The 121,896-nt window shown below is 35.4% G+C and overlaps 15 protein-coding genes and 2 non-coding genes across 38 annotated transcripts in view; 8 read left to right on the forward strand and 9 right to left on the reverse strand.

The window, feature by feature from the left end:
• Window positions 1-259, reverse strand: part of LOC109715354 (protein P21-like) — a 1,016-nt gene extending 757 nt beyond the window's left edge. Inside the window, exon 1 of the mRNA XM_020240333.1 lies at window positions 1-259. This exon is cut by the window's left edge and continues 181 nt beyond it. Coding sequence (XP_020095922.1) covers window positions 1-183 — 183 coding nt within the window. The 5' untranslated portion in view covers window positions 184-259.
• LOC109715348 (alpha N-terminal protein methyltransferase 1) overlaps window positions 1-6,352 on the reverse strand; it is a 51,352-nt gene extending 45,000 nt beyond the window's left edge. The window contains exons 1-8 of one of the 2 annotated variants that reach the window (XM_020240323.1): window positions 6,103-6,348; window positions 5,865-6,003; window positions 5,638-5,696; window positions 4,969-5,088; window positions 4,778-4,879; window positions 4,395-4,449; window positions 4,193-4,290; window positions 3,646-4,074 (exon numbers count right to left, since the gene is read on the reverse strand). In XM_020240323.1, coding sequence (XP_020095912.1) covers window positions 3,946-4,074; window positions 4,193-4,290; window positions 4,395-4,449; window positions 4,778-4,879; window positions 4,969-5,088; window positions 5,638-5,696; window positions 5,865-6,003; window positions 6,103-6,270 — 870 coding nt within the window. In that variant the 5' untranslated portion in view covers window positions 6,271-6,348 and the 3' untranslated portion in view covers window positions 3,646-3,945. Of the gene's footprint in view, window positions 1-3,645; window positions 4,075-4,192; window positions 4,291-4,368; window positions 4,450-4,777; window positions 4,880-4,968; window positions 5,089-5,637; window positions 5,697-5,864; window positions 6,004-6,102 lie in introns of those variants that run through there. The other variant, XM_020240324.1, reaches the window with a different exon arrangement.
• Window positions 6,744-14,246, reverse strand: LOC109715346 (serine/threonine-protein kinase tricorner-like). 3 transcript variants are annotated; one of them, XM_020240319.1, is made up of 14 exons: window positions 14,065-14,246; window positions 13,435-13,657; window positions 12,704-12,878; window positions 11,469-11,552; window positions 11,149-11,390; window positions 10,612-10,849; window positions 9,916-9,995; window positions 9,760-9,844; window positions 8,621-8,752; window positions 8,421-8,534; window positions 8,010-8,057; window positions 7,615-7,699; window positions 7,451-7,507; window positions 6,744-7,355 (listed from the first exon to the last, which is right to left on the reverse strand). In XM_020240319.1, the coding sequence occupies exons 2-14, from the start codon at window positions 13,653-13,655 to the stop codon at window positions 7,210-7,212; spliced, it is 1,707 nt and encodes a 568-aa protein (XP_020095908.1). In that variant the 5' UTR covers window positions 13,656-13,657; window positions 14,065-14,246; the 3' UTR covers window positions 6,744-7,209. The 3 variants fall into 3 exon arrangements, with proteins under 3 accessions (XP_020095908.1, XP_020095909.1, XP_020095907.1); XM_020240320.1 differs by having other exon boundaries at window positions 6,744-7,346; window positions 13,435-13,728; XM_020240318.1 differs by having other exon boundaries at window positions 13,435-13,728.
• On the forward strand, window positions 18,405-22,003 carry LOC109715528 (pentatricopeptide repeat-containing protein At4g21300). Of its 3 annotated transcripts, none has more exons than XM_020240580.1 (4): window positions 18,405-20,970; window positions 21,147-21,224; window positions 21,527-21,639; window positions 21,961-22,003. In XM_020240580.1, the coding sequence occupies exons 1-2, from the start codon at window positions 18,415-18,417 to the stop codon at window positions 21,159-21,161; spliced, it is 2,571 nt and encodes an 856-aa protein (XP_020096169.1). In that variant the 5' UTR covers window positions 18,405-18,414; the 3' UTR covers window positions 21,162-21,224; window positions 21,527-21,639; window positions 21,961-22,003. The 3 variants fall into 3 exon arrangements, with proteins under 3 accessions (XP_020096169.1, XP_020096170.1, XP_020096171.1); XM_020240581.1 differs by having other exon boundaries at window positions 21,549-21,639; XM_020240582.1 differs by lacking the exon at window positions 21,527-21,639 and having other exon boundaries at window positions 21,961-22,001.
• LOC109715530 (protein LIGHT-DEPENDENT SHORT HYPOCOTYLS 6-like) lies at window positions 30,224-31,598 on the reverse strand. The gene is made up of 2 exons (XM_020240583.1): window positions 31,239-31,598; window positions 30,224-30,859 (listed from the first exon to the last, which is right to left on the reverse strand). Exons 1-2 carry the CDS (start codon window positions 31,437-31,439, stop codon window positions 30,350-30,352), a joined length of 711 nt encoding a protein of 236 aa, XP_020096172.1. The 5' UTR covers window positions 31,440-31,598; the 3' UTR covers window positions 30,224-30,349.
• On the forward strand, window positions 41,743-53,209 carry LOC109715194 (protein PAT1 homolog 1-like). Of its 2 annotated transcripts, none has more exons than XM_020240091.1 (5): window positions 41,743-42,130; window positions 42,891-43,054; window positions 49,549-49,605; window positions 49,995-50,064; window positions 50,225-53,209. In XM_020240091.1, the coding sequence occupies exons 1-5, from the start codon at window positions 42,043-42,045 to the stop codon at window positions 52,261-52,263; spliced, it is 2,418 nt and encodes an 805-aa protein (XP_020095680.1). In that variant the 5' UTR covers window positions 41,743-42,042; the 3' UTR covers window positions 52,264-53,209. The 2 variants fall into 2 exon arrangements, with proteins under 2 accessions (XP_020095680.1, XP_020095681.1); XM_020240092.1 differs by having other exon boundaries at window positions 42,894-43,054.
• On the forward strand, window positions 59,648-64,710 carry LOC109715434 (probable UDP-arabinose 4-epimerase 1). Of its 4 annotated transcripts, none has more exons than XM_020240415.1 (11): window positions 59,648-59,702; window positions 60,365-60,536; window positions 60,932-61,056; window positions 61,545-61,658; window positions 62,034-62,141; window positions 62,233-62,324; window positions 62,999-63,140; window positions 63,330-63,424; window positions 63,539-63,668; window positions 63,874-64,018; window positions 64,238-64,710. In XM_020240415.1, exons 2-11 carry the CDS (start codon window positions 60,476-60,478, stop codon window positions 64,477-64,479), a joined length of 1,254 nt encoding a protein of 417 aa, XP_020096004.1. In that variant the 5' UTR covers window positions 59,648-59,702; window positions 60,365-60,475; the 3' UTR covers window positions 64,480-64,710. The 4 variants fall into 4 exon arrangements, with proteins under 4 accessions (XP_020096004.1, XP_020096005.1, XP_020096003.1 ...); XM_020240416.1 differs by lacking the exon at window positions 59,648-59,702 and adding an exon at window positions 59,751-60,106; XM_020240414.1 differs by lacking the exon at window positions 59,648-59,702 and adding an exon at window positions 59,751-60,086.
• On the reverse strand, window positions 64,809-67,993 carry LOC109715435 (probable ribose-5-phosphate isomerase 4, chloroplastic). 3 transcript variants are annotated; one of them, XM_020240419.1, is made up of 9 exons: window positions 67,780-67,993; window positions 67,513-67,640; window positions 66,957-67,026; window positions 66,753-66,857; window positions 66,566-66,661; window positions 66,418-66,474; window positions 65,993-66,110; window positions 65,420-65,481; window positions 64,809-65,172 (listed from the first exon to the last, which is right to left on the reverse strand). In XM_020240419.1, the coding sequence occupies exons 1-9, from the start codon at window positions 67,918-67,920 to the stop codon at window positions 65,125-65,127; spliced, it is 825 nt and encodes a 274-aa protein (XP_020096008.1). In that variant the 5' UTR covers window positions 67,921-67,993; the 3' UTR covers window positions 64,809-65,124. The 3 variants fall into 3 exon arrangements, with proteins under 3 accessions (XP_020096008.1, XP_020096007.1, XP_020096009.1); XM_020240418.1 differs by having other exon boundaries at window positions 65,412-65,481; XM_020240420.1 differs by having other exon boundaries at window positions 65,412-65,481; window positions 67,513-67,686; window positions 67,780-67,905.
• On the reverse strand, window positions 69,302-77,039 carry LOC109715758 (myb-like protein L). Of its 5 annotated transcripts, none has more exons than XM_020240905.1 (14): window positions 76,533-77,039; window positions 75,030-75,487; window positions 74,467-74,666; window positions 73,862-74,023; window positions 73,357-73,671; window positions 72,627-72,785; window positions 71,981-72,130; window positions 71,421-71,600; window positions 71,153-71,287; window positions 70,886-71,065; window positions 70,772-70,803; window positions 70,625-70,686; window positions 70,263-70,481; window positions 69,302-70,163 (listed from the first exon to the last, which is right to left on the reverse strand). In XM_020240905.1, the coding sequence occupies exons 1-12, from the start codon at window positions 76,867-76,869 to the stop codon at window positions 70,640-70,642; spliced, it is 2,355 nt and encodes a 784-aa protein (XP_020096494.1). In that variant the 5' UTR covers window positions 76,870-77,039; the 3' UTR covers window positions 69,302-70,163; window positions 70,263-70,481; window positions 70,625-70,639. The 5 variants fall into 5 exon arrangements, with proteins under 5 accessions (XP_020096494.1, XP_020096493.1, XP_020096491.1 ...); XM_020240904.1 differs by having other exon boundaries at window positions 70,772-70,806; XM_020240902.1 differs by having other exon boundaries at window positions 69,302-69,918; window positions 70,025-70,163; window positions 70,625-70,806.
• Window positions 78,822-80,643, reverse strand: LOC109715679 (oxygen-evolving enhancer protein 2, chloroplastic-like). The gene is made up of 4 exons (XM_020240795.1): window positions 80,298-80,643; window positions 79,629-79,861; window positions 79,402-79,452; window positions 78,822-79,310 (listed from the first exon to the last, which is right to left on the reverse strand). The coding sequence occupies exons 1-4, from the start codon at window positions 80,536-80,538 to the stop codon at window positions 79,050-79,052; spliced, it is 786 nt and encodes a 261-aa protein (XP_020096384.1). The 5' UTR covers window positions 80,539-80,643; the 3' UTR covers window positions 78,822-79,049.
• Window positions 82,980-83,711, forward strand: LOC109714955 (proline-rich protein 4-like). 2 transcript variants are annotated; one of them, XM_020239720.1, is made up of 2 exons: window positions 82,980-83,387; window positions 83,436-83,711. In XM_020239720.1, the coding sequence occupies exons 1-2, from the start codon at window positions 83,070-83,072 to the stop codon at window positions 83,592-83,594; spliced, it is 477 nt and encodes a 158-aa protein (XP_020095309.1). In that variant the 5' UTR covers window positions 82,980-83,069; the 3' UTR covers window positions 83,595-83,711. The 2 variants fall into 2 exon arrangements, with proteins under 2 accessions (XP_020095309.1, XP_020095308.1); XM_020239719.1 differs by having other exon boundaries at window positions 82,980-83,711.
• On the forward strand, window positions 92,620-96,357 carry LOC109714928 (transcription factor PIF4-like). Of its 3 annotated transcripts, none has more exons than XM_020239679.1 (9): window positions 92,620-92,695; window positions 93,303-93,428; window positions 93,527-94,208; window positions 94,287-94,385; window positions 94,476-94,541; window positions 94,724-94,789; window positions 94,886-95,134; window positions 95,233-95,341; window positions 96,003-96,357. In XM_020239679.1, exons 2-9 carry the CDS (start codon window positions 93,337-93,339, stop codon window positions 96,005-96,007), a joined length of 1,368 nt encoding a protein of 455 aa, XP_020095268.1. In that variant the 5' UTR covers window positions 92,620-92,695; window positions 93,303-93,336; the 3' UTR covers window positions 96,008-96,357. The 3 variants fall into 3 exon arrangements, with proteins under 3 accessions (XP_020095268.1, XP_020095267.1, XP_020095269.1); XM_020239678.1 differs by having other exon boundaries at window positions 92,637-92,695; window positions 93,297-93,428; XM_020239680.1 differs by having other exon boundaries at window positions 92,637-92,695; window positions 93,297-93,428; window positions 93,532-94,208.
• On the reverse strand, window positions 101,776-101,849 carry TRNAV-AAC. Its single transcript has one exon. It is a non-coding gene; the product is annotated as a tRNA-Val (tRNA).
• Window positions 102,496-102,583, forward strand: TRNAM-CAU. Its single transcript is given in 2 exon segments — window positions 102,496-102,533; window positions 102,548-102,583. It is a non-coding gene; the product is annotated as a tRNA-Met (tRNA).
• LOC109714959 (protein LOL3-like) lies at window positions 104,937-107,956 on the reverse strand. Its single transcript, XM_020239724.1, has 7 exons — window positions 107,755-107,956; window positions 106,708-106,821; window positions 106,185-106,298; window positions 105,697-105,806; window positions 105,513-105,578; window positions 105,338-105,409; window positions 104,937-105,234 (listed from the first exon to the last, which is right to left on the reverse strand). The coding sequence occupies exons 2-7, from the start codon at window positions 106,817-106,819 to the stop codon at window positions 105,193-105,195; spliced, it is 516 nt and encodes a 171-aa protein (XP_020095313.1). The 5' UTR covers window positions 106,820-106,821; window positions 107,755-107,956; the 3' UTR covers window positions 104,937-105,192.
• Window positions 108,663-113,334, forward strand: LOC109715872 (DNA repair protein recA homolog 1, chloroplastic). 2 transcript variants are annotated; one of them, XM_020241086.1, is made up of 13 exons: window positions 108,665-108,927; window positions 109,603-109,694; window positions 109,782-109,857; window positions 110,141-110,203; window positions 110,348-110,477; window positions 111,034-111,119; window positions 111,411-111,536; window positions 111,608-111,712; window positions 111,821-111,877; window positions 112,062-112,124; window positions 112,215-112,291; window positions 112,627-112,699; window positions 112,866-113,334. In XM_020241086.1, the coding sequence occupies exons 1-13, from the start codon at window positions 108,721-108,723 to the stop codon at window positions 112,959-112,961; spliced, it is 1,251 nt and encodes a 416-aa protein (XP_020096675.1). In that variant the 5' UTR covers window positions 108,665-108,720; the 3' UTR covers window positions 112,962-113,334. The 2 variants fall into 2 exon arrangements, with proteins under 2 accessions (XP_020096676.1, XP_020096675.1); XM_020241087.1 differs by lacking the exons at window positions 112,627-112,699; window positions 112,866-113,334 and having other exon boundaries at window positions 108,663-108,927; window positions 111,608-111,708; window positions 112,215-112,255.
• Window positions 113,911-119,314, forward strand: LOC109715787 (actin-related protein 7). 3 transcript variants are annotated; one of them, XM_020240960.1, is made up of 7 exons: window positions 113,911-114,216; window positions 114,311-114,532; window positions 114,996-115,137; window positions 115,735-115,979; window positions 116,738-116,921; window positions 117,446-117,529; window positions 118,563-118,630. In XM_020240960.1, exons 1-6 carry the CDS (start codon window positions 114,139-114,141, stop codon window positions 117,481-117,483), a joined length of 909 nt encoding a protein of 302 aa, XP_020096549.1. In that variant the 5' UTR covers window positions 113,911-114,138; the 3' UTR covers window positions 117,484-117,529; window positions 118,563-118,630. The 3 variants fall into 3 exon arrangements, with proteins under 3 accessions (XP_020096549.1, XP_020096548.1, XP_020096547.1); XM_020240959.1 differs by lacking the exon at window positions 117,446-117,529 and adding an exon at window positions 118,329-118,380 and having other exon boundaries at window positions 118,563-118,611; XM_020240958.1 differs by lacking the exon at window positions 117,446-117,529 and adding an exon at window positions 118,944-119,314 and having other exon boundaries at window positions 113,913-114,216.

Genomic DNA, 121,896 nt, shown 5'->3' on the forward strand with positions numbered 1-121,896 from the left:
GCCGGTGGTGCCGTCAGCCACGTTGAAGGTCCAGGACTGGCCTGGGTTGAGCTGGGCGCCGCCACCGGGGGAGGCGGCGGCCCAGACGGTGTAGGAGCATTGGTTGATGACGTTGAAGGTCGAGGCGGCGGCGAGAGGGAGGAGGGCGAGGAGCAGGAGAGGGAGAGTGGTTTGTGTGGCCATTTCTGGGGAGAAATTGGATTCAAAGTGTTGTTGTTGTTGTTGTTGTTGTTGTTGTGGGTAGGAAAGGAGGGGGAGGGGAGTGCAATTTATAGAGGTTTTGGCGAGGTTGCATGGGGGAATTTATGCGGACGTTTTGAGATGAAGACGAAAAATTCAAAATATTACGTACTATGAACAAAGTGGCTAATTAATTGGCCGCGTATGTAGGGATGTTGATGTTTCGACTTACTTGCGTAACGCTGTTACTCTCTTCTAATCAAGAAATATATGTCTAAGTTTAAAAGGGAGATAACATATTTTACTCTCTAGATACCAAAAAATATTCCCAAGAGATCAAAAATCTTATTATTATTATTAGATTGTGGTGTCAAAAAAATAATATCTTAACCAAATGCACCTTCATATTATTATTTTATTTTGCCTTCTTAAGATAGTTAAGTGCATTTTTTTTCTTTTTTCATTTAAGAGGTTAAATATAAGCAGTCTAAGTTTTTGAAAGGGTCAAATATATATTATTTTATTCAAAGAGATAAAATATATTTTATTCTACTATATATTTTCTTTAAGGGGGTGATTAAAATCTATGCATTTGTTTTTGGGTGTAATTAGACAAAGTAATGTTGTGCTATCACAGGATTAACAAAAATTACATATCAACCGTCCACTGACTTAGAGACTATTTAATTGTATATAATTACAATCTCATTATAGTTGTAACTACATATAAATATAAATTAAGAATTATTTGATTGATGTAATTGCAATTGCACTATAATTGGAATTGCATGACTAGGCCAACTGCAGTATTTAAAATTACGCCCAAATTGGCTGCAGCAATTAAAGAGAGCAATTATAAGAAAAAAATAAACTTATCTTCTTAATTACTTTTTAAACGAAAAATAGGCTAAGGGTACTATACTCTTATAAGTATAAACTTTTTTGTGCTCATAAATTTTCAACCGTTAAATAAAAAAATATGCAGTTAGGATGATAGCGGTTTTCGATTAGAATGATATCCCTTAAGATCGAGTGGGTAGCTGGCTGAATAGTAAGATCTAATGACTGAAAATAATCAAAATGGTAGATCTAACAGTCGAAAATTGATGAGTACAAAAATATTTATACTTATAAGAGTATAGTAGCGGGGCTAACAAAAATATATATATATATATATAGTTTTTCTTACATGTTTATAAAGTAATAAAATTTTTTAAAAAATATATTCCTCAACTGTATACAACGTGACAACTTATTTATTGTTGCAACGCTTTACAACCAAACACCCCCTTAGATTCTAGCCATCTTTTTGGAAAAGTAGACATACCATAATTCAGTGAGGAAAAGAAGCTTAACAAATGTAGAATTCATACTGTGTTAAATAGAAAGTTCATTTCGATTACTCCAACTACAAGTATTGAATTACCTTTTGTGCCAAATGACTAAATTTTTCTGCTTGGAGTTATTTTAGAAGGTAAGCTCCCCAATAACTTATCTTTTAGATAAAATTTTAGATAAATTTTTCGATTACTCCGGTTTGTTCCTAAAGCCGGGCAAAACAAACATCAGCGTATATTTTAGATAAAATTTTAATGAGAAGCTCTCCGGCGATACTTCATTGAAAAGTTCTCGATCCACTGCCACATGTTAAGTTTGTCTCTATTCAAAAATTTATTAAGCGCCTTTTAATATTAATTCTGACTTTATCCAAAAATTCATTAAGTGTCTTTTAATACTAAAATTCGAAAAAATAAATAAATTGTAGAGAAAGTATTATAACCTATGAATACACACAAAACTGAAACATAATAGCGGATGGAGACATCTCGTTTTTCAAGGAAATGTTGTTAGGAATCTCCTCACTAAAAATTTTTCCAATTTCAAAAATATTTTATGAGTAAAGTTGTTTGATAAAAATAATAGCTTTTTTCATTAAAAATTTAATATTGTCTTTTCTATTAAAAGTAAAAGTTTCAAACCAACAGCTATATTTTTTAAGGACTCATAATATCTCATTTTGCTTTTCCATTGGGTTAAAACTTTCATGCTATTTGCTTAACCATCAAGGGTTTTGTTTGAACAATTAAGCGTTTAAATAACAACGTCAACAAGTAATTACTCAATCGTAAATAGTCATAATCATTTGAGCTGGTAATTTGATTATATCACTTCTCTTTTTTTGAAAAAAAAAAAAGAAATAGTTTAAAGACCTCGAGCAACATGAGAGAATGAACTCCAAAAATTCAATCCCTTATTCCCCCTTTTTTTCTTCTTTTTTCTAGAAATACATACTTGTCCACAGGCATTTTTCTACGCTTGCCTAACACTAAATCAATATTCCACAAAATAATCTTTCTATATATATATATATATATATATATAATGGAAAACTCGGAGACTACCGACATTTTATATAAAATTTTCTCACAATCATTGAATTATGCAATAATTGAGCCTACGTGACTACGTCCCAAGCTTATCCAGTTAATCCGAGTGACGTGATTTAACTTAAAAAATGGAACTTTGAAACTTCTTTATCTTACTCGACAAGTTCCAGAATCCTAATTTCCAAGCATATTTTCCACCACATTTCTTAAAGACCAATCAACAATTTCTCAAATTTTTGGTACATGTACCATTTGCCGTCGCCTTCAACCGGCATTTCTGTCACCAAATAAGTCTAAGAAATTTCCAGCTACATCCGGAGTTCCATTGTCAAAACAGGAGAAGAGAAGCATACTAATTTTCTGGACATATCCTCTGCAGTAGATTTTCGGGCATATTCCCATCAATTTCTTAACATTCTTCATGTTAAATATAAAAATATATAAACATCGTTCTCTAACAGTTTAAATTTTTAAAGTATGACAGTTGTTTCATATGGTATTCAACCAGAAGGTCCTGAATTTGAATCACACCAGACTCATGTTCTGAATTCGACTATTCGAGTCACCCCAGCCACCTACATTATTAATTTTCTCCCATCTAATTCAAGTTCTAGTCATGAACCTTGAAAAAAATCTCAAGTTCAAAAAATTTTAAATATAAAAATATATAAATATCGTTCTTTAACCGTCTAAACTTACACTTCAGAGCCTACGAAAATTCTCATTAGATAATTCCAACAGCCATTTCTGTAAGCTACCTCTTCTGGGGATAACCTTCTTCTTGACCAGAAGATCATCGCAGTCAATCATTGAATCTCATTAATAAAATGTTTTTATCGTTGCATCACTCTAATTACTTCTGCGCCACAAACAACAGATTTTAGGGACCAATACTAACCCGACACAGCATGAGTCAATCTCATATCGAATTTTGATGAAAGCGAGATACGAGTTGAACCGGATTGTAATTCAAACTACTAGGAAAACAGGATTGCATTATCATTATCCAAGGGTGGAATGCGCAGGAAAGGAAAACAAATTCACCATGCATGTTTATGTACAGTAGTAAAGTATTCCCTACTGAAACTTCATTGTCATTTCTCATTTGTCTCCTTCAATTTACCAGTGTTTCTTTTTTTCTTTTTTGTGGATTGGCATAATTTTAGAAAACAGCATACAAATTCCTGGGTATTGTCCGTGTCGATGTAACAGTAATGATCATTTCATACTAACACATAAAACTAAAAGGAAAGGTACGAAAACCATCGGGGGAAAAGTAGTCATCCCAAATCTACTTTTCACCATCCAATTTATGCAAGATAGTTCTAGGAGAACCAATAGACAAAATTTGGGGACTCACTTGGGTCCTTTATATTTGTCACCGGATGATAACAGGAGTGTAATTGTGCCTCCTGGTTCTTCCATCACTGTTCCCACCTTTTGGCTTATCGGTTACCAAAGCGTACATCTTCACAGGGAATAATTCCTTGGGAAGCCTTTTTTGATCCTGTTTTTTGATGCAAATGCGAGAAAATAAGGATAAAATTCGCGACGGATTGATGAGGTGAATTCTTTATGCATGTTTAATATCACATTGAATGAAAAATAAGTTAATTTTAGTGAACCTTAGTGCTGTAGATGTGAAGACCACACTGGTTGAAAAGCTCCTTAAAATACAAGTCGGATCTGGTCACACTGTGATCATCTCTATCCAATACGAATCCTGAAAGAAACATCTTAATGTGTAAAGGCGTCCCATTGATAATCTATGATTCTATCATCAAGATGTGGGAGTATATACAAGAGAGAACAATGTAGGGTTCATGCCTTTTCTCGCGATGTTCTCTTTAACGACGAAAAAACCATTAGCTTTAAGCCCAACCTACATAGAAACCATTAACGTGGTAAATAGCCGGATGAAAAATACATATAACCACCCAAATTAAAAAAAAAAAAAAAAAATCCAGTGAGGTGCATGAAAATAATCATTTCCTTTGAAATTTTATAGCAGAAACAAACTAAAACATGGACATGGATATAGTAAAGTAATAATATGCATTTTTCACCACAAATATGCAAAACAGGGAGAGAAAACAAAAGAAGAAAGAAGAATATACAAGTGCATATATTCATAACTACAGAAGCAAAGAGCAGCTTAATGATATGAAAGCATATGTTACTGGAAGTATCATATACTTGAGTTAAAGTACCTTCGCACGCTTAAAAAATGCGACAAAATCATCATCTGGAAGTTGCCCTATGCACCACTGAACCCATATTACATCATATCTTCCAGCTTCTGGAGTGAAATCCTGTAGCCAAATTCAGCCAAACAGAATTATGAATAAATATTGACTTGTTGAGTGTTAAGCTCACAAAATCAACTAAAGAAAGCAACTACCTGAAGAGGGACACAATAGAAATTAACAGCCTTGTGAGCATCCCCTTCCGCATCAATCGCTGGAGCTAAACTTTCGTGTGCAGCCTCTAGAAAATGTGACACCGGCTCGACAAGATCAACCTGAAAAGCTCAACGCTGCAAATGAGCACCAACATACATTTCTCTGCAAATCTATTAAATACACTGGTAAAACCTACACAAAGAATCACTGAGTTATGCAAATTATCCGCTTACCATGGTAATTACAATCATTATGCTCATCACATTAAGAGAAACAGATATGCACTATGCAAGATCACTTAACCCATGATTATTCATCTGTTCGCATATCAAACACCTAAGGTGTTGGATTCTTCTATCATAATGCCGAATAGTGAGTTAAATCACCTTCCCACCACAGGAAATTCAAGTACTTTAACATGGCTGCGTACTGTATGTGTAATTTGCGCACGCTTTGGTAATGTACTACTACCATTTTACTCTCAAAAAACTCTTTGGTGATGTGACACTCCTTAAATCCCGCATGACGTAATTTGCGCTATTAGAACTGATTGTTAAAACATCAGTGCAGGTGTTTCTCTACCTATCGGCTTAAGCTTTTGGATTGGAGGGAGCATCGCACCGTACGTCTATAAATAACACATCAGAGAGACATTAAGCAACACTTACCTCATTGAAGTACCTTATAAGAAGATTCTTCGTCACCCGTCCGATTCCCGAACCGCAATCTATCACAAATTTATGAAACCAATAAGAACCCCAACACTAGAAGGCGTAGCAAAGCGAGATTAAGCTCTATTTCTCACCGTAGGTATCTCTATTCCGGAACAAATGATCCAAATCAACAAAGGCGAACACAAAATCAAAGCTAAAAATAGAAAGAGATTAAAGATTACCGAGAGCAACAAGATGCCGCTTTGCACTTCCAAAGCGCTCTATCAAAAGGGGTTTTATAAAACCCTCGCTCCCCTTCACATCGGCGTCGTTCACGCACCCGTACCCACCCAAAACCCCATCCACAGAAGCCTCCACTCCCTACACCAAATCCAAATGAAACCCTCAAAAGTTAGGGTTTTGACGACATTTACCGAACCAAATCGAGAGCTGAGAGCCTTTTTAGGGTTCGCTAATTACTCCCCAGTAGCCGATGCCCTTCCGGTACCATTCGCGGCGCTTGGTGCTGGCGGAGTCGGCGTTCTCGGCTCCGTCCTCGGCGCCCCCGGCGCCGACTTCTTCTCTCCACATCTCGCTAGGGCTCGCGAACGCGCGCCCCGTGGTGGAGTCCACGCCCCCGAAGTCCATGGCGAGTGCGGCGGCGGCGGCGGAGGAGGAGGAGGAGGAGGAGGAGGCGGCGGGTCCCCGAGCTCGGTCGATCGATCGATCGATCGATCTCTATCGATTGTTAGGGTTTTGGGCCGGATCCACTCGGTGGCAAGGAGTCGCTCCGACCCGAATTATTGTTTTGGACCCGTGATTTGGGCTCGATTGTTTGGGCCTAGTGGGCTATCGATCAATGATTGTAATTAAATTAAATTATATAATATAAATATTTATTAAAATTATGTACGCATATGAGCAGGACTTCAGAGGATTGATTCCATTAAGATCGAAATAGCTAATTATGCAATCAAAAATATAAAAATATTCGCACAATTTTACTTAAATCGAACTAATCTTAGTTCCAGGTGCAATTTGCGGCCTTACCACCAACACTTAATATAACCTTCCAGAATAATGTTGATGCAAAACCGATAGCGAATAAATACCGCGAGAACTAGATGATAAGGGATCATGACTTGTTTACACTTAAAACAGGGAAGCAAGAAAATTACATTTAAAGAGTGTTTACCTCAATGTTTACAAACATGCTTTACCAACAGTAACAGCAAAAGAGTATGTTTGATGCTCAGTTTTGTTTACTGCTATAGTTTGCAGAGCACAAACTGCATGCCTTTAGCCTATCAAAACTCGTATCGACGCCAAATTTCATCAACAACAACGAATAAGAGATTTACAAGAGACCAAACAATTACCTTTCCCGATAGACCCTGTTATCACCCCAGGCGACGGGAGAGGGATTAGTAGGTACAAGTACAAGAATTTGGAGGTACTCGCATTATAATTTACAAGATGCTGGGATAACAAACAGTATAAGACATTTCGTACTTGCTCCCTTTGTACTGCTGATTATTATTTTTGCTTCTTGTTTTCGGTCGAGTAAATGCTGTGGACCTTGAGTTGTTATCTATGCCGAGCGTGAGATTGTTCTGGAGACGAAATGCTCGAGTGCGGCGAAGGCTCGAGGCTTTCGGATGCCTCCAATTGTGGGGGCAACATGTTGAGGAAACTTCCTTTTTGGACGGGTTGGTCCGAGTTATCTGCATCTTCTGTTTGTTAAAAAAAAGAAAAGGAGAAAAAGTAATGCACACAGGTAATTTACATGAGACGAAAAAATGTGCATAAGATACGGCTTATAGTTTACCAAATAGTGATTTAATGGTTGGCCTCTTGGGCTTGTTGGTCTTTTTCTTTAGTTCAGCTGTAAAGATAAAATAGTTAACCATTGTGTCAGGAGAATAGAGTACGGCAATTTACAGTAGAAGAAGATAAGAGATCTCTGAGAGAGAGAGGTGGAAGTTAACTAACCAATTCCTTCAACCTCGTGATCATTCACAATTTCGAAGTTTTTGTAAGTATAACCAACAAAATTCATATCTTTGGAGGAAAGCATCTGTTAAAAGAAGGATGACTATTCAGTGTAACCAAATAGTTAAATAAAAATAATAATAAAAAAAGAGGTTAACTAAAGTTTGGTCTTTTGCATCGCTGAGATTTAGATTTCGGATCTCTGCTAGCAATATTAAGAAACAAACATGTACAATGATGGTCAGCCAAAACGTATGCAATGCATGGTTATAAGCATAATAGAGATAAGCAATCTTAAGAAACAAACATGTACAATGATGGTCAGCCAGAACGTATGCAATGCATGGTTAGAAGCATAATAGAGATAAAATTAACAAAGCATGCAGCAACCATACCTTCCTCCATGGGCCAGACTTTGATGAAGTTTGCATTGGAGCCGCAGTCTGCACCGTGATAACAATGTATAGATTTCAGAGCAAGTAGCTAAAAGAATCATAACATCTCAAAGATGCAAAGTAAAATATTTTGCCTTCTAGAAAGTTTAATAGGCATCGAGATGTTTAAAAACATTCCGAGAAACTAGGGAACAACTATTAGATGTCTTTCATATTTTCTGAAGCAGTTGTAAAGTGATTCCAAGCAATTCCCAGCATCACTACATCACACATAGTTATTGATGGTGGTTTTAGGAACCAAAGGAGGGTTTGGCTAATGACTATAAATCATCAAACTAAAACTTTAATCATAGTTTACACATGTGATCAGTAAGGCATGAAGAAATATAGATCGAGTGCACAAAGCGTCACCTCTTCAAACTTCTCAAAGTTCTGAGTGTCCAATTCACCAGTAACCTCAGGTTTGAATGCAGCTTCCATCTGATACAGTTTATCCCATTGCGTGCCATTAAACCAGGGATGGGCCTGAAGCAAAGCATTGGCTGATGATAAGCTTTGAAACACAAATGAAAAATTAGATAAGAATGAGATAGAAATGCAAAAGTTTGCACCTTTATTTCATGGGCTCCCTTTGTTCCAAGCCGTTGCTCAACGTTGCATAGAAGCCTGCTAATGAGATCTTTAGCTTCAGGCGAAAGTTTTGCCTCCTCAGGAAATTTCAAATGATTTCTCCAATTTACAATCTGCACGATGCAAGTCAAGAAAGCTTTAAGGTAACACACAATGGAAACTCAAGTCCAGCCTATTATACCCTGCCAATCCAAGATAAACTTTTACCATAAGGCAGTTACGGATAAAAACACGAAGCTGATAAAAGTATAAAGCTGTTAATTAAGATTTCCCACTAAGTAACTGCCCGTAAGTATATACAAAGATAAATAGAAGTTTGACAAGGCATATCGTTTAACGCCAAAAGCGTGTTAACAACAAACATATTAATCATTTGTCCATTATTTATTGAATTAGTCTGAACCCTCCACAGTTAGTGCGGGAAAGCATTGCATTTATTGTAGCAAAGCTCGTAAGTTATAAAGGTTTACTGCCTTCCCTATTAAAAATTGGTCATTAGAAAGAAATGCCAAGTAATCTATTCCTAAAGGGATTTCCAGAGTCCAGAAATGATATATGAGATTGTACAACACTCTGGTGTTATATTTGATGAAGAGTCAAGGAAATAATGTTAAAACGTAAAAGGCATGTGGATATATCTCGTTAAGCATCAAAATATATGAAAGAGGCTCGAAAAGGGACGGAGAAGGGGGGCAGTGGGCGAAGACTAGGAGAGTGTTTCATTTCTATTTTCAGCTTTTCTAACCAACAAACTGAAGAATTCAGAGAAGAAACTGAGTCGGTAAATTTTCAATTTTAATAACAGTAACACTGACCGACCGTCCCTAGAGCAAGTGGCAAAGGGCTTGGTGGTTGGTACCCGAGACCTAAGTTCGAATGCTAGATGATTCACATTTCTAGCTAAGTTTATTTCTAAATGAAATAAACGAAGCGGGTAGCGTGCTACCTATCTCTCAAAAAAAAAAAATAACAGTAACACTGTGATAAACATTATTCCAAGGTTTAGAAATTTCAGTAAGCAAAATTATTACCAATGGAAACAGAACAAAATCAATGCCCAATGAACTGTTAAAAGTAAACCATTAATAGCATGCCAGTTTTCAAAACAGAAAATACAAACCTTTCTACAGGTTGACATAGGATCTTCAGAGTAAAATGGTGGATAACCGACAAGCATCTCATACATAATTGCTCCAAGCGACCACCTAATAAAGGATGTACAGTCAGAAACTTTAATATGATTTAAAAAGGTACAAGGAAGATTAAAAAAACTAACCAGTCGCACTCCATTCCATATCCTTTCTTTAATAATACTTCTGGAGCAATATAATCAGGAGTACCAACGGTGGAGTAAGCCTGTATAAACAAAAGGCTATGTAGGTAAAAGCTCAAATTACTGCGAAAGGCACTAGTACTAAACTGAACAATTTAGTCTTCATTGGTGCGGGCTTAGTTGAAAATGCTTGCTAGTACATCTTGGCAGTAGAACATGAAACACATACATAATTGTCTTGTTGGTGAAAATAACTGCGGTTATTCATCTGGACTGGTCACTAAGTTGATATGACCATGGAATACAAACAAGCAAGTACTACAAGCTCACTTCCATGTTTGACCCATAAGTTTAAGCAATGTACACAAGAAAATGGATAAGAGTTTTGGCAACATTATTGTTACTGAAGGACATTACACACGACAAAGATAAATGGAGGGCAAAAATCTTGTCTTAGTGGAGAAAGTACAAAAACAAAATGAGAAATTAAAAATCTTGTCTTGGTGGAGAAAGACCAAAAACGAAATAAGAATTTAGTCAAAGTCCTAATCCTCCACAAATGTGCTAGCAGAGATCCGAAAATTCTCTATGAAAATTTAACTTTTGTAATGGAGTTATATTCTATTAGAAGTGCATAGAACGAAGCAAATGTGCATCTAACAATTAGCTGCACATAGATCAGTTGAATATGTGACTTACCAACATCCGTCGATTCTTTTGCCAATGTAACAGTTGTTCCTGTTGTGTACGCCTGGGTGCTGAAGAGGTACTTAACCGCTTATCGCCCTCCTGTGAGGGCTTGATATTTTTTCCCGCAGAATATTCAGGCTCATTTAAATCTGGAAAGCTACTACTGTCCAGAGGTTTGCACAAGCCAAAATCCGAAAGCTTCATATGGCCTTTACAATCTAACAATAAGTTGTCCGGCTTTATATCCCTACAAAGACAGAAACAAAGACATTTCACTTCCGAAAGTTTTAAATCTTGAGCTTATTTGGCCGGACTGGAGCTTCAAGAGAAGTGTTGTTTGACTAGAGCTGTTCAGAAAAGTATTAGGAATCTTTGCATTAAAACCTCCTTAACAGTTTTTAACTGCAGCAGGAGCAGAAGCTTCAAAACAGATCTTTTGCCTTTTGGCCCTAAAGATGAAATGCTTGTTTCAGCTTCTAGTCACAATGAAAGCTCCAAAAGTCAGCCAAATAGGCACCTAGAATAAGACAACAAACAACAGCATACCGATGAATGTAATTGTGCTTGTGAATGGATTCAATAGCGAGTACCGTCTCTGCAACATAAAATCTGGCCTCATCCTCTGTTAATGTATCCTTGCGCATGAGTAGTGTCATCATGTCACCACCAGGAAGGTACTCCATGATGAGGTACAAAAATTCAGCATCTTGAAAGGAGCAATAGAGTTTCACTATATAAGCACTATCAACCTCTGCAAGTAGGTTTCTTTCAGCTTTCACATGCTCAACCTAGAAAGTGTCACAGAAGTGTCAGGAAACTACAAAGTTAAAATGAAGAAAAGAGAAGGAAGAGCAAAACAATGATACCTGTCCCCTGCGTAGCATTTCAGATTTCTTAAGCTTTTTCATTGCATACACATTCCCTGTGGCCCTCTCTCTACAAAGTCTTACCTGTATGACAGAACAAAAGTTTCAGAAAATATAGCTTTGTCAGGAACAACAAATAAGCACCAAAAGTAAAGTAACCGCTGCATTTTATTAAGTGCATTGCATCTATTTCAAGATTTATTTTCAATAATGCAAAAAACCCAAGCTACTATCCAATAATAGCAGAAGAAAATGTAAGCATTATTTTTGTCTTTCTTATTGTCATTTGTTCTTCTAGTGATGTAAGCTACAATTTTTCTGATGCAGCTAAAACTGTCAGCAAACAGACAAAGACAAGCAGATAGCATAAAGTTAAGAAACTATCAACTCAATGGATATATTTATATGGTATGCTCAAAGAATAGCGCCTTGGAACATAAGATATCATATGCTGAAATACAGTATCTCACATAAAATCTAGTTCCACCTAGTTAGCTAAACTGATTAAGAAAACAAAATTTAATAGGAAAATTTATGTTAGAAGCAATGCCAATGTATAAACAATTAATGATTAGTCTAAACAAAAAGTTACGAACTGCTGGAGCTGAGCATTAACTTAAATGTCATCATGTTTATACTGCCTCTGAGGACCTCACTTTGGTGGGACCTAACAGAATTACAGAATTAGTAAAGGTACTGATATTTAGAGAGCAAACCTTGCTGATTCACAAAGTGAAAAAGTCAATGTATCAGCTCTTGAATAGCATAACCAGCCTTCAAATACCATTCCTCAAATTAAATGCCACCTTTCCTCTTTTTTTTCAAGTTTCACCTACTTAAAAACAATATTCTGAAAAACTAAGAAGTATAATGAGGTTTAAGAATTTTGACCGCCAATACCAAGCTTTTAGTTTGAAAAGATCCAACCTAATAAATAAGCAACTACTTTTAATAAATAATACACCAATCTTATTTATACGTGTTGTAGTAAGACAACATTTTGTATTCAGACAACATTTTGTATTCAGCCAAAATATTATAACATTTATGATCATGATCGCCAATTTCTTTTCAAAACTCTAGCAGAAATTACTGCCCCAAGGAAAATGCAAAGTACATAATCACAATCTCAAATTTTTATATTTACTGATTCAAAAAAAAAAAAGAAAAAAAAAAATCAGCATCAACGCAACAGACGAGAAGCAACAAGAAAATAGGGAGCTAAGCTGATAAACCTCTCCAAATGCTCCTCTCCCAATAATAGTCAGAAGTTCAAAATCATCCACTCCCATTTTATGCCTCTGTAGACGCATGTATTCTGTCTCCTTTTTCTCTAAATGCTTAAGGATATTGTTCTGCTCTTCCTCAGAAACATCAGCATCTGCAAGCTTCCTTTCCAAGATCCATCGTCTAAATTGCCGACACATCAAGAAGAAAAACTATAAACAGTGGATCGCCTAAAAGGTAAATATTTAAAGGTGTTGCAACCTATGAATTTGTTGAGAAAACAAAATTATAGCCTTAAATATTTTTAAAGGAAAGTTATATTTAAGAGTATCTAATCTTGCTTTTGAGGCTCAGAACCTGATTCTGCTTCTCACTGCAGCTGTCCAGATCTTTCTTCTTCTTCTTCTTCTTCTTTTTTTTACTTTCACCAAACACTCTACTAGAGGCTGCTGTTACTCGAAGCATATCACAAGCAGGGCGATACAAACAATTGGTAGGATATAACCATATATCCTTTTAAATTATACATATGTAATAACAAATGTACTTCAGTGGATCAACTGCAGTGATAGAATCAGAAATTGAGCCTGAGAATGTTCAGGGATATAGTCATCAACATGTTAGGGGGTAGACACTAAGCTCTGCCGTAGGTCTCTGAGTATTTCCTACTTAATGATTTTCCAATAGCATGTTATACAAAAACAAATAATACTAGGCAAAGGAAAGAGAGGACACTCACCTTTCCTTTCGATCTTGTAGGGACTTCATCTGGGCCTTGTAATGGTTCTCAATATACTGCTTCGCGGCGGCAACCTTCTGCTTCGTGACAGTCGAAGGCGCCTCATCGATCGGGGGCTTCCCCAAATCCTTCCCATTGTTCCCCTCCTTCTTCTTGGTCGGCGACTTCGATTTTTCCCCCTTAGGTTGGAGTTTATGGAACCAGCTCCGCGCAGAATCCATGACTATAGATCACAACACCATGATCACCCCCGAGAAGCCAGAAAAGTTCTCAAATTTGATCAGAAACAGAAATCTGTGCGGGAGAAACAGCCCAAACTACATCAATTCAATGCAATAAATAACAAAATCCAATCAAAATGTACAATTCCCCCAGATTTCCTCGACGATTTCAAATCTAACTACCAAAACCTACACCACAAACCAAATTCGAACAGTGGAATCATCAAAAGTCCAATTGGGACCAACAAAACACACAAAGATCCCAACTTTCCCCGTCCCAAACGCAATCTACCCATCCAAACCCTAGAACCCGCGAAGGCACCAAACAACAACCAAATCAAGCACATTTCTCCGCAAAATTGGACAAACAAAAGCGCATAAATCGATCGACAGGGCAACCAAACCCTACCTGGATCTTCAAACCGCGGAGAACTCGATTCAATTCCGCTTTTTCTCCCCCGTAGAGTAAAATCCCCAATTGCTCGAGCTCGGGGAACGTCGCTTTGACTCTCCGCTACTTCGCCCTCTTCGTTGAGCACGCTCTCTCTCTCTCTCTCTCTCTCTCTCTCTCTCTCCCACCTTCCGCGCACAACGCGATTAAGCTCCACTATAATAATAAAAAACCCCGACTTTTTATTTTAATTTTCTAAATGATATTTTCACCCCCTCACTTTTTAAGCATACGCCTCTTTTTGTCTCAAAAGGTGGCGTGAAATGCGCGTCTGATTGGGCGAAGATGGGGTGACTTTAAAAGTGCGCTGGTGTAATTACTATAATGGCCTTCAACGTCAGTAAATAGTTGAGTGGACCGCGGTCTATAGACCACTACATCTCATGCACCACACATTGAAAATTCGACCTGTGAAAGAGGCCTTAAAATTAGAATCTAACTTTTTGAATGTGTGCTATGTATTTAAAGAGTTTATATATTAATAATTATAAAATTTGAACATCAATTTCTCATAAATCAAGCGTTGTTTCTTTCTATCCCGTTAGTTTTTATAATAATTATTTAATAGATTAATTTCATAGGCCCTTATAAATATAGTGAATTATAAATATATTCCTGCAAAATTTAACTTTTATATGTTTGTCTCTGTAAAACTTCTAATATTTTCAAATATATCCCTATCGTTAGAATCCGTTAAAAAATTTTAGTTAATCATAGGTTAAATATTTAATCCTAATTAGTTTATGAGATAACTTGGCATTTTTATCCCTCTTATATAATACTGTTGTCGTTTTTAGAGAAACATTGTGATGATAAAATTGATATTTTACTTAAAATATAAACAGTTCTATAATAGTAATAAACCAGAGAGACATATTTAAAAAGATTACAGCTTTTGTAAAGACAACATATGGAACTTAAACTTTGTAGGAATATATTTATAATTTACTATATTTCCAGAGACTTGTATACATTTCCCCTATTTAACGTCTAGATAATATATTTTTAAAACATATAATTTTTTATATGTATACTTGGAATATATTTGTAATTTGGTCTCACCCACACAGGATTCATATAAACCAATTATCAAACTATTATTTCTATTTTCTGGGTTATCTTTCAAGTGTACGAAGAAATCCTTTGGTAGTAAGAAATCAAATATTGGAGAATTCATTTCTAATAGAAACTGGTATTAAGAAATTCGATACCATAGTCCCAGTTATTCCTCTCATTGGATCATTGTCTAAAGCTAAATTTTGTACCGTATCGGAATATTCTATTAGTAAACCGATCTGGACCAATTTATCAATTTGTGATATTATTGATCGATTTGGTCGGATATGTAGAAATCTTTCTCATTATCATAGTGGATCCTCCGAAAAATGGAGTTTGTATCGAATAAAGTATATACTTAGACTTTCGTGTGCTAGAACTTTAGCTCGTAAATATAAATATACAATTATGATTTTGATGAATATTCATTGATTTAGATTTAGTTTTAAAATACATATCATAATGTATATATATATATATATATATATTGTATTTATACATCTAGTGCGAATAAAATATTCTCCGATAATAGCTTTTTTACATTATTATAGCAGCAATGGAGTGTAAAAAATTAAATATTGTAATTTATATAATTCCAATCTCTAATATTTTGTTTTTTGATTTTATCTCGATTTAGGTTATTTTTGGAGAGCCCGGTTCAAGCAAATTTCTCACGAGAGAAAAGGTGGACTTTAAAGTGAGGGCGTTTTCGTAATTTCGAAGTGCGGAAGCGGGGCCGTTAAATGCTCCCGCTAGTTACTAAAGAAAGAGGTAAATATGTAGAGAGACCCCTCGACTATAAATAATTATTAAAAGGTTCTTATATAGCTTTTAACTTTTGAATTTAAACTGTCTTAGATATTTTAGTAAAAAATTGTGTTAAACTTGATGGCTCCATTTAAGTAACTAAAATCAGTGTTCAGCTTAAAAATGCTAAAACTTAAAAAAGTTTTAAAATAAAAAAGTAAAGTTGAGGAGGAATTACAAAACGGAATATAGCTGAGGGTGGTCTGAGACATTTTCTTCGCCAAATAGAGACCGTGGACCCGGTGCGCCCATGATCGGACGGTGAGCAACGATCGAGATGTCCGGCACCTGTCCCGGATCGTGCCACGTAGCAGAAACAGTGGCGGCGGCGTACGTCGGTAAACTATTACCTGCACCGAGTCTATTTCTTCACTCTATGCACCTGCACCGTATCAAGTATTTGACTATTTTATCTTAAAATTAAAATTTGATTAAATAGATGCAATCTATTTAATTTAATAAATATTAATTTTAAAAATATTGTTTTAAAGTTAATCAATACTAACATTAAAAACATATTATCTAAATATTAAATTGTTTTAATAACTAATAATGGAAAGAAGTTTATTATATTAATTTTAAGAAATTGGAGCCGCGTCAAAATTTTATTAATTTTGATTAGTCAACTTATAAATATCAGAGACTCCGTAAAATATCAACGATACTTAAAATAACAATCCTAACTAATTAAAAATTCAACGATATTTAAAAGCCTACATATCCAAATTCATAAATTTTGAACGTTAACTTTTGAGAAATCAAATATTTATTTTTCCTGTTTTATATATAGTTTTTAAAAATGTTACAGAATATATTTATTGGATTAGATATTTATTTAAGGTATCAATTACATCAAGAGCGCGAGCTATAGCTTCTCCTTAGAGTATATTATTATTTAGTTAAATTTTATTTTTTTCAATTTCTAACATGTAATTTGGGGTTATTTAGTTAGATGTAATTATAAATGCAGTTTAGTTAAAAATAAATGTATGTTATTTGGTTGGATATAATAGAAAATATTATAATTATAAATAATTTATTTTGTTGCATACAGTTGAGAAACATACTTTCAAAATTTTGTTATTTTAATTGTGTGATAGTGAAATTACCATATAAAGAAAATAAAAAATATTTTACATTCAAAAATTAAGCGACGTAGTAATTTTCTCTTCCTAACTGCTGCAATTAAAACTATGCCCAATTTGACCGCCGAGTTTCAATTATTACATTTCAATCTCTTTATATAGTTTTAAATACAGAACATATTTAGATTCAAATATATTATAAAACTAAACATAAGGTTTGAATGTGCATCTAATTTCAATTATAGTGCAGTTGTAATTATCGGATCGTTAATACTAACCATTAATCTCAAAAGTACGCAACTAATTCATTTAAAGCGTACAGATACAGCGCCCATGGGTCTCAATTGTAACTTGGCCCATTCGGCCTCACGCCACTTCGAACATGACTCTGGCTACCCAAGCTCACGCCATTTCGAACGTGACTTGGCCGAACCCGGCCTCCCGCCACAGTACAGGATGCTGGCCTATTTAAGCCAACAGTATGATGTGAAAGTGTACACCGGGTGCGGGGAATAAATACTCGCAGGCATGGGGACACGATCGGGGAGGTTCGTGGTCCTTTCGCTTTAGTCAATAGCCCCCTCACAAAACGCGTTTTCGAATTAAAGGGACTATTAAAATGGGGCCGACACCATACCTACCCATTGGACGGGCCCTGATGGTGCCACGTAAAATCAAATCAAAGCTTTAAAATCCGTGGATTTTTTTGATGGTGTATTTACGGGCACAGTACCGCAGTGGGGGGTAGTGGAGACATAGAGTGGGAATGGATGAGAGTTGTTTATTATTTTATTTTTATAGTACAAAGCCTCAATCTTCCAATCCCTCTCAAAAAAAAAAAAAAAAAAAAAAACAGAATAAACTTTAAATATCGTCTATGTAGTTTCGTGCATTCTCATTTCAGTACTATGTGAAATCATTGTAGTATCTCGTAGTTTTATTTTTATCTTTTCGTCAGTATTTTTATTAACTTTCTGTTAAATCATGTACAGAAAAAATTCCAGATACATCATCTATGATTTATCAAATATTTATTTTAGTACCTTGTGGTTTACAAAATTTTCACTTTAATACCATGTGGTTTTAATTTTACCACCGATTTTTAACATAGGGAATAAAAAAAAGAAAAAACGAAACCATAAGATACTAAAGTGATACTTTTTAAACCACAGAGTACTACGGTGAGTGAGCGCGAAACTACGGCGGTGATATTTGAAGTTTTCCCCTAAAAAAACAAAACAAAAGGATGGGCCCTTAAAGGCCCATTACAGGCCCAACACAACCAGGCCCATAACCAGTTAACCAACTGCGCGAGGAGTTAAAGCGCTAAAATGCGCGGCGCTTCTTCGCCTTTGCTACAATGCGCCGGAGAACCCTTCGCCTTTTCTACAAACACCTCCGCTCCCCCTTCACCAACCACCGAAGAAGCTCCTCCTCTCTCTACCCCGCAAACCCTAACCAATCTCTCCCAATCCCCTCTCACCCCTCCAATGGCGACGACGCTTCACTACCTCGCTTTTTGCGGCTTCTGAGATCGTGCACCGACCCCTCGGATCTCCCCAAGGGGCGCCAAATCCACGCCCAAATCGTTGTGAATGGAATCGACTCCGATTTCTTGTATGCTAGGCTTCTGGGCACGTACGTGCTCTGTAGAAGCTTTTCCGATGCTAAAGATCTCTTTTTTCGCGTCGGAAAGGCGTCTCCTTTGCCGTGGAATTGGATGATTCGAGGGTTTGCTACGATGGGTTGGCTTGAATCCGCTTTGTTGCTCTATTTTAAGATGTGGGTCTTCGGCGTAGCGCCGGATAAGTACACTTATCCGTACGTGATCAAAGCTTGTTCTGGGGTCTCTGCAGTTGGGTTGGGTAGGATGATTCATGGGACGATTTGTTCGATTGGTTTGGAGACCGATCTCTTTGTGGGTAGTTCGTTGATCAAAATGTACGCTGAGAATGGTTCGATTGACGAGGCGAGAGAGGTGTTCGATCAAATGCCGGAGAGAGATTGTGTTCTGTGGAATGTTATGATTGATGGGTATGTGAGGAGTGGGGATGTGGGGAATGCTATTGGGCTTTTTAGTGATATGAGGAAGATGGATTGCGAGCCGAATTTTGTTACATTCGCGTGCTTGTTATCCGTTTGTGCTGCGGAAGCAATGTTGAAGTATGGGATTCAGATTCATGGACTAACTATTAAATTTGGATTGGACTTTGAGATATCAGTGGCTAACACATTGTTGGCCATGTACTCAAAAAGCTGTTGTTTAGCCGATGTGCAAAAACTGTTTGATTTAATGCCTCACAGAGATTTAGTAGGTTGGAATGGAATCATTTCTGGGTATGTCCAAAATGGACTAATGGACGAGGCCGTAGAACTATTTTATCAGATGCAAAGTAGTGGCGTCAAACCCGATTCGATTACCCTTGCTAGTCTTCTTCCCGCTTTCTCCAACTCGAGAAGCCTCAAACAGGGTAAGGAGGTTCATGCCCATATAATAAAGAACGGCGTGCGCATGGATGCTTTCTTGAAAAGTGCTTTAATTGATGTTTATTTCAAATGTAAGGATGTTGAAATGGCGAAGAATGTTTTTGATGCTTCTAGTACAAGGGATGTTGTTATTTGTAGTGCAATGATCTCTGGTTACGTGCTTAACGGGATGAATCATCATGCGCTTCGAATGTTTCATCTGTTATTGAAGGATCGGCTGAAGCCTAATGCCGTGACGCTGGCAAGTGTTTTGCCAGCTTGTTCAAGCCTGACCGCGTTAAAACTGGGGAAGGAGCTACATGGCTACATTCTTAAGAAGGCATATGAAGGAATTTGTTATGTTGGAAGTGCTTTGATGGACGTGTATGCTAAATGTGGTAGGCTCGACCTAAGCCGTTATATTTTTTCAAATATGAGTGTTAAAGATGCTGTTGCATGGAACTCGATGATTACAAGCTTTTCGCAGAATGGGCAGCCTGAAGAAGCCCTAAGTCTTTTCCGACAAATGGGAACGGAAGGGATGAAGTATGACTGTGTCACTGTATCCTCTGCTCTATCAGCATGTGCTAACATACCCGTATTAAATTACGGGAAAGAGATCCATGGTTTTATGATGAAGAGTTCTTTGAGGTCAGATTTGTTTGCTGAGAGTGCCTTAATTGATATGTACGCAAAATGTGGAAATTTGAAGTTGGCACAATGGGTGTCTGACTTAATGCCTGAGAAGAATGAGGTATCATGGAATAGTATCATCGCTGCTTATGGAGCTCATGGTCTTGTAATGGAATCGGTCACTTTGTATAATCAGATGCAGGAGGAAGGATTCAAAGCAGATCATATAACCTTCCTTGCCCTAATATCGGCATGTGCTCATGCTGGGGAAGTCGAGGAGGGCTCTCGACTTTTCCGTTGCATGACTGAGGAATTTCGTATTCCAGCTAGAATGGAGCATTTTGCTTGCATGGTCGATTTATACAGCCGTTCTGGGCAATTAGATAAGGCCTTGCAAGTAATCACGGAAATGCCATTCAAACCTGATGCTGGCATTTGGGGTACTATTCTTGGGGCTTGCCGTGTGCATCGAAATGTCGAGCTTGCAGAGCTGGCGTCAAAGGAGCTTCTCGAGTTGGATTGTCAAAACTCGGGATATTATGTACTCATGTCAAATATTAATGCAGTGGCTGGTCGGTGGGATGGGGTTTCGATGGTGAGAAGCCTGATGAAGGAAAAGAATGTACAGAAGGTGCCTGGTTATAGCTGGATTGACGTGAACAACACGAGTCACATGTTTGTTGCGGCGGACAAAAGCCACCCAGAATCTGAAGATATTTACTTTTTCCTGAAAGGCCTTCTTCTTGGGCTAAGAGATGAAGGCTATGTTCCCGAACCGGATATATTTTACCCATTGCTCGCGGATTCAGATCATCAGGTACTCTTCCAGAGTTTCTACATAGCTTCTTGCATGATAAAAGCTCTTCCTTTTCTGCTGATTTTATGTATTTAGTTGTACAATTTGAATAATCATGGTAAGCTTGAAACAGTTAAACAAATTGACTCGTGCTAACTTGAGATCGCTTATTTATTTATATTTTTTTCTTCTTGAAGGTAACTGTGGTTTGATCCTGATGGCTCCTGACAACAAGAAGGTGATTTTTATCTGAAGATTGCGAGAAATTATTGTAGGTGAGTTAGATCGTTGGCCTATTGTCAGTTATGTCAATGATACATATTAATACTTTGATATTTGAAACCTTATTAATTAACCATCACAAGGCATAATCTGTAAGATGTCTTCTATGAACTATGAACAATGAAATGTACTTTCTAGCATTTTCAGGGAAGTTTTTCTTACTATCAAATGTTTCTTGATAGTTTGGCATAATTTTGAACATCTTAATCTTTTGATCGATCACGTTTGCTGTTCAACAGCTTAAGCTTAAAAACCATTGTTTTGCACTAACATTCCAATACTTCAAATTGTTCAGCACGTCGGCTGTCATGTCGCAGGGAATCCAACACGAAACACTTCAATTTCGTGAACAAGTTTCCATGTAAAGGATGCGATGAAGGACTTGGACTATTAGAAAATTTTTTCGAGGTACATCTGAACATCAAATTCATGCATTCAACAAAATTGTTCTAAAAATATTATGCATAAAATTCTTGGAAAATCTGACTAGATTTTCTCACTCCAACCTGAGAAAAAAGAAGTCTCATGGTAGATCACTCTTTATTCCATCCATCTTTCCATTTTATTTGAAATAATCATTGAGAGGCAATTCAGGGAAAACTTTTCTTACTTAATAACTTGTTTATGTATACTTGCTTACCTGTATCTATCATTATTTCAGGAATCAAATTGAATCTATTGTTGCTTATGTTTCTTTCAACTAAACAATCTGCGCCGATTGCATGCCAGGTGGTGAAATTTTGACTCCACATCGGCATATATATATATATATATATATATATATATATATATCTCAAAAGATCCTACAAATCAAGAAATTTGGTCGGATTTATGCTGAGCCAGAGTACAACAAATGACCAGAAAGCTCAAGAAGGAGCTCATGATCAAATTGTTATGAACATCTTTATGCTTACAAATCAATTCAATTTGACCCTCTCACACATTGAAGCCCTATGATGTTAACCGAATCATTATCGTTCTTCAGTAGCTTTCTATCACTATTTGATTCCTGAGATGGCAAAGGAAATGTCAGAATCTCGGTAACTTATTCGTCGATCGTTAGAAGGTCTTTTGTGTCGCCGAGGTGAACTCCTGGCAAGTTTTCGGGAAATGCTGCTCTTGTGGGTTGTTGATCAGCAGTGTGGCATCTTCGTGGGCTTCATGAATCCGGTGTCGCCCTGCGATGTTTCCGGGCTTTCCTACTATACTTTCACTTTCCTTCTGGTTGTTTTCCCAGTAATGTTGTGCATCTTTTTCTCTCCAATATTCTTTTTTCTTTTCTTTTTTTTTTTGTATGAGTTGGGGCTCATTTGTTGTAATTTATGTGCTAAGATCTCTTTAAAATAAATAAAAAAAAAAGTGTGATCTACTTGTTTTTCTCTTGTTTTTTTTTTTTCATGTAATTTCACTCACATAGTTTGCTGTTTGAATATAAGGCAAACTTCAATTTTCACCCTCTGTTGTTTAGCTTATTTTTATTTTATTATTTTTTTTAAATGTAAAAAATTATATTTAATATGGTTTAGCGTATTTTTATTTTGGTACTATGTGTTTCAAAAAATTACTCTTATAAAAAAAAATTGACTTTGCTAATTTATTCATTAATAAAAAATTTTTGGTAAAAATATAGATAAAATCAAATATAAGGTAGTAAAGTAAAATTGAATTAAACCAGGAGGGGGAAATTAAAGTTTACCCTGAATATATGCTAAGATACACTCGCTGACGTGGTGAACCAATACCTCTGACAATTTCAGGAACTTCGGTGTATTCACAGCAATTGGTTTACCGATGACGTGGCGGACTCGGTTCACGAAACTATCCCCACAGCAAAGATCCAAACGCCGCGAATCGCAACAACACCGCATCCAATGACGTAAGCGGATCCAAAGACCCGGTGGGGCCCACCGATTCGACGTTCCACAGCGACCTCTCGTACGGTCCCACTGTGAATTCCCCATAATACCCTTCGTAGCTCCACACAATCACCATATCGTCCTAACAAGCGCATAGATAAGGGTAGTGACGTAATTAGAGGATTAAAGTAGGGGTATTTACGGTATTTTGGTGGTCCACCGAGCACGTGTGGGATCTGAAAGATCACATCAACGTCAAATCCAACGGCTTAGAGCCCTGCACGAATTTTGTACACAAGTGAGACAATCCCCGTTGATGGGACTTTTGATCAGAGAGACATTATTTATTTATTTTATTATTTCATTTTTTCGATTTATTTGTTTTTTATCGTATTATTTTTCTTATATAATAATAAAAAATAGTATTCAGATACTTTTGAAAACGATGGTTTGAAATTTTTGGAGTATCAAAAAATAATAATAATATTTAAAAATTAATGCAAACTTATTTTTAAAGTAAAAAAAAAAAAGTTAGAATTAATTATTGTGATGCTAAAATTTTACAAAATATATATCATAGTAAATAAATTTTTATATTGCCTTTAAATTTTTATTCCAAATAAAAAAAAAATTATATTCTCCCTTTGCTATCATGTGCGATTAATTTCAAAGTAATTGGTCCCATCTCTATTTCAAATTTTCAATGCGTCAAAACACGACAAAATTGTTTAATTGAAGATGTAACATGTTTATGTGAAAAGTAACCTTGTTTATGGTTTATCATCATCATTAATTAATTTATTACCCGTGCCCTTTTGTTTTATTTGCATGTAGAAAAGTAAATATATTTTGTGCTGGTACATTATGCATTAGAGAGTAATTAAGGTTAGAAAAATACCATCTATGCATTCAAAAAAAATATGTACATTTCATACCTTTTTATTCTAATATTTAGATTTTTTTTTTAGAATTTTAGCCAAAAAAATATATTTTAATGTAGATTTTTTGGAGTATCATAAATATTAATATTATTTAAAAAACTAATGTTAACTTATTTTAAAAGTAAAAAAAGGCTAAAATTAATTATTGTAATGCTAAAATTTACAAAAATATATATCATAGTACATAGTTACTCTATAATAAAGTTACACTATATATTCAAACATTAAAATATGAAGTTTTTTTTTTTTTTTCTATTCTCTTTTGAGGTACACGTAATTTTGTCGTTTAGCTGATCTTTCGCTGAGTGTTCATAAGAAATTTCATTGAATTATATTTGGACTTTTTTTGCAAATAGCTCTCTGATAAATTTTATTTTTAAAATTGGCCCTGTCAAAATTTTATTTGTAAAAATGGCCATGACCCCGCCACGCAAGCGCCACGTCAGCGCCACGCGGGCGGGGCTGGGCCATGTGTTTGTATTGGACACGGTGAACCATTCACCGTGTCTAATACAAAAACCTTGTATTGAACACGGTGAATGGTTCACCGTGTTCAACTTAAACACATGGCCCAGCCTCGCCCGCGTGGCGCTGACGTGGCACTGACGTGGTGGGATCAGAACTATTTTTGCAAATAAATTTTTAATAGGGCCAATTTAAAAAAAAAATTAGTTAGGGGGCTATTTGCAAAAAAAGCCCTTATATTTCAATCTCGATTTTCCAAACCAATTAAGTTACAAAAAAAATAGATTGGTTCGACAGCTAAATAAATTTCTATTTTGCCTTCAAGTTTTTCTTTTTGAAAATAAAAGAAAAAAAATTGAATTCCTCTTCTATATCACGTGTGATTAATTTCGAAGTAATTGGTGTCATATCTATTTCAAAATTTCAATTCATCAAACCACAAACCAAAATGTTTAGTTCTAGATGCATGCATCATGTTTATATAAATATTAACCTACTTTATGGCTTATCATCATTTATTATCCATGTCCTTTTTTGTTATAAAAAATTAAAAAGAATTAAGTATACTCCGTGCTGGTACATGTTCTATTCAAAGCAAGTATTATTATCTGTATATTCAAATAATAAGGTCTAAATCTTACAACTTCTTATTCTAAAAGATATTTTAGCCTAAAAATATATTTTCGACTACATAAAAATTAACTATGAATATTTGGATTAGAAAATATAAGATTTATACAATTTTTTGAATGTACAAAATATAAGATTTATACAATTTTTTAAATGTACATATAACATTAAATGTACATATAACATTACCCACACCACCACCACCCCCCATTATTGGTTCTCTCTCTCTCTCTCTCTCTCTCTCTCTCTCTCTCTCATTCTTTAAACCTACCTCACATTGGAAAGCAACTATTGGATGATCCAACAATCCAACATCCACCAAACCCTTGTTGGTGGTTTGTTGTATTGTGTTAATTTGCCTCTTCTTTGGACCACCACTAAGGCATTAGGCCATGTGGTAAATGCTCATCACTTTGTCAATCTTTTTTATTTTTCTTTTTTAATGATTTTTGTGTGTGTACATATTTGTTTTCGAAAGGATCTTCAATTAATTGGCTTGCTATTTTTCGTAGAGCAAATGGAATTTATTTCGGTCCTCCGAATTTTAAATGCATTTGATAGAAGGAAGGATTCAACATCGTCCCATTCATTTAAATTTACAGTTCATCTATTTCTAAAAAGTTAAAATATTTAATTTTGTTTCAGTTTCTCTAACCGGAGTTTTTCGACAATCAATATTAATTGCTGCTGCAAAATAAATGCGAAAATTTTAAATTGTTGCTTCTTCATTTTAAGACTAAAAAACTTGGTCTAGTTTCTCACTATCTAAAGTGTGGGTACGCAAAAGCTCGAGTTAAACTTTGACAACTCTATTTCAAGTTATTAGATATCAAAATCGATATTTTATTTAAGCTATGCTTGGCTAATTTACTTAAACACACATCTAGTTTCAAAACATTACAAGTGAATAAAAAAAGAAATACAAAATTAAACTTTGGGCTCAAGCTTTATTTACGAAGCCAGAAAATAATTAATGAGCCATATATAGTACTGTGCATATGCACAAATTCTTGCTGTGGAGGCACAAAGAACTAAAAAAATAAAATAAAATAAAATAAAAATAAAATAAAGAACCAGTTTTTTCCATCAATGAGTTAGGTGATATATTAAAGCTATCTAGTACTTGTGAATTAAATGGTATTGGATCTTCTGTTGAGAAAATTAAGCATGAATCATGTGATCATGGTTCAATTCATTTTCAATTTGCATACATAGATATTACTTTTCCATGTAATGATGATAGGGAAAGAATTTTAATTTCTTCTGAAAATAATGTACTACTAGACTAGATCCATCATGAACTTAACAATATTAATCTGTCATTTTTGTCAAATTGCTCTAAAGTCTAAAGTTTACGACATTTTTGTCATTTCTTTATAACGCTTCTAAATTTGAATTGTGTTTTTTTTTTTTCTTTCTTTCTTATCCATAATTTTAAAACAAAGTCAGCTAGAAATAAAAAATAATTAGACTTCGAACTTGAGAACTCGAATATATCAATCATTAAATCCTCTGCCAACTACGTTGGACATAGTTGGATAATTGTTTTAATTATTAATCTTAGTTTGATGAAAATTAATACAAGTCAGAATTAATTTTTATTTATATTTAATATAAATAAAATTATTTTAACAAAAATTAATATTTATAGAATAACTTGAAACGCTTGTTATATACTACATATGAAAAAAAAGGGAACAATTAGACGTATTCATATTATATAGAATTTTAGACTATATATATATATATATATATGAGTTCAACTACTATACTATTAATAGTACCAAGCCCTTAGTACTATTGAGTTTTCTACCGTTAGATCTACCTTTTGATACTAAAAAAATTTAAAATTATATTTAATTATCGATTTAGTTTTGATTGGATAGGTATTAATTTTTTTAGAAATATTCTATACTTTTATAACGCATTATTTAAATATTGAATATTTTGCTAAAAATATTTTAAATTATATTTATAACGATTTAGTTTTGATTTGGGATATTAAAATTTTTTTAGCAATATTTAACGCTTCTATGGCACGCCAAAGTTTAATACTCGACAAAATTAAATCTACTATCTTATATAAGGAAAAATCTAATACTATGAATTAAAATTCAAATTATCAAATTCGCGGGTATTAAATTTTGGCGGGCATTACAAATTTAAAATTTAATTTTGAATACTACTTGATTAGTAGGTATTGCAAAAAAAAAATATTTGAAAAAACGCTTGCATAGGAAATAAATTTAATTTTATGTATTACGTAATTAGCGGAAGTATTACGTGATTGGCGGGTATTACGTTAGATAAGATATAAATTTAGTTTTATTTGAGAAACACGTAGATAGGAGATAACGGGTATGAATGGTATTTTTGTCAACAAAAATGGGGTATACTTTTATTTTGTTTTGGATGAGATCAACTTAAAATCTATATTTGAGAATGATTTATTTAAAATGGATAAAATATATTTTATATTTCAGAATGCAGAGAATATTTAGTGTGTATTATTTAAATATTAAATATTTTGCTAAAAAATTTAAAATTATATTTAATTAACGTTTTAGTTTTGATTGGGCGGGTATTAATTTTTTTTAGAAATATTCTACACTTTTATGATGCAATATTTAAATATTGAATATTTTGCTAAAAATATTTAAAATTATATTTTATTAACGATTTAGTTTTGATTTAGGGGTATTAAAATTTTTTTAACAATATTTAACGTTTTTATGGCACACCAAATTTTAATAATCGTCAAAATTAAAACTACTATCTTATGTAAGAAAAAATTTACTATCATAAATTAAAATTCAAATTATCAAATTCGCGGGTATTAAATTTTGATGGGCATTACAAATTTAAAATTTAATTTTGAATACTATGTGTTGACAGGTATTATGTTTGATAAAAAAAAATATTTGAAAAAAATGTGTGGATAGGAAATAAATTTAATTTTACGTATTACGTGATTAGCGGAGGTTTTACTATCATACAATTAAAATTCAAATTATCAAATTGCGGATTAAATTGTTGCGGGTATTACAAATTTTAAAATTTAATTTTTGAATACTACATGGTTGACAGGTATTATGTGTTATAGAAAAAATATTGAAAAAATGTTAGATAGGAAATAAATTTAAGTTACTATTTACGTGATTTCGGAGTATTCTACTATCTAAATTTAAATCACAATTATCAAATTCACCGAGGTTGTAAATTTTGGCGGGCATTACAAATTGTAAATGTTAATTCTATGAATACTACACATGTTGCAGGTATTATGTTGATACAGAAAAATATTTGAAAAAATGTGAGATATGGGAAATAAATTTAATTTTACGTATTAGCCGTGATTATCAGAGTTTATGTAATTGGCGGATTATTACGTTGATAAGAGATAAATTTAGTTTTTACTATTAAGATGGTGGGCTGAAATAAAAATATTAAGAAACCGCAACGTACATAGGAAGATAAACGAATTGGGGGTATTTTTTTCCAACAAAATGACAAGATAACTTTTATTTTATTCGTTGGATGAATCAATGGCGAACTTAAACTATAATCGTGAGAATAATTATTATTGTATAAGATTATTTAAAATGATAATGGAATTAACTAGACATGACAATATTATAAAATGATAGAGCAGCGTTTGAAAGAGGAAAAAAAAAAATTCCGAAACTCACACTTATAATAATATAATATATAGAGAGAAGAGGAGGAGAAGAGGTGTAAAGATCTCAATTAGAAACGAGGCATTTTACACGATGGTTGTTTGCGTATAGAGCTTCAAAATTGAAGATCGACCCAGTTAAATATATCAAACCATTTTAACTACCTAACGAATGTAAATTTCGCCACTTTCGGAGTGTCTTTTATCCATTAAAACATAATGAATGGTGAAATGAATTTCTTTAAAAAAAGTAATAGTCTGCTAATAAAGATCAGAGTATAGGATCTTGTTTTAAATAAGTAAAAAATTTTCTAAAAATTTCAAACTGATTTGATATCTTTACGCCCGTTAAATGAGAAAACGCCTTATATCGACCAGTGCTAAAAGTTAAAATTTTGAAACCTTTGATCATTATGGCAAATAAGTCAAAAGATTTGAAATTTGATTCTAAACACTTCAAATGAATAAGCATAGTTCAACCAGGTGCCGATCGTGCGATTTGAAGCTCCATCATCGAAAACAACTCGATAGTGTAAAATTCCGTTTACTATCGAGAGTATCGTAGAGCTCAACTCTATATACTATTAGTATATAGTAAAAGGCTACTATTGCATTAATAGCACGAAGCACTTGTGCTACCCAATTTTTGACCATTGGATTACGAGATTGGCGGTTAGGTGATGTGGGCTCCTTTAGGTGTTGAGTGGTGTTGTTGAATAGTTGTCTAAACGGGTGAAAATGTCTAAAAGGATAGATCTAATACGGCGAAAAACTGGTAGCACCAAGCGGCTTCGTGCTATTAATAGCATAGTAGCGCGCGACTCTATAGTATTATATATAGTCCGGCTACTATACTCTTATAAGTACGATCGTCTTCGTATTCATAAGTCATTTTTGATAATAGAGCTTCTGAATTGACGATTCATACCGCTAAACATTATCTAGAGCATTTAGAATTTCTAGAAATTAAATTTTATAATTTTTTGACATCATTTACCTTACGATCAAAAGATCTCAAAATTGACAATTTTTAACGGTCGATATGGCATACTTGCTAGTTAAACGGTGTAAAAAAAATCAGAATCGCTTGAATTTTTGATAGAAAATTCTGTTCAATATCTAGATAAAGATCAATAACTCCGGTCTTAAATTGAAAAATCCGATTATCCATTTTTAGGACGTCGTTCGATTTTGACCATTCATTTTATACTCGCTTGATAGACTTTATTATGATTTTGAAACATTACAAAATTTATTTTCTAGAAGTGTCAAATACTCTAGATTATATTTAACGAAATGGATCGTTGCTTCGAAAGCTCCATCATCGAAAATAATTTATGAGTACGAAGAACTCTATGCTCATAAGAATATAGTAGCCCTACTCCAGTATCCTAAAAAATTAAGTTTGCACCAAAAAAGTGAGCTTGAAAGAGTATAAAAACAGTATCATATTTCATTAAAGAAGTCATGCATAGATATCTTCTAGATCAAGCTACACACAAATTAATAGCTACATAAAACACTCATTAAACCCTAAACACCACCCCATCTCATTCATTACCATTTCGCCACTTCGCATACTCACACGACCACCCTAGCCCTGTTGCCAGCATATTAGCATCTTTTTGGCAAACTTCCATCTCAAAAGGCGTCGCCGTCGTCATTGCTGACGTCGGTATATTCGGGCTATCATTGGTGTCTTCTGTCGTAGTATCTGTCCTCTTATTCTTATTTTTCGATGGCAGCAGCGATATATTCGCGTTATTATCGGTATCTTCGGTATTAATATTTGCATTTTTCTTCTTATTTTTCTTTTTGTAGGCAATGCCGCGGGCTTTGGCCTGCATGTCTCGGACCTCGCGGAGGTAGAGGCGGACGGCGCGGGCGGCGAAGGGGTTGGCGCCCTGCTGCGCGAAGCCCGTGTTATTGTTCTCCTCGTCGAAGGCGGCGCGGAGGCGGCCGATGAGGGCGTCGAGGCTGCCCCATGCCTGGCGAAGCGGGCAGGGGCACGACAACGACATGCAGGAGTGCCCGAAGTACGGGCAGGCAGTGTTGTGCACCTGAATTGGGAACGAGTGAACGTTAGAAGAAATATATATGAATAAAGAAAAACCAACTTTTAAAATTTCAAATCAAATTTTAAACTCCAAAACATGCACATACTTCTAAGTAGATATTATGTACATGATTGCAATCATGAATATAGGTCTAATCCAAGTCCAACAAGGGACTATTTATTTAGTAAATTAATTTTTTGCAGAAAAAATAATTTAAAATATTTGCTATAACGGAACTCTATAATATATTCCACTATATATGGATGGAACATGCCAACATTATCAAATCAGGTGTATTTTCTAATAGGATTATTTAAAATTTTTAAGATAACAATTTAAACTACTAATTGATGTTGATGTTAAATAATAACGGCATGATCACCTTGGTCTTTCCGAACTGATCGAGGTGACGGAGAAACTCGAGGATGTGCGCGCCGCTGCACCGGGAGAGCTCGAGCGGCGGGTAGTGCGTCTTCAGGTACTGCAAGAACGCCAGCCAATCCCGCCGCTTCTGCGACTCGTACCGGCTCAACTGCGGGCGCTGTAGGCGTTCTGCGGCGCCCGCGGTTGAGCCTGCAGGCATTGTAGCTAAAGATTTGTGTGCTCAAGGAGTGTAGGGAGAAAAAAAAAAAATTTTCTTTTTTTTTTTTTTTTCCTGTTAAGAGCATTGATTTGGAGAGCTGTAGGGGGGACTTTGGTTAGTATATATAGAGCAAAAAAAAGAGTAGAGAGGTGATGGTGATGGACAAAAAGAAAATCATAGGAAAAGTCTCGAGTCTCTTCACTGAAAGATGGTTTGATCCGCTTCTTATCACTACTTTAAAATTCGTACATTTTGTATAATGATTGATTAGACTATCTATCTATCTATCTGTCGGAACACTCCCTATATAATTTTTGTTAGAAAAATTTACTTAATACCCTTCTAAAATACATGTTTTTACTAATATTGCTATAAAAATTGAAATATCATAAATATATAAATATTTTTTTCAAAACTATTTTTATATGTAACATTTCATCCAAGCTGAAGTAAACCGTGACAATTCCTACTGTACCCCTTGTTCTACTTTTCATTAATGCCCTGTGAAATTTTAACTCATAAATGCACTATAATTATACTTATTAGTTAATTATATATACTTTTGAAAAAATGTTAAACAAAATGTTATAGAAATTCTTTTAATTAGATGCTAGTAAACAATCTTATAAAAATTGTTAATAAATCTTTTAAAGTCAGTTATAAAAAATAATTTCAGAATAGCTATAGAATGTTATAAAAAAAAATTACGCAATGATTTTAAATAAATGCATCTATCTTATCTAACAAAGAAAATGTAAGGAGCTCTCTTAATAATAAGTTATTTTGAAATAGCTCTTCAACTTTATTAAATATTTTCTCACCCTCTTCTTTCTTATTTGCTTTGATCTATTTCAAGTATTAAAATAAGAATTTTATAAATTTAAACAACAATTGTATCAATTTATAATGAGTTTGATTGGCTGTTTTTCTGAAGAATTAACAGTTTATAATAAATGAACCACTTAATTTTGACAAATTTGTCAATTATATGGACCAAAGGAAACTTCAAAAAAATTTATGAGCTATTTCGAGATAATCTATATTTGACGGGTCTTATACACATTATTTCTATTAGTTAATAGGAAAATAAATAATGGATAAACCACCAGAAGATTCAAAATAAGAGCCAAAATAGACAATTTCATAGTTAATATATTTTATATAATAAAAAAATTGGATGAAAACTATATAAACTTACATAGAGGCTAACAACCAGGATAAAGTTGGAAGAAAGTAGGTATTTAAAGAGATAATTATGATAACGACGAGGGTGTCTATCATATTTCTAACCTTTGCAGGGGTACGAATGAAACTACCCCATTTTTGTTTGGGTTACTAGGTGGTCTACCCCTTCATCATTGAACAGCACCCACAAAGTCAAAACATAGTACAAGCATTAATGTGGTAAGTGGTGACTCATCAACTCATCAATTAAGCAAGAGAAATGCTACACCCACACTTTATTATAAAGTGTGCATTTTACATTTCATTATCAAAATTTAAATATATATATATATATATATTTTCGGCCTTTAGCGCTAAAAAAATTAATAAAATAGATAATGCTCGGCATTCAAAAGTACTACGTGTATGATTTATACCGAAAACTAGATGTACAGATAGCATTGCTCGTACACGCTCGTTACATATGATCACCAAAATTTTAAAACAGCATAATCGAGCAAACCAATATGAATAGTAATTTTGTTGGCCAACGTAAATGCAAAATTTGTTTGATAGATTGTAGAAATCCAATGGATAAGCTACAATTGTGCTAATGTTTTGTAGAGTTTAACATATCCTTTTCCAAATTGTTATAACCACAAAAAGAATTATTTTTTATCAACTTCGCATTATTAAAAAAATTTGACTTTATGTATCTTAATTATTAATTTTAGATGCTATTACTAATTAAGGTCCAAATGCTTGATTTTTTTATTTTTTTTTTATTTTTTTTATTTTTTTTTTTTGTGATTGCAAGTTGCAAGTATACTATGACAGTATATTTGAGACATGAGATAATTTATTTTCTTCTGAAAAAAATGACTTGAAAGACAGCGAATACAGCAAATCTTTATAAATTTTAAATCATATTTTTTTTTATCTACCTATTACTTTATAATTATTAAGTAATAAAAAAATTATGTTTAAATTAAAGTGTATTTCCTCCCTCCCGCCACCCTCATTCTTAGACTCCTCTTTCTCTCTCCAAAACTCTCAAACTTTTTTTTTCCAGCTTTTTAGCATTATTTTGAATGGGCATCCGGCGCAAAATGGATCAATAGATATGAATTAGTATTACTTTTCTCTATATTTTTTAAATTACTACTTTCTATATTTTTACTAGGGTGTAAACGAGCCGAACACGAGCGAGCTGGGGTCGGCTCTGTTTCGGCTCGTTAATAAACGAGCCGACACGAGCTCGTTAATAAACGAGCGAACACGAGCTGGCTCCGTTAAAGTATCGAGCCGAAAAATTCAGTCATGTTCAGCTCGTTTATTAACGAGCCGAAAGCAACGAGTAGCTCACGAGCTGTGCAGCACGCAACAATAAATTAAAAAAAATAGATTAAAATATATAAAAAAATAAATTTATAAAATCTTAATCCATTAAACTTTGATCTAATAGTTGAAACTTTACATATAAATGAGTTTTTTTTTATAATTAAACTCGCATTTTATATTTTATTTTGCCTAAAATTAAATAATAAAATATTATATATATATATAATTATTTATGTATATATAAAAATATTAACATTAAATAAATTATATAAATATAAAATATATGTATTCGAGTTGTTATTGAGCCGAACACAAGCGAGCTGGCCCAAGCTCGTGTTCGACTCATTTATTAAACGAGCTAAAAAAGTCAGCTCATGTTTGGCTTATTTACTAAACAAGTAATTCGATCTCGAGCTAGATTGCCACCCCTAATTTTTACTATGATCTATACCACATTCATCTAGATCTTCAGTTCTCTTTTGATCTATTCGCTATTCAAATATTTTCTCTCTTCTTTAATTTATACGGAGCCGATGACTCATGCCTATTTTTCATGCTGGAGCTTAGTGGACTCAGAGATTAGGACATTTAATTGTGCTTTGAGGGTCGACAATTGGATCAGGAGTGTAATGATCTGGATGATTATTTTTATCTATCGTATATTCTCTGTATATTTTATCATATTACGAGCTCAACATTCACGAGCTTGATTCGTTATTAGGTTTGCGGACCGGTTTACACGTCTTCCCATTTTCTCACTTAGGTTTGGACACCGTTACCCTTTTTTTTTTCTTTTATCTAGTTTCGGAAACACTTATGTTAGCTCTTGCATTCGTTGCATGGAAATTTGCTTATTTTAATCTCTTAAATTTTATATTGTTGTAATCAAATTGTACTTTTCTTAATAAAATACCTACAACCTTTTCTCCTCCAAAAAAATAAAGAAAAATATAGAATTATATTAATTTAGAAATAGGAACATGTAATTAATAGGTTCAATGAATCAGTGTGCTCTTGTAACAAGAGCGAAAGGGAAAATGAATGTGATCACATTACAATGCATGTACGATGAAGCTTAACCCTGGCATGACTTACCGATTTTTGGCGTGGAGCACATGTTTTGCGCTGATGAAAGTCGGTCGTGGTCCTACTCCAATGAAGGGGGTCGCCTGATGGCGCCATACGTCGCCTCAGGCGTGATTTTTCTGCAGTCCCGTCAATATACAACACGTTAAAATTTTGAGAGTTTTCAGTCGTGCCAAATTTGTATTAAATTAAATATGAGTATCGGTGCTTTGGACGCAATTCTCATGCATGCACCAGAGAATTCGTGCACACGGGAATCACCCCGCGCCAATATATCTTCGCATGCACCAGAGAATTCGTGCGTACGGAAATCACCCCGTGCCAATGTATCTACCAGTGCCTTTACAGCGCCTCAATGCACTGATACTCTGTCTCTTATGACGTGTGCGTCTGTAAGCTAATCAGTATGTATGTAATTATAAATGTACTATAGTCATGCATTTGAATTCAACTGCTGCAGTTGGAACTGTACGAGGAGATTCAAATGCCACAGTTAAAAGTTTGTCCAAATTGACTATAGTTTTAACTATAGCAATTAGGAGAGAATAACATTAAACAAAAATAAACTTATCTCTCTAATAAACTTGCAAACATAAAATATTTTTTTCTATACAAAATGCTGAAATTTTATAAATGCGCGTGTCATCAACCGTACATAACCAAATAGAGTATTTATAGTAACCTTACTTTCTATTATAGCCAATGAAATGAGATGGATGTAATTATAACTACTGTATTTTTAATTATATATATTTCAAACTATAATGCATTTACATCTAATCAAATTGCTCCTTAATAACTACAGTGCATTTTGTTCCAGTAATATATATATAGAGAGAGAGAGTATGGCTACTATACTCTTATGAGTATATAGTTCTTTGTACTCATAAAGTTGTTTTTAACGAAGGAACTTCCGAATCGATGATCCACAGCATTCACTATAATTTAGAGCATTTGAAATTTTCAAAAAATAAATTTCATAACTTTTTAAAATTATAATAAAATTCATCAAGCGGACATTAAATAAACGGTCAAAATTTAACGATATCGTAAAAAAGGATTATCGGATCCTTCAATTTAAGATCAGAGTTATTGATTTATCTAAATAGTGAATATAATTTTTTATTAAACATTTAACCAATTTAGGTTCTTTTACACCGTTATACTAGCAAGTATCCCATACCGGACATTAAAAATTATCAATTTTGATATGTTTTGATTGTAAGGTAAATGATGCCGAAAAATTATGAAACTTGGTTTCTAGAAGTTTGAAATGCTCTAAATTATGTTGAACAATATAGATTGTCGATTTGAAGGCTCTATAATCGAAAACGACTTATAAATACGAATACGATCGTACTCATAAAGGAATAATAGCTGGATCCTATATATAGAGAGAGTGGGCTAATATACTCTTATGAATATAGAACCCTTCGTAATCATAAGTTGTTTTTGATGATGGAGCTTCCGAACCCTCGTACTCATAAGTCATTTTCGATGATAGAGCTTCCGAATCGACGATCCATACCATTAAATATTATTTAGAGCATTTAAAACTTCTAGAAATCAAATTTCATAATTTTGCAACATCATTTACCTTTCGATCAAAAGGTCAGAAAATTGACAATTTTTAAAGGTCGGTATAAGATACTTGCTAGTTTAACGGTATAAAAAAATTAGAATAGACTGAATGTTTTATAGAAAAATTTATTCACTACCTAGAAAAAAATCAATAACACCGATCTTAAATTGAAGGATCTGATCATCTTTTTTTAGGAGGTCATTCGATTTTGACCTTTCATTTTATGTCCGCTTAAAGTTTATGAATTCGAAAAATTATGAAATTTATTTTCTAGAAGTTTCAAATACTCTAAATCATATTTAGCAGAATGGATCGTCGATATGAAATCTCTATTATTAAAAATAACTTATGAGTATGAAAAATTCTATATTTATAAAAATATAGTAGCTTTACTCTCTCCCTCTCTCTCTCTCTATATATATATATATAGAGAGAGAGAGAGAGTGCGTCTGGTATACTTCTGGAAGTACGGAGCGCTCCGTGCTTCCAAGTCGTTTTCGATGTTGAGACTTTCGAATCGATGATCAACTCTGTTAGACTTGATTTAGAGTATTTTAAGTATCTAGAAAATAAATTATGCTATTTTTTTATATCATTTGCCTAGTGATCGAAGTGGCTCAAAATCAACGGCTGAAAATAAAAATCTTACAAAATATGATGATATGATATTAAAATTTTAGATCAAAAATATTGATCTTGTTTTATATAGTATAAAAAATTTTCTATCAAAATTTTACGTGATTTAGATATTTCTACACCGTTAAACTTGCAAACGGCTCACCACGGCCATTAAAATTATTGATTTTGAGCCGCTTCGATCACCAGGCAAATGATATCGAAAAATAACAATATTTATTTTCTAGCTACTTCAAATACTCTACATCAAGTTTAACGGAATCGATCGTCGATTCGAGAGTCCCAACATCGAAAACGACTTGAAAGCACGCAACGCTCCGTGCTTCCAGAAGCATACCAGCTCTCTCTCTCTCTCTCTCTCTCTCTCTCTCTCTCTCTCTCTCTCTCTCTCTCTCTCTCTNAATATATATATATATATATATATATATATATATATATATATATATATATATATATAACTAGGCTAATATACTATTAATAGCACCAAGTTATTGGTGCTACCAAGTTTTTGGTCATTGGATTAAGAGTAGGATGATGTGGGCCCTCTAGGGTTGAGTAGGTGATTGGTTGAATAGTATAATCTAACGGGTGAAAATGATCAAAAGGGTAGATCTAACGGCGAAAATCTTGGTAGCACCAAGTACTTCGTGTGATTAATAGCATAATAGCCGAACTCTATATATATATATATATATATAGAGAGAGAGAGAGAGAGAGAGAGTCCAGCTATGGTGTTTGTAAAAGCACCAAGCACTTGGTGCTTGTAAGTTTTTTACCGTTAGATCTACTCCTCGGATCATTTTCAACCATTAGATTATACTATTCAACCAACCACCCACTCAACCCTAAGGGGCTCACATCATCCTAATCGCATATCTCTTAATCTAATGGCTAAAAATCTACAAGTACCAATAACTTGATACTTTTAAAAATAAAGGAGCTCAATTATATATATATATATATATATATATATATAGCTCCTATTTTTGGTACAAAGGAAAGAATTTTGGTAGGAAAAAGCATTCATACGTGTGAGATTCTGGAAGAGACTATCTTGGTCTAGTAGGTTCTCTTGAGTCTCGAAGCAATGAACACAAGGAGACAATGCGGGACCACGTGTATTTTACATTATTAACCCTGTTGTTTCGCCCGAGGCGAGGTTCAGAATGTATAGTAACTTTTTCAATAAAGTAGAGTTCACATATAAATTATTTTATTTTTGCTGTTTGTTAATAGTATATCTGCTGAATTAAAGTTCTTCAAATTTTGCTCTTTGTTTAATAAAAAGTGAATAGTATGAAAATTGAAAGTGTCGGAGATGAGTTAATATATTTATTTTATTTTTCGCAATTGATTTCGACTTCAAATAGTTTTAGCTGAAAATGTAAAATAATTATATTTCAAATCGGAAACTTCCGGTACCAACCGGTAGGGCGCCAAAACTTTTGATTCATACACAGTTTGTTTGGATAAGTTGTTTCTTTTCTTAAAAAAAAAAAAAAAAATCAGTGGCCATTGGCTTATGAAATTAGAAGAACTTTTGTTTATTTAAAGTTTTTTTTAAAAAAAATTGAAAATTTGGTTGGGCTGGGCCCATATTAGCCCACCCAATTGGGCCGGGCCCATAATGTTTTGGACTTCCGTTAATTATTTCCTTTCGTAACCTGGGCCTGGGCCCATAAAACCAAATCAGGCCTAAAAAGTGGGCCCATTTTTTGACACACATTATTATTCCAACATTATTGAGGATGGTAGGCTATTATACCGTTAATAGCACCAAGTCATTGGTGAAGTTTTCAGCCCTTGGATGAGGAAATATACGGTTAGGATGATGTAGTCCTCGAGAATTAAGTTGGTGGTTAATTAAATAATATAATTTAACAGACGAAAATAGTCAAAAAAATATATCTAACGTCAGAAAATTCGATAGTACCAAGAGCTCAGTGCTATTGATAGGATAATAACCATATTGTGTGTGTGTGTGTGTGTGTGTGTGTGTGTGTTGTAGATGGCTCATCCCTAACAAGTATATATAGATGTCTCATCACTAAATAGGATATATAGATGTCTCATCACTAACAAGTAATAAATTATAAAAGAGAAATTGTCCAGTACAATAGGTGCATAATTATTTTTTTGTAATGTATTTATAAAATTTTATTGTAAAAGTAGATATCAATTAATTTTTGTATCTAGACTTTTTATATATTATAAATTACATTAATTAAATTAGATTTTTAATTTTGTTACATTAATTATTAAAGTAATAATTAAATTAAATTTTTAATTTAGTTAATCATAGATTAAATAATTAATTTTGGTTAGTTTTTGATAGTTTTATCTCTCTTATATTACATTGTTATGATTTTGAAGGAACATATTTATGATGACAAAATTAAAAATATAAAAGATTTTATAACAGTAACAAATCAGAGGAATATATTTAAAAACATCAAGACTTTTGCAGAAACAACATATAAAAGTTGAACTTTATAGGGATATATTTGTCATTCATTATATTTACAAATATCTGTATGAAATTAACCTTTTAATATAATATTATAATTAATAGTCCAAGTAAGCTATGATGTGTAATCCGTGAATACTTCGTCAAATAATGTCAAAATCGAGCCAACTCAGCTATGCTGTACAAAATTAAGTACACTTACACCAAAATACAATATCAAATAAAAAAAAAGAAAAACTTTAAATATTTCATATTTTCTTACTTTATTACTCTGTGGTTTAAAGTGTATTAATTTAGTGCCCTATGATTTTATTTTTATCTTTTTATTATCAATTCCACTAATTTTTTAATTAAATCAGTGACAAAATTAAAACTAAAAAGTACTAAAGTGAATATTCGATAAACCTAGGTGGGTATCTGAATTTTTTATATATAATTTAATAAAATATTAACGAAAAAGTAGACGAAAAGATGAAAATAAAATCACATGATACTAAAATGAGAAAATACGAAACCACAGAGGTGGTATTTGAAGTTTACCCTAAAAAAAATATTGAGAAGTATTTATTAATCCTAAAATGAGCAGAGTCTGATCGAAACCGGATCGAATTGGTAGGATTTTCAAATTGGGTAGTGTGTCGTCTAATCAAATTTAGTTAGTAAATAATAAATAATAAATGCAAGAGATACATTCATATGATATTTAACTATAAATTAATGGTTTTATATCAGAATGGGAGCTACTCACATGAACTTGGAGGAGTGTCTCCGTCACTCAACCACCCAATATTGCATTAAAAATATATAAAAATAATACTGAGTGAGGCCGGTATGCTTCTGAAAGCACAGAGTCCTCCATACTTTTAAGTCGTTTTCTTTCAAACATAAAATTGATATAGTTTTTGCTTATATTTAAATTTGTACTTATCATTGAAATAAACAATTTTTATTTATGTCCGAACCAAATGCAGCTTTGAAAAATATTACTGTAATAGGATTATTAGGGTGTGGGATAATGATATTTGTTTCCACACATTTTACTTTTTTTTTTTCTTTTGTTTGCTTTTTAAATATTTTATTGGCGGATGGTTCACCATCTCGTGTTGTATGGACACGCGTTAAGTAAATTAGTTGTTATTTTAATCAAAGTTCAAACTTTTAAAATTATGATCTATTCCAAATAGGACGATAAATAATGACCATTTTTTTAAAAAAGAAAAAATACTTCGAATGTGTTTTGATCCATCAAGAAAATGGAGCGGGAGGTGGAGACTATCTAAATCTGCCAAAAGTTATCTCCTAATCAAATCTGTCCGAAATTTGAATAATACTTAATTTGCTCTGAATTTGCCAAATAGATAAATACAAGTTGTGGTGAATTATAGTAACTAATGGAAATTTTTCTAAATAGATACAACAATTTTCATATGCACATTCCTTGCTATAATGAACCTAACAATAACATGGAATATTCCTTTATCATCATTACAATAAATAGAATCATACATATATCCTCACTAATAGGAAAGCTCCAATGTCAAATAATAATTCCCTCCTATTGTCCACATGCTTAATATTTGTATGAATATATAAATATGTCCAATATCTTTTACATAAAAAAAATTTAATATCATTTAAAAAATAATCATTTATAAATGATTAAAAAATGCTAATTTATTTTACTTTATAATTTCACAATAATTTATTATTTTAGTTTTCGAATAATTATTATTAGAATGAAAATTCATGTCTAGCAAGTACTTTTTTAATTCAATTTTATATTATAATTTAACTAGTGTAATTCAAGTGTGAAAGCATGAACTTTGTTTAGGCAAAAAGAAGCATAATGTAATAACAAATTACCCACTAATTACCACCTAATTATTTCAAATTAGCAAAAAAAAAATCTAAAAGAATACACAAAATGATGATATGATATCAATATAATAATAATAATAATATAATATATAAAGTGTGAACAACACCTCACTGCCCTTTCCCACCTTTTATGCGGACGCACGGAAAAAAGGTTTCAAAAAAAAAAAAAGAAAAAAAGAGAGCGAATATTAAAGCACGGAGACCCTTTTCTCCCTAAATTTCCCTTTTATTTTTCCTTTTTTTTCTCTCCTATTATTTTTGGCCTCCGAGCTTTTATTTCTTTTAATAATTTCTCTCGTCTTTTTAATTGATCTCAGATATCAGTTCTGAGAAACCCTAACCCTAGAATCGGAGAGATCGTAGGCGGAAACCCTCTAGATCTCTACAATCGTTGGGAATTGGTGTCTCGTTTAGGGTTTGGAGAGCTAGGGTTTAAGTAGTTAGTATCGATGAGAGGAGTCGAGGGAGAGGGTGGTGGGGTTGCGGAGAACCCGGGCCCCGTTAGCGACCTCGGAGAATCGGGCGATGCTGTTGCTGGTATCCTCTCTTATTTCTCTAATTTTGCTCGATTTTTGTATTAATTTGATGAATTTGGTGTTGGATTGAGCTCGTTTTGAGGCGATTCTTAGATTTGAGATGGGTTCCTCTTAACCTGTGTGGTATGTCGAATTAGGGTCTTATTTTAAGATTTGGTTGTTGTTGTATGAGTAGGAGATGAAACTTTGTACGGTAGTAAATAATCACAAAGTTCTAAGTAATTAGTCGTGCAATTATACTTTAGATTGCTATTTTTGGTTTATTAGTGTTGTAGTGTGGTTTTGCACAGGCGATGATTGTATATGTTCTATGTTTTTACAAACTGATTACGAATGCTCATCTTGGTGTCTTTCTACCTGAGGAATGTAGTCCCATGTCTTATTTGTTTATTAATTGAGACCTGAAACTTGTTGCTGTGTTGGTTCAAAATTATTGCTTCTCAAACTTTATTGTTCGACTAAGTTCATTATTCTTCATTTAGTACCTAAATTGCTTTCTTTTAGCTGCATTAGCATGTAAATTCTCGATATATGTATAATGTCAGGATGACCCCTTGTTGCTTCTCCTTTCATTCTACTAACCGCTGACTCAATTTCTCCTGTTTTTGCATTTATCCTCTTTCCTGTTTATGTCCTGAGAACTGCAGCTCATGAAATGAATATGTGTACCCTTACACTGATATCTGCACATTTCACATTTGCTATGCTGTCGACCTTTTCATTTTCTCTATTGTTGATGCAACTTCAACTCTATTTGTCAGCAGATAATGCCGCTTTTGATGCTTCACAATATGCGTTCTTCGGTAAGGGGATTGTGGAAGAGGTTGAACTAGGTGGGCTAGAAGATGAAATTGATAATGATACAGGATCTGGTGGGCCTGCTGACGAAGAATATCATTTCTCTTCATTTGGAAATAGAGAAGAGGTTAGATCCTTTATTTTACACAATGCGGATTAAGTGCCTTTTCCAAAGTCTGGTTCGTACTGTATTTCTTTTGCTATTAGTTATTTAATTTCAGCTTTGTTTCGTTTTGCTCTTTGCAATTTCTGCTTTTGTTCCTTGCCTTGATTTTCTGGTACTATTGTTGAAATACTATGTTAGTTGTATATATTTGTCTGTATCTACTTAATATCACAAATTAATCTACTTAATATCATGAATAAAATCTCATACAGTTTTTCATTGAAGACCTTGGAGCTTTCTCTTATTAATTCTTCTATCTCAAGGTTTGAATTTACCATAATTCAGCGGGATTCGTAAAATGGTACTGCTTTCGCTAGGCTGTGTTCCCATTGTCTCTTTAGGTAGCGTTTGATTCGGGGATAAGCAAGAACTAGCTGTTCCAGGGATAGGTACAAATATAGGGATAAGAGTAATTTTGTGTTTGGATGAAAATAGATATAAGGATAGGTATAAGGAGGGATAAGGAAAAAATGTTTCGATGGTATTTGGGGATAAGAGGATAGTGGGTTGGTGAAATGTAAAAATTACCTAAATACCCCTACTGAGAAAAAGAGAAGGGTGAGTTGTAGGATTTGTAAGTTATATTTTTTTTATATCCATATCTACGTAAAATAATGCGATTATTTTTTACCGATTATTTTTGAACCGATACAATAATAAATAAATCAAAATGTAGCGCGACAGTTGTAACAAAAGACATACGCTATTTTCGAAAAGACGTCCAAACAGGTAGGTGCAAATGGCGCAAATTCCAAATTGTACCATAGCACAGAATCAATATTCTTTCTAACATGAATGCATTTAGACACATTACATAAATATATTACACATGATGATTATATCTAGGCCTACAACCAAATAAAAGCATGAATCTTCAGGATCGATTATTCCATAGTTGGTCGGTAATAGAGCGCCGCAAGGAGTCCCCTCGTGTCAAATCATCGCCTCCACTTGGAATAGGCTCTAGATCGCCAACGTCGCCCTCAGGGGTTTCTTGCTCTAATTGTTCTGCAAAATATCTATCATTTCCTTACTGTCGTCGAATAAAATTATGCAGCACACAACATGCCATAGGTATTAAACATTGAACTTTGATGGGAAATGGAGTGCTTGAGTTAAAATCTTAAACCGCTTCTTTAAAATACCAAAACTCTTCTCTACGACATTTCTCAATTGCGCATGTCAATGATTATATAAATCTCGGGGATTCTGATGCGTGCGGGCCTGCGTAGAAGTGTCAAATTGGCTGAGATGATACCGCTTACCCCGGTAAAGTGCTAAAAACTTGTCAGTGTTTGCGTACCCCGAATCGACCAAATAATATTTACCTATACCAATGAATAGAGTATTTACTCAATTTTTTTTGGGCTATAAATATGTAAATATCGAACAATATATTAGCATTTACCTTCGGGAACTGTAAAACCCCCCATATCGCACACCCATCGAAGAACACGCATATCTGCAGCCGATCCTTCCCAACCAGTGCAAATGAAATAGAAAATATGGTCGAATGATACTGCAGCCATCATATTTTGTGACGTAAATCCTTTGCGGCAGCGAAAACGTGGTTACTTACTCTTTTCGACACACACAGGGATGTGTGTTCCGTCTATCGCACCAATTGCATTCTACAACATAAGATTCATTAAGAAATATTTGACAGAAAGATACATTCGCAAAAGGAAAATATATTGTCATCATGCCAACTTACCTTAAATGGATGGAAATTTATGTTGTTCCGAATTCTTGGATGCGTGCCCGTATTACTTGGCGGCAAATTCATGTAATCATCCTTGAGCGTTATAAGCGCTCGTAGCACATTGTTGAAATGCCGACTAATTGTCTCTCCTGAATGTTGAAATGTTTCTGCCAACACTCTATTTCCCACGCCATGACCGACACAAAATAGAAAAATAGCTAGTTGCTCATCGGCCGTCATACGTCGTGTTGCTCGTATCAACCCTTGAGGAAGCAGCACATCGCGAAGTGTGATAAAAGTTGATGTTGACATGCGAAAGTGGTGGTACCCTCTGTCTGGATGACCATTGAGAAGATCAGTAACTATTTCATGGCCTGAAAAAGGCCGTGTTCTAGAAGGCCGTCTGTGCAACGTGTTAGCAAATGTAAGATAGTCCTGATCATAGAGTATCACGAAAACTTGGTCCCAGTAATCATCATCTTCATCTAGCATTGTCATAATATTTGCTAATCTTGGCGACGAGAAAATAAAACGATTCAGTAAATCACCCATATCAACGGTAACAATAAAAAAGATAATCAATAAATTGTACCTAATTGCAATCAGGAAGTGTAAAGCAAATAATGGCCACCCATTGCCTTCTACCTTGTAGATTATAACATGCATGATATGACAAGTTGGTTCACAAAACATAGGTTACAAACGATTGATTTTGTCCCAACTAAAAGTCTTTTCTAATCTACAAGCAAACACCAAAGATGAACACATAATGCAACATAAAATACAATGCACATAAAAGCCACACACGCATAATGCAACCTAAATTACATGCGAAATAAAAGCAAAGTCTAAAAACCAATATACAACAGTAGAAAGTAGTGACGTGGAGACAACGCATGCTAGCTGGAAAAAGTGATCTACAATCTCGGAAAGTCAGGCCTATAGTTGACGTTATGCACGTCAACTTGTTGGTTAATCCACACAAGTGCAAGCTCATCAGTCATTGTCATAAAAAATCGCCTATGTGCCTCATCCAACAATGAATTCCCAGCCGCCAAGGCACGTATATTCGTCGTGCCCACTAGATTATAAACTTTGTTCATACAAACTTCAATTGTTGGGATTGTCGATCGACTAGTCTTCTCTATATCTATCATTTCCCGTGCAAGCTCGAGCTTTTGCTTCCCGATCTCTACTATCTCAGACAATGCCGTGGCTCCCAGGTCACTCTTCTTCTTTCTCCCGCCAGAGGACGAAGCATGTTTTCGTGCCTGTGCAGAGAGTGGTGGGGATCTAGGCCGTTTACCTGCAGAGCTATGTCCTGATCCACTATCATAACCTCCGACAGGAGGTTGGCCGCGAGGTGGGCTAGGAGAAGGCGAAGATCTACACTGCCCGCCTGTTTCATTACCGGGTGTGCTTGCCTCACCTGGTTCAAACAAAACGGGTCAAGAGATGAATAGCAAGCTGTCTAACTCCTCTGATTGTATCATTCTCACTAGGTGAAGATGACGATGAACTAACAACAGTAGGTGGTTGAACTGTTTCCGACGATAGCCCGAAGAGGCCGGTCGCCACAGATGATCCACACAGGAAGGCAATGTTGTTATAAGCAGGAAATGGTTTATCCCTGCACTTCGCGTATGCGGGAGTCGCCTGAATACAGAGTACTATACATTAGAAAACATTAATAAGATGGTTCAAGAAAATACTGTTTGTATGTACTATCATACGAAGTCTTACCGCAATTACTGCATTCCAATCAGTAGGGTCACCAGCCGTGGGTATATTGTTCACTGTCCCAACCCCAACCGCTAAGGTGAGCTAGTTTGTCGTACAACATGTAGAGCCTCTTCAACACCTTGAGGCAGTTACTGATATGTTGTTTTGACCTGTTTGTGTGTTGAAACCCTCAACGATTCTACTCCACGCAACACGAGTGAAACTACCCCCAACGTAGTTTTCGAGTGCGTGCTCATCCATCAAAATACTCAACAAAATGCTATCAACGTGATCAGTCCAATTGGCGGTACGGGTCCTTATTTGATTGGGGCCTCTGCTTGAACCCTCTACATGACAAATTGGGGTTGCATTATCCAAACCCCTTGTTTTGTTTTCTTTTGGACTTAGCGAAAATATTGCTGAGTCGCATCTGTACGTGGACGACATTATTTTTTATTCACCTCAATACAACAGAGTTTATCATAATAGGTAAATATCTCATGCAGATGATCATAAATAGGTAAATATCTCAGCAGATGAGCAGAAATAATCCAAATGACAAGACAAAAGAAAATAATGTGATGTGTATAAGTAAGCCCTCCTTGAGAAGAAACTGTAGCACACTTGATTTCTCTGATTGATAAACCATGGTAGCAATGCTGTGAGGCGTTGTGGCTCAGAGGGTCCCCGATTACCATGGGGCTGCACAAAATATGACTTCCATGCCTACCAACAAATGGTAACGGAAACCGGCATCATTGGCAATTCAATCAACAGTAGGTGCAAACCGATCGCTATACACGTATTCCATCATTTTAATTCAAATGCCCACAATCAAGGTTAAAATCCGAACAGATATTAATGTCGAAACTTTCGGTAAGTTTTACCTTCGAGTACCAGTGGGGGAGCAAGAGCAGGGGTACGACAGTGGCATTAGAACGCAACCGATCTCGCAGCAACGGTTTCGCAAGCCCACAAGCTTCGGGGACACCACGGGTATGGTCGGCCAGAGATGAAGGGAGGGAGAGGACTCACGGGAGGGAGAGGTGGAGAGAGCGGAACATGGTGCAGGGGAGAGGGAGCTCGGTGAGGGAGAGGTGGAGAGGGCGGAACCGGCTGCAGGGCAGAGGGAGCTCGGTGAGGTGAGGGCTGCAAGAAAGCTCGCCTGAAACCTACCAGCGGTGAAGATCCGCCCTTGGATCGCACCAGGGCTTTCGTAAACCCACAAGATTTGGGGAAACCACGAGCGCTGACGGCCGGAGGCGAAGGGAGGGAGAGGACTCACGGGAGGGAGAGGTGGAGAGAGAGGAACCGGCAGCAGGAGAGATGGAGCTCGGTGAGGTGAGGTGGAGAGAGAGGAAACGGCTCGATCCACGTCGAGTGGGTGCAGGGGTGCAAGAAAGCCTGCCGGAAACCCACCGGCGATGCAGATCCGGCCTTGGATCGCACCTTTCGCAAACCCACAAGATTTGGGGAAACCACGGGCGCCGACGGCTGGAGGCGAAGGGAGGGAGAAGACTCACGGGAGGGAGAGGTAGAGAGAGACGAACCCACGGCGGGAGAGAAGGAGCTCGGTGAGGTAAGGTGGAGAGAGAGGAACCAGCTGCAGGATCTCGGTGAGAAAGAGCCAGAGAGGGAGCCAAACCTTGTGACGAAGAAGGGGAGAAGAAGCCAGCAGGGGTATTTTTGGAAAATTTCACTCACGGGGCACACAACGACAAAAGGGGGGTGGGCCCCCCTCACTTATCCCAATGTTGTTCCCACCACCTAAAAAGTTGTTTGGGGATAAGCTGGGGGATTAGAGCTAATCCCCCAGCTTATTCCATTCCCAAACACTGCCTTAATGTGTTCTATGAAAAGCTACCAATGGATCTTAATCTTTCAATTAAGTGGTTCAAGTGAAGGAGTTTTTTCCTTATAGATAACCTAGTAAATTGAGAACACGGACAATATGGAATATATTTCTGCATTTACGTCACCGAAAAATAGGTGTTAAATTTAAATAGATAAATGTATGGTTAGTTCTCTGAATTTTGTCTTAATGCCATCTGATCCTTGAATAGCTTACTTATTGGATTAGCATTGGTCCATACTGAACTTTGGCTATGCCATCATTGGCTCTCTTTATAGTCTACTATTCTTAAGATCTATCACAACAAATGCGGCTTGTAGGGTAACTTCGAAGCTGGTAATCACATCGAGTACAAAAAGAGATCTCGTTAGGCTTGGCTGTTTAGGAGACCTGTATGTAGGTTTTAAAGCTGGTGAGAAATTTAGAAACCACGAGATTGAAACAATTTTAATGACAGCAGCATTTTTTGCCCTAATGCATATTCTAATGCCGCAGGCTGATGGAGCTATTGATTACTCATGTGCCTCTGCCTTTACAAGAGAAACACTTTCCTGTCCCTTCATATCTGTTTCCTTCTTTCATATTTTGGACGGGGACCTCTTTTCTTTCATATTGAGTAGAGAAGACAAGAAACTAGTCGATCATTATCCTGGACAGCAAGCTACATGATTTTGGCCAATGGAATATTGGGATGTTAGAACATCCCAATTAATGCAACTTGCATTCTTATGGTACCTTGAACCATGGTGTTGCAGCAATTTCAGAGAAGGCAACCATAAAAGTCCTTTTGTGGCCCGATTCTTTCATGTGTTATTTTTCCTTTTCAGTTGTTGATTCACATACCTTAGAACTGCCATGCTGACTATTACTTTCTTTGTATCCTCAACAGGGAGGAAGAACCCTCCCGTTTGTTCCCTACTTAAATTTGGTCACTCTAGATTTTATTCCATTTGTTGTGTTTCTGTGGAAAATTTAAGTAGCAAGGCTCATTTGGTGTGTTGCAGCTAGATATTTCTTCTTTATTGCAGCACCATTTCTTTAGTGTTGTTGGAATGCTTTGTAGTCTCCGTATTTTAAATTTTTGGCTTACTGCTGGCTTTGTATTTTGGTGCATGATAGTTTCATTGCTTGAGAAGCTGCAGTGAATTTCTTAAACAGAATTTTATGTTTTGTATGCAGGTTGAAGGATTGGGTTCTTTATCTGATATTGATGATCTTACAAGCACATTTGCAAAGGTAGGTGTCTGGTTATGATTCTTTATCCTATGTTTGACTGATGTGAAATCTTATGTAGTTTGTCTTTTTTATCTTATAATATAATAGTTTTGGCCAGTATATCTATATCTTTTTCTATCTTGATTTAATTTAACAATATATTATAGTGTTCAAAAGATGTATCTTTTAAATGTTGATGTTTATTAAATTCATACACTTTAGGATGCTTCCTATTAGATTCCTACCTTTTCGGATTTTATTGTGTGCTTGGTGCTTATATCAGATAGTATGAGAAAGATTTAGTTTTATGTTGGAAAATGGCTGCTTAGCGTCATTGTAGTGAATATGTTAAAACCATTTCCTTAAGAGTCATTGTAGAGTATACAATAATATGTCTTTTTGGGTATCAGCTGAACAGAGTTGTTAATGAACCAAGGCATGCTGGAGTTATTGGAGATAGAGGATCTTTTTCTAGAGAAAGTGAGTCTCTCTCTCTCTCTCTCTCTCTCTCTCTCTCTCTCTCTAGATACAGAATAAGTGTTCTTCTACTCTAGCATAAGAACATAATAGGAGCTGGAAGAACTGCCCTTATTTCCTGCCCTACCACACACTTACTAAAATTGCGCTTCTATTTCTTCAGGTTCTTCAACCTCTGACTGGATTCAGGAGGCGGAGTACCCAAGTTGGACAGAACAGCAGTTTTTAGATGCTGAAAGTGCCCAAGAAGCCAAAAGATGGTGGTCGCATCCTGACCGTTCATTGTTGTGGCTTGCAGATTCCAAACCACTGTACAGAACATCCTCATACCCTCAGCAGCAACCACAACATCACCTGAGCGAACAAATCCTTGTCCCCAAATCATCTTTCCCTTCCTATCCTTCGCCGGGTGGTGGCAACCGATCCTACCCTTCGCTAAATCTGACTCGCCACTCAAGCATCCCTTCTCTCAGTAGTGGCCTCCATTTGCCTTCTCCTAGTGCTTCTCCTTTTTCGGGTCTCTCAGGACTACCTCATGGCCGCCGCTATGGTGGGAGTTTGCCTTTTACTCCATCAAATCTGTCAATTAGTGGCCAGCCCCAAAACCATTGGTCATTCCAAGCCAACCAGTTTGCAGCAGAGCATCTGAATCTATTACCCGGCTTGTTACAACAGTTTCCTCATCCGGATGGTTTGATTCCATCATCTCGGCTCTTGTCTCAGCAGCAGCAACAGCAGCTCCAGCTATCTCTTCCTTACCCACACTTGCAGTCTCACCTCTTCAATCGCCATCCACAGCCAATCAGAGACCAGCGGTCTAAACCATCGCACAGGGGAAGACACAATGCCACACGCCTTTCCCAACAGTCTTCTGACGCGAGTAGCCAGAAGAGTGAAACAGGGTGGCTGCAGTTCAGATCCAAATACATGTCCGCCGAAGAGATCGAGAGCATTTTGAGGATGCAGCATGCCGCAACTCACAGCAATGATCCTTATATAGATGACTACTACCACCAGGCTTGTCTCGCAAAGAAGTCCTCTAATTCCCGGTTTAAGCATCATTTCTGCCCAACCTCTATAAAGGATCTGCCATCAAGAACACGCTCAAACAGCGAACAGCACGCATACCTCCATGTCGATGCGCTGGGGAGGGTTTCTTTCTCCTCCATCCGACGGCCGCGCCCTCTCCTCGAAGTGGACCCGCCATCATCCGCATCAGGCAATGGGGTCCACGAACAGAAGTCTTCTGTAAAGCCCTTAGAGCAGGAACCTATGCTGGCTGCAAGAATCACCGTTGAGGATGGGCTTTGCCTTCTGCTTGACGTAGATGACATTGATCGGCTTCTACAGTCCAGCCAGTCACAGGATGGCGGCTTCCATCTGAAGCGTCGGAGGGAAGTGCTTTTGGAAGGGCTTGCGACTTCGCTTCAGCTCGTGGACCCCCTTGGGCCGGGCAAGCCTGGCCACTCAGCAGGGCTTGGACCACAGGATGACCTCATCTTCCTCCGTATAATGTCACTTCCTAAAGGCCGGAAGCTCTTATTGCACTACCTTCAGCTTCTTATACCTGGAAGCGAGCTTGTGCGCATAGTCTGCATGGCCATTTTCCGCCACCTTAGGTTTCTGTTCGGTGGATTGTCCTCAGACCTTGGTGCGGCAGAAACAACCACCAACCTTGCAAGAACTGTTTCTTCTTGCATGCACAGTATGGAACTTAGTGCTCTAAGTGCTTGTCTTGCTGCCATCGTCTGCTCCTCCGAACAGCCGCCTCTTCGCCCTCTCGGTAGTTCGGCTGGCGACGGGGCTTCTGTAATTATAAAAGCGCTTCTAGACCGAGCAACAGAGCTTCTCACTGATTCCCATGCTTCGACCAGCTATAGTGTGTCTCACCGAGCTCTTTGGCAGGCGTCTTTTGATGCTTTCTTCGGGCTTCTTACGAATTATTGTCTCAGTAAATATGAGAGCATAATGCAAATGCTGTTCATACAAGCGCCACCAAGTGCGGCTATAATTGGATCTGGAGCAACCAGAGCTATAAGCAGGGAGATGCCAATTGAGCTTCTTCGTGCAAGCCTCCCTCACACGAATGAGCAGCAAAGAAGAAAGCTACTCGATTTTGCTCAGAGATCGATGCCCGTCACTGGTTTTAATACTCACGGTGGTGACAGCGGGCCCATTACTTCTGAATCTGTCCCTGGCTAATGTACCATCAAGAGATAATTAAGCGGCTTGATTAAACCATGTCGTCTGTGAATTATCTGCAACCCTCTGTGAAGCAAAACACACACGGTCTGCCTATATAGAACATAACCCGCAGAAGGGGAAGATGATAATATTTAAGGTTCAGATTAAACTTTAGACACTCTTTCTTTTTCGTCTTTCAATTGCTTCTTTGGCATCTGAACGCATCAATCGATGCATAAGTATAGCGTTTTAGACTGGGATTCTTGCTGGGGAGCTTTAATTCACGGGTCTATTTCTCAAGGTGTTGAAAAGTTGTACAGGGTCTCTGTTGCTGTAACCTTCTTCGAATGTTCTTTTGAAGGCGACCGAAGGTGTCATAAGCTCAGGTTCTTTTTATGTTATTACTTTTGGTGGGTAAGGAAAGCTTGGCGGTAGCTTCTATACGGTCGGGAGCTGTGGCTATGGTCAAGTTCTGCACAGTTTGTTCTTCTTTTTCTTTCCTCTGCATTATTTTTCTCCTTTGCTCAAATTTCAGTTGCGCCATGTAGTATTCTAATCATCTTGGACGAAGTGTTAAATACTCCGCAAATGAACTCGTTACTACTTAATGGTAGGTGTAATATTTCCTGTTTATGTTTTTATTTAGTGGGTCTATGGACATGGTCAGATGTTGCTGTCGAATTCGATAATATCAGAAAATCAGGTATGTTTTTCTGATAAGCTCTCTTGAGTTAAGTTGGTTATCTGTCATTTGTTGCTACTGCAGAATTGGAATGTAAACAAATATTATCCTGTGGGATCTCTGATGTGAATTAGGTGGCAACTAAAATTTCCCAAAATGGAGGAGCTACTTGATCTGCAGCTGTTGTTTTCAGAGTTTCTCTTGTAAGAATTTGAAGCCCCAGGTATATGTATTTTACTACTGCTAAATGCAATTTAAAGAAAAAGTTGTTTTGTGTTTTCATTTTTGGCTTATCGTAGGTTGTAATGAGTATCAATGTTACATCCAACTAATCGAAGGGTTAATATTTCCACACTGTCATATCAATTTTTTATTTTTAATATCAATTTTTTTTTAAAAAACAAATGTCTAAACTCTTAAATGGATTGGTGTAACCTTTATAGGCTAAAATACAGTTTTTTTTTTTTTTTTTTTTAAAAATTTGTTTTTTTTTTTTTTTTTTTTTTTTTGTAAATATCTGTTTTTATACTCTATCTTCATGTCCTTTAAAAACTTCTATTTTACCCTCTCAAAATTTAAGAATGTAGTATTTAGCCTTACGCCGTTTGTATTTCGTCAACGTTTTATGTATACATTGTATGGTATAACTGGATAATTATTAATATACTCATTAGAAACGGCGAAAAAGGAAAAGCTAATTAGTAAATAATTGAACCTTTTTTTTAAAAAAAAGTTGCCTAAATTTAGGAGAAAATTTAAAATATGCATTCCTACTATTTTTAAGGATATATACATTGAATATCTTAACGAGTTACCCAATCATGCAACTACAATTTATACACAATTAGTTAAAGTGTTACACATTTAAATTTCAAGAAGGCAAAATAAAAAACATTTAGAGGAGAGATAATAAAATAAAAAAATAAAATATGTATTGAAAACTTTTCTATATGTTAGCCAAATTTATAGCATATTTTGGGATGCAAGAGTAGCATTTCTTTGTAGAAATAAGAATCAGACTGTGTGGGGCTTTTTTTGCAAATAGCCCCCTAAAAAATTTTATTTTCGAAAATAGCCCTGTGTAAAAATTATTTGCAAAAATGGCCCTGGCCTCGCCCCGTCAGCGCCACGTCAGCGCCACGCGGGCGGGGCTGGGCCAATTGTATAAGTTGAACACGGTGAACCATTCACCGTGTTCAATACAAGATTTTTGTATTGGACACGGTGAATGGTTCACCGTGTCCAATACAAATACATCCGCCTTAGCCAAAAATGGCTAAGTTGTGGGTGTTTGTATTGGACACGGTGAATCATTCACCGTGTCCAATTATTTGTATTGGAATAATTGGACACGGTGAATGATTCACCGTGTCCAATACAAATATATCCCACTTAGCCATTTTATATTGGACACGGTGAACCATTCACCGTGTCCACGGTGAACCATTCACCGTGTCCAATACAAAAATTTTGTATTGAACACGGTGAATGGTTCACCGTGTTCAATTTAAACACTTGGCCCAGCCCCGCCCGCGTGGCGCTGATGTGGCGCTGACGGGGCGGGGCCAGGGCCATTTTTGCAAATAATTTTTACACAGGGCCAATTTTAAAAAAAAAAATTGTCAGGGGGCTATTTGCAAAAAAACCCCGACTGTGTGTTGTGGTTGGTGTGCTCTTGGGTCACATTGCCCCATCACATCATATTCTAAAATATTAAAAAGAACTTCTCAGATGGAGTTGACAATGATTAGCAGGATCAGGAGAGTGTGTTAATTAATTAAGCTCTTAATTATAGGCATCCACTCCTAATAAATCTTAATTAAGATGTCACATCACTCATGACTTCTCAATGATAGTTATTTCTCATATCCTATTCCAGAAATAGTTGAAAGTCTTATTCGCAAATATATCTTTGATTTATTAACATGTGCTATCAAATATTAAGAATGAATATACTATCCTAATAAATCAAAAATTTTAAGATCTTTTAAAACATAGAATCAAACTTTTAGTTTCTAATTATACAAGAAGATTTTTTCTATTAAATTTTCTTTCTTCTCCAAATTATCTTTCGAACTCGATTGCGAGTTTCCGTTCTCTCAATGCTACTATCAATTACTCATATAAAAGAAAATATCGCTACGATACTCTGATCTGAATTGAGAATTAAATTTGACTAACATGTTATCACAAATGATCGATTTAACAGAAAATAACTTATCCTTATATGAGATGCATCCAATTACATTTTGTTAGTTTTGTTTATGGTTTTTGAATCATTGTTTTTGAATCATTACCTTTTATCTATAATTTTGAAATTTGCATATGCTTGACAACTACTAGGCAATCATGCATGGTACAACTCAACTGTTCCCACACAAGAGACTCAATTATTGGAATTTGCCACCCACCCCCATGTTGATTAAACTTTGGCATCATGCTCATAATCATAATAATAATATAAGATAATATAAGATAACCTACTTTTTAAGGCACTAAACTCTTGTCATGTGGTAGATAAGGATATTGTTAGGGTTTTGATGTATAAAAATATGTTTTCACATGGCTTAGTCTACATCAATGATTGCTGTGGACTTGGTCAAAATCAGCAAGGCAATGTTTATAAAATACTATGATTTGCTGAGAATAATAAGGGGCCTAAAATAGTTTGATTTTTTCTTTTCAAATAATTACAATTCATCATAAATTTTGTTAAAAGTTTTTTTTACATGTTTGGTTCCAAGAAAAACTAATTTTTCTATTTTTTTAGATTTTATGAAAAATTATTATTTTTTGATTTTATAAATAAAATTAGAAAATAAAAATATTTGTTTTTTTTAAACCAAACGGACGAAAAATTAGAAAAAACAAGTTTGTTATGATTTTTTTTAATTTTTTTTTGTTCATACTTTTTTGAGGAACCAAACAGCTAAGCAAGAATAGTTATACTTTTCCTCTTGGTTTAAATTTATTAATTAGCTGGGGTTATGTGGACCACTTGATTAGCTACTTAAAAGGATTAATTTGTTGGGGTTATGTGGACCACTTAATTAGCTACATGGAAGGTGGTACATCTATGTCAATTAAACTCCTTTTGATGTTGCCATGGATATGTATGTCCCTTTTACAGCCCAAAAACAAAACAAGAAGAGAGAAACCAACAAAAAAAAAAAAAAAAAAAAGAATTTCTAAATAATAAATGATAACTTGACAAAAAGGTTAAAGAATTTCTTCTTCTTTTTTTTTTCTTNTTTTTTTTTTTTTCTGGTATTTGTTGCTATTGCTGCCAAACAACTATTTTGAATACAAAGATTAGTGTAGAGCTACTATGCTATCGAAAGTACAGGGAATTTAATGTTTCTGATTTTTTTGATTCTTTTTTTTAGAGATAGATAGCACGCTACCCGGTTCGTTTATTTCATTAGAAATAAATTTAGCTGGAAATGTGAATCAACTAGGATTCGAACTTGGGACCTCGGGTACCAACCACCAAACCCTTTGCCACTTGCTCTAGGGACGGTCGGTGATTTTTTGATTCTCAGATAAAAAATTGTACGGTTGTGATTTTTTTTTTTTTTTGCGGTTGAATGGCCTTTAATAAAATAACTTTGTTTCTTTTTCTTTCTTTTTCAACTTGGAGAAGTTTCTTTTTCCTAAGTGTTAGTTCATCTGTTCATGATTCAATTTTTTTTTTCAGTGTATTTATTTCTTTTCAAGTCCTCGTCCATTTGGACCTAACTGCAAATGTCAATGTGAATACTACATTCCTATCGACCAAGCGACTCGTCCATGTGCTTCCTACAGTATTTTCTCTCTATTGCGCATTAATAATTAACCAGTGAAAGGGCCCGCGCTTTGCACGGGTAGAAACCGTAGTAACAATTAGTAATAAGAAAATATTAAACATTCTTTTTTGCATCCCACTTGATACAATCATCAAAGGTTTCTCACTGTTGGCGCCGAATGTTAGCCTGATGATGACTTCTCCAGCGATGGTGATAGTGACGGCGACGACGATCCTTCAAACCGTGGCAGAGGCGGGAAGTGGACGCGCATTAGTGAGAGAGAGAAAGAGAGCGAGGGAAGGAGGCGCTGGTGTATAGCAAAATATAAGAGATAGAAAATTGATGAGTAAATTGGAGATAAAGAATTGAATGCCATGATGAATAATTGGAGATAGAGATGTTAGAATTGTAGATGGTAGTGGGACCATTTAAATATACTAATTGAAAATTTGGTAGTGAGACCGTTTGCATTAATTAAAAGTATAGCGGAGGAAAGTAAAATGGGTAGGATAAATAATTATAAATAGAAACGATAAAATTATAGACGGCAGTGAACCATTTAATTATACTAATTGAAAGTTTGGTTAGTTGATCCGTTAAAATACATATTGAAGATTTGGTGACGGAAATAAGAAGGGTTACATGCTAGTGAGGGTGAAGAAGAACTTGCCACGTGACAACAGACATTAAGGATTCATATAGGTTAATAAATAATTGATGATAATAATTAGAGGTGAATTATTATATACATGCTATGTTATTTTTCCAAATATGTTCATAAAATGAACCTGTAAATTTATCAATATACGCGAGAAATATATATAGATATGTTAATAACTCATTTTCTTATTACAACTTTTATCAAATAAACTAAGGATTTAAGTATCCGTCGGTATGAATCGTATTCATCGTACCGTATCGTACTAGTAAGATATCGGCATGATACAATTTTCATGCCGATTACACAGCTCAAATTCTCTATTCTTTAAATTAGTAAGTAATTTTATCAATAAAGTTCAAAATATTTGATAAAAATACATAATAAACAGTTGGAGTATTTTGTTGCTAAAGAAAACAAATAATTCATACCATTATGTGTCGGCACACTTGTATTTTTTGTGACTGCCACGCACCATGCCGTATCGTGTCAGCAAGTTTTCGATACGATCCTATACCACGACACTTAAATTTTTTAATATAAATATTGTTCTTCTAAACTACTAATTTGCTGGCATATATGATATGATTGAAGGCCACAAATTTTAGATAACTCAAACTAAAGTATGCGATGAAATGAAATAGAAGCAGATAAAAGATGGTGGATAGATGTATGGATGCGTTGACACTGATCATATTTGCGTGCGTATATGGGTAAGTAAAATTATTTACCAATAACAGTACTGGGATCTTCTCCAAAAATCAAATAAAAAAAAGAAAAATCTCCAAATACCATTCCTGTGGTTTCACACTTTCTCATTTTGGTACCATGTGGTTTTATTTTTATTTTTTTATAATCGATTTCACTAATTTTTTTGTTAAATCAGTGATAAAGTTAAAACTAAAGGATACTAACGTGAATATTCGATAAACCTAGGTGGAGTATCTGAAGTTTTTTGTACATAATTTAATAAAATATTAACGGAAAAGCTGATGAAAAGATAAAAATAAAACCACAAAACACTAACTTGATACATTTTAAACCACTACGAAACCAGGGGAATGATATTTGAAGTTTACCCTAGAAAAATATGTGAATAGAGAAAGCAACTTATAGCATATGCTCTTTTTGGGGGACTAAAGTGCAAAAGTGCGAGTCTCCATAACTTTGTTAGCACTTAGCATTCTTTTTAGTTTTCTATTGAAAAGGATGTGATTGAAACCCTTGTAAAGAATATGAAGCCCTGAGCGGAAACGAAATGTGTCAATTCCTTTTTCTTTTATTAAAATATAATTTTCTTTTAAGGTAATTTGCATGGGTAGTCCCTGTCCTTCATGACATTTGTAACCTGGTGCCTAAGTATTTGTTTTAAGCACTTTAGTTTGTAAAATGTTTACATGTATAAAAGACTTCAGTTTGTAAATTCTAAATTTGTGAACTAATCATTTAACAATTCGAACATGGTTAAAAGATTATTTCATAGTAAATATAAATATTATTAATTAAAATTTACATGTAATTTTTATTATATATGTATATAAAGAATATTGCTGCAGATGCATTCAAATTCTATATATATAGATTATTAATGTGTTGGCATTTAGAATGTGATAAATTTTGATTATTTTTTGCATAGTTTAATATAATAAACAGATCTGTAAATATATCAGTAATTAAAATAAGAAAGTTGAAGATTAGTAAAATTATTTTTTCACGAAAAAGGTACTGATATAAACTAAAATAGATTCAAAATATTCCCCATATAAAAAGCTTAGAAAGTTTTTAAGTTAAGGAAAAACTTCAAAAAGCCCGCTTGTGGTTTTGCACTTTCTCACTTTAGTACCCTGTGGTTTAAAGTGTATCAATTTGGTGCCATGTGGTTTTATTTTTCTCTTTTTATTATCAATTTTACTATTTTTTTTTAAATCAATGACAACATTAAAATTAAAGGATGCTAAAATGAATATTCGATAATCTAGGTGAGTATTTGAAGTTTTTTGTATATAATTTAACAAAATATTAACAAAAAAGCTGTCGAAAAAATAAATATGAAACCACAGGGCACCAAATTACTTCACTTTAAACTACAGGGTACTAAGTGAGAAAATGCGAAACCACGGTTTTTTTTTTTTAAGTTTTCCCTTAAGTTAAAGAGTAGAATTATCACATTGAAATATCATGATAGCAGAGGTCCTAACCAATAAATGTCACCCATTTTCTTATTTAATAATTTACCTATCATATTATTATTTTTATCTTTCGACAAAACGCGTTAGCATGAACTAGTCGACCCCTCTCTCTCTCTCTCTCTCTCTCTCTCTTTCTCTTCAAGGTATAATTTCCCTTCCTGAGACATCGAATTCCCACCGATTTTTGGCGATTTTAATGGCTTTTTCGATATGGGTTTTTGGTTTTCGTAGCCAATTTTGATCTCTTTTCTCTTTGACGTGTGTTGGGAGTTTGGTTTCTTTTGTTCACACACACACTATCTGTCTCTCTTTCCTTTTTGGCTTTGAGGCTTCTTGTGCTGAATGCGTGTTTTTGGGCACCAAAAGGAGCGATTTTTCGCTTTTTCTGACTTGGATTTCATGTAAAAAATCGAATTTTGTGGGGATTTTTCTGATACCGAGTCGGGAACTTCATTCAATTCTCAAGGCTCAATTTTTAGGGCAATTCTCGAATTATGTAGGTTTCTAGTATCGATTTGAGCAGAGAGGTTGGTTGTTTTCGCCTTCTGTGAGTAAAACCTACCTATAATTTCTCTTTTCTTATTTGATCTGCACAACATTGTTCATAGTTTAAGTACGATTCTACTATTTAGTTTGGTTTCTAATTTATATGAGTTTCCTGCATTTTTTTTGAAATTTTGGGTTCTTTTCTTTTTTAATATGCTCTAATCATCAATTTCGAGTACTTAATTGCTTAATTTGTCTCTTTGGTTATTGCTATATTTAGGTGGAGTAATTGTTGTTGGGTCTTTGTTGACATGGGCAGGTGCTGCTGCTGCGAAAGTTTCAGCGTTTGCTTCACGGAGAAGCTCTTTTGGTTGAAAAGGGCTTTTCTGCATCATAATTCTTAATTTTTGGTTAAAAGTAATTTTCTCCCATGTTGCCCACAAATCGAAACAGACCTCAGCCTAGGGCAAGCAGATCTTGGTCCTTTTCAGGTTTGGTTTAATTCCTGTTACAAATTTGTTCTTTTAATTCTGCAACGGATCGGTCGTAGATTTATTCAGATCATTGTCTTCAGTAAAATTGTGTCTTACTGTGAAATTTCAAAAAAAAAGAAGAAGAAAGAAAGATGATTAATGATAGATATCTTGTGTAAAGTGACATGCTTTTGTTACTTTCCGCTTTAATTCCATAATCAAATTTTTTGAACCTATTCTTTTAGGTTATTGCGAAATTGTGAATTTTTTGCATAGTTGGCTTAAATTTTGATGAGACAGCGATAATGAAAGAAATGCATACATAATTATGCTTATATATGATTGAAAAAGTTCAACATTATAGTTACAATATTATCTGGTTATGTTGATTCCGCCTTTCTTTTTCCTCTCAGAAATGGATTTCTCAGATCCAAAACGCAAGCCCCGGCTTCTCAGTAAGATTCTCATGGGCACATTCCTAACTGCCATGTGCATAGTTATGCTGATTCAGTCGCCTTGTCATAGCAGTCCAAGTGTGGTAAATTCAGTCCCTTTGTAGTTAATACTAATTTTCTTTGTTAATTTGTATTGTTAGAGCCGTAGCTTATGTTAAATTTGCCTTTCGTACTCTTTCTGTGTAATTAGCTACTTTTTTTTAAAGGAAGTATGTATGCGAATCCATCTCTTCTAGCATTTTCTAGTCATGATTACGTGGCTAATTTGAAGTTTTGTTTTACTTTTGGTTCAAGCTTGAAACCTTGAATGACTTATTATGATCTTCCTGTACTCACTGTACATATTTCTTTACTCTTGATTGGCAAGTCCATCTATCGATAGCAATATTTTGAGTTTATTAATTGACCGGTCCATTTTTTACATTGTTTCTCAAACAATAGTACAACATATTATGCTTTGTTAGAATTACTTTTGATGATAGATGAACTAAATATGTGGTTATTTATTGTTTTTTAAATTTTTATGAGGCCCTTGGGTAGTTACTTTAACTTTCTCTTGCTTTTCTTTTAGTTCTCCATCCATGAACCAGGGGTAACACATGTCTTAGTAACAGGAGGTGCTGGCTATATAGGTTCTCATGCTGCTCTTCGACTTCTCAAGGATTCATATCGAGTTACTATAGTGGTAATTTTCCAAAATTAGTTTGCATTATTGTTGTTTCTTCTTGAAGTCAAATGCTTCAAAAGTCAAAGGTTAGGGCCCGTCAGCTTTTTGACGTAGCAAGAACTTCTGCATAAGTGCTTTTAAGTAGAGCCATTTGAAGAAGCACTGTGCAAATAGCTCCTTGTTGCAAGAGAAGCATATGCTCCAAATTCGCACTTTTGCTTTTGGGAACTAAAAGCTCATCTTATAAATTGGGCCATAATGCTTTTGTGGTACTTCTCGGAGATGAGAGCCTATTCCAAAAGCCAGACCAACCATGATTTAGTTTTTCTTGTTGAATGTAAGCGCCTATAAGACCTTAAAGTTTTTTTTTTTTTTGTTGCATAAATTCATCAGGATAATCTTTCAAGAGGAAATATAGGGGCGATCAAAGCTCTCCAGAATCTATTCCCAGAGCCTGGACGTCTTCAATTTATATATGCTGATTTAGGAGATGCGAAAACTGTATCCAAGCTACACGATCTTTTCATACTATACAATTTCTCGATATTTTAGTTATTGCCTATTTTGGTTGGATTTCTTGACATGAGCTCAGGTCAACAGAATTTTCGCGGAAAATGCCTTTGATGCTGTTATGCACTTTGCAGCTGTTGCTTATGTGGGTGAGAGTACCCTTGAACCCCTCAGGTACTTTATTCTCTGAAATCCTCTTCTAAAATCTTATGAAAGATAATAGGAATTGATTTCTTCTTTTGGGTCCACTTGAAACAAAAAAAGAGAAAAAAAAAAAAAAAGATTTCTTTTGGGTCACTCAATATTGATTCAAAAGTTGATTTAGAAATTCTTTTGGGTCACTCAACCTTCTTTGGGTCCCAATACTTACATTCTAGACTACGAACTTTCTTATCTACTTGTGCTGGATTAAAGAATTGACTGTTTGACCTGGCTGAAACTTCGTCAGATGTGCTTTTCGAGTAGAGCTAGTCGAAAGAGCACTGACTTTTCTTTGTTTCAGTATTATAGCTCCAACAATTTCCCGCTGCAACTAAAGCAGAAGCTCCAAATTGGTGCTTTTATTTTTTAGGATCCAAAAGCTGATTTCAGCTTCCAGCTTCGGAAAATCTAGATTTTTTCTGTTTCCCAAACTCTTGGTTGCTAGTTCGAGTAGATAAGCTCTTTTATTACCTAGGTGGAACAGGCGCTTTCCAATATTATTCTCATGTTAAATGTTTTATTAAATGTTTTAGCTATGAATATATATGGCTTTTAATTTTTCATTTTAACTTTGAAAATGAAATGTTGATTTTTTTTTCCCTTTCATTTTGCTACTTGTTTAAAAAAATGTATTAAATGATCAACAGGTACTATCATAATATCACATCAAATACTTTGGTTGTGCTAGAAGCTATGGCCGCACATGGAGTTAAAACCCTAATCTACTCTAGCACATGTGCAACTTATGGGGAGCCCGAGAAGATGCCTATCACTGAAGAAACTCCTCAAGTTAGCTTCTAATACCAAAATATCATCAAGATCTTTAGTATCTCGGTTCCTTGTTAAATGGTTTTGCACATAGGAACTCTTGTTGTATATTTGATCCTATAATTTCGGCATCGACATGCCTCTTAAAGAAATTTTAGGTAGAGTAAAAATTGAAGGCTCTTCATATTGATTTCCTGAGTGCCAACACAGGTTCCAATTAACCCGTATGGGAAGGCCAAGAAAATGGCAGAGGACATCATTTTGGACTTCTCCACGAGGTCGAACATGGCTGTGATGATTCTAAGGTTTGGAGCTCGGAGAGAAATATGGGCTACTATACCCTAAACTGTTGCATATTTAGCTTAAAAGCAAGTTGTTTAATCAATGAATATATATTCACTTTAGGGTTATTTTCCCAGATACTTCAATGTCATTGGATCTGACCCAGAAGGAAGGTTTGGTGAAGCTCCCCGACCCGAATTACGGGAGCACGGGAGAATATCGGGTGCATGCTTTGATGCAGCTTTAGGAATAATTCCAGGTTTAAAGGTAGTCTACTTCTAGTCCTCGAGCCACATTCGGCCAGTTAAATATTATAAGGATTTCTAAGAATGCTCTTATAGTGAAATTTTTCTTCAGTTTTATTCAAATTTTTATCCTAGAGCCTTACGCGGTGACCTGATTGGTACCATATGGGATGATAAGAAAAACAACTTATTTCACAGCTGAAATTTTTTGATGTTTGACTCTTTAGGTTAAAGGAACTGACTACGAAACGCCCGATGGGACTTGTATAAGAGACTACATCGATGTCACTGATCTTGTCGATGCCCATGTTAAAGCTCTCGACAAAGCTGAGCCGGGCAAAGTTGGCATATACAATGTTGGGACAGGAAAAGGTTATTTACGCATCCTAATGTGCATTTCATTATTCCAACAATCGATAATTGCTTTGTACTTCATTTCATAATTATGCTTCTTGTATATAATACTTGTGTATAATAAAAACCCTACAGCAAAAACTTCAAATTAAGTTAATCATGTAGATCAAATTTCTTAAGAACTAGCTAATACTCTTCTTTTTTTTTTTTAACACCCCTCCTTTTTGGGTGTCTCAGGTAGGTCAGTGAAGGAGTTTGTGGAAGCATGCAAGAAGGCAACTGGAGTGGACATTAAAGTCGATTACTTCCCACGCCGGCCCGGCGACTATGCCGAAGTTTATAGCGATCCGACTAAGATCAAGCGCGAACTGAATTGGACAGCGCAGCGAACGGATCTCCTCGAGAGCCTTCAAACCGCATGGAGATGGCAGAAATCGCATCGGAGCGGCTACGGCCCGCCGCTCGCCATGGTTTTGTGAAGCAGCTCTTTTTGCAGTAGAAATTAGTCTTATTAGTTGTTCGGGAGGTGGTTGAAATTCTTATTCATTTTTGGGAGTGGCCCATTTATTAATGCTTTATACAATATTGATGTATGGGTAAGATAATGTGCTTTTAATTGGAGCAGTTTGATGTAATTTTTTTTTTCTACATGAAAAGGGAATCTGATAATGGTTTTACTAAAATGAGTAGGCATTGAAATTATTTTGGCTTGTGTGTGTTTTCTTTTTTTCTGAACTATACTCTCTCATTAATCAAACATAAGGAAATGGTTAATCTCTAGTTTGATATTCAGAAATAAGGTAAGAAATTTAGACATCTAATTTGGTGGGTTTGAACACAAAACACCATACATTTAATTCCATTGAAATGGAATTAAATGTTTCCATTGTTCTCATGTAGGATTATAACAGAAAACAAGCCCATGTATTTGCTTGTTTACTGACCAAAAAAATCAACAAACATCATAAGAAAATTGATCATCCATTACTAAATGCATCAACACATCCAATTGAAGATAATTCTTTGGAGGTATCACAGCTCAAATACTGCAGAAAAAACCATTTAACTCATTTCTCTCGATGCGACGATGATACTTCAATCCTTAGGAAATTACCGAAGATTTCTTATCGACGATTGCTACCCCATTCTTCGATGCGACGATGGCGACGCATCTGCAAGACACAGGAATTCATACTGCTTATCCCTTAAAAAATGTTCAAAGGAGATTCTTTACTGCTTATCAAATCAAAGGATATATATAGCATAAACTTTCTAAAGACAAAGGAGTGATTTCTTTTACTCTTTTTTAAGTATAACTTCATGCCTAATCTTATAAAAATGGTTATCACGTTAATTTAATGGTGCCTTTTTTATGTGTAATGTAGGTTGAGAAGATAGAAAAGAAACTTACGGATTTACGCTAAATATGATTCCATGGTCCACAACTCCAGCAATCTGATCCAGACTTTCTGCTACTTGGCCTAAATGAGAAAACAGAAAGCACATAAAGAATCTTTAATTAGAAAGATTAAAAAAAAAGAAAAAGAAAAATCCCTCTACCTATATATAAATAAACAAAAAAAAAAAAGCAAAGTATTTTGTGAAGAGAACAAAACATCAGAAAAAATATAGGCCATATAATGAATAAAAAAGAGAATGTTATTTTTAACTTGCATTAACAAATTCCTATTTGGACAGCACTCTAACAATGTTAAGATGCTTGATTAAAGAAAAGAATCTAAAAATGCTCTTTGCTTAAAATCATTATTCGTGAGTAATATTCTGGATACTTATGCAGCATCCAAAGTGTCGCTAATGAGCTGACGGTGCTGCAAGGTGTGCACGTGAACCAATCAGCGTGCGCCGCGCATGAATGCCAACATATTAGAAATTTCAAGAGGAACTTTCGAAGGTGGCTATAGAGCACTTTAATTTCATTGTTAGGAGCTAAATTCTCTACAAATGAAGTGTGTAACCACAATGAACTTTTACCTAAATCAAGTATGGGAGAAGTGAAAATAACATCAAGAACATGATGTCCTTCTCTTGTAACCAGAGGGAAATCACCTCCCATTGGGTCTGCTTGTCCAGATGTTGGCCTTCTCCACACCTTCAATATTAGATATTAAACCACATAAACATCAGCAAGATTCCAATAAGCAGGTACTACATTTTTAGATTTTTTTGGCCTAGCTGGAGCTTCTACTTGAATAGTTTTTGAATGAGTTTTTAAACTAGAGCTTTTTACTTTTGCGACCCAGAAGCTCATTTTCAATAAAACTAAAACTCAGAACATCAAAATGAAGTGATGGGCTTAGAAAGACAAAAGCTCTAAGCGTCTTGCTCTGAAACAATCATTTCTCTCTGAAAACTTAATCTGCTAATATCTTATATTGAACACACAGAAAGAAGCAAACCTCGGCATCTCCCAGGAACAAGTCATCTATTTCCTCAGCAGTTTCCATCCAATTACCCTGAAAAGAAGTGTGTGCGCCTTTTGATTGTTCATGTTTTACATGATACTCAGATTCTTCTGTGTTCTACCGACAATAGAAAGTAGCATACACAATTAACTAACACTGGAATTGATCCATCCACATCTCTGGTGTACTGCTTCTCAGCAACAATTAAGGCCAGTTTACTAGCTGCTTTTGCGATTGACTGCGAAAAGAAGCCCAAAGGAAGAGTCAAAAGTGCAATTATCAGTGTATCTCTTCCTCTTCTCTGAACAATTCAAAGGAGTTTGATCTACCTTTTCTATGAAAAGGGACTCTCCACCCTCCGGCTTTCGTCGACCGATGAGAGCAGTTAGTGTTCCCTCTTCAATTAAATCGGCATCATTAAATGCAAAATCAATCTGTATAGATACAAGTCAACGAGATTTAAGATGTGATACTCAAAAAAAAAAAAGAAAAAGAAGCAACTGCAGTAGTGAGAGAAAGGGTCTAACACACACTTGAAGATTCTCTTGGTAATGGTTTAGTGGAATTCCTGCTTTTGCTGCCTCACTTGCACTGAAAACTGACCTGCACATGAATCTCAAAAGAGGTAGGTAAATACCTTACTTGTGTGAAATCACTAACTTTTAGAAACAAAATTGTTTTTTTTTTTTGGATTCAGCAAATTTCATAAATTTTCGCTTACAAACAAGCCTCGAGGCTTATCTTTCGGATAACATAACACCAGAGTCAATCCTAAATCTCCTCAATCCCCCACACCCCCCCCCCCCCCCNCAAAAAAAAAAAAAAAAAAAAAAAAAAATCAAATCGAGGTTTAACTGCTATGCATCCATCTTAAATCTCTTTCACCATCTCTCCTACCGCTCCACGCGGCATAGTTCATCACGTCTCCGCAATGCACGCGAGCAAAAGTGTTAAAGCTAACGAGCAAAAGTTTCCAACCAAATGCTATAACAAGGAACAAGAATGTTTTTGCGGAAAATTGAGTGACATCTATGTATGTATGTATGTATGTATGTGTGTGTGTGTGTGAGAGAGAAGAAGATTGCTTACGAGGGTATTCCGACGACGTCGCGCAGAGCTCCTTGTTGTAGACACCTCCCCAGATACCGAACGGCGAAGCTCGACGCGCGACCGGAGCCCAATCCGACCACCATCCCACTCTTCACGAATCTATCCACCTGCACCACAAAACATATCTAACATCAAAATGGGAGATCCCCAGAACTATATATATATATATATATGTAGGCTATTTTCGACGTATCTGAAGCATTGGATTTTTGTTTTTTTTTGTAATTGTTGTGGCAATGCAACAACCGTTTGTTTGGCGGCCTCGAAGAAGTCGGCGTCGGCGACGGAGGCCACCGTGCTCCGGCCACGGGCGGGGGCGGAGGGAATATTCCGGCGGACGGACGGAACATGCTTCGGCACGGATAACGGAACGGTTGCATGGGCCATGGTTTGCGCGCCTACCTCTCCTGCTACCTCCTCATCATGGAGTGGTGCGGAGTGCGAAACTCTTTCTTTTGCTGATGTGAATTATCGACCGGTAACGTCCTAACGGATAAAGGACATGGTCGTCATTTTCTACAACGAGGGTGATTAGATATTTTTCTCCTTTCTTTTTTTCTTTTTTTTTTTAAAAACTTTTCACGATTGGAACTATATATATATATATATATATATATATATATATATATATATATATATATATATGGCTAAATTATAGAAAACTCCTATGTCAAAATCCGTTTTTTCATTTTTCCTTCCTGTCATTTAAAACTCTACACTTTGCCCCCTTGTAAAATAAAAAATATGCACAAGAGGGTACGGTGTGACAAAATGATCATTTTGCCCATCGCCATTTTCGTCTTTTCCCTCATTCTCCTCATCCGCGGACTCCATAGAGGGCATAGCAACCTGGAAGAAGGCAACGCGCAGACGGGCTTCGGGACTGCGACCGTGAGGTGGTTGTGCGCCGTCGAGCTGCTGGAGGTCGGTGGCGCCGGAGAGGGAGGACGGGAGGGGCCCCTGGAGGAGGTTGAAGCGATGGAGGGCGGGATGCAGCCGTCGAGTTGGTTGTGGGCGAGGACGACGATGGAGGCCGGGGAGTCGCCGAGGTTGGCGGGGATGGGGCCGCGGAGGCGGTTGGAGTTGAGGAAGATGGCGTCGAGGGGGGGGTCGAAGAGGGCGGCGGGGATGGGACCCTCGAACACGTTGAAGCAGAGGTCGAGGTAGCGGAAGGTGGGGAGGTCGAGGATGACGCGTGGACAAAGTGGTTGTTGCTGAGGTTGAGCTCATGGAGGAGGGCAAGGCCGGGGAGGGCGCCGTCCTGGAAGCCGTTGAAGCAACAGGGAAGAGGGGCGGAGGGGCATTTTTGGCATAAAAAAAAATTATAACGGAACCGTAACGGAACCCTAACGGCGGGGGGTGAAGTGCAAATTTTTTATTTTACAAGGGGGCAAAGTGTAGGATTTTAAATGACAGGAAGAAAAAGTGAAAAAACGGATTTTGACAAAAGAATTTTTTGTAATTTAGCCTCTTCTTTTTTTTAAGAAATAGGTAGCATTTTTTTTTTTAAGAAATAGGTAGCATGCTATCCACTTTATTTATTTTATTTAAAAATAAACTTAACTGAAAATGAGTATCAACTAAGATTCGAATTTGAGTCTCGGGTACCAACCACCAAGCCTTTTGCCACTTGCTCTAAGAAACGGCCGGTATGATCGAAACTATATGAGGTGTCATGTTTTAGTACTTGAAAAACAAAAAATCAGCAACGATCGTGTACAGAATTAACTAATCAACAAATATGTTATCTATATCTATACACCTCGAATGGAATTAAATGCCCGTTCGCAAGCACGAGACAAATGTTATGACACAATAATATCTGTTTCAATTATGCCGCACCTCCCCAGGAACGATGGGAGGATTGAGTAGAGGAGAGATCATTTCAAGGAAGAGGTTGAAAACACATGCAGAAACTTTCCGACATACGACACAATTTTATGAATCTAAAACCATCATTATGAATTAGATTCATACATAAATATCATTTTTCCTTCTCTTTCAAACTGTTAAAAACACATCGCCACAACATGATAATAAGAAGCTACTAAATTGCTCCAGCAGACCAGTTGAAATTGCTCAATTGGTTAAATAGGAGGGAACTCATCCTGCTTACTAGATGCCTTCACTCTTAACATTTGGTTCTTCTCAGAACTTTCTTCTCACTTTAGGCTGCTTCAAACTGCATGCGATAAACACCATTCCCGACTACAGCATCACGCTAAAATTGTCAACATTAAAGTTAATGATGCCCTTTTAAGTAGCCTGTGTAACAACAAATGGCATCACAGCAACAAATAAAACCACCTAAATATGGCCAAAAAAGTGAACGATGCTCGAGCTAACAAAGTGGGTTTCTTCTGAATCGGAGCTTTCGAATCTTCCCTGTGCGGTCGAGGATCAGATTGCCCAACAAAAAAATTTGTTAGCAGATGTCAAGGCCATAATCTTCGATGCGAACAAGAGAGTTAAATAACCTAGTCCAGAACACCTTGTGGTTTTCTTTTTCTTGTGCGATTTGACTGTAAGGAATTTTGTAAGGAGTTTCAGCAATGTTGAATCTTTTCGGTTTTGAAACAATTCCTGCAAGATATTCTCATTTTCTTCAGCTTTGTAATGTTGATTTTCAGCTGCATTGGTCAGTAAACCACCAAAATTTAGATGCAAACATACACACAGCAAATAGGTTTCCAAAAGAAAAAAAAAGAAAGATCAGCTGCTTTACTTACCATAGCTAAGAGCACAAACACAACTATCTATAATTCGGTATCAAATAAATCTCTTCCTTGCCCTCATGTGATTCCACATTCAGCAACAGCCAAGCTTACAAAATGGGTACAGTTAACAGTGCAGGAGCTCGTTCAGCAGAATTTATCATGTTTTCAACCCTTGAAAGTTATTCCGAGAATCGATCTGATTTTCCTTTTTACTTGTTTAATTGCTGAGCGCTGCAAATAGAACAACAAAATAGATGAAACAACGTCAACCAGCGCGCACGTGCGCTGTACGTGCACGCCCACAGAGCAAGCTCTCGGGCGTGCACGAGAGAGAGAGAGAGAGAGAGAGAGAGAGAGTTGGAATACCATAGTACCTTAATGTTGGCATTCTACTCCTGTAGTGTTCCCATTTTCATCAGTATGGGAATTTCCATTACTATAAAGCAACAAGCCAGAAGAATCCACATTAGCAGAAGTATTTACCATGGAACGCGGTGTAAAATTGTCTCCTGGTGATTTACCAGATTCATTTCTCGACTTCTTTCTTGAGTTGCTGCTACCAAAAAATAAAATAAAATAAAATTATAGACTTTAGCAAAATTCACATCAATGACAAAGTGGATAGTCCATACTACCTTGATGTTTCCCTTTTCTGCTTAATGCCCATCTTCTCAGCAGTACAAGAATTCACACCATGCAAACCAGGCATGTTAGCAGGAACATTATCACCAGAAGGATTTGCTATGCCATCAGTAGTTAAATTTTCTTCATCTGTTTTCCTGGATTTATCTCTGGACTTCCTTTGGCGACTACTGCTGCAAAATAAGATATATTAAGGCCACACCTGAAGTGAGAGAACAAATTTCAACAAAGAGGCTATTTAGTCTCTTAGCTCACAATACCTGGATGACCTTTTTGTTGACCTCTCAACTCTGACGTCCTCAGCTGTACCAGCAGAAGATTCCATCAGTCCATCTGCTGCTGAATTTTCCTTGCGACATCTTTTAGACTTGGTTCTCATCTTCTTTGTTTGATCACTAAAAAATGAAATGAAACAACAAAAAAGAACTAAATTACAACAAATACTTAAATAATCAAAGACGAGGACTAGAAAAGACAGTATAGAGATAGAAAAAAGAAAAGATCCTATTTTATCCAGGGTAACAATACCTCGATGTCTTCTCAACAGTTTCACCACTTTTAGAACTAATTACGGTAGTAAAGTCATTGGGACCAATTGTCGGTCTCTCGCTCTCCCGATCGACAAAATTAGATATGAGTACGGTTCTTTTCATTTGCCTTGCAGCTTGGAGTAAAGGCACTTCGTGAGGAAGCAGAACCTTCCATCTCCTGTATATCCAACATTTAAAATGCTATAGTACTGTCCTATGAATAAAATTTAAGGCTTAAGTACAAATTTAGTCACCCAGATATTGACGATGTTTGTCCTTGGATTCAATTTCATTCTCAGAGCTTCAACACCAATGCTGAAGCTTGATTTCATTTTAAATTTCATACTTTTAAATTTAATGTGTTGCTGATGTGATGTCCTTGTAATACTGTAGCATAAATGAAGGACTCAATGCTTACAGAGAAAAGACTTTAGGACCCAATTGTCACAATTGAAACAATGAGCATGTAGTCAAAATTTGGGTTCAAATTTGAGGAAACAAATTTGGAATTAGTCATTCAATTGATCACCGCCAATTACAAAAAAATATCTTTCATACCTCCTGCACTGACTATCGGTACGCGGAGGAATGCAGGCTGCAATCCTAGACCAGCAATAACCATGCTCATTTATTGCTTCCAACAATTTCGAGTCCTCTTCAGCTGTCCATGCTTGCAGATTTAAAGATGGGTCGAGACAATTCAGCCACCTGTAGCAGGAATACATCAAGTTAGTGTTGCCATTATATCTATTGCTTGATTGTTGTCAGATAAAATGCACTGATAGTCCTGTAGATATGTGACTTAAATGTGACTTAGTCCATGAACTTCTCAATAAACCATTTCAATCCCTATAAACTTTTCAACATTTTGCAGTTGCGATCTGCACTACTTGCCATCCCATGTCTTACACAAGTAACATACTCTGCAAATGACACTGTCTTATAGAATGATCATTTTACCCATGCACCAAATAAGTGAAGGGGTACAGTAAAAGGGGTATAATGATAATTTCAGAGAACTTAGTTGCATGCAGAGCATGAACTTGGCAGACATTTGATCAGCATACACAGTTAAGGATTTAGGTGCAATATGTAGGAAAGTTCTTCAGTATCAGATGTGCTAGGCATTTAACAAGAAAGTTCTGTGACTAGGTTGCAATGTTGCAAATACAGCAACTATCCATACAAGCTAGCAATGTCCTACCTTTCCCTGCATTGAACCTGAGTCCGACCAGGAGCAAACTGTGCAATTTTGTTCCAGTTTTTGGCCCCAAAAAGCATTACTGCTACTTTCAGGCGCTTGTCCTCATCCACAGACCACCTCCCCACCTTTCTCCTATCAGGGTTTAAGGTTTTTCTCCACCTAAATTAGATGTGATAATGGTTAAAACAAGTAGGTAAGACAACCATCCAGACAAAAAGATAAAATCAAGAAGTAGAGATGCTAAGCTAGGTGACGACCAAAAAAGAACCCTAAGTAAAATATCTGCTAAACTTGCCCAAACAGAAGATATGAAGCTTAAAATGGCAAACTAACCCATTGTCCATAAACAACTAGTAAATCACAATTACAAATAAAAAAAGAGTACTAGTAATATATATATATATATATATATATATATATATATATATATATATATATATATATAAAATAATAATAACCAGCTAAAAAGTTTGTAGATAGTTCTACAAATTTGAAATGAATATGAAAGTCCACGGTGCGGACATTAATGCGGTTAGCAAGACAATAGTACTAATTCTATTTTCATTTTTTACTGTTCTCTGAAAAGGTTATGGACCATGTCATAACAACTAAAATTAGAGTACCAACATTATTCAACAACACTCAATAACTTAAATTTTGCCGAACTGACATTATCTAAGGTGAATTGCTGGTTAGTTATGAGAATTCATGAGCAAGAGGACGTTTTTACCTGTTAGAACATTGAGGCCCTGTACGACTATCCATATGAGAAGCTACAGCCTGCCAATTATTATCACCAAAAGTTTCTACAGCAGCACAGAGAGTAATATCTTCTTCTTCTGTCCAATCCCTGTTCAGTATATGAGGATTAAGGCTTCGCTGGTAACGTGCAAGGCACTGAAAGGGAGTTCTATGTGTTCCCAATGAAATTGAAATATTAATCCAGTTATAAACGCCTCCCTCTTGGACAATAAATAAAAGCTTCTTATCCTCCATCATGGTCCAAGGATTATGATTAATCAACGGATCCTCACAGTTCAACCACCTAGATTGTAAACAGAGGGAGAAACTTAGCAGTCTGCCTTAGACATTTGGGCATTCCAGAATTAGTGCTTTGTGAAATAAACAGTTTCATGAAGTATTGTCTAACATCCAAATTACCAGGACGTAGGAATAAATTTTAAGCTACTCTCTCAAGTAGTGAGCTTCGTGTAGTAAACATCACAGACCCATACCTTGCTTCACACTCCTCGCCAGAACGGTCCGGTAAATACAGAGTGGCCAATCGGTCCCAGTTTACTGATGGAAGGAAAGATCTAATCTTTTCAGGAGGGACTTCAAGATCACTGCTACATAGTGCAGGCATCATATCTGAACCATGGAGACCCTCAATGTTACTGCAAGACAAAAGCTACGGTAACGAATTTTCACATAAGAAAAGTTGCACTGCATGACTAGTGTTTTCAAGAGTAAATCAGCTCCTCACACAACTTCCAGTCCAAGAACAAAATTTGGATATCAACTTAAACTTTGTAGTCAATCTGGATGCCTAACAGAAGGCAAAGGAGCTAACAAAAAAGAGAGATATAGTGAGCAGGCCTATCAATAAATTTATTTCATATCGTAAAATAAGTTGGCAATAAACAACACCATGTATTTGTAATCCACACGTAATTCAATGATAATTCAATAAATTTATTTCATATCGTAAAATAAGTTGGCAATAAACAACACCATGTATTTGTAATCCACGCGTAATTCAATGATAATTCTATCAAATTCTATCGAACACAAGCACTTAATGAATAAGTTGCACTTTCAAAATTAGTGCGATAGGTACCTGTCAGCATTCATCAGATTGCACATCAACATCTCTTGATATTGTTGCTTGATTCCTTTAGCTAGTTTCTCTCTTTCTGTATTTGACCATGGTTGTTTGCGAAGTGAGACGGGAAATCGCTCTTGTACCAGTTTGTATTTTGAAACTTGAGAGTTCTCTTCTGGGCCATAATATAGGACAGGTAATTTCCTGCACGTGTTCTGAAACCAGCCACAAACCAGCCAAGCATATTAATTCATGCCGCTATGTATTTTCATTAAGTATTAAACCAAGCTGTAATGAAAAAAAACCACCGAGAACCACACAGCCAGCCAACAATGAGACATGGGTGTGCAAGGATCTGTGTTCTCTTATCTCCTATTAACAAGTAGCTAAATTCATTGAATTGAAAATTGAGATAGACATCAGTTTGGCAATAGAAATACACAATAAAGCATAAATTTTAAAGGATGAACACAGAAGAAAGAGCACAATGTTACACAGCACAATCTTCCAACTTAAAACATTCAACATTACTAACAACAAAGCAAACAGATACAGAGTATAGAAGTACAGCCACAAACCTTCTGAGGTTGCCTACTGCTTGGTTTTTGATTTGAGATTAACCTGACACGAGGATCCTTCTTCTGGCACAAAATGTGCCCCGCAGTCTTTTTGCAGGCAACCTGAAAATCCATAAGACATTTAACACGATCTTTCAGTTTCTTATTTTCTTCAATCTTTGCTTCAATTTCAATCAGCTTCCGCCTGATGAATTTCTGGCATGACCTGTTCTTCTTGAGGGCATCAACCAAGGCTTGTGCAGACTTTGGAAACTGGGAATGTGTAAGGGTCCTTGCATTGAAGTTGAGAGATTTATTCTCCCCATGGTGTGACACTTTCGCAGTAGAGCCAGAATACTCTTCACTTAGAACACCTCGTTTTCCACCCTTAGGAAATATATCAGGGGTGCCTTGCTTTGACATCAAACCCGAGTCATCAGCTTCTTGTACAAAACTTTCAGACGTTCGTTGTAGAGCATCTAGAACAGCAACTTTTTGAGAATTAGCAAAAATTATAACAAAAATCATGCTAGCAAAAATTAAAATCTCCGAACCGAGGACAAAAAAAACTGCAGCTGTAAAAGTAATCGTCTTTTTCAATCAATGAAGGAAAGTACCAAGGGACAACTAACTATACCAAAAAAATATCAAAAGAAAAAAGAAATAAAGGTAAAAATTTTCGCCCCTACGAGTCAGTAAACATGGTAACTGCAAGTTAATGTACATAGCAGCTCATAAAAGGCCCATAATTTGCTTTTAGCTTTAAAGCGTACAATGCTAAAGACTACAAAAACATATAAATAACTAAGATGATCCCATACCCTAACAGATGAATTTGCTCATCTAGAGGAGATATTCCTTGTTCGTCCTCTTCTAAAGGATGTTTCTTGGATAACTACAGGCCGAGCAATATTCCAACTTTCCATAGATCTCAATTCTCATGGAACAAAAGGGAAGACCTCATAAATAGAGCACATCCTCTGAAAAGTTCGGCCTAATAAATCTCCTCAGTCCACACCAAAGATAAAGCCTAAATTGAGAGAATAAGTCGAGAGTTGTCGGAAGTGCCCTAGGAGCCTTGATGTGATCATAACACAAAACGTAAGGAAAAGCAGTTCTGCTTCCAAAAATAACAATAAGTTCCTTCTAACTTCACTAATCATTCAGTAGTACGCCATGAATTTTGACAGTGCCTGATTTTCAATCATTCAAAGGATTAACTAAATCCTTCAAATCTACTCAGTCACGCAAAGCCTAATATTCCGAATAACTGATACAATTTTCATCTGCTTTGACTCCGCCAATCCGCATGATAATATGAGTGGAATTTTGGTGTTATATGTGAAATTTCTAGTCTTAATTAACAGAAAAAAAAAAGACAGAATAATCTGAATTTATTCGCCGTTTCTAATAACAAATCACGCTTTCCACATTATTCAGCATTGGAATCACACTAACAAGAATAGGCCAACCCCTACTAGAGCAAGAGCACGAGTAAACATTCAAAAGCACCCAACCACTCACCACTCTCATAGTGAGAGAACCGCCTCTGGATGGCGCGTAGGGTTTCGAAATCGTCCTCCTCGTCCGAATCCGACTGCGGGAGGATGCTCAGGGGCTTGACGAAGGGGAGCGACTCCGAGGCCCCCGCCGCGGCGGAGGGCACCGAGAACCGCTCCTGGAGGCGGCGGAGGAGGCCGAGGTCGTCGGAGTCGCTGCTCTCGCCCCCGGAGTCGGAGTCGGAGCCGCCGAGGGCGTCGGCGGGGTCGGCACCGGTGAGCATGCACGCCCGGCGCAGAGCCTCCATGTCCTCGTCGAGGGCGTCGTCTCGGTCGCTGTCGGAAGAAGCGTACGACGCCATGGAGGAGAGGGAACGAGAGATCGGGTTTAGGGTTAGGGTTTGGTTGTTGCGGGGAGAGAGAGGGAGAGAGAGGGGGGAGTGGCGAGGGCGAGGGAGAGGAGGCTCTCGGGCACATAAAAGCGCACGAAGAAGCGCCGTGCGAAGGAGAACGATGCTCCGTGCTCCGTTACGCTTCTCGGTTTATATATAGAGAGCATAAACGATCAAATAAAAAATAAATAAATAAATAATTTTCAATTTTCAATTTTCAATTTTTCAATTTTAAAATTTAAAATTTTGACTATGTTCTCAACAAAATTAAATAAAATCCAAAATCTGTGTTGATTTGTCGTTTACGTTAGTTTAATTTTGCAAAACAAAAAAAAAGGTGAAAATATTTAAAAAAACTCACATAAAGTATAGAATATTTAAATTTTACTATATAATCGTTCAAATTTTTGATTTTAATGCTTAATTTTTTAATTTATTTGATTTAGTTTGTTTGATGACTCTCCATATAATAGTTGCATTAATACAAAAAAAAATATTAATTAAATCTGAAAAAATAAACTACTGATTTAAATTTTAAAGTTAAAAAGCCAATACTTGACTTATATTAAATAAATTAAAATATTATATAGCAAAATCAAAAATTTAAAAGCTAGATAGCCATGATACATCTAACGCACTTTCTCACTGCATATAATATAATCTCTTCATAAGAGAATTTAACTGTGGGTGTTTATTTAAAATAACTGGAAATATAAAAAAGGTATTTTAATATTAGCTTTTTAAGAAAAATAAATCAAAAAATCGAAAATTTTTTAAGGACATAAGCAATTGCCCCTAATTTAATTTATCTTAATAAACAACTACATAAGAGTCCGCAAAACGAGAAAAAAAGAAAAAATTTCAAAAACCATCCTTGTGATTTTACATTTTTTTACTTTAATATCTTATGATTTAAACTGTATCAATTTAATGTCCTGTGCTTTTATTTTTATTTTTTTATTATCGATTATCGGTTATCGATTCTACTAATTTTTTTTCGTTAAATAAATAATAATATTAAAATTAAAAAATACTAAAGTAAATATTCCCTAAATTTAAAGTAACATATCCGAAAATTTTTGTATATTAATAAAAAAAATGATGAAAAGATAAAAATAAAATTACAAAACATTAATTTGATATATGCGAAACCACGGGATGGTATTTGAATTTTGAAGTGAACCCAAAAAACAAAAAATGTAATTCCCTGTCTCCACGATCGAACCAAATCGCCATGGAAGAGCTTCGTCTCCTCGCTCCCATTCCTTCTCCTCCAACGACGACGACGAGAGAAGCTGCTTCATCTACACTTCGTTTCCCTTACCTCTGCGCGATTACTACTGCGAATTCAATCCCTTTTACGTAGCTCGCTCTTCTTCTTCGTGTTCTGAAGCAAATGCGGTGAGTCGATCATGGCGTTTTATATATATATTTTTTCGATCTCTTTGATTTGTATGCTTTTTATATGATGTTCATTTGATGATGATGATATCAATAATAGCTTCGATTTGTAGTCGAACGAGCTATAACAAGGTTTTTAAAAAAAATGAAAAGAGAGAGAGAGCATGGAGATCCCCTCAACTATAGGGCATTTATAAATAGGACCTTTTAATTGTTTTGGTTTGAGTTATTTTCCTTAATTGAATTGGTATTCGAAGGAATTAATTGTTCAATATCTATTCATCATCAATAGTTAATCAAATTTGCAATTCCGTTAGCTAAAAGAGTGTTCTATTTGTTCAATTTGTCAGGATCACAGTTTAATTTCACAAATTTTTGTATTTGAGTGATGCAAATGGCTTAAATCTAAATAATCCTGTGCATTTTTTCCTTGTGAGAGATAAAATTTCAATGGTTTGTTCCTTTCCAGGGTTAGAGTCACTTAGGATTACTGATAACATGATGTTTAATTCTCTTGCATATTTCACACCACATCCAAAGGTATTGATCTTTTTTTGTTTATCTTTTGTTTTTTTGGATTGTTAAATAAGCATAGAAGAGATACAAAATGAATATAATTCTAAGGTTTGAACAAATTACAAGGTCTAATGCCAGAGACTTTCAATAGCTCTTGTTGAATTCGCTTATTTGCAAACAGAGAGGCTTCTTCATTCACCTCCTCTCTATTTCTTTTCTTTTTTTGGTCAATCTCATGCGACATTGAAGGAATTGGCCGTGCTCTCGACAAATTTCCTGGCTCCCTTGAACCATCTCTTGTCGCCGGCTTGTGCTTTGCATATGTAGAGCTTCCCATCAGAAACCGTTGCTGTGATGAGCTGGTGCTTCCCGCCCTCGTCCCCGTCGGCCGTCCTTGTCAGGACCGAGAGGAAGTAGTATTGCTTCCCGCCCACCACCGGGGTCGAGGTTTCTAGTATGTTCGCTGTTGCTACCGCGTCGGGGTCGAATCCACCCTATCGGAATTCATTGGTTTAGATTTACGTAACACGAACGATGGCGATAAACAGTTAATAGAGATCAGTAAATTGATGATCTTCAATGTACCTCAGCATCTGTTTTCCCAGAGTAAGCTTGTTTTCCTAGCAAGTAATCAACCTGCATTAGAAGTAGTCATACTTGTCAAGTTTATACAATTTATGACAAAGATTTGCAGCCCAAGAAGATCACTAATCTTAGCATTGAGCCTGACTAGTATAGCATTGTTATCAAAACACCGATCCTAATACAATAATCTTTGGAATGGTTTGTGGGGGGTTAGTGTGATTGTTTACTTTTGAGAGGAACTCCTCGGGGGAGCCGTAGTCGGTAATGGACTTCTTGTCGGTGGGGGTAACCATGACGGCGACATTGCTGGTGGTGTCGAAGTTGTCCTCGTACCTCAGCACCTGTCCCGGGTACTCCACCTCCTTGCTCGGGTTCCACTTCGACGGGATCAACAGCTTGAACCCATCCCCATTGTACGGCAAGAAGTCCGTGTTCGTCTTCGGCTTCCCGAAGACGTTTGCTGCGCCCAGATAATATATGCTCAGTGTTTTTAGATGGGTATGAAAATCAGAAACTTTGTTTGCTCTAGTGTTTTTTCTTTCCTTCGCATTTCACCTCAATTTATCTTCAAGTTATCTGTAGAATTGTTTAGTTTACGAGATAAGGGGAAAAACTGTAATGAAAATAAATGATGAGACCTTTGAGAAAAAAAAAAACATTTGCACCTTTTCTTACTCTTTCTTGTTAACTCAGCTCTGTAAAAACAGTTGATCATGCAAATGTAAAGCTTTTATTCTTTACTTGTTCTTTATTTTACCTTAATTGTTCTGTGCAACTTCTTTTGAACATATAATGCTTTAACTAGAGGATGATACTGGTTATGATCTTTTGGTATCTGAGAGCTTTCCTTTGTTCTACTTATATATAATTTGAGAGTGTTAGATTACTAAGATTACCAGCTTCTCCGTAGGCTGCATCGGCCGGCGACACCTTTGTGCCGAGGGCGGCGGATCCGAGGAGGATGGTGAGAGCGAGGCGGCGAGAGATTGCGGCCTCGTTCTCGCCCTCAACCCCCGCCTGCTGCTTCTGAGCTCTGCAGACCAGCTGGGCCGGCCTGGCGCTCTGCCCTGCGCGCTGCAACAGCGCGTGGGCGGCAGACGGCACGTGGTGGTGGAGGAAGCAAGCAGTGGAGGCCATCTCTCTCTCTGTAACTTCTCTCTGCCTCTCTCTCCTCTTTCTCACTTGCTCTCTAAGTTGGCTTTGAGTCTAAGGGGTTGTATGGGTTATTGTTGTGGTATGTGTTGTTGATGTGTGGAGGGGGAGTGGATTTTGTGTGGATAGTGTGTGGATGTGGTGATTGGATGATGTTCAGATTATTGGATAGGGTTTGCTGAGATCTGATTGGGCCACGTAGGACTGTAATGTTCTCTCATCCTCTCTCTAGAATGATATGTTTCTATGCTGCTGCTACTGCTGTTACCTAGTTTTGTTGCTGCACATGTATTATTCATTTCAATAATAATTTAACCCTACATGAATGATTAGTTCCACATGTTGTTTTATTTTCCTCCCTCAATTTTTTTGCCTCACTAATTTTCCAGGGTCAAATTAATGGTTACTCACTGTACTATCATCTATGCTTAAATATTTTAGTACTTAAATTGTTGTAGATATTGTATGTTTCTTTCCAATCATAAGAAGAAACATACAATTCGTCCTTGTTTTCTCAAGAAGCCCAAGTGTTTCAATTTGGTAGTAATTAAGATATATTATGGTATCAGGATTGTACAATTAGTCCTTGTTTTGTTACAATACATTCAATTCACTCACATTGAATAGCATCATTCAACAATTGCATCGTTTAAACAAAAAAGGGGAGGAAAAAAAAAAAAAAAAAAAAACTCAATTGTGTCCATTAAGCATGGAGGATAAGAGGGAATGGAGATGGACATGAACACCAAGAAAGGAGAAGCTCGGCAACGGCGGAATCTTCGGCGACGGGATCGGCGGCAGCGAGAAGTCCGGTATCTCCACCGACAAGTTCGGCAGCTTCGGAATGGCCGGAATAACGGCCGGAAGGTCAGCGCGAAGATCCGCGGGAATGGGCGGAATATCGGCTGGAAGGTCAGCGGGAATCATGTCCGCGAAAGATGATACATTTGCCGCCGCTGCCGCTGCCACCGCTGTCGCAACTGCGTCCGGAGGTAAATCCGTTAAAAGCCGCGCGGCATCGCAAGATTTTACATCGGAGACGGAGATCGCCGCAACTAAGATTGCGAAGAAGAGGCGATTCATGGAGATTATCCTTAAAAATTCTAATGTATTTCGTGAAGGTAGAGATGTTTATGTATGAATCTTTTATTAGATTACGTAAATGAAATGTTTATAGGGTGCTAAAATTTGGAAGTTGCAGGAATAGGTAACTCTCGGTTTGTGGCTAAGAGTGATTTGAGCTTGGAACGCAATTAAATAGTCAACATTTTTGAATTGGGTCTCTTTGATCTTTGGATATTGCATGATTGCCTTCTCACTGGGTATTAGTCACATGATAGTCCCTGAGATAATTTGTATTTGCAATTTGCCCCACATTGTATCTAAAATTAATCATTCAACTAATTTCTAGTCTCTGATGATTTTTTGACCTACGCGAATTGAGACACCAATTAATGGATGCTATGTGTCGCGATAGATATAATCAAAGCTAAAACTTTTTTTTTAGTTTAGAAAATATTGTTTTTTCCTATTGAAATTTTTTTTTTACATTTAAGTACATGGAATTCTCCTATTTTGGCTTATGCGATGCAAATTTTGCAGAGTGCACAAAAAACAGCAGCGAATTACTGACTCGACAGTCCATTTAAAATGTGAATATCGATTTAAGTGATAATCAGACAGATAGACTAATTGGTAAGTAAGATGAATATACTTTTACGAACAATGAATAAAAATTTTAGGAAAAATTTCAAATACCACCCATATAGTTTCACACTTTTTTACTTTAGTGCCTTGTGGTTTAAAGTGTATCCATTTAGTTCCCCGTGGTTTCAATTTTATCTTTTTATTATCGATTTCACTAATTTTTTTCGTTAAATTAATGACAAAGTTAAAACTAAAGGATATTAAAGTGAATATTCGATAAACCTAGGTAAAGTATTTGAAGTTTTTGCATATATTTAATTAAATATTAACGAAGTTACTGACGAAAAGATAAAAATGAAACCCCAGGACACTAACTTGACACACATAAAACCACAAGGTAGTAAAATAAAAAAGTACGAAACTAGAGGAGCGGTATCTAAAGTTTATGCGCACCGAAACCTGAAGAGAATTTGTAGCACATGTAAAATTAAGACCACATTTTAGCAGTTTTGAGGTGTATTTGTGATGTGGTATACAAGGTATAGTGAAAAAATAACCCCTACCATAGATTGACAGTTGTAAGCTTAGAGAGATAATAATTGTTAGGATTGGTGAACTAACAACAAAACACATCTACCTCTTCTCATTTTTTTTCTCACCAAAGCAAGCAACTTTAACCCAATTGAATCCCAACCACCAATCTAACCCTAATCTCCTCCACATCAACTCCCTTTCCCTCCTCACTATATAAACACCATATAATCCCCATGCAATGCTATATCTCATCATCACAAGCCCCAAGTAGTAGTAACCAATCTCCAACACCTAAAGCTCTAATCACTTTTGTGATACTCTCTCCCGCTTCTCGCATGGCTTTTAAAACAGCTTCTCTGCTCCTCGCGGCTGTGCTTGTTCTCGTCGCGACCTGCACGAGCAACGCAGCCCGCCGGCTCGAAGACGCCACTCCTTCCACGGAGGTGCCACCGATTCCGAAGGTTGAGGAGCCGCCTATCCCGAAGGTGGAGGTGCCACCGATTCCGAAGGTGGAGGTGCCGCCTATCCCGAAGGTGGAGGTGCCACCGATTCCGAAGGTGGAGGTGCCGCCTATCCCGAAGGTCGAGGAGCCTCCGCTCCCGAAGGTCGAGGTGCCGCCGATCCCGAAGGTCGAGGTGCCGCCGATCCCGAAGGTCGAGGTGCCGCCGATCCCGAAGGTCGAGGTGCCACCGATCCCGAAGGTCGAGATACCGCCGATTCCGCACATTCCGGACATCCCGAAGGTCGAGTTGCCGCCGATGCCTGAAATTCCGACCATCCCGGAAATCCCGAAGATTCCCTTCCCCTTCCACGTCCCGCCTCCGGCCGACGACCATCCCGCCACCGCAGCAGCACCATGAGGTGTTACATATACAAAGAGAGAAGTGTTGGTGACGAGCCCCGGGTGCTTGTTTCCTGTGCGTGCATGGTACGTACGTACGTAGATGAATAAGAGTTTAAGGAGTCTACTTATAGTAGAGGGAGAGTCCTTATATATATATATATATATATATATATATATATATATATATATAATATATATATGTATTTGCTTGTGATTTGCTTTGTTTTAGATTTGTTGTGTTTGGGAGTTTGGGTTTTACTTTATTTATTACATTGTTGTTTAGATTTTGGTTTCGTTTAGTGTTCGTTTATGTATATATACATGGTCGGAATATTACATTTTATGATTTACCAAATGCAATAAGTATTTCTTTATTAAATAATGCGAAATAATTTATCCTGCATTACTCTCCAAATACTTAAATTATCAGATAACGGTATTTTTAATATTTATATTCAATACTTCTTTTCACATCTTAACTCAAAATTTTTCGATAGATCCACCACGTGAACTTAAATTGAATTGGTTAAAATTTTATACTCTGATACCATATTGAATTAAATAAAATAATCGTTATTCTTCAAAAATTTTATCTTTAACTATGAAATACGAATGTCCCCGACTGTACCTGTTATGCATGCGCCACGCACTTTGTTAGACACTATTTCTTTGGACGTTTGATTGGTTGGTGGGGTACATCAATTCATAAAGATCATCTAAGAAATGCTCTTTGTATTAAAACTATCTAATTAAAAAAATTAATATTTCATTATTGTTTCGACTTGGCACGAGACAGTGTTGGGCCCAAACAGGTTTGAGCCTTACAAGGACCAAAAACGTAAATGGGCCCAATTTGGGCCCATAATGGGCCTTGGTCCATTTCATTGAAACTCAGAATCTATTGAACAAGTATATAAAGCTATTCCAATTAATTGCAAAATGTAAGGGGCCGTTTGGTCGGATGTAATTAGAAATGCAATACTGTAATATACTGTTAGAGATGCAATAGTTATAACTATATATATCTTATTTGGTTGGATGCAGTAGAAGACATTGCAATTATAAATAATTTGTTTAATTGTGTGTAGTTGAAAAGTACATTTATAAAATTTTATATGGCCTTCAATATAGAAAAATTATTATTTATTAAAATGATTAGAGAGGTAAGTTTACTTTTTATACTCTATCCAACTGCAGCAATTGGAACTACGCCACTGCTGCAGTTGGGCCTCCTCGTGTAGTTCCAACTGCAATAGTACGGATTCGAATGCATCAAACTAAATACTGAATTTAAATTTACATATAGTTATAATTGAAGCATACGTAGTTGTAATTACATGTAACCAAACGGCCCAGCTCTAAAAGTTATTCTGAGTTTATAATTCTTCCAGGTACCGTTTGGTTCGGGTATAAGCAAGAACTAGCTATTATAGGAATAGGTACAAGTATGGGAATAAAAAAAATAATGTTTGGATGAAAATTGGGTTGTTCCGGAGGATAAGAATAATTTTAGGTAGTTTTGTATAGAAAATGAAGGTGTTGGTGAGAATAACCGAGAACTACTATTCTCGGCTAAAAAATTAGCGTTTGGATATAAAAGGGGATAAGGGCCTATTCCTATCCCTATCTCCTAACCAAACGCTACCCCAGTTGCTATGGATAAGAAGTTACATGATATATCATTACCAATATAGGAATAATTAATATAGGTTTTTAAGGCCCTATTTTTGACTTTTTCCTTTACTTTTTTGACAAGATATTTTAGTCAAAGATACCTGGATGTGGAATAAGATCCTGTTAGAGGATAAGGTTGAGGAGCTTATTCTTTTTATGGGTAAAGGTTAAATGAATGAGTTTTGGGACCTTATAAAGTTGAAGGTATTATAGCTAAAATAAAATATGTTGGTTAAATTACATTTTTTGCAACTTTTGACTTGAATTTTTTAGATTGTTGCAATGGAGTCTCATGATCCAATTTAATTAATGAAAAACTAATGTGTCGCTATTAGCAATAACTAAAATGTTTATATTACTGTATTTAATATAAATATCAAAAATATTGTTCTTCGACAATTTAAACTTTTCGAGACAAACGATTGTTTCACATTTTCAACATAGTATGTTCCTCACTTCATTTAATTTATTCACATTTAATCAAGCTTAAAAACTCTTCAGCGCATAGCTTCATTTAATTATTTCACATTTAATATTCAAGTTTATTTATTTAGTCTATCTAAGAGTCTCGAAGCAAGACATATTGAAAAGTTTTGAATATAAAAATATTATTTTCTGACAATATAAATTTTTGAAGGCAAAATATTATTTAATATTATTTGACATATTATTATATTAGCAACAAAGTAGTATTTAGTCACTAAATTGAACTATAAAACTTAATTATAAACATCAAAAAAGTTTGTCACTTTGGATGTTTCTCAATTTTTAGCTTATTTTTGTCATTTTCTAGATAGTAAACTCTATCCAAAAAGCTTTGTTTTGCAACTCCAAATCTTTTATATAAGGGTTAATTGCATACACGTTTCTATAAATATATTGAATTGCAAATATATTCTTATAAAATGCAACTTTTATATTTTGTCTCCGTAAAAATTCTAATATATTCAAATATGCTCCTGCTGTTAGAATCCGTTATAAAATTTTAGTTAATCATAGGTTAAATATTTAACCTTGATTAGTTTATAAAATAATTTAATATTTTTATTTTTCTTATATTATACTATTATGACTTTTGGAGAGATATATTTATGATGACAAAATTGAAAATATAAACAATTCTCTAATGGTAACAAAACAGAGAGATATATTTGAAAATATTAGAACTTTTGCATAAACAACATATAAAAGTTAACTTTGTAGGAATATATTTGTAATTCACTATATTTGTAGAGGATTGTATGCATCTAATCCTTTGTTAAAATACGAATACTGAGTATAATTGGGCACTTTTGTAACACTTTTATATATAATTTAAAGAACACAAAACCACCGAAATACCCTACAATGTAACTGGGCACGTCACAGCTGTAACATTTATTTTATTTTTTTAATTATATACATATATAAGTAACTTAATAATTATTATTATTTTACTACAAAGTGTTGTAAGTGTTAACATCATGAACTGTAAATACAGTATAAATACATATAGAATGTGATCCGATCATCTTAATAAAGTTTTGCAATCCAATTTAAAAATTAAATTTTGAACTTAGTTGAGATGATAGTAAGATAAAAGATTAGTAATTTTTTTTTTAGCATAGAATAATTGAAACTGAGGCTACAATTAAAGGGTTATTTTTTTGTAATTTAATCATATATAAATAAAAATGTTTGCTAATATATAAGGACCCATTTTGTGGGCTATCTATCATAGTTAAGCATTATTTTTTGCGCTTTCTAATAAAACTGTGGAAATTATATCTGAATAAAATCATTACGATCTACACAATGCAATATATATATATATATATATATATATATAAAAGCACGTATATCAAATTTGGGTCTGTCGACAGACTCATTTTTCGACGGAAAAATTTAGCGCCCATTTTCCTCCTTCTGTACGAAAAAATTTTAAAAATAAGAATAAAAATAGAAATAAAAACAGTAATGAATACGTAATTATAAATTTTTTATTTTAATTTCAAAGTAAGTTTTCTATAACAGATTACGGGTGTGACAATCTATAAAAGATATTTTTTATTTTATTTTAAAATATCTTTTTTAGATATTATCTATTTAATTTCAAAATATATTTTCTTTTTAAGATAACGGATTTTATTTTTCTATTTAATTTCAAAATTTTATTTCCTAACATATTTTATTTTTCTATTTAATTTCAAAAGTAATTTTTGCATTAGAGATTATTGTTAATTATTTATCATTTAAAGCATATCTTTCTTAATAGCGTGATTTATTATTTTAAATTTTTTAGATACATATTTGGCAATCATATAAAATATGGCCTAAAATTAAAAAATAATTTAAAAAAATTATAACTTTTTCTAATAATTATTACGTGCATTTGTACGTACATTTTACTAGTATATATATATATAATGAAATGTTGTCCTACCACATTTTTTATCATATATAACATATTTTTCTAGTAATCGCAGATAGAACCTAAGGCTACGCTGAAAATTATAAGCAAATTGAATTTATAAGTAATATTTTATTATGCATATTGTAATGACTTGATTAAAATATATTTTTTGCTATTTCATCAGAAAAAAAAGTAGCGTATATTTCTATATGTCAATTATAAAAAATTAATTTAATTAGCTAAAAATATTTTTTAAAAAACTTTTAAAATTAAATATGTCAATTCTAAAAATAAAATAAAATTTAAAGCAATTTCAAAAGAAATGTAGTTGGGGGGTTTTCCATGCATATTTACCAAATTAAGAAATAAAAAAAAGGAGAAGAGAAAATGTGAGCCACATGGCCTTGTCCCATTCCTTCACCACTAAATTTTTCCCCCCTTAAAAAAAAGAAAAATAAAAAATAAATGGGAGGTAAATGAGAGAAGAGGATCTTTTTGTGGCCAAAAATTACTTGGAAAATAAATGAATGGGTGGTGTTAAAATATTATAAAAATGACTTGGAAAAAAAAAATGAATGGATGGTGTTAAAATATTATAAAAGTGTTAGAATATTCTTGCTCTTTTTCTTAAGAGATAAACTTAGCAAATTCCCCAAAAAAATTCTACCACTATTTAACAAAATTGATGAGTCATATATGATATTTATTTATATTTATTTTTATTGAAGTATTAATTAAGAATAAAAAAATATATGAGTAGTTTGTGATATTCTTTTATCTTCAGAGAATTAGTTGAAATTAATTATTAGTTGGATTGAAGTGTTGAATATAAAATATTTAAAACATTATTTTTTTGTAATTTAGTTTTTTTTTTATTTAATTCAAGTTCACGTTTTGGATCTATCAAAAAATTTTGAATTTAAATGTGAGAAAGAGTGGTGAATATAAATATTAAAAATATAGTTTTCTGATGACTTAAGTTTTTAGAGAACAAAAGTCTCTTCATAAAATTAGCTAGTTGTATAAATTAAAAACGATGGATGTAAAAATTTACACCTATAAAATAGGAGTACAAGTTAACATGTAACAGCTCACATATAGCATCTGCTTCTAACATCGCTTTTTATTAATTCAATCTTATTTTTTAGCATGGTATCAGAATAAGAGATTCAGAATTTGAGTCATCGAAAATTAGTATTAGTAATTTTTTTTCTATTTAATTCAAGTTCATATTTTAAACCTATCAAAATATATAAAAAACTCTTATGTTGATCTTTAACACTAAACTCTAGTGAATAATCTTCGAATTAGAAACTGATCATTACTAATCGACGAGTTGTTTTGAACTTCAGATTAGAAATTGTTCAAACAGTGAATATATATAAATAAAGCTCCAGCTACGTCAAACAGATATGCATTCAAATAAACTAGTGTTTCTAATATCTTCTACGCCCACAGAAATAAGGGTGAGACAGAAGCTCCAACCGCATCAAACAGATCCGTTCGACAAAACTAGCTTTTTTTCTTTCTTGAGAAAAATAAAATTTACAATACATTAATTGCACGCCCACAGAATCAAAACCAAAGAATTTGTATCTCCCAGTACTTCAAGGACATCCAGTTATTTTTACTCTTTTTTTTTAAAGAAAATGGTTTCAATTTATTGCATGCATACATGCATGCAATTAATTTAGGATAAACTTCAAATAACATCTCTATAGTTTCGTGCGTTCTCACTTTGGTACTCTATACTTTAAAGTGATTTCATTACTTTGTGATTTCTTTTTGTTTTTTTTCGTCAGCCTCTCCGTTAACTTTCGCTAAATCATATATAAAATACTTCAGATACTTCATTTATAATTTATCGAATATTCACTTTAATACTCTTTAGTTTTAACTTTATTACTGATTTAACGAAAAAAATTAATAAAGAGGATAACAAAAAAAGAAAAATAGAAATTGGCTCGTTTAACAATTGATTGAGTTTAAATCGGATCAAATTTCGAGTTGAGCGTAGTTTTAGCCCTGGTTAATTGAATCAATAAAATTACTCTCTCTCTCTCTCTCTCTCTATATATATATATATAATAATAATAATAAATTTGAAAGAATTATAATTTTTTATATAAATTTGATAATGAATAATAATTTTTTCTATTGTCCGATGCAAACACATGCTTTCATTCTATAACTACTCGATACTTACAAAAATTTTGTTAAATTATAGAAAAATTATAATATAAAATTTAGTGCGGGCACTGTAAATATTCATTAATATTGATATCAATATTACAATTAATAAATATTTTAAAAAACAAAAATTAAGTTAAAATAAATAACAAAATTAAATATATTTTAAAGTAGAAAATAGGTGAATATTAGAGTATAACGATACAATTAACTATATTTATTTATATTATGTTTTTAAAGCTAAAAAATGAAACATAAAAAAAATAAAATAAATAAAATAGTGAACACGACGAGACCCTTCCCAAATTGGGAAGCGGCGTAAGTCAAAATTTATGCGGTCATTGGAATCGGCAACGCTGACGAAAATTACGGCTGCATCAAATTTCGCGCTCAACTCCTCTCCGGGAAAAAAAAAAATGTTCTATGCGGACGTACCTTCATAAGCCAATATGCGGGGGGAATTAAAAATTTCGGTTTTAAATATCTTATTATATTTCTAATCTGTTTTTATTAAATAAATCTTTTAAGTAACACAAAATTAGAGCCCGCTCTAAGCTCTCTCTCAATTGAAAGAGATCGTATAAGTTCATTTTCTATAATCATTCACTTATCCACATAATATTATTACATAAGAAAAAAGTTATTAAAAATTTATATTTAGATTCTAAGCTTAATTTCTTGTTAAATTTTAGATTTTGCTGATGCGTTTGGTGAGTAAATTACGATGCATTCATGTACATAATTTGGAGGGGTTTAGATCCATTCTCTGAAATAAGTACGAAATCAAACAAAATATATATAAACTGGTTTAATTCGTCGGATTTTAAAGATTGGTTTGACAAAGATATCTAATTACTCATCGTAGTCGCATTTATAAAGAACTTTATATAACTCTTTTTTGGAAAATATATATATTACTTACACAGCTACATTTGATGCTATATATATATATATATATATATATATATAGAGAGAGAGAGAGAGAGAGAGAGAGAGAGAGTGTGTGTGAGACTATTATGCTATCGGAAGCACGGAGCATTCCGTGCTTCTAGCTTGTTTTCGATGTTGCGACTTTCGAATAGTCGATCGGCTCCATTAAACTTGATCTAGAGTATTTGGAGTACCTAGAAAATAAATTTTATAATTTTACGATATCATTTGCCTAGTGAACGAAAGGGCTCAAAATCAACGGCTGAAAATAAAAATCTTACAAAATGTAATAATATGACATTAAAATTTTAATCAAAGATATTGATCTTGTTTTATATAGTATAAAAAATTTTCTATTAAAATTTCACATGATTTGGATATTTCTACACCGTTAAACTTGCAAACGGCTCACTACGGCCATTGAAATTTGTTGATTTTGAGCCCATTCGATCACTAGGCAAATGATTATTGAAATATATTAATAATAGTTATTCTTGTAGTACTCCAAATATTCTAAATCAAGTTTAAAGAAGCGCGATCGACGATTCGAAAGTCGCAAATCAAAACGACTGGAAGCACGGAAGGCTCTGTGCTTCACGATTGCTCATAGTGCCTCATCTATAATATAATATATACTATATATTAGAGTAGGGCTATGTAATTATTGTAAGTATTCATGGGTGATACTGTGTGTTTTTAGCTTTGGATGGAGAGTATTGGTGGGTTGAGAGGATGGTTGATTAGGTGGTGGTTAGTGAATGAGTATTTAATCCAAGGGCTATTAATAATCAAAAGTAGTCAAATGGCTTAAAACCTTATAGCACTGATGATGATATTGTAAAGTTTATAGTCAACTCGTATATATAATATATTAGGATATATATATATATATATATATATATATATATATATATATATGCCTTAGTAAAACTTTCGTATTATTTTTGTCTATGCTTATTTATTACAAATATGGTTATAAATTTTGTATGTCTGCGTCAGACTCTTGTTCGTCGTGGACACGTTATGAATGCGCGTTTGTCCGCATCCACATTTCGACCCATTAAACAATTAAAAAATCTATTATACTTTTTTTACTTATATATTATATGAGATGATAAAAGTTTTGTTTCTTCTATGAATATATATAAATTTATTTTGGACGATATATATAAAAAAAAATTATGCATGGTGAAACTTATTTTTTCTTTAAATATATGAGCTATCAATAAAAATTTTATTCACACTTAATCATATTAAAATTATAACAATATTTCAATAATATATATATATTTATATTAATAATATTATATTTTATTATAAGTGTTCATCCGTATTCGTATTTATGTCTGTGTGTGCGAGGAAAAATTCTAGAATGTAACGGGTATATTAGTGACGTGGCGTAACAAACCAATCAAATTAATCCTTTTAAGAATATATGTCCCATCATAATTGTAAAAAAATATTTTTATTGTACTTTTATTTAAAAAGAAGGAATGTGATTGGCTTGTTATTGATGACGTGGTGCAAGTGTGACAGTGTAGAATTCCTCGTGTGCGAGACTCCTATATATGTGTTTCCTAATATTATTGTATATGAAAATAAAACAGATATTAATTTTTTAATATTTTTTAATGTTTTAATTTTATATAATATAATCTCCTTACTTGAGCTACACATGAAAGTGTAATGCGAGTGCCCGCACAGTACTATTCCAGTACTAATATCACGTCCTATTCTCAATCCGAATCCGTCCGCATAAAAGTAAAAAAAAAAAAAAAATTAAAAAACGAAATACTAAACACTAAATACGGAACCAATGAGGGGCCTATGTATAAATATATATTTGTTGTGTAATTATAAACTCTCCGGTGTTGAAGCTATGGAGTGGAACAAATGTAAGAAGAGTTGAAGCTAAGCTCTCTTGCAAAAAGGTCATCTTTTTTGTACCCATTATTATTTTTATTTATCTCCTATTCCTTTTTTTTTTCTTTCTTTTTTTTTCTTTTTTTTTGTTTATATGGATTTCACCACTTTTGGCTTCATGAAAAAGCTGCAATTTTTTGCTCATCTGAGTAGCTAATTTTTTTGTGCTTTAAACTTGTCATAATTCATCATTCATTTTAATAAATGGGTCCTTTTTTATTTTATGTTTACAGGTGTGTATTTTCACTATTTTGATTTGTTTTAAACTATACAAAAAGTTCATTTCCTTTCCCTTTACTGCATGATTTTTCCTCTTTTTGCATTAAAAAAAAACACTTCCTCTTTTGTGCTGTATCTTTTTGATCTTTACATCTATGATCCATCTCCAATATTCATTGTAGAATCCTTATTAATTTTTTTTTTTTTTTGTTTCCCCTTCAAATTCCACTTATTATTGTGCATTTTATGCCTTGGCCATGTTACATATATGATCCATGTTCTAATAATGTTCAACTATATTGTGCATGCATGTAACTACACAACTTGCTAATGTGTTATGTATTATATATATGATCTCCTAATAAGATCAATTCATTTGCTTTTCAATAGTTGCAGTGTTGTGTGAAGTAGATCTCAATAAGCAGATCAAATGAACCAATTTGTTCCGAATTGGAACATGGACGACGAATCGCGATCTCTTCGAGATCTCGTCGCCGCGCCGGATCGAAAGGAACCTATTGGGTCAGTCCCTTGTCGCGAAAATTTTCTCCGATTTTAGCTCAATTTTAAGTTTTACTAGTCTCAACATTTGTTTTCATGTTCTGATGATGATGATGCAGAGCAGACAATGAGCTCATAGAACTGCTGTGGCAGAATGGGCATGTTGTCATGCAGAGCCAAACTCATCGAAAACCCCCGGCCTTAGCCCCCGAATTCAAGCAATTGCGTAAGCACGATGAACCGATGCTGAAATCAGCGGCGACCGTTGCGGCCACGAGCAGTCTTACTCGAGACGAGACCGCGTCGTGGTTCCAATACCCGCTCGAGGATTCGATCGACAGGGATTTCTACTCTGAGTTCTTTTTCGACATGCCGAACGCCGACGAAGGGCGACCGGGCGCGGAGAATGATGCGGTTGACTTCTCGCACTTTGCGAAACAATGGAAGGGTGGTGATGCAGGGGCGTCGAATCCGTTACCGGGGGAGAAGAGGGTGGAGAGTGGGGGTTTGGGAGTGGCGGGAGCGTCGTCGTCGTCGATGATGACGGTCGCGTCAAGCATTTGCGTGAGCAACCAAATTCAAGTGGCTGCTAAGTTGAGGCAGATTGCGAGCGGCGACGCCGGAGCTTCCGCTTCGAGAAGAAGCTCGAAAGAAGAAGCTCACACTAGATTGGCTTCGCAAGAAGCCGCTGTGGCTTCGTCGTCGGGCCGTTCCGGTTGTAGTTTCGGTTTCGGACGAACGGAACAACACAACAACAAGAGAAAGGAAAGAGGAATGGAGGAATTCGAAAGCCTCAGCGAGGTAAAGTAGAAGCTCTATTTTGGAGTCTTGATTTGTAGTAATTTCTCATCTTTCAAAACGGTGCTTGAAATTATGTAGGACGCGGAGAATGAATCCGTCGAGGCGAATAACCAGGCTCAGCGGTCTACATCTACGCGCAGAAGCCGTGCTGCTGAAGTTCACAACCTGTCAGAGAGGGTGAGAATTGTCAAAGATCCTTTTTTTTTTTTCGTTCTTTTTTTTAACTTAGTTGCAGCTCATAGTCTTATTATATCTTTTATTCGATAGAGAAGAAGAGATAGAATTAATGAGAAAATGAGAGCACTGCAAGAGCTCATACCTCACTGCAACAAGGTAAGATGTCTTTGTTGCGGCAATTTCGTATCATACACAAAGTTTCAAGTTTTTAGTCAATTCGGAGAGTTTGGTGTTTAAGCAATCTTATACATGGTTACAGCAAAATAATTGTGTGCAACTGCACATAGGGAAAAAAAAAAAAAATACAAATTTCAATATGCTAGTGCTGATAATTTCAGAGTGACAAAGCATCTATATTAGATGAGGCGATCGAGTACTTGAAGTCGCTTCAACTGCAAGTTCAGGTCAGAAACAATTTTCTATTTTCTTTCGTTCTTACTTCGAATCATCGATTTGCTTAGAGAAAGAGAAAAAAAAAATTGTTCTTACATGTCTCGCAGTTTCTGTGGATGGGAACTGGTATGGGGCCGATGATGTTTCGCGGGTTCCACCAATACATGTCGCGCGTGGGTCCTGCCTCCATCCCTTCGCTGCATAGTCCGGTTCCGATGTCGAGAGCGCCATTCATGAATAATCAGTTTATGGCCTCAACTTCTACAGCAAACGCGGCAAATTTCTCCAACCAAATGCCGAATGTACCTCTCGGAGCTGGTTTACTTGGTCTTAATCATCTTCCGCTACAATCTCAGGTTCGTCGCTCTTGTACGAATTTACATTCTGTTTTTTATATGTTGTTCTTTTTTCCTATTTTTTCTAAAAGATTTTCACATGAATTTTTTTTTTGCAGGCGATGAATTGTGATGCATACGGACCTAAAACAGCGCAGCAGCATCAGAGTTCAGTGGAGCCAATTTCCGGAGCTTCTCCCTCCGAAAGTACTCCGAAGGACAAAGCTGGTAAGACATAGTCGAGTAAATTATCGATGCTTTTCGCCTGCTATATATTCAGTGAGATTTAATTTTTCATAGACGGTATCGCTGCCGAGTTCTTACTATCGGTAACAATTAAGTCCTTCTGTTACATATTCTGCCATCTGAAATAGACGCCGCGTCAGCATTGAGGGTGGGTTGTTCGCATTTAATTTGATGGTCGGAGGTGAATTGATTATGTTACGCGTAGTACGTGGAAGTATCGATGTAATTTCATAGAGTCATTCGGTCTGAGATTGGCCCTCGCAGCAACGAATTTTAGGTACGACGCTGAGGTCGCATCTGTTTTAGATGGTAGCCTAATGGAAGCAAATTTTTAGGGCTAAAGCGGGGTCGAAACCCCTCGGAGAACATAAAAGAAATTGGGATCAAAGTCTGAGGCAGATAAGAACAAACTGTTGCGCGAATATATTGGCATCAGCCAATTTGGGCCTCTGATGGGTCCATTTGTTCGTATCCGGCGGCGTTGTCGTCGACAGCAATCAATTTCATTTTGCCACCATTTACTTCTTTCCAATTTGTGGCCTTTATATTCTTCACGAATTCGTATGAATAAGGGAAGCAGAGGAGTTAGCATCAGAGCTTTCGAAATCCAAACTTTAAGCATCTCTTTTCTCGATGTCGACAGGTTAGCAGATAACGGTTCATACTTGGAGGAAATTTCGCGCAATCGGACCCACTGCAGCTGTAACATGACTGCTTCTTGCTGCTCGTTTTTGCGGACGAGACATTCGGATTGGCGGCCGAAATAAGTATCTAATTGTTAGTTAGAACTCATTTTTCTTTTTTTTTATGTGAAGAGATAAAATGGCGAAAAATGATCATCTTTCCTTGCCCAGAAACTTTCTGATGCATTAATTTATTGATATTTCTTATAAGAGTTTAAAATTTTTCCCCCCTTTTTTATTGCTAGGGATAAATATCTAACAAGTGTAAATTTTCATTTGGTAATTACTGAGATCAGCAAATTTGGAATATTGTAATTGTGTTGTAGTATTTTGTTTTTTATTTTTTTCTTTTTAATCATCAGCAGTGTTCGAAAAGACCTGACCTTCGTGGTGATGATGCCCGAGTAAAAAATTGAAACTACCCATCAATATATATATATATATATATATTTTAATTTCTTTTGGAATTATTACCCATTAATATTTCTCAAGTGCTATTTAACTGTGAATTAATAAATAAATAAATAAATATCCATTGTTACTAGATTGAAAAGCTTTTAAAAGATGCAAACAATATCCACTTAATTTGCTGTTGAAGTATTACAACACTCACCACAGTTTGGTTTCTAAATTTTGAGAGCTTTTGGTGTCAGTTGTTGAGAAACCAAGAATCCAAAGGACAAAACACAAAAGGGAAATGAAATAAGCTCATGATTGTGTGTCTCATATGCCATTTTTGGATCATTAAATGCCCACATGTACTGCTTACACAGGAGCTGAGATTTTGCCACCACTCTCCAACCTCAACTTTCCTTTTGGGGAAAGGTTAAGGGCACTGCAGATGAACCTGATTTATTAAAATATCTCTGATATGCTAATAATGGCTCAGTAGTGCAGCAGCTTGTTGGGTCAGTGATGTGAGATTACTGGGCCCATTCAGGCTCTGTGTGTGTCTTAAGCTACTGTAGCAGAATCTTGTTGCAACTTGCTTGTTGAGAGAGAGAGAGAGAGAGAGAGAGAGAGAGAGAGAGAATTCAAATATAGGAATCTTGCATAGTCCCTCTGGTAACCTGATATTGTGACTTAATCCATGAACTTTTACTAAGAACACTTTAGTTTCGAAATTTTCCGAGTTTACTGTGTATTCGTCCGATACTTATTTCTTAGTGTGGAAGGCTCGTTCCTTTACACTGAGCTCATGGATGAAGTTCGGGGTCTTTGGAAAAGGGCTATCAGTCTAGCTGATGCAGGAAAGAGAATTAAAGGCCTAACTTTCTTGGCGGCTGTTTGGTGGATGATCTGGACTGAAAGGAACAATTTTATCTTCTGTGATAAATCGCCGATCCCTCCGGTCTCGCTGAACCATCTCAAACGCTTGCTTTACGAGTGGACCGAGCCCTCAGCTGTTCACTGAACCTTCCCTCAGCATGTTCCTCCCTCGCCTCCACCGTTGTTTCTTAGTTTTCTTCTTACTTTTGGTTTCTTTTTCCTTTCTATCTTTTTTCGAAAGCCCCAATTGCTTTCACCATGTATACTTTAGTTCATTTTGCCTAATGAATGAAGCAGATAGCTCGCTACCTTTTTTCAAAAAAAAATTACTTTTAGTTTCGAAATTTTTTGAGTTTTTCTTGTATAATGACCACGATAAAATTTGAAAAGTACTTGTACGAGAAGCTCCTCATTCAACCTGATCAGGCTCTCTCTGAATCCATCGTCCAAAAGCGGAGTTGAGATTTGGACCGAGAACTTCTAAATTAGAACAGACCTTTAAGATTCTCCTACGAGGTGAATTATACGCACGGGCGCGGCTCAGCAAACTGTCTCAATGAGAACTCGTTAAGAAGCTTCTCAATAAAGATGAGCTATAATAATTCTTCACTTCAGAAGTAATTTTTTTTTTTTTTTCCCGTATACTCAAAACAAGGCCAGAAAGTAGAAGGAAGATAATAGTAGATATTCATGTCACTATTGTGGGCACAGTGAAAGTAGCATTATGCCTACAAGGAATTGACAAGGAAAAGATATTCTCGAAACGAACTTTATCTGATCAGGACATATAGTAATTTTGTGGACTATGGTGGAGTTCTATCATTTTCGGTACTTGATTAGTCCTTAAATCAACTAGCCAAAGAGTTTTAAAATTTTTAAGTGAAAAATTTAGAGACCAAGTTGCAGTATCAGAATAGTAGAGGGACCATCCACAAACTTCACCCAAAGAAGAGAATTTTGTGAGGGCCCCTTTGAAGCAGCCAACTGGAGGGATGGTGAGCAGAAAGAAGAGGGTCTTGCAGGATTCAGCCATGTTATGTGGGGGCAGCAGACAGCTCCTCCCCCCCTTGTTTTCTTTCTACTATTCTTTGATGTTAACAGCATAGAAAAGACTACTGTCAGTGGGTGTGGGCCCTTTGGTAACATGGCCACTGATCATGTATCATATTTTTTAAAGAAAAACTTTTAAGTATCACCCATGTGGTTTCGTACTTTCTTATTTTAGTATCCTATGGTTTAAAATGTATCAAGTTAATGTTCTGTAATTTTATTTTTATCTTTTCGTCAGCTTTTTCGTTAATATTTCGTTAAGTTATGTACAAAAAACTTCAAATACCCTATCTAAATTTATCGAATATTCACTTTAATATCCTTTAGTTTTAACTTTATCACTCATTTAACAAAAAAAAATTAGTGAAATTAATAATAAAAAGATAAAAATAAAACCGCATGGCACTGAATTAATACACTTTAAACTATAGGGTACTAAAGTCAGAAAATGTGAAACCATTGAAGTGGTATTTGAAGTTTTTTCTATCTTTTACGACGATCTCTCTCTCTCTCTCTCTCTAAAGTCAGAAAGTGTGAAATCATTGAAGTGGTATTTGAAGTTTTTTCTATCTTTTACGACTCTCTCTCTCTCTCTCTCTCTCTCTCTCTCTCTCTCTCACACACACACACACACACACACACACACACACACACAACTTGGATTAGATTTTTCTATGAGTTCTGTTGTAAGTATCTGACAATGCTCTCTCTTGCTGTATGCATCTGTTGACATGCATGTTATGCACAGATTGTCTTGTCTAGATCATATGATAGCTAAGACTGTGTGCATTAATCCATCAAAACTCTCCACATTAAGAATGATGTTAACACTATTCTTATGTTGTTTGCTGCTAGATTTGTTTTTTTTTCTTCTTCCACGTAGCATTAAAGTCAATTATAAATCCCTTCAATTCTACAACATTACGAATTTAAATCCCCACCTGTTTATTTAATGAGTTAAAATTCTAAACAAAAATTTAATCGTGTGTTAATAAGTAGTTTATGCATATACTAAGTATCTGATCAATATATGAGGAGATTCTGGGGAACTCGCAATAGCGGCTTTTTTTTTTTCCCTTCTTCTATTCCTCTTCACCATCCAACCAAAGCAAGTGATTAATCATTCTAACCACATTGTTTATCATTTGCTAATCATTTACTTTGTGCACATAAGACTGAAACTAACTTCCACAAACAAAAGTTATGCTCCACATCATTAGGGCTATATATATAGCTACATAAAAAAAGAAAAACTTCAAATACTCCCCCTGTGGTTTCGTACGTCCTCACTTTAGTACCATGTGGTTTAAAGTGTATCAAGTTAATACCTTGTGGTTTCGCACTTTCTCACTTTAATACCATGTGGTTTAATATTTCGTTAAATTATATACAAAAAACTTCAGATACCCTACATAGATTTATCGAATATTCATTTTAGTTCCCTTTAGTTTTAGCTTTGTCACTGATTTAAAAAAAAAATTTCTAAAATGGATAATAAAAAAAGAAAAATGAAACCCCATGATACTAACTTGATACAAAAATAAAATCACAGAGTACTAACTTGATACACTTTAAACCACAGGCACTAAAGTGAGAAAGTGCGAAATTACAAGATCCTAAGATTCCTAACTTGATATACTTTGAAATGAGAAAGTGTGAATCCACAGGGGTATTTGAAGTTTTCCCAAAAAAAAAAAAAAAAAACCCATAACTTTATTTGCTCAATCTAATTAATGATAGATTAATTTTGTGGGACATGTATTATTTTATATTATTAACCAAGTACCATACTGTGTTGTTGTTGGGGTCCCTTTCAGTCAACACCTCAGATCAAGAAGGAATTGAATCCAATAATGCCCACATTTATTAAAGCAAAGGATAAGTACAAGCATCCAAGTGCATGCATCTTTTATTGCATTTTGGTCTACACAATGTTCTCAATTGGACCACATTTCTTATCAGGGTTCTTAACTATCACCTTTGATTGTATAATAATAAGTGACATTATTATTAATATTATCAAGTGTATCATGTAATTTGATGAAGAAATGTCATGTCCATTATTTCATGAAGATTTGTTAATAAGTGGTTATGGGCTATTTTTAAGATGAAACACTTTGGTGGTAACTTAGAAGTGAAGTCCCGTTTATACTAAACTATAATTTTATTTTATGACTCTATAGTTTAGATCTTATTACTCAGAAGCCTATTAGAATTTGTCAATAAAACGAGACATACTTGTCAATGACAAATTATTTGTTGTACTTCAGCAATCAATTCTTAGATCTGAGGTACTGTCACGATTATCTAATATATGAGTTGCTACAGTTTGATTATAGTAGATTATGCACATCGAGATGTAGTGCATGATTTGGAATCTACTATTATGGACTTAAAAATCAATTTAATAAATTAAACACTGCCCCACAAAAGGTGTCACCTCTTAACTAAACCAATGACTCAAACACCTTACATGTTTAAATTCATCTTAATTAATTAACATGGTATCAATGTCCCAAAAAGGGGCTGCAACTCTATGCAACCTCCACCAAATAGTAAATAGGTTTTGAGTAGGTAAAAATTTTCCATATTTGGCATATAATTGATAATGTTGCATAAGCCCCACTAGCACATGGCTATGATGTGCTCAACAACATGACAAATATGGAATTAAAAAACAAAAAGGTTGTAATAGAATCAAGTGTGGGTAGTCATTAGTCACAATATATAAATGTTTCTTTTTTAAAAAACTTTTAACTTTTGGTTTATATATATATATATAGATCTCCTCCTTGCTATAGAATGGTCATATAATTTATTGCACACCAATCATATATATACCTCATACAATATAAAATATTTTTAATAATAAAATAAGAAAAGATTAAAAGTGCTTCAGAGTTTCTGAGTTGTTCACATTATAAAAATGACGATTTTAGCTACCATATTACCAAACAAGATCTAAGTCTTTTAACTCTTGTTGACCTCTATAAGCTAAAAGGTTATAATATTCTTTATTAAAATAAAAAATACTTTAATAATATTTGATTAATAAAAATAAAGGAAGAGAGAGAGAGAGAGAGTCAAAGCATGCACCCTGAAAATCCTGTGTAACAAGAGATTTAGAAATTTCTAAAATGTATATTATGAGGATTCATTAGATTTGGTTTATTAATTAACCTACAAATTCTCTCTTGTATAAGTGTGACTAAAAATTTAGAAATTTCCAAAATGTATATTATGCGGATTCATTAGATTTGCTTCATTCATTAACCAACAAATTCTCTCTTGTACTATATACATAGTTTTTATTAAAAAGATCAGGAAAAATAAATTAAAGAAAATCTAAAAAAGTAAATTTCAAAAATTATTTTTATTAAAAAGATCAGGAAAAATAAATTAAAAAATTTCTTGTGGCGTCGCCCGGGTTCGAACCGGAGACCTTCAGTGTGTTAGACTGACGTGATAACCAACTACACCACGACACCTTCACATTTATGTTTTTTCATTTAATATAAATAATAAATACTTAGGAGTAAGAAATAATCTTATTATCAGTTATCATTAGTGATTGGGAAGCTTATAAGGGCAAGCATAGCTGAAGCAAACTGGTGATCTAAACCAGCCATTGATCGCTGGTTCAGATTGATTTTAAGTTTCATATACTGTAGATTCAGTCGTGATTTAGCCATTCTAGTGAAAAAAAATTAAAAAAAAAGTTAGAGGATAAGTTGTGAGTTACTGCCGTATGCGAAGTCATTGCTCCATGAGACAGAAACATATGCATAGGCTCCCATGGAAGTCCAAAATTTTCATTATTATCAAACATCTGCGAACTTCAGTTACACAAACTCCTCACTTCAACCCCGGACTTCCATGTAAACAAACATGCCCACTCCTAAACCACCCAAACAATCATAACCTTTTTTTTTTTAAATTTTTGTTTTCTTTTTCCCACTTTTTGAGACTCAAGAATTTGACTCCCTACTTGCCACTCAAATCCCCACCCAGACTCCTTACTATTGCTTTTTGTCGAATTCAAATACATTTTAGAATCAAAAGATTACATGAAATTCTTTGGACTAAGTTAAAATAATAGTTTTTATAAATAAAAAATTAAACTTGAACAACAAAGGGGTGGTGGCGCAGTTGGCTAGCGCGTAGGTCTCATAGCTTGGTTTGAGGTATCCTGAGGTCGAGAGTTCGAGCCTCTCTCACCCCATTCAAAAATATTGAAAAATATTCGAGCCGTGATGATCATTTGTGTGTGATCTGTGAAAGGGTGGGTCCTTCACAACCGTCCGATTATCAGACGAAATCTACACATCTGAGCTCGAATATATTTTTTATTTTTTTGGAAAAATAAAAAAAAACTGCAGAAGTTGTTACGGCAGAGTTATTAAAATTGAAACCACAAAAAAATTAGGATTAATTTTATACAGGTCTCTATAAATATAATAAATGGCAAATATATTTTATGAAGTTCAACTTTCATATGTTATCCCTGTAAAAGTTCTGATGTTATCAAATATGTCCCCACCGTTAAAATCCGTTAGAAAAATTTAATTAACCATAGATTAAATACTTAAAACCTTGGTTAGCTTTTGATATTGTTATCCTCTTATATGGTTAGAGTTACTATACTCTCATGAGTATAGAACTCTTTGTACTCATAAGTTTTCGATCGTTGGATGAAGAAATGTACGGTTAGGATGATAGTGGTCCCCGATTAGTTTAATAGTGGTCTATTAGGGTTAAGTGGGTGGTTAGGTGAATAATATGATAGTGAGCTCGAATATAATTTTTTTTTTTGAAAAAATAAAAAAAACTGCAGAAGTAGCAGTACGGCAGAGTTATTAAAATTGAAACCACACAAAAATTAGGATTAGTTTTATACAGGTCTCTATAAATATAACAAATGGCAAATATATATGTTATCCCTGTAAAAGTCCTAATGTCATCAAATATGTCCCCACCGTTAAAATCCGTTAGAAAAATTTAATTAACCATAGATTAAATACTTAAAACCTTGGTTAGCTTTTGATATTGTTATCCTCTTATATGGTTAGAGTTACTATACTCTCATGAGTATAGAACTCTTTGTACTCATAAGTTTTCGATCGTTGGATGAAGAAATGTACGGTTAGGATGATAGTGGTCCCCGATTAGTTTAATAGTGGTCTATTAGGGTTAAGTGGGTGGTTAGGTGAATAATATGATAGTGAGCTCGAATATAATTTTTTTTTTTGAAAAAATAAAAAAAACTGCAGAAGTAGCAGTACGGCAGAGTTATTAAAATTGAAACCACACAAAAATTAGGATTAGTTTTATACAGGTCTCTATAAATATAACAAATGGCAAATATATATGTTATCCCTGTAAAAGTCCTAATGTCATCAAATATGTCCCCACCATTAAAATCCGTTAGAAAAATTTAATTAACCATAGATTAAATACTTAAAACCTTGGTTAGCTTTTGATATTGTTATCCTCTTATATGGTTAGAGTTAGTATACTCTTGTGAGTATAGAACTCTTTGCACTTATAAGTTTTCGACCGTTGGATGGAAAAATGTGCGGCTAAGATGATAGTGATCCCCGATTAGTTTAATAGTGGTCCATTAAGGTTAAGTGGGTGGTTGGTTGAATAGTATGATCTAACGGACGGAAATGGTCAAAAGAGTAGATCTAACGACAGAAAACTTATGAGTATAAAGATGCCTATATTTATAAGAGTATAGTAGTCGGACGCAATATTATACTGTTATGGCTTTTGAAGAGACATTTGTGATGACACAATTAAAAATATAAACAATTCTCTAACGGTTCTTTAACGATAACAAATTAGAGGAACATATTTAAAAACATCTGAACTTTTGCAGGGGCAACATATGAGAGCGCTTTTGGTTTGAGTTATCTAATTTTAGAGAGTATTTCGATATATCCAGATATCTTGAATTTCTAAAAGAGATTACTACTAATGCTGCATTAGCGCGTTTAGTTTAATGCAATAATATAATAATTAAATTGCAATATTTATATCATTACAATATTTGGTTCAGTCATTAAAATTCAGTAATCTTGAATTCTCATTAAAATCTTATCTAATATGAAATAACNCATTAAAATTCAGTAATCTTGACAATAAAGTATAATCTATTCTAAAATTACTCTTAGCCATATATGGCAAACTTTTTTTTTACTGTTTACAAATAATATTTTTTTACTAAATTTTATTTTAAATAATTTAAAATTTTAAAATTTTAAATTTCAAATTTCAAAATTTAAATTTGAAATTTTAAATTTGAAAATTGAAAATTGAAAATTAAAATTCAAAATTTAAATTTAAAAGTTGATAATTCAAAATTTTAAATTAAAAAGTTTAAAATGACATATTGAAAAGGTTTCTGGAGTTAGAGGGTAAACTTGTAGTTTATATAGCATGCAAGATTAGTCGCCTTTAGTAATCTAAGATATAACCCCCCGCCGAACAGATTACATACCGGATGAACCAAACGCAATAATCCTGATAGGATTGCCTGTAATCCTGCTAGGATAACCCGAATCAAACGCACCTTGAAAGTTGAACTTTGTAGGAATATATTTGCCATTCACTATGTTTGCAGGAATCTGTATAAAATTAACCCAAAAAATTAACACAATTGCGCAACAAATATGAAACCTTTCGGCTCTTCGCGCCAAGCACAACAATTGCCACCACATTATTTTGTGTTTCATCATGTCTTTACGCCGAGGAAATTACGAGGATTCCAACTTTCATGTATAAACAAGGACAAATACAAGGAACGGCGGTAACTGCGCGACTGCAGTGTCATTTCTTCCCGACCGTAACTCCAACTACGACATTGTTTACCTGCATTGCGCAAGGCGAATTAAAGGGATTCAAAAGTAAAATCAGCTTTTCGCAAAAGCCCGGGCAATAGTGATACCTCTACCTAGAGGTAAAAGATGCTTACCAAGTTGCCTCTTTCGTCCACCGACTTAGGGTTCTCGACGACAACTGTGACGTTGTTGCCTTGCGATGGAGGCTGAAACAATTCAGAGGTAAAATAAATATAAATAAGTAAAACTAGTACAGTCCAATTTGTATTCAAATTTAAATCACCAACTTGACTAAAATAAAATACATACAGCTGAAGTTGACGGATATTCATTAGGCCTCTGCGGCACGGAAGCAGGAGCCATCATATTGGTCATCTAAAGGAAAAAAAGAAGAAGAAGAAAATATTTATGTTACTCAAAACTGAAGAAGATAGCAAAAGATACTGGAGAAAATGGAAGAGGAATGTTAGAAGAGAGGAGATTTCGGCAGTACCCCGGTGTTTGTAACATAATGGCATACGGCGCATTTGACAGACGGAGCTCCATAAGGATACATGAGAGTCGTACGGCACTGGGCACAGTTCACATGAGCTACGCTATTTGCTGATCACAGGCAAAAACAAAATTAAAACCTTCTAAGAATGACACCGTTATTATAAATCAACTTATTGTCGTCCAATTTGCGGTTTGCATTTGAATGATCACAAAACTACTGATAGGATGCATTGACGAGTACAGATATTCGGCAACTTAAGAGAGGTAAAATTTCACTTTCGGCAAAACTAAAACAGTCGAAATGTGTCCAAGATGGTTAATAGCAAAACTATAAACTACGAGTTTCATGAGAATATCTCTCTCACGTCGGACCAGCATATTCAGGGATACTATAAAGGACTAAAGTAATTAAGAACAGAAGCTACATTACTGGCCAGAAGGACAAATAGAATGTCAGGAATAATAAATAAAATATCTTGTCATCACCTGATCTGACATTATTGATCATGTTACAGCAGGAACATCTCACAGTTGCTGCACCATGAGGATACATCAATAAAGTTCGGCAACCACCACATATAAGATGAGCTGTTTCAACTCCTACAAAAAGGTTCGATGCAATCTTTCAAACACATGTTAATCTCCTAAATTGCATTGTTGAACCATGATAGCATAGGCTAAGAAAGTGATAGAAGGGAAAAATTTAATCAACACCTTATGATTCTCCTATGCACAAGAACCTAGGATATCAATATATCATAATATAATTCTTCACTTGTATAAGTAGTATTGCTTTATAGTTCTCGGATTTTATGCAAAGAAAGGCTTCATCTTTTTTACCCTAAGACCACTGAAAAAACAAAATGAAGGTGTTTTCCAGATACTAAGAAACACTATCACTCCTACCAACATTCTTCAAGTAAAGAAGAGAAGTCATTCTAAACTTTTGCTAAAATAGGCTAGTAAACAAGCAATACAAATAATCAGCATTCTCAGAAGTAAGAAGTACCTGGAGGGGGCACTGAAGTTATAGTACGACATAGTGCACAGCATACGCTAGTGGCTCCCCTGGGATAAAGAAGCATGCTCCTGCATCCATTGCACACCACTTGGCTCTGCATACCTGTACAATCAATATTCAACCATAGTTAAGTGATCAAATGCAGCTGATCACATAATAATCCAAGCATCACGGACGTAAAGCGGATGATAAGAACTTAGCGAAATGATTGTTAGTAAACATGCTTTACATTAAATCTATTGCATAAGGTTGACGCTCGATTTTGATAAAACTCAATCTGAAGCCACATAATTTGATGAGCAAAAATGTGATCTGTGATCAGAACTATTTCAACAACCAAAGAAGAGAAACAATTTGAGATCCTTGAATTATGCATCAAACAAGAAGCATCAGATGAAAGGTTTAGCTAAGATACATATTCTGTGAGCATCAAAAGTGCATTGAATTTTGTTTGCAAGGGTTTTGAACGCATCAAAATAATCATCTAAATCTTCTTATTAAATGCGCTAACGTATGTCTTAAGAAACAACTGCTTATTTGTGTAATGTGCAGTGAAACAATTAATCAATCCTTGAAACAGCAAGCACTTCATTCCTGCAGCTACTTGTATTCAGATTTCGATATTTAATTCAAAAAAACGCAAGCTCTTAAATAACAAAAACTACAAACCTATGCCCTACGGCAAAAATACAGGCAAAAATGATCCTTCTAATACAACACAAACAAAAGCTTCTGATCCAAATCATCTTAGGTCACAAAAATCAAGTAATTGACTAGCTTCTTAAACATCACAAATCCCCCCTCGAATGAACAGGATATCTCAATCATATGCATTGAAAAAACAGTGCAGATATGCTAATACAGCAGTAAAACGCCCAAATTTACTACATCGCACCATCGAATCCAGATACTCGCAACATAAACCACAATTTACGAGATCAAACTCTACAAAAAGCGAGCAGAAACCCTAATTGAGCGCAGAATCAACGTCCAAAAACAAAAAAAAAAAAAAACTCAAATCGAAGATCTGATTACCTGTGTATTACCAAAACGAATCGAAGGGAAACCCCGTTCCGATCGCGAGGAGCTGTCGTTGGAATCGGCTCCTCTCCCGATGCTCCGCAACGAAGAGCTTCCGCGGTATACGAAGAAGAAGACGATCAAATTTTATAGATTTATTTATACTTTATTTTATTTATTTATTTATTTTATTTATTATTATTATTTTTTGGGTGAGAGGTAGAGAGAGAGAGAGGAGGAGAGAGAACGGGTTTCGTTCTCGCCGGTTTGAGACCAACTGCTATTGCTGGAATTTTCCAACGACGAGGAAAATTCACCCAAAAATAGGAAAATATTGCGTGCACCAAGTGTATCCGTACATCAATACACCGCAACCGCAATGTAGTGAGTGAGGTTTCCAGGGTGGTGGTAGGGATGCAGATGGATCCGGATTGATGGAGCTTCTGCCCGATCCGTCCCGAATGGGGTGGTAAGTGGGAACAAAATATATAGAAAAATATAATCCGTTCTGAATCCATCCCGATTTGCCAAGTAAATGGAATGAGAGGCGGGGGACTTTTTTTTTTTTTTTTTCCTTCAATCCTTTGATTCGTCAAAAATTTGTCAAAATTCATCCCGAATGAAGAGGTAAGTGGGAGTAAAAAATAAAATAAAAAATAATCCGTCCCGAATCCGCTCCATCCGACAAGAAATGGAGCGGAAGGTGGGGGAACTCTACTGCCGCCGGATCCGGCCCGTTTGCATCCCTTGGTCATAGGTGGTGGTGTATGAGCTCTACTTATACACCTGGTGCACAATGCACCGGGTGCACGCAATAACTAATCCTCCTCAATCCTATTTTTTGCTTCCCCGAAAACCCCTAATTTTCGATTCCTCCACTCTCTCTCTCTCTCTCTCTCTCTCTCTCTCTCTCTCTCCCCCCCCAACATCTCCCTCTCAGTGTCTCTCGTTCTCCTCTTCCTCAGCTTCGGATCGACACGCATGGCGCCCCCCGCTTCCCCGAGCATCCCCCACACCCCTCTCGGGAACCCGCTTTCGCTATTTCCCCCTCCTCCTCCCCGATTCCGGGTTCCCCTTTTGTGCCCTACGCCCTTCGTCTCCGGAAGAGTAAGTAGGCTTCGGTGCGAGTTCGACGTGAAGGGTAATGGTGCCCTCTCTGGCGACATCGACCCTCGCCTCATCGATCGGGTAGGGTTTCGATCTTAAATAACGTTGGGGAAGTTGATTCTGATTGAAATGTGTCGTGGGTTCTCTTCAAAATGTGATTTTTTACTTCGTGGGTTGTTGCGAAGTGTAAATTTGGACTAATTTTTGTGTTGGTTTTGTAATTGGAGTTGCCTATTTGGAGGTGATATTGATTGTTTGTGGTATGATAGTGTATTGTATTGGACTTGAATGAGTTCTAGTATTGGCTTGTTTCTCTACGTTAGTACTCTCTAGATTAGGGTTTAGGGTTTAAGGAGCTTCTTTTCCCTCTATGAAGTGTTGGGAATCATTCCATGCTGACTCTAACCTTCCTTTGCTAATCACTGGGGAGCAATTCTTATATCCCTATAAGATATTAGCTATTCATGTTTTATTGCTAGATTACCTATCTTCTCAAGTAGTGTACATTCCTATTTCTAACTTATTAGTCAATAATACGCACACATTCCTGACTATTAGAAAAAATTAGCATTTTTTTAACTCCATACTTAAGGCCGACATTGAGTTTAGTGGTCCTGCAAATTGGTGTACAGGAAACTGCGGCCTCTTTATGTTCAACGTCGGTCATATGGCAACTAAATTTGTTCACCCTTCTTAGTTTGTGATAGAACTAGAATTATGAGAAATCCTAAATTATTATGATCCTTGTTTACGCAGCAAAAAGCACTGGAAACAGCGATGAATGATATAAACAGTTCATTTGGAAAAGGAAGTGTTACAAGATTAGGCAGTGCCGGTGGTGCTCTAGTGTATGTTTTTGAGCTCCTTCGCTTTCTATATGAAGATAGTTTTTTTATTCTTCAGAGGTCGTGCTGATTATTCTAGTTTTACTGCAGAGAGACTTTCCCGAGTGGGTGTTTGACATTAGATTTTGCTTTGGGTGGTGGTATTCCCAAAGGAAGAATAGTGGAGGTGGGTTTGTTACTTCCATAGCTAAATTGAACCTCTTTTGTTGGTCAAGATATCAGTTTATAATTTGATTGTCAGCATCAATATCTTATTATCCAATTCTGGAAAAGAAAAAAAGAATGAAAGAATCTATCGTGACGGTTACAGTACTTTAGCCAAAGTTGCTTATCTTGTTTATATATATGGACCATGCAGAATAGGAATGTCTAAACACAAAATTGACTTGTCATGGACATATTTCTACTACCAACAATATGCATCCTGAAAATAGTTTGACTATTTGCAGATATTTGGCCCAGAGAGCAGTGGAAAAACTACCCTAGCTCTGCATGCAATTGCGGAAGTACAGGTTGGCATTGTATATTATTTAGCTGTTTCAATTTTTCAGACCCATAAGGAGATATTGCATTCTTTACAACCACTTGAACTATATTAATGCTAATTATGCTTTATTGTTGTTAAAATATAGCGTAATGGTAGTTATACTATGCAGAAGCTTGGAGGCAATGCGATGCTTGTTGATGCAGAGCATGCTTTTGATCCAGCTTATTCAAAATCATTGGGGGTAGACATAGAGAATCTGATTGTTTGCCAACCTGATAATGGAGAAATGGCATTAGAAAGTAACATCTCTATTTCCTCCATATGATTTCTAGCTTCCAGTTGCTTTTCTTTTGTTAAGATTCAATCTGTCCCTCTGTTTCTATGTAGCCAGGTGTCTATATCATTGCTAATGTTTATTAGTAACTCTGCTACAATATCAATAATTTTGTGAGATCACTAAATCTACTATAAAGCAAATCAAAATTTTTATCCCGACTGCCCAATCATAATTTATTTTGACGAAATGATGTGTTTAATATATGTTAAGATTGAAGATAGGTAACTAATTGCTTTATTCGCAGAGAGTGGTGATACAAACTAACTTTTCTTAGAGTACGTTCAGTGGAGATGCTTTTCTTTCTTTCCCATATAGACTTCACGGACAGTTTGTAGGAAAATGGCTACTCTTCATACATTAAAAAGGGTAAAGTGTGTAAGAGTTGGAAATTTAATGTACATTCACTTAACTTTTTTGTTGGCAATCAACTTATGATGTACATGGGGAAGTTAGATAGATAAAAAACATGTGAAAGTCTCTTCTTTAAGTATAGTTTGACTGACATTCTTCTATCTCAGTTGCCGATCGTATGTGCAGATCTGGAGCAATAGATGTCATTTGTGTTGATTCAGTCTCAGCTCTCACTCCAAGGGCAGAAGTTGAAGTAAGTTTTTGTTTTTTTTTTTCTTGATATGTTCACATATATAACCCTGCAAAATTATCTATTGGCATCAACATATCCCGGCAAAATGTAAACTTGTATACCTCCTTCCTAAGAAAAGGTGCTGCTCTTTAAAAACTTGAGATAATACAAAACTAATGCCTTTGATTTGGATCCTGATGGTACTTTTGTAAGAAAGTACAAAACAGATCATTTAAATATAGTCCCCGTAATTTCTTTTTTCGACCATAATTTATATGCTTGGTCAATTATAATTCTGCAATTTATGTTTAGGGTGAGATAGGAATGCAGCAAATGGGTCTTCAAGCTCGTCTTATGAGTCAAGCTCTACGGAAAATGTCGGGCAATGCCTCGAAAGCTGGTTGTACTCTCATTTTTCTTAATCAGATAAGATATAAGGTCTGAATTTTATTTTTTTCTTTTTCCTTTTTTTTTGGGAGTTCATAACTTGATGCCCTCTCTTGTTAAAGATTGGAGTGTTCTATGGCAATCCCGAAGTCACTAGTGGAGGAATAGCTTTGAAATTCTTTGCATCGGTTCGCCTTGAGATTCGTCCTATTGGGAAGATAAAGTCTGTAAGCCCATAAAACTAGCTTTTGGTTTAGTAGGCAAGTTGTAGTGCGATGTCTAAAGTAAATGAAGACTTTTAATCAAATAAAACTGGTTTATTGTTCTTTATGTAGGCAAAAGAAGACGAAGATATTGGTGTCAAGGTCCGTGTTAGGGTGCAAAAAAGCAAAGTATGTATACTTGCTTAGTTCTTATCCTTCAATTTATATTATTTATGCAGCAGAGGAAAATTCTGAAAGTTCAACCGGAGATTTTTGCGAGTAGTAGATTTAGTTTTTGTGCATTCTTCCAGGTTTTGCCATGCTTTTTTTGTAATGAGCTCTAACTTGTTTTTCTGCTTTGTCTTCTTCACAGGTCTCTCGACCCTACAAACAAGCTGAATTCGAAATCATATTTGGGGAGGGAGTCAGTAAATTGGTCAGTATATAGTGACTTTTTTCTCCTTTTTGTTTTGTTTTTTAAATGCTTGAGAAGCACCCTTCTTACTCTGTAAAAGTTATCCTTCAGGGATGTGTTCTTGATTGTGCTGAAATGATGGATGTTGTGTCGAAGAAGGGATCATGGTACAGCTACCGAGACCAGAGGTTTGCTTCCTCTGTTCAGAATCATCTCCGAATCATCTTAAAACCTATGTCTCCAGCCATGCTATTAATAGATCCCAAAGGATCTTTTAATCTATTCTACTGAAATATACATTTCAAGTATAGCATCTTTGGTGCTGCTGAAATGTCATTCTAATTTACTCTTACCAGTTATTTGAATAAGAATAACTTGTGGAGGCTTTTTCAAGAGAAGTTAACTCTTGGAACAAAAGTTTCTGATCCTTGCTTAACAACTGTGTTTATTGCTAGTTTGTATATTTTGATTCATTTATTATTATTTTTTTAATTCTTGTTGTAACAATTAAATTTTCTAACAGGTTGGGGCAAGGCAGAGACAAAGCACTGCAGTATCTGCGAGAGAATCCTTCTATCTGCAGCGAAATAGATAAGGTGCGCAATCTCAGCATTATCTCAGTCTCAGATACTTGCATGAGAATTGCATCTCTCTCTCTCTCTCTGTCTCTCTCTCTCTCTGAACTTTTCTTGCTAGTACCTTTAAAACAAGCGTAAGTGGTTGGTAAATCTTTTTTTTTGTAAATTGCATCGCTTTTTGCAGGCGGTGCGAGCAGTGATCACAGATGGGAGCAGACATATGAGCCTACTAGCATTTGGCCAGCCACCGACCGCAGAAGATGAGCGCGTCTTCGAATAGTCACGATTCTGAAAAGTAGCTCGCAACTAACACGTGAAGATTAATCACTTATGTTCAGTGATCTCCCATCACTGAAACTTATCGGCCAAGGATCATGGTGGATCAACTGTAACAATTGTGGGATGCTGGGAAAACCGCGCGGCAAGTTTGTGAACTGTGAAATCATTTTGTATGCTTCCACTGGAAAATGCAGGCACTGTTGTATGGAGAACCGGATGTTCCATGGAAATTAGAGATTACTTGTTTCTGCACTAAGCTGTTGCCATGTAAAGGTTGTCTCCATATTTGACTAAATTAAGGTCGAAATGTATCGAAAAGATATTTGATCAGCTTAAATTGAAACATTCCTTGCAATGCTAGGGGGGTGTTTGATACTCGGAACAGTGTGAAAAATTATTTTTCAAGGCAAAAATTATAGAAATGATATTTCTCATGAATTTTTTTTAAAAAAATAGTTTTCCACGATTTTTTTGAGTAACGAGACACTGGTTTTTCCGAAACTATTCTTTAAGCTACCGTTTGGTTCGGAGTTAAAGGAAAAACTAGTTATTCTAGGAATAGGATTAAGTTCGGGGTTAAGGTGGAGTTAGAGTATTTTTGTGTTTGGTTGGGGGTTGGAGTTAGTCTAGAATAGTAAAAAATAGTGTTTGGTTGGAATAAGTGGGATAAGAAGGATAGTGGGTTATTATAAATAAACAATAGTGTTTGGTTGGGGTTTGGTGGGGTTAGGTGGGGTTAGTTAAATCGGGATAACCCATTTGAGGTGGGGTTAGCTAATCCTACCTATTTTTTAAAGTGTTTGGGGATAATATGAGGGTTAAGGGGTTATTCCACCTCCTAAAATAAAAAGGATTCGTGTTGCGGTTTATCGCGGGAAACCATTGAACTCAACCCGACCCGCTTTCTCCTTCCCCCGCAACACGGAGTCCCTGTTAATTAAAATTAAAAAAGAAAAAAAAAGAAAAAAAAAAAGACCATCGATCTCGTCGTGCCCGTCGATGCCTTATTCCATTTTCCCGCGATCGTTTCTCCCATTTAAATATCCCCCACACTTCCCACCGCTTCTCCATTCCACAACCTCCGCATAGAAGCGAAGGGGACGATTCCCCGAAGCTAGGGTTTCTTCCTTCTCCGATTCCCACGTCTAGGGTTTCGATTCAAGCTTCCTACCATTCCTATGGAGGCGGTGGTCGTCGATGCCGGATCCAAGCTCCTTAAAGCCGGGATCGCCTCCCCCGATCAGAATCCCGCTCTGGTATCGCATCCTCCATCCGATTTGCTTCGTGTAATTCCTGTTGTTTTCTTCTTCGTAGATCGAGTTTAATTGTTTGATTCGAGTGTTTGGGCAGATACTCCCGACGAAGATGAAGCGGGTGTTGGAGGAGGGAGAGGCTGGGGAGGGGGAGGGTTCGGAGGTCGAGGAGGTGACTGTGGATCCCGTAGTGAGGGGTTTTGTCAAGGATTGGGACGCCATGGAGGATTTGCTCAAGCATGTGTTGTATACGCTGATCGGATGGGAGATTGGGGAGGAGGGACAAATCCTGTTCACCGATCCTCTCTTCACCCCGAAGGTTTTGTTGATGGGCCATTGTTTCATTATTCAGTACTTTGATGTTTCAAGTTGATGGTTTGATGCTGCTTCTTGCTCACTTGGAGCTTCTAGTTCAAAGATTTATAATTCATAGATTTATGCATGTTTATACAATCTGGATTTAGAGTAGAAAGTTTAATCATAAATTTTAGAATATGAACCAGTTCTGTATTAGTAGCACTTGTAGTAGCAAAAATACTTGTGGAAGCAGCATTTGGACGCTGTAGGGCTAACGCTGTAAAAGTATTAGCCGTAAAAGTATTAGCAATAGTAACAATGGAAGCATTACTGGCATTATTAGCAGCGGAATCAGTACTGTAACAGTTTAGATAACTCGTTATTTGATTTTTTTGGAGTAACATATAGTCTGTTGCATTTCTCATAGAAATCGGTTTAGTTCTCACTCTGAATGTGACGTATCTTTAAATTTTTATCCCATGCAGGCTCTCCGGGAGCAATTGGTACAGCTAATGTTCGAAACATTTAATGTTTCAGGCTTTTATGCCTCTGAACAAGCTGTACTATCACTTTATGCTGTAGGACGCATCTCAGGATGCACAGTTGACATTGGACATGGGAAGATAGGTATGAATTCTAGACCGCTGACTAGCTGCTTTTGCAACTGTGTGGAGGTGAAATTGTATGTAGCTATAACAGATTATGTTTGCTTGACTAAAACACCCATAAAAAATTCCAGATACTACTGTGCTTGACAACTTAAAAACTGTTACTAAGATGATAAGAGAAACGTACTTTTCATATGAAGTTAAAATGTATGCAATGAAGTGTTTCCACAATAATGGAACAGCGTAGGTTGGAACGTATTTGGTTTAAAAGGCTGGATTACTAAGATCATGCACTTTGAGAAGTGTGTCAATACACTATGTGATATCAAATTTAGTTAACTGTCTCATTTAAATGACAAGGAGAGTCTATTTGTCTGAATGGTGATAAGAATGGAATTTTAACCTTCTTTAAAGCAGGTAAAATCTTTACATACTTGATTGTTAATGGAACAATGTTCTATACATATGTAAGATGAACAGTATACATAGTCTTGATATTCATGATATTTCTAAATTGCTCTAGCCTTCTCTTTGATGTGATCAGCTAGTACAATAAACATTTTCTGCTGTTCTAGAATCTCTAACTATAGATTGACGAACTTTCTATTTGATCCAGATATTGCGCCAGTTTGTGAAGGTGCGGTTCACCATATAGCTTCAAAAAGGTTTGAAATTGGGGGAATTGATTTGACAAATTTATTTGCACGAGAACTTCAAAAATCCAATCCGTTAGTTAACATTGACATTTCTGAGATTGAGAAGTTGAAAGAGCAGTATGCTTGCTGTGCTGAAGACCAATCTACCTTTGACGAAACACAAAATTCGTGTCAGACAGAGAAGCACACTCTCCCAGATGGGCAGGTCTGAAAGTTGTCTCAAAAATGCCACATTTCCTTTTTTTGTATTTGGACTAATAATCAACTGCTGTAATAGAATTACCCTTTTACCTCTTGATGTTATATTAATTTGTTTGTCTGGTGCTAACTAAATAGCACATGTTGGCGATTGAAATCCTGCATTACATCAGTTAGGTGGCATTAGATTATACCTTCATTAGTAAGAAAAATTGTGTTAGTGCTAAAAGTTGCTCCTCATTAGTAAGAATATCAATGTCATATTTTTATGCCTTTGCTCAGGCTGGTTTAGGTGCTTGTCTATTTTGTGATGAAACTATTGCCTACATAATTTGTTGATGCAGTAGCAAGCTTGATCCATAAGAGGTAGCTTTTCCACTAATCAGGTTAAGAATGTTAGGCCGGACGATGGCCTGTTAGCAGGCTAAGGTCCAAATTATTTTGCTCTATATTTTTACTCACTTATCTTGGTAAGTTAATCTCTACCTTATTTTCTCAGGGTAGCTTGTCAAATACAATTTAGTTTCTCCTTTTCTGGCTCATAACATATTTACACCTTACAATGCACTCTTTCCCTTCCAATTTCTGGAATGTACGGCATTATAATAATGCAAGCAAAATATGGTATTATATTGGGATTTTGCTAGTGATTGCTCATTTGTTACATGAAGTCTTCTGTTATTTTCACTTGTAAGTGATCTTGTCTTTATTTGCTGAGCATAGTTTAGATTAATCCCCTAGCGATTGTTAAAACCATTCTTTCAGGTGATAACAATTAAAAGAGAGCGATATATTGTTGGTGAAGCTCTCTTTCAGCCATCTATCTTGGGATTAGAGGAGTATGGACTTGTTGACCAGCTAGTCCGGAGCATCTCAACCGTTTCATCTGAGTACCATCGACAGCTCTTTGAAAATACTATGCTCTGTGGTGGTACAGCATCTATGACTGGTTAGTTGTAACATCCCTTCATCTAAATTTTTTGTTCTTTAAAGTTTTGCTAGTAGGATTGGGTTAGCAGAACTCTTTTTGTCTAAGCACATTTGCTAATTTAGTTAGGAAAGGGTGCTTTATGCAGATCTGTGAGTCATGTTTATTGCTTATTTTTATAAAGTAACTTGTGTATATATATATATGTATCAAACTTCTTTAGGTGAGGAATCTTTTTGGATTTGTCAAGAATTTTGGTTCTTGAAATGAAATTATGTTGTATTCCCCAGTGTTGTGTCGTCTAAATGTTTGTTGTCTATCCGACATAGCAAACACTGGAATGACCTTTGCTTCGAGGATTCAGTTGCTCCTGTTTTACAGGAGCATATTCGGATTTCTTCCCAGGTAAGAGGAAGAAATAAAAGGTCAACCTTTTGGTAGAGTTGTTAAAACCTAATGCATCATGTTTAGGACATGTACTAGGGGACTTGGGAATTGATGCTAAAATCTTTGCATGTCTGTGCTTAATGTTTTATTTTTAACAGTCCCAAGCCAGGAGATAGAGGAGGGTCCTGTTGAGTAGATTACCAGCCAGCATGAAACTATTGTCAAGAAACCAGGAAAAATATGTAAGTAGATCTTTAGTATGATGAATAGGAAATCTTTACAGGAAATAGTGAGGAAAGGTATTGTAGCACTGATTTTGATGTAGCCTCTTGCCTTAAACAAAACTGCATGTAAGTGCAGCATCAATACAGAGAACCCCAGATAGTTGTGGTTAAATGATCAAAGTTTGTCATCATTGCTGTTGCTGTTGTTATATATATGTCTTAGTTTGTACTGATGGTAGCTTTCCATTAAAGTGTATGTTAATATTATTTTCTATAAAGTTGTTTTCTACTGATATGTTACTATAAATTGTTTTTTGGTTACATTTGCATGATTTTTTCTAATGCTATCATCGTCACATTGGATAAAAAAATATATCAGAAGGATGCTGGATTGCTGGAATAATCATTATCTGAAAATAGAAGACGCACAGACTTCTAATAGATGAACCACTATATATGGCACTAGTTAATTATAATTATTGAAGAAGCATCACCACTCTTTTTCCTTTTTTTTTCTCTCTTCCAGACCTCCCCTCCTCTTTTTCAGTGAATCTGTCTAGTACAGAGATGTATAGACAGAATTCGGGAATCATTGCCATCTTGATTCTGAATAGTAGATCTTCTTACTGCTTTCAGCTATCATTCTATAATTGATTATGCCGCATATTATAAGTTAATATATTTACTGCTTAATTATGTTGAATCTGTGTGCATGTGTTTCGTCCAATTTTAAACTTATCATTTATTTCATTAGTTCAGTTTTATAAACTTAAAAACTTAATACTCAATTTCTGAAATTCATTAGTCATGCTATCAGCTGCTGATCCTCTGCGGCCACTCAATATTTCTTCTTGCCAATACAGTTAATGGTGGACTCTAAGGTGTTTTATCATTTTTAGGAAATCACCTCCAGCATTTTTGCTGTAACCTACTGCATTGCTGATAAGTAATTTGATTAGTTATCAGTTACTTCCCCTGAAGAGTTGTATCACATTTCTATGCAACTTTACAGTGGAGTAGATTCACTCGACACACTTGTTCCTTTCCTCAGGTTTTGAAGAGCGGTTCCAGAGAGAAGCAAATCTATGCACTTCGTCCATCCGTCCGGCTCTTGTAAAGGTACATAGAGTTTTTTTTTTTCAACAGATGGGGCCTTTTTTTTTTTAAAAAAAAAAAAACCTAGTTTGAGTTTCTGCGGAAGTGCTAATAGAAGAAGCCCTTAAAATGTTGGCATTAAAATCTCTCTGAAAGCTTCAAATTTCAGGCGTTAGAAGCTCATTCTTGCTTGGCACTCCAGCTAGGAGCTCTAGATATTATGTTTCTTGAATAGCTAGCTTTTGTTTTTCAATTAGGGAAGTTATTTTAGAAGCTGGAAAATTAAGCACATATTACATTAACCATGGATTGATTAATACTATCAAATCCATTTCAGCCGCCGGAGTACATGCCAGAGAACTTGGCGAAGAACTCTGCTTGGATGGGTGGCGCAATATTGGCCAAAGTTGTTTTCCCTCAAAACCAGCATGTGACGAAGGCAGATTATGATGAGACTGGTCCGGCAATCGTCCACAGAAAGTGCTTCTGAGATTAGCTAATCGTGGCAATACTCTCTGGTAACTGTGTACAACACACCTTTTTCTGCTCGCTAACTTATGAAGAATTGCTTCCACTTTAAATATACAATACTTACCAGAATGCTCGTCAAACTGTTTTTTGTCTCTGTTTTCTCTACCAATTCGCATTTTATGCTTGTAGATTCTTACTCTCAAGAATTTGATTTACATCAGGTTTATTTGCTATTCAGTATAGGATAAGATCTCATTCTTTAACTGTTCTCCTTTTCTGAAAACTCTCCCTACCATCTTATCCACAAGTGCCTACGACATCAGCTTAAGCCAATAGAAACCTTACACCTGTAAACTTGTCTAGGACCATATGAAAAAAAAGAAGAAGCAGCTCTCTTGTCCCTGCTATCTTTTCGTTTTCAACCCTGGAGAAATGCCAAACGACTAGGCACGGAGATGGACCATTCTTTGTTTCATGTACCTATCATCCCATCTTTTGCAAGAGGTTAATGATCCTCGCTTGTCGGAAGAGGTTGATAGACCAACAGAAATGGGATGGGTGGAACCAGATAGAGTTATAAACTTTTGAACAAAAATGCCGAGATACTGTAACTTCCTGGGATTCTATGCTCCCTCTTCGTAAGCCACTGTTCAGACAATTCCGAAAATTAACCAAAATAGACATTAAGGACCTGTATTGTTGTCGGGACTAGTAAACACGAGATAATTGTGTTCGGTGTGTGCTGCTTTTGGAATTGCATCAAAAAAGATTGATGCATGCTCGCATGAGAGGTTGTAGGTTGTGGACCTGCTTGCAGGAATTTAGTAGTACTTGCTCCTGTTATTGCCCCCCCAAAAAGCTCTCACTTCTAGCAATTGAAGGTCAAACTTTCTGACCATGCAACTGTAGCAAATCCCGTCCTGTATTCCGAAAACATTGAGTCCTTAGGTTTTTTTTTCTTTGATCAACTTGCATACTTCTAAAATCGCATACCTGGTTGCATTTCACTGGCAGGTTCACGAAGTAATCACAAGATTAAGGTAGAAACCAAGCAATTCAAAACTGTGAGTTTGTACACACTCGTAGAAGTTGTCTTGAAAGTGCTTTTGTCGATGATTGGTAGTTGGATTAATCGTTATTCTAAATATTGCTTTTCCCACAAATTCCTGCTATCGCTGTGATATAAACACAATCAATTCAAACGTTGAAATTCTTATCTAGTAATATCTCTCTCTGGTTTAATTATTATACTTTTGTGGCTTTGATCCTGGGTTTTGGACTGAAAAACAGATCTCTTAAATATATTCTACCATTTTGCTATTTTAAATCTATTTTTACGCGGCAATGCCTTGACAGATGAAGTATCAACCAGGTATGAATCACACGCAACATTTTTTTGTCTCCACCATATTAACCCTTGCCGGAGAGGAATTTAAACATGACTTGGGATTTAGGTTTGGGTTCTAAAATAAGATCTGAGACAGCTTATTTGGTTTTGTATTTGGATCAGGTTTCATCTTTGGCTCAATTTGAGCTCGGAGCCAAGTTAATAGGTTAGATCTTTCACAATTGCATATCTTCTTTGTTTGTTTCTTTTTCTTTTTCTTTTTTTATCATAGGCGCATACCTCTGATGTTTTTGCTTGGTCCAAGAATCGATCTTGAGAGCATGTGGGTAACCCTTCAAAGCTAGCCAATTAGGTTAGAGCTCGGTGGTATGTAATTGCATATCTGATTCGAAGTCGTTAGTGGTTCCTTTGCTTTCTGAATAGATGCTGGGTGATTAGAGAAATTAAAAGTGGAGTAATAAATAGCACGAATTCGTTAATTGAATCCTGAATACGAGCCCAGCAAGTTCTACACACATTGCAGAGAAAAGGTAGGTGCAGGAATATTTGACTACTTTCCATAGTTACAAAAGAGTTGAAGTTGTGTCCTCTAAACTTTGAAAAGCAACAGTGAAAAGGCCTGGGCGGCTAAAAGATCCTGAATGTTTGTGTGTTAAATCGTTGGAAACGAGTTCTTGACTGCCAGAAGCTTAAGCTTTACATGCAGTAAGATGCTTCTACTGTAACTTGGAAAAAATCCGTCTAAATGCTGTTGATGAGTTGATAGTTATGTGGCTTATGCTAATTGATTCACGTGCATGTCTTAAGCATTGTCACCAAATCACCAATCGTGTGTTAAGAACTAAAAAAGAAAGAAAGAAAAAATTAACGTATTAAATCTTTCCATTTTACTGTAGCTAAAACAGTTGAGTCAAAATTTGAGTTCTAACTTGAAAAAAGAAAAAAGAAAAAGTATCAAACTCAACTCCAGTAGTATATTTGATTTTTATCTCATAGGCAACTAATGCGATTACTGTGAGTTCCTAAACCGAAGAATCCGTGTTTGCAAAACGCGAGAGCAAAAACACGGCAAAACAGAGGAGACACGGAGGATGCGAACAGGAGGGAAAAGAAGAAAAGCTAAACGACAACAGGATAAGGAAGATACCTCATCCCTGTAGTCTATATATATATATATAGAGAGAGAGAGAGAGAGAGAGGGAGAGAGAGAGAGAGAGAGAATTGAGCTTCTATGCTTTTAAATGATTTGTGCTATTAAGTTTTGTACCTTAGATTAAAAAATATGCAGTTATATATGAGTCCGGCTCCTATGCTATTAATAGCACGAAGCACTTAGTGCTACTAAGTTTTCCATCGCTAGATCTATCCTTTTGATCATTTTCATTCGTTAGATCATACTATTTAATCAACCATCCACTCAACCCTAGGGGGTCCACATCATCCTAGCCGCACATTTCTTAATCCAATGGTC

This window comes from Ananas comosus, linkage group 9 (assembly GCF_001540865.1).
Source record: "Ananas comosus cultivar F153 linkage group 9, ASM154086v1, whole genome shotgun sequence".
NCBI lineage: Eukaryota > Viridiplantae > Streptophyta > Magnoliopsida > Poales > Bromeliaceae > Ananas > Ananas comosus.

Excerpts from the sequence above, each read along its gene's own strand:
- LOC109715346 (XM_020240319.1), bottom strand. The coding sequence starts at position 13,655 with ATGGATTCTGCGCGGAGCTGGTTCCATAAACTCCAACCTAAGGGGGAA. Across the intron at positions 8,535-8,620 it reads AGGGAGCCCATGAAATAAAG|GCCCATCCCTGGTTTAATGG; the intron begins GTGCAAACTTTT and ends GCTTTGCTTCAG. Across the intron at positions 7,700-8,009 it reads AGTCTGGCCCATGGAGGAAG|ATGCTTTCCTCCAAAGATAT; the intron begins GTATGGTTGCTG and ends TTCTTTTAACAG.
- LOC109715528 (XM_020240580.1), top strand. The coding sequence starts at position 18,415 with ATGCGCCGGAGAACCCTTCGCCTTTTCTACAAACACCTCCGCTCCCCC.
- LOC109715530 (XM_020240583.1), bottom strand. The coding sequence starts at position 31,439 with ATGCCTGCAGGCTCAACCGCGGGCGCCGCAGAACGCCTACAGCGCCCG. Across the intron at positions 30,860-31,238 it reads ATCAGTTCGGAAAGACCAAG|GTGCACAACACTGCCTGCCC; the intron begins GTGATCATGCCG and ends TTCCCAATTCAG.
- LOC109715194 (XM_020240091.1), top strand. The coding sequence starts at position 42,043 with ATGAGAGGAGTCGAGGGAGAGGGTGGTGGGGTTGCGGAGAACCCGGGC. Across the intron at positions 42,131-42,890 it reads ATCGGGCGATGCTGTTGCTG|CAGATAATGCCGCTTTTGAT; the intron begins GTATCCTCTCTT and ends TCTATTTGTCAG. Across the intron at positions 49,606-49,994 it reads TTACAAGCACATTTGCAAAG|CTGAACAGAGTTGTTAATGA; the intron begins GTAGGTGTCTGG and ends TTTGGGTATCAG.
- LOC109715434 (XM_020240415.1), top strand. The coding sequence starts at position 60,476 with ATGTTGCCCACAAATCGAAACAGACCTCAGCCTAGGGCAAGCAGATCT. Across the intron at positions 61,659-62,033 it reads CATATCGAGTTACTATAGTG|GATAATCTTTCAAGAGGAAA; the intron begins GTAATTTTCCAA and ends TAAATTCATCAG. Across the intron at positions 63,669-63,873 it reads GAATAATTCCAGGTTTAAAG|GTTAAAGGAACTGACTACGA; the intron begins GTAGTCTACTTC and ends TTGACTCTTTAG.
- LOC109715435 (XM_020240418.1), bottom strand. The coding sequence starts at position 67,920 with ATGGCCCATGCAACCGTTCCGTTATCCGTGCCGAAGCATGTTCCGTCC. Across the intron at positions 66,475-66,565 it reads TTCCAGTGTTAGTTAATTGT|GGTAATTGGATGGAAACTGC; the intron begins GTATGCTACTTT and ends ACTTCTTTTCAG. Across the intron at positions 65,173-65,411 it reads ATCATATTTAGCGTAAATCC|ATGCGTCGCCATCGTCGCAT; the intron begins GTAAGTTTCTTT and ends TGTGTCTTGCAG.
- LOC109715758 (XM_020240902.1), bottom strand. The coding sequence starts at position 76,869 with ATGGCGTCGTACGCTTCTTCCGACAGCGACCGAGACGACGCCCTCGAC. Across the intron at positions 74,024-74,466 it reads AATCTGATGAATGCTGACAG|TAACATTGAGGGTCTCCATG; the intron begins GTACCTATCGCA and ends TTTGTCTTGCAG. Across the intron at positions 73,672-73,861 it reads GGCGAGGAGTGTGAAGCAAG|GTGGTTGAACTGTGAGGATC; the intron begins GTATGGGTCTGT and ends TTTACAATCTAG.
- LOC109715679 (XM_020240795.1), bottom strand. The coding sequence starts at position 80,538 with ATGGCCTCCACTGCTTGCTTCCTCCACCACCACGTGCCGTCTGCCGCC. Across the intron at positions 79,862-80,297 it reads TGCAGCCTACGGAGAAGCTG|CAAACGTCTTCGGGAAGCCG; the intron begins GTAATCTTAGTA and ends ATCTGGGCGCAG. Across the intron at positions 79,453-79,628 it reads CCGAGGAGTTCCTCTCAAAA|GTTGATTACTTGCTAGGAAA; the intron begins GTAAACAATCAC and ends CTTCTAATGCAG.
- LOC109714955 (XM_020239719.1), top strand. The coding sequence starts at position 83,070 with ATGGCTTTTAAAACAGCTTCTCTGCTCCTCGCGGCTGTGCTTGTTCTC.
- LOC109714928 (XM_020239679.1), top strand. The coding sequence starts at position 93,337 with ATGAACCAATTTGTTCCGAATTGGAACATGGACGACGAATCGCGATCT. Across the intron at positions 94,386-94,475 it reads TTCACAACCTGTCAGAGAGG|AGAAGAAGAGATAGAATTAA; the intron begins GTGAGAATTGTC and ends TTTATTCGATAG. Across the intron at positions 94,790-94,885 it reads CGCTTCAACTGCAAGTTCAG|TTTCTGTGGATGGGAACTGG; the intron begins GTCAGAAACAAT and ends CATGTCTCGCAG.
- LOC109714959 (XM_020239724.1), bottom strand. The coding sequence starts at position 106,819 with ATGCAGAGCCAAGTGGTGTGCAATGGATGCAGGAGCATGCTTCTTTAT. Across the intron at positions 106,299-106,707 it reads AACTTCAGTGCCCCCTCCAG|GAGTTGAAACAGCTCATCTT; the intron begins GTACTTCTTACT and ends ACCTTTTTGTAG. Across the intron at positions 105,235-105,337 it reads TGGACGAAAGAGGCAACTTG|GTAAACAATGTCGTAGTTGG; the intron begins GTAAGCATCTTT and ends TGCGCAATGCAG.
- LOC109715872 (XM_020241086.1), top strand. The coding sequence starts at position 108,721 with ATGGCGCCCCCCGCTTCCCCGAGCATCCCCCACACCCCTCTCGGGAAC. Across the intron at positions 108,928-109,602 it reads ACCCTCGCCTCATCGATCGG|CAAAAAGCACTGGAAACAGC; the intron begins GTAGGGTTTCGA and ends TTGTTTACGCAG. Across the intron at positions 109,858-110,140 it reads CCAAAGGAAGAATAGTGGAG|ATATTTGGCCCAGAGAGCAG; the intron begins GTGGGTTTGTTA and ends GACTATTTGCAG.
- LOC109715787 (XM_020240958.1), top strand. The coding sequence starts at position 114,139 with ATGGAGGCGGTGGTCGTCGATGCCGGATCCAAGCTCCTTAAAGCCGGG. Across the intron at positions 115,138-115,734 it reads CATTGGACATGGGAAGATAG|ATATTGCGCCAGTTTGTGAA; the intron begins GTATGAATTCTA and ends TATTTGATCCAG. Across the intron at positions 116,922-118,562 it reads TGGTACAGCATCTATGACTG|GTTTTGAAGAGCGGTTCCAG; the intron begins GTTAGTTGTAAC and ends TCCTTTCCTCAG.